The sequence below is a fragment of the Gopherus evgoodei genome, chromosome 8, assembly GCF_007399415.2.
Source record: "Gopherus evgoodei ecotype Sinaloan lineage chromosome 8, rGopEvg1_v1.p, whole genome shotgun sequence".
In the NCBI taxonomy this organism is placed as follows: domain Eukaryota; kingdom Metazoa; phylum Chordata; order Testudines; family Testudinidae; genus Gopherus; species Gopherus evgoodei.
Window position 1 is genome coordinate 15,317,578 of NC_044329.1, and position 134,643 is coordinate 15,452,220.

Genomic DNA, 134,643 nt, shown 5'->3' on the forward strand with positions numbered 1-134,643 from the left:
TCCCCAGTAGTTTGGAGTTTCGGTTTCTTGCAAAAGGAGCGTTGTGAATGAAATCGAGAATTTTCCGGGAATCGGTACCAGCCGCAGGAGGCCAGCAGGGGGCGGCAGAGCTGAGCCACGGAGGAGCGTCACAAGCTCCAGGGCAAACAGCTGCGAGGAAGTAGAGGTCAGGGAGGGGATTTTTCTGCGGCAGGGCGGAGATCGGTGCCTGGGGAGTAGGCGAGGGGGAGGCAGGGCCCGCCCCACTACGCAGTGTGGTTGGCTGGTTCCCGGGCTAGGCGCGGGATGCAGAGAACCTGGGGTGGGGTGAGGGGGGGTGGTAAGAGGGATGCAGCTCGCTGGGTGTTTGCTTGTGTCGTCCCCATTTTCCTGCCCGCTCCAGTCTCGGGGGCCCGCCCGAGACCCCGGGTGACCGTCTCTGTGCAGCCGATTAAACCTTGTCAGCTGCGGGAGCGGGTTTGCAGCTGGCCCGCGGGGCGTGGATTCGGTTTGATGGTACCGAGTGTGGAGGGGCAACCCCCCCCCAACCTAAAGCCTCCCCTGGCAGGCGGCAGCCCCCGGCGTGGCTCAGTGTGGACGGAGCCTGGTGTCTCTGGCAGGCGCTTTATAGCGGATTGAGCCCGGGGGCTGGGGAATCCATGGAGCGGAGCGAGCCGTGAGTCAGGGGCGGGCAGGAGTCCAGTGCTGGAGCCAAGGCAGCGCCGGGACTTCCTGCGCCGGGGCTGGGAAAATCCGTGCCGTGGGGAAAAGCCCTGCGTGAATGCACCTGACTTTCCAGAGGGCTGTTTACACTCGTCCTCGCTGCCGAAATGGGGCGGGAGGCGCTGGTTTACAGCCAGGCTCACGGCTAGGGGGCTCCGCTGTCCAACTGCCCCAGCTCTGCCCCTCCAGGGGCGCCGCCAGCCCAAGGGAGAGGGATTTGTCTGTATGGCTGCAGCCAGGCTGTCCCAACACCCTGCTCTGCCTGTACAAATAATGCTGCTTTGTCTTCCACAAGCACCGACAGACGGGCTGAGCCGGGCTTCTCAATAGGAATTAGCCCCTCTGCTCAGCTGTCTGTCTGGGGTGCTGATGCATCTGCCATGCCTACCTGTAAGAGTTAGGGGTTCCCATTGTAGGATCTCAAAGAGATTCACCAACACTAATTCAGCCTCGTAACGTCCCCGCGAGGTAGCTACAGAGAGGGGCAGTGAGGCACAGAGGATCTGCTCTGTTTATATTTTGATACTGCAACCATCAGTAAAGGTTTTGTGAGTCATGAGCCAGATCACTCCCAGCCTCCCGCTCTCACCACAAGGGGCTGTCTTGCAAATCTGAGTGAGCAGGCGGTGTGACATGAGTCAGTCAGGGTGAAATGCAGGTTCAGTCTATGAAAATAACCTGTTTAGTGGTGGAATTCATTTGCAGAACAGGGGTGCTTTTGTTTATGCTGATGGAAAGGGTTCCCCATCAAAAGCTATTTACAGCATGTATCAGTATTGTTAATAAACTCGTGTTCCCTTTAAATGACACTTTGCTTTATAAACAAAAATAAGAGAGGGTCCTTGTGGCAAGGAGTTACAAGCTTTAATAGCACACAAATACCTGGGTACCCATTTTGCATGCGCAAAGGCAAGGTGTACAGCCACATTGTCTCTGTGTGCATATGTTAATTACAAAATTAGACAATTAAAATAATTAACCCCATGTGAGTTACCTGCCTCCAGCCCTATACACTCATCCTTAGATTCTCTAGTCACTGTGATGCTTTTTGTCTTTTGAGCGTTCCTCAGGATGGACCTGGTCACTCAGAGACACCTCCTGGTCAGATTGAGACTAGCTGTACCAGTCGGCCACCTTAAAATGACATCCCTCTACCCGCTCACTTATAGACTGGTGCAGGATCATTCACGCAACCGCAATATCCACAGTAGATGCCCCAGAGCTACAATCTCTATCAAACTGTTCCACAGTATCTGTGACCAACATAACTGAACTTCTTTATGCTAAATATTAGCTGGTCTCTGGATGCCATGATACCTGCTGCCCCACTGCCGCTGAACTGTATGTGAGGTTATTTTTAAGCCTTCTGCCTCTGAACTAATCCTGCATTGGCAGGGAGATGACCTAATACATCTTTCTCATCTCTGATTTCTGTAATTTAATAGTGCTCGGCAGCTATTCTGCCTTGGGCTGTGGATTTATTAAATCTCATTAGCTAGGCATCTTCAGGCTGAGTCAGCGCTTAGCTGGAAGACCTTGCGGGAAAAGCCCAGGTGTTCAAGAAGAGGAGCTGGAGTTTCAGTAGTTAATACTGTTCTCTCTGAATGCTGTTCTCCTTGAGGTACTGTTGAACCAATACCCCAGCTGGGTTCTCAAGCTCCCAGTAAACATTTCTCAAGTAGATTTAGAACAGGCCTTACTCATTTGGGATTGTGAAAGGTGGGGCCTTTTGGCTCAGGTCAGAGTATTGTTAGTGCCAGTGCCCTGGCCGGATTCCAGCTTTGGGCCTATTACCGAAATATCACGTCTGCCTAGCTGAGAGCCAATGACAGCCAGACAGGGATAAGGAAAGGTTGCTTTATTCTGCAGAAGAAAGAAGAGTTCTGTACCTTGATACAAAAAACTCTACTCCATACAAAAACCAAGAATCTCTTATACACGCTCACACACAAGCTTCGGTCGTGTTAGCATTTGATTGGTGGTTAGCAAACCCTGCACTTCTGCAATCTGCTCAGCAAAAACCAGCTTGGGACCAGCTTCAACTGCCTCAAGGCCGATAAGGGAAGACAGTTCAAAAGTTCAGGCTACTGTGTCCGTGAGGTGTCCAATTTCTCCTAATGGTTGCCAGCTATTATAAAACTGCTAGCTATTAGGGGGTCGCTGCTAACTGTCACAGTCCCCCGTTCGGGCCTGACAATCCAAATTGTCAGGCCCGTTAACGCAATTTGCAATCAAGCTGGAGGGAGAAATTTTGTGTTCTCCTGCGGACAGTAGAGCCCTTAGTAACAGCACTACACAAACATTTTGCACATTGCAACATTACCCTTGGGCTACTGACATGCAGCATAGGCCCGTGACAGTTAGCATGTCAGTAGCCCACGTTAGAAGTGGCTGTTTCTCGGTGATGGGTGACGTGAAGCAAGACTTGCCTGCATACAGTCCATAAAGCACCTGGGGGCTTGTGCAGGGCACTAGATAATCCAACAAATCATGAGACTGATCCTTGTCTTTCCAGAATTGATGCTGAGTGAGCCTTCTGTGCCACAGTCACAAACAACCAGCTTTCTCCAATCTGTTAGGACTCTCTCTGGGGCTCACGATTCTCTTCCCTCTTCGTAGCGATCGTTACAGAATCCCGTCTCTCTGTGCTGCGGCTGCTGAGAAGCTGAGAATTTGATCCTATTGTGACCTGAGATGCTAGAGTTGGGCCTTTTATTTTCCTTTCACAACTCTTCCCTTCCCAGCATCTACCCACTGCAAAGCCTCAAGATCCTGTGAGGCCCATTGAGTAGCTTCGGCCACATATCTCCCAGGGATGTACAGAAGAGGAAGGAGGTTTGGGGAATGGATTGTGATTGTGGCTGGGCTGATGAGGTGGTGACCTCAGGTACTATTATTACAGGGAAGATGAACTTAACTAGCTGTGATAAGACAGGTGAAGGTTTGTTTCCCTGAATGGCCTAAGCACGGCTTGAAAAGTTCAGGAACTAATAGGAAAGAATGGTGACAGCATGGGCTTGGGGTGATCTTAGGTATTACCCAATGATGCTCCCCTCAGGCTCCCAAAATTGGACTTAATCAGAACCAGCTGAGTGGAATCTGCAGTGTTTTCTATCTAAACAGCTTTGTAACTGTTGACCATGCAGTCGCTAGCAAACTTCCCCTGTGTGGTTTGGGTTTCCCCCCCCCCCATTTGTAGCTCTTACGTAGTTTGAAAACTCTCAGGACAGTGTTGCAGGGGAGATCAGCCTGGGAGACAGGGCTATGCTTATTTGTCCTTACTTTGTGTGTGTGTGTGTGGGGGGGGCATATTGTGTTTCACCTCCTCAGTTCCTTGTGTATGGCTATGCACTATTTAAGCAATGGAGAGCCTAGTTACCTGCGCCTATTTCTGTGCTGTGTTACATAATTCTGAGTTGCTTAGGCAGACAGGTACCTCAGTACTACAGCCACAGGTTCTGTTTCCTGCCTCGGAGACTACGAAACAAAGCTGACCGGTGGCTCCCAAACAAACAGCAAATGGGAGAACCTCAGGGCACCACCTCCATCTATCATAATGCATAAAACTAATGAATACAATGACAGTAACAAAATAAATGCTCTTATTACAGCTGAGCGATTGTAACATTGCAGTGCAACCTCTCACCCTTTCCAGTGGGACATTCTAAGACCAGTTAGCCCCAGGACATGATACACCATCTGTATAGAACCTTAGCTATTGAGGTGAGTCCAGAAATCCAAATGCCTCCTGAGTGCTTTATCACTGGTATCGGGCAAGCTGAAAGGGTTTGTCAAAACTGGAATAATCCCACCCAAGGGCATTTTGTCAGCCTCCTGGTAGAGAAAGATTCTCTACCAGCAGTTGAGCTGACCAGCATTTTTTTGTCAAAACAGTTTTTCATTGGAAGATCCTGTTTATCCTGAATATTTTGGCAAAATTGTATCCGATTTGACAGAAGTTTCCATGAAAACAAAATGTCCCCAAATTAAAAACGAAAGGCAGCTACTACTTAGTACAGACGGAAACATTTTATCTTACTCTCTCTAGATCAAAGTGTGTCCTGTTTGTGATGTTATATGAGACAGTTTGACAGAGTCCAGAAGAATCTACCGTTGATTTCCTCTGTGATTTTGGGCAAGTCACTTTCCCCCTCAGGGCTATGGTTTCTCCATCTGTAACATGGGAATGCAAATGCTGGCCAACCTCACAGGAGTGTTGTGAAACTTAATTGTTTGGAAGGTCTCTGGGAGCCTCCTATGAGAGGGTGTTTTAGAAATACCAAGTTTTATTATGATAATTGAATTTTGTCTTGGATGGCCATGGACTCCTCAAATGAAGACCCTGAGCCTCAAACAAGAGCAACTATGTCTAATTTTGAGCAGCAGCCCGTGTGTAATGTCACAAATTGCTTCATGACTCTGGATATTTCAAGATTACCTAACTGTGTTCTGGAATCTAAGCCGTAAATTTAAGTCTCTTGCCCTTATGATTGCAAAGATAAACTTTGAAATGTGACCTGAGGTTATGTCTACACATAAACTGCTACAGCGATTGCAGCCTGTGACACTGGAGTGCTTCGGTGAAGACACCACCTATGCTGGTGGAGGGATTCTCCCATTGGCATAGGTAATCCGTCTCTCCAAAAGGCGGTAGCTTAGGTTGACGGAGCTGACTGGACTCTGGGTATGGATCCCCCTGCCGGAGGCGACAAGCCCCCAGCAGCTGCCCCCCTGCTGCTGGCTGGGAGAGAAAGGCGAGAAGCTCTGGGAGGGAAGCTGGGCTTCCAGTTGGGAGCTGCGTAGAGCTGAGAGCCCTGGCTCTGTCCCTCACACTGCCCCTCTTGAGTGGATGGAAGCACTCCTGGTGAGGACGCGCACAACCAGCAGAAGACGGGTAGTGTGGACACCAGCCACCGCAGCAATTAATGGCATGGCTGTAAGTCGACCTAACATAGGTCGAGTTATCGTTGTAGTGTAGACATAGCCTAAGCTTTTGAGCGTACCCAGAGCTCTTCTTCAGTCCTAGGAAAGGCATTCGGAGTGTCACAGCTAAATACAAGGTGGAACAGCTTATTATTAACATAAGTAGTTAATACATATTGTGAAGGACCAATCAAGGTGAAGAGATCAGTTAACACCTCATCAGTCATAGGACAAAAAAGGGGGGGTTAGTGCAGTGGTGGGCAACCTGCTGCCCTATGTCAGGGTAATCTGTTGGTGGACCGTGAGACAGTTTGTTTACATTGACCATCCGCAGGCAAGGCCGCCTGCAGCTCCCAGTGGCTGTGGTTCACCATTCCCGGCCAATGGGAGCTGCAGGAAGCAGCGGTCAGCGCAGATATGGCATTTTCCTGCAATATCCTTGCAAGTCTTTACCAGATTAAATTTATGTATTCTTGTGGGCCAGGATCTCTAAGGGGAGAGATGTGACAGATCTTGCAACCCCAGGCAGCGTCTTTGGGGTTTATGTATGATTGTGTTCTGCTCCATGGGATTGGAGGGGGAGAGACTACCACAGGTCTTCCAGGAGCTAAAAATAGTTGGGGGTGATAAAGGCAGATCAGCCAGGTTGTAACCCTGCAGAGAGAGGTACTCCCTTCTGGGGAGGCTGGCATATGCTAGTTTGAACTTGCTGCAGAGACCAACAGACAAAGAAAAGACATTTGGATAAATAGCCTGAATTTAAACTGAGTCAGGGCCTTCTTTTTGATCCAGCAAATAAACAGGACTTTCTATCTAAGGAGGGCCCTGATCCTTGCAGAAGTAGTTGAAAGGATTTGACCTACTAGGGCCCCATCAGACAAATGTGTGAGATCTGGTAAGCTTTTAGCACGTGTTTAGGAACTTTTATTGTTTTTACCTGTTTTCTCTGTAATGCTTTTACCTTAAAAAGTAATATGCTTGCTTAGAAGGAGCTGTGTGGTAACTGATAACTGCAGGCAATACACTGCTCAGAGCCCTTGGAGAGAAAGCAAAGCGCAGGCAGTGGCCTGTTTAGGCAGCCTGGCTTGCTGGGGATATCGCACTGTAGATCAGGGAGCTGTGCTGCCTTAAAACCCTGCTCAGGAGGGAGTGAAACACAAGTCTCCACCCAGAAGAGATGACCAGTCTGACAGCTCTTATAAGGCTGTAGGAAGTTTTGCGTTTCAAAGATAAATGACCTGTCTTGTTTATGTGACTAATGTGGATGGATTTCAATTAGAATCTATGAATGCATAATACTAATTTCACCACAGCTCTTTTCCATTCAGGTATTTCATTCTGCATTCATTTATGGTTGCTCCCTCCTGGTTTTCGTTAGTCTTGTAAGATGAGAATGCTTTTGTTCAAGGCTCTTTCTTTACATGCCAGCTATCACTGTAACGGGAGCACATGGAACCCGTTGATGCCTGAAACTTTGCCTTTTACCTTAAGTACTTTTGTATGTGTAGCTTATACCATGTTTTATGAGATGACTGGGTATTTGCATTTGTCTGACGTGTTAGTGCACACCTGTTTTCCTGTCAGTTGCCTGCCGTTTCCAGCTAACGCATACATCCCATTGTAAGTAAATATGTGGGAACAGGTTCACACCAAATCATCTAACTTAGTTCAAATATTAACGAGAGTTGCGCTCTCTGCACACACTCAAAAGTATCATTTTGAAACACTGATCTTGATAAAGGCGACTATTTCTGAAACTGAAACATTGATACCTGTGCAGGGAGATAGCACGCAGGGGTTAATCCAGCAATGTGGTGTTTTAGAGAGTCCCAAGAGTGCGGGAGGGGATTGCACTCGATGGAACTTTCTCGTCTACACCAGAGAATTACTAGGGGGGTCACCCACGTCATTGCTTCTGGTGCCAAGCTCAGTGCACCCACCAGGGGCTCCTGGTGTTCCTCTGTTCCACCCCAAGACCCTCAGTGTGCCATCTTCCCAAACTCTATTTCAGGGCCTCCCTGCAACTCCCCCAGCCTCCCTTTGCCAGGGGTGTGCCCTCTCATTCCAAGGTCCCCCATTCGCCCTTTCATGGCCAGGGCTCTGTGTGGGCCCCTGTTCTCACCACTCTCCACCACCTGCATTCCTTCTTCCCCATGTCAGGTTTCCCCCTTCCTCTCCCAAGCCAGAGGCTCTGTCTATCCCCCCATTCCCATCTTCTCCATGGTGGAGGCTCTGTATGCACCCCCTTTCCTCTGTGCCCCCATTCTTTCCTTCCCCCCATACCAAGGTCCTCCAATTTATCCCATAGCCAAGGGTTCTGTGTGGCCCCCATTCTGCCTTGTCAGGGATTGAGTTCATGCCCCATATTTGAGCATCTCTTAACCTAAATGTGCTTTAGAGGGTTTCTTAGCCTGCATGATGTGCTTTAGTGGGTTTCTGCATGATGTGGTCTTAAAGGCAATGTATAAGAAAAGGTCTTTGCACTTCAGAGCAAGTATGATCAGGTGATTAGAACAGGGCAGAAGATGTCAGGAGACCTGAATTCTATTCCCAAATCTGTCTAAAATCCCCGTGTAACGTTCAGCTTTAATACCTCCATTTGTAGATGGGAGTCTTGCCAGCAGAGATGTTTGAAGCAGTGATATTTTGTAATGCTCTGTGAAAGCTCATGAAGGAAGATGAAAATAGTATTATTGTTACATGTAAAATATTGCCTTAAAATAGAGTTAACCTGCAGAGCCGCTTCCACTGCACTTCAAGAAATTTATCTACATGTTCTGAGCCTCATTTTTCAAATCTGTAGCATCTTTTTGAGATAATAATACTAACCAGCCTGGATGTAACTGTGGGTAACATAAATCCTGCATATAGCAAATTTTACCCGTGGAAATTCAAAGCACCTTTTTAAAAAAAAAAAAATTGTGAGATTGAGACTCCAGAGGTTCAATTACTTGCTTTCATAGCAATATGGTACAGTTGTTTAGAGCAGGACTGTAATCTTTCCTTGAGACTGATTTGCTGTATGATCTTCGGCAAGTGACTTAACCTTGGTTCACTTTTGATCCTCAGTTTCGCCAGCTGTAAAATGGGGACAATAATAATTAAATAAACTTTGTAAAGTATTAAGGCCAATCCGTAGAACTAGAACATGGGGCCTCCTTGGTTTCTGCCCTGTTTTTAATTCAGTAGTTCACATGGCTTTTGTGGGATGGAAGAGGAGAGACCGTTCCTCCTTGCTGAAATGTTAGCAGGCCTCAACTTTGAAAATTCCCACTATGCTTCCTGGTGAAACTGTCATGATTTCATAAGCACTTTGCATTTGTCTCATCACTCAACCCCCAACATTTTCAGTCTCCTGAAATTTCACTAATTCTGCGTTTCAGAGGACACACAACCATACAGAAAAATCTTGGGGAAAATCTTGTTGCAGGTGTCTTTTGTCACCGGTTTTATCCATTCGTCAGTGAGACCCGAAGCAAAGCCCCAGTGTAATTAACAAGACATTTTGCCAGCAGAATCCTGTGGTGGTCCATTTTGACATCCTTTCTGAGATAACCCTTGGGAATGCTTTCTGCTTTTCATAGTTGCAACAGCATCATTACCTTCCCACCCATTGGTTTGTTGCTCTTTGGTTCAGTTTGGTTCCTCAGAAATGGCTTTGTGGTATTAAAATGAGTCTCTGCCTCACTTCGATGTTTCCGTTTCAGCTTTCAGTGCTCTCCTGTTGTTTGTGCTGGCTTGTGTGTGCAACCAGAAATCTTTAATTTCCCATTTCACAGCCTGTTGCCATTCTCACAGCTGGTACATATGGTACCTGAGGTACACTAGCGTGGCCTGGCCTGTGAAACTGACAAAGTGGGAGGGAATTGGGGGAGGGGGGCAGGGTCTGGCTGAGAAATAATGCCGTTAAATGCTGATGAGCACAGAGCCTGTGAGCGAATGCCCCCTGAATCGCAGAATGTCCCCTGTACTGAAAGACCATGCAGCGCTATTTAGGGTCAGATCCTCTGTATCTCTGAGATTCTGGGCCTTGCTGGAGTCTTGCCTGGCACAACTTAGAGTGGCCCTTCTAGATTATATGCAGGGTAGTTGTTGCTCTGTCCATCCTACTCTCCCTTGAATGGACCCGTAGAATATGTGCTAATTATTTATGCTAAACCGGGATAGGCAATCTATGGCATGGGTGCCGAAGGCGGCACGCGAGCTGATTTTCAGCGGCACTCACATTGCCCGGGTCCTGGCCACCGGTCCGGGGGGCTCTGCATTTTAATTTAATTTTAAATGAAGTTTCTTAAACGTTTTTAAAACCTTATTAACTTTACATACAACAGTAATTTAGTTATATATTATAGACTTATAGAAAGAGACCTTCTAAAAACATTAAAATGTATTACTGGCATGTGAAGCCCTTAAATTAGAGTGAATAGATGAAGACTCGGCACACCACTTCTGAAAGGTTGCCGATCCCTGTGCTAAACAATCTGTTCCACCTTGTAGTTAGCTGTGACGCTCGGCGTACCTTTCCCGGACCTGAAGAAGAGCTGTGTGTAAGCTCTAGAGCTGGTCTCTCTCACCAACAGAAGTTGGTCCAATAAAAGATATTACCTCACCCACCTTATCTCCCTTCTGAATTATGGCAGCGTCGAATGGCTAGCTATCGGCTTCCCTGATGGTCTCCAGCTAAGTGAGCTCTGGCTATGCCCATTTCCTTACTGACACACCTTCAACATGCACGTGACAGGTGCTTTATTTAACAGTAGTAGCCAAAGCAATAAAATTCAACCACATTTTGAAATTATACTGACACTGTGTAAACAGTAGATTTTATAACCAGATACACCGGCTAAGGCACATAGTTAGTATTGCCTACACAGTCCTTACTCGTGTGAGGTGCTGAGCACTCACTCCTGTTGACTTCAGTGAGACTGAGAGCACTTAGCTGCTTGCAGGATGGGGCCCTTTCTGGGAACTCCTATTCTTTCAGGCTGTGTAAGGCACCGGTGAAGTTTCAGGCAAGTTAATGGTGTGTTGGCTATAGTATGATGAGATAATGACCTGGAAGGAGGGCTGAGGTCAGAGTTGCCAGCCGTGTACATCCAGGAACAGCCATGTGTCCTGTATTTAGAAAGATGTAGAAGTCCAAGATTCTGGCTCTTAACGCACTTTTAAAAAGCGTAGTAAGAACAATAGGTGAAATGTGATCCGATGGCTGTGAATGCGCTAGCGTTGTTCTTCACGCTTCATGAAGGAAGTGCACCACCAGGTGCAGCCACCAGGGACAGCGATGGGAAATGAGCTACTGCGGGCCAGCCACTTGCATTTGAGTCACAACATCACCTAAACCTACTCAGCATTACAGCTGATCAGGGACGGCTCCAGGCCCCAGCACACCAAGTGCGTGCTTGGGGCAGCAAGCCGCCGGGGGCGCTCTGCCGTCTCTACGAGGGCGGCAGGCAGGCTACCTTCGGCGGCTTGCCTGCAGGAGGTCCGCCACAGGCAAGCTGCTGAACGCAACCTGCCTGCTGTGCTTCGGACGGCGAAATGCCTAGAGCCGCCCCTGTGGTTGATCTACACTGAAAAGTTATATTGGCATCACTACATCTCACAGTGGTGTGAAGAATCCACCCCCCTGAGAGATTAGTTCAGTCGACCTACCCCCAGGGTGGACAGCGCTAGGTTGGTGGAGGAATTCTTCCGTCAACCTAGCTACTGCCTCTCAGGGAGGTGGATTATCTGTGCTTCAGCTGTGCCGCTGTATCATTTTAAGAGTAGACCTAGCCCGTCTGCAGCCTGTCTGCATTAGCAGTCTTGCTGTTGCTAGCTTGTTGGAGCTGCATCTGTAGTAGTGTGATTATGTGAAATCTGAAGAAAAATTTTAGACCACTGGGTTAAATTCATGCCTGGTGCCACTCCACTGAAGTCAATCAGCCATACCTGGGGTGACGTTTAACCATGGTATCTAGTTTAACTTGATCTTTTAAGGTGGATTATAGGCAGGCTGTCTGGTGGCTGACTGAGATACACCTGGCAGTGCACACAATGCTGTGTTGTGTATTTACAAAATGGGCACCTCACTTTTTTAAAACTGAAAACCCAATAAAAACTAACTAACTTTAGGATAACCTGATATCATGGATTTTCCACAAACATAAAAAAAGTTTCTCCATGCATGTAAATGGGGATCATATAACTTTTGTTTTTAACCCAAGAAAATACACTGTGCAGTTGTTCTGATGCCCAAAATCTTCTTGATTTGTATATGCAGTGTTGTTGTAGTGGTGTTTGTCCCAGGATATTACAGAGGCAAGGTGGGTGAGGTAATATCTTTTATTGGCCCAACTTCTGTTGGTGAGAGAGACATGCTTTCAAGCTTTTGGGTTTATGTAAGGTCAAAAGCATATATCTACCACCAACAGAAGTTGGTCTAATAAAAGATATATTACCTCATCCAGGTTGTCCTTCTCAATTTCTAGTCTAATGCTGCCATCTGCTGTCTGAAAGCTGTACTCTCACAGTGTTAGAATGATCACCCTCTGCTGTAGTTATGTATTACTTACTCCATAGTTACCCTTAGGAATATTAGAACTCAGCAATTCAAGGATTGGATTTAGGTGCATGAAGCGATAGGTTATACATAGCAAGCAAGTCATAATGAATAATTTTGCTGATTAATTTTGCCTCTTTCTCTCACACATATTGTCCTCAAACAGATAAGTGAAATGTTGAAAGGAAGGTTGGTTTAATGGTTAGCCTGGGACTTGGGAGAACTGAATTCAATCCCCTGCTCTACCAACTGTCTGTGTGACCCTGAATAACTTACTTGGTCTCTATGTGCCTCAGGTCCCCATTTGTAAAAGGAGGGTACTAGCACTTCCTTACTTCATAGAGGTGTTACGAAGAGAAATACATTAAAGATTGTGAGGTGCCAAGATACAGTGATGGATATGAGAGAGAGAGAGAGATTTTGCTTCTACTGTGTAAAGAGACTAACAGGTTTGTTTGTTTAATTTTTTTATATTTTTTTTTTACAGTTTTACTTTCTTACCTAAAATGAAGAATGTCAAGGCCAGTCTTCCTAGGTTTTGCAGGAAGGCTTCTTGACATTGGGGAAAACTCAAAAGATGTTTATTGTGAGCCCAGCATCTTTACTGAAGGGATGAGGTTGCTGAATCTTTAACAAAGACAATATTTGTCCAAACTGTGTATTTTTCATTATAGTTAAATATAAATGCTAACAAGAACACCCAGATAGGAATAGTTTTAAACAATCTAACTAAAAATCTCTTCCTCTTTCAATTGCACAACTTCAGTCTCTTGTGACCTCATAATTTCAGTAGTTTTCTAGTCACCTTAGAGTCTGCTAGGGTCTGAAATCCTTTTTTTTTTCTTCCTCTACTATCCTCACTACCTTTCTTTTTTAAATAAGAAACCTTCCAGGGTGCTTGTGTGCATTGTAGAGACAAAAAGAGAGCACAGACCCATTTTTCCCTTTTTACTGATCACATTTTAAATTCACTTTTCATGAGCATTTGTGCCAGCAAATCTTATTTGTAGAAAGGGAACACAAACAGAGCATGTAGACAGTGAAGGCAGATTCATTAACAACACCAAATGAATATTCCTGGGGAACTCTTTTTTTCATTCACCAGCTGAAGTCAGAGCTGCTGTAATGTAATGGAAGAGGGTCAGGTTCCAGGAGGTGCCCCTCTCTGTTGTGAGGTGTATTTGAGACTGTAGTACAGGTTATGAGCACAGGTTTTATACACATAAATACATCAGTATACAGACTGTGGTTATAAATCTATCTCACAATGACCGTCAAGTTCAGAATGTTACAAGCTTTCATAAAATACCTTACTCAACACTTTTTTATACCCAATAACCTTATCTACAAACAGTTGATTCAGTTGCCTACGCTTTAGGGTTCAGACCCCCTGTTCTCCCACTGGGGTGTCTGAACCCTGATTGTCACACCTCCGTTGGTTCAACACCTGGAGCTCAGGAGTGCAAGCTAGTGGTGAGGTTGCTACTCGATAAATATAGGCTGCTCAGCATATAAGACTGGCCTCTGTGCAAACTCAGTAAAGATCTCTTTCCTACAACTCTGCCTGCTGCATTGCGAATGAAATAAGCTCTATCAGATGACAGGTAGTTTTTAAAACAAAGCTTTAATTGCCATCATATCTGATTTCCCTGTGACCCCATAGTTGCAGCTCTCTGCCTTTTGACCAAATGTTTATACCAGCTGTGATGGGGCAAGGCCAGACGGCTACAGTAAAGTACTGAGGAACAGGCATGTTAGCCCCAGGCTAAACAAATCCCTAGGACCATGGTAACCAAATGGCAGTTGCTCCAGGTTAATCAAGGCACCTGGGGCCAATTAAGATCTTTCTAGAAGGCAGTGGAGATAGCTACATTGATTAGAACACCTGCAGCCAATCAAGGCAGGCTAATCAGGGCACCTGGGTTTAAAAAGGAGCTCACTCCAGTCAGGTGGGGAGGAGAGGAAGTGTGTGTGAGGAGCTGGGAGTAAGAGGCAGAAGGAGCTGAGAGTGAGAGGCTGTGCTGCTGGAGGATTGAGGAATTATCAGACAATCAAGCATTATCAGACACCAGGAGGAAGGTCCTGTGGTGAGGATAAAGAAGGTGTTTGGAGGAGGCCATGGGGAAGTAGCAGCTGTCACAGGAGGCACTATACACAGCTGCAATCTACAGGGCCCTGGGCTGGAACCCGGAGGAGAGGGTGGGCCCAGGTTCCCCCCAAACCTCGCAACTCCTGATCAGACACAGGAGGAGCTGACCCAGACTGTGGGTTCCACCAGAGGGGAAGATCACTGAGGTGAGCAAATCCACCAATAAGCTCAGGACCCACCAAAGTAAAGGAGGAATTTTGTCACACAGTCTTATTGCTGTTGTATTTGAGTGCCTGGCCTGTTTTAAAGCAGGGCTTTGGAGCTGTGCTCCGGCTCTGCTCCAGCTCCAGGCAAAAACTTGCAGCTCTATTGCTCCAGAGCTGCTCCACACTCCAGCTCTGGGCTCTGCTCCAAAGTCCTGTTTTAAACTTAAAATCTACCTCTGTTTCTCTCCTTTTCTCCTGCTGATTGCATGTTGGGTGTGGCAATTGTAGTATTGTTGCTTTTAGTAGTAGAATATCCTGGCCTATGCAGATGACCCTGAGAGTCTCCAACAAATGCTTTACATCACCAGCCAGACAGCCAACTGGATGGGACTCTGCTTCAGTTCTAGGACGTGCACATCCCTGCATAGGTAGATTTTAAGTGATTATAAGTCAAAGCACAAGTCAGATTTGGTCAAATGAAATAAAAGCAAAACACGTTCTAAGCTGCTCCTAACATTTTCAGTGTCCTTAAAAACTTAGGTGCTTCTCATCACAGGCTGGCTGGTTACTTTTCAGTCAGGTTCCGCCCTTTGATCAGCATTTCAGTCTCTTGGTGGTGGTGATGTCTGTAGATGTAAGTGGAAGAGAGCGAGCATGGCAAAATGTCTCTCCCTTTTATCATGTACTTTCTTTCCTCTTGGATTTGCCCCCCGCTCCCACTTCAGAGTCAGGTGAGCATTACCTCATCGCAGTCCCAAACTGACAAAAGGAAGGGGATGACTCCCTCGAGGGTCTAACAGATTCTTTTGTTGCTGCCTAAGCTAGTGTCCCTTGTTCCTGTGAGGCGGGGTTTGTCCCATCCATGCCCTGAAGAGGTGTGAACTGCCTCTCTGTTCTTGGAGAGTTTTTGCATGGGCTTGCTTTAAGCCATGAGGATACATTTTCAGCCTCATAACTATATACATGAAATTATAACCTAGAATAGCCATGCTTAGCGCATTATGAGCTTTCCAAAGACACCTGACATGACAAACTTTGCATTGGATAAAGATGAACATGGGGGTTAGGGTGTTTCCCCGAGTTACAGAGCGTCGCAACAACCTACCCTAAATTCTCAATTACTGAGGGACAATGTTCACTCATTGTTATATTTGCTTTCCACGTCTAACTCTCTGTATAACTTTTCATGAGTCATGTACCCGAATACTTGGATGCTAATATCTAAACTGTATTCTTAAATTTATTCACCTACATTTGGGTTATTGCTGATTATGCACTATTTGTATTTTATGACTTTGCAAATACAAAGTTTGTTTTTAAATAATCCAAGCATTATACCCAGCTGTACTGACACTCTTAATCTGTGTACTATGCAATTGTTTTTGCCGTTAGCTTTAATACATTTTTAAAATCTGTTTAACTATTGTGGAAGGTAAAATCAAAGAGGCGAGCTTTGCCCTTTATTGGGAAGGTGCTGAGGTTTGCTGTCATTCTAATTTTGTAGGGAAATGAAGTCTACAGCTTGAGATCGGCTGTTATGAGAGCTGTCTCCTGTGCTCATGAGACTCTCATGCTTGTCATTTACACAGCTTTCTCTCCTGAGGAGCGTAGCTGTCACAGGGTGTCCTGGCTTCAGAGGGAGAGGTGATCTCTCACAGGTAGCTTGGACCAGTCCCATGAAAGACCTTGAATATCAAGTCCAAAACTTTGGATGTGAGTTGGCATTCAAGAGGGCCCAGGTGCAGAGAACTGAACACTATGGTGATGTGCTTTTAGACCTTGTTTATGTTGATGGCAGCATATAGAGTACGCATAGGTACATGGTGCAGTGAAAAGCAGACTGCATCCACACTAGTGAATAGCTACACATGGCAATGAAAGGCTGCTGGAGACTTTTCCTGCTGCCTCCCCCACCAGAGCCTTTCCCCGCTGCCAGATCCTTTCCCTGCAGCAGGAAAAGCTCCAGCAGCAGGGAGGCAGTGGGACATTACACTGCTAAAAACAACAGCAGAGCAGCATGTCTCGGACACGTGGAGAGTCATGTATGAGACAGACCCTACGTTTCTGGCATGTCTGTTCTGTACTCCCCTAAACAGTGCCATTATTTCTATGTGCTAGGGCGGCATGCAGTGTATGTACTCTGTCTACTGCCATAAGCACAGGCATAGACCGAGTCCTGTGGGATGATGCTCCCTGTACCAATGGGATCTTTTTCAGAGAGAGCAACGTCATTCCTAGGTGTAATGTTCTAGAGTAATCAAAGTTGGAAGTCACAAATGCATGGATCGTTATATCCAAACCTGAGTCTGATGACGGGGGGGGGGGGCAGCCTTTTGGCCAGCTGTTGATGGAACAGGGCATTTTATACCCTGTTATGTTGTGGTCAATGGCGTCGCCAGGTTTTAACAGCAGGGGGAGCAAGCAAACATAAAAAAGGCGCTCCCCATTGGCTCCTCCTCCAGCCACGCTCCCCGGCTCCTCCGGCCACGTCGTACCTACTACCCCCCTTGTCTGGCTCCTCCAGCCACACTGCAGCCATGCTCCGCCTCCCCCATGGCTGTACAGGGAGGCTGGCAGAAGATGGAGGTGAAGGGGAGGGAAAGGCAGGGGCACAGGGTACATGGGAGGGGTACACAGGGTATGGAGCTTGGGGAGGGTTTACCAGGGATGGGAGTGGACTGGAGTCCCTGGGGCTCTCTGTGCACAGGGGGCTGGAGCTGGCCCCGAGACCAGGAGAGCCTGGGAGGGGCTCGCCACGTGCAGCACCAGCCCAGCTCAGCGCTGGCCCTACCTCTGGGAGGGTGGGGGAAGAAGGCAGCGAGCCCCGCCAGGTGCAGTCCGAGCGAGCTGCTTCCACGCTGGCCTGCCACAGCTGCCCGCCCCACGGTTCCTTCAGCCGTGTTGCTGGTAGTGCTGGCCGACAGGCACCGCTTCCACCCCGTGATCAGCTATCTCCCTCCTGCTGGGGGAGACAGCTGATCAGCGGGGGCGGGGCGAAAGCCAAGCAGGCCATTCAGAGCAGAGCCCGTGAGGGGCTGCTTTTTTAAAAATGTGGGGAGGAGAAGCAGCTGCTTCTAATGCATCCCACTAGCTACGCTACTGGTTGTGGATACTTGAGCATCCTATTGAGTAAGGAGTCCAGGCAGACCCAGGTGCTGCAGCCTGATTTAATAATCAGAGCAGATGACTGTGATGGAGGGGGATAGTAGGGAATGCTCTTCAGAACATTTTCTTCTTCCCGCCAGAGTTATCTGGGTTCAGTTTCAGCCAGCTGTTCTTTGTCCAGGGCTTCTTGTCTCCCAGGCAATGAGCTGGAAGATAATGCTGTTTCCATGAAGAGGTAGGGTTAGGTATTATCTTTGTGTTACTGGCATTTGAGTATGTGTTGACACATAGTCTCCCCCAGTGACTTCATGGAAACATTCAGTAAGGTAATTGTCCCCTTCAGACCAGTTTCAGGATTAATAGTTGCTCATAATGGCCCTGTCAGAGGAAGATTAGGAGCTATTTCAACTTGATCCTTTTCACTACTATGCCTCTACAGAGGGACAGCCATATTTCACGTTCAGTAGAATCAAATGCCATTGTGGTATACAGAGAATGCCAGTAACACTCTCTTGGTGGGGATAGGCTGACATCAGGTTAATTGTCCTTCCTTCATTGGTCTGTGCTTATTTGGAAATGGGTGTTAGTCCTGCACACCAGAAGATGGCAGATTTATGTAATCTTATCTTTGATTTACACAACTCTTTATCTTGTTTTCCTGCATAGGTCCACAAGGTAAGTAACAGACTTGCCTTTTATGATTTCTAAGGATGTTGACTCTCAGCTTTGGTTTCACATTGCAGCAGGATGTACAATAACATTAAGGTTACAGTTAGCCTGACTCTTGCTAACAGAGACTGTCATGCATTAAAAACCCCTTCAAATCCCTGTCAGTTCTTTCTCTACTTCCACAGGTTCAATACAAATTTGGTACAGGTTAAATTACCAGGCACTGTTTTTATTAGAGATGGCCACAAATGAGAACACTGGTCATAATCCTCCTGAACTTTGGCTAGATTTTGATCTAGATCTGAATTTCAAAGCTTCAGGCTGCTTTGTATACAAAATCAGAATACTAATTATTGATTTAAAATCGGTTTGGATAGCAATTCTGTGTCTTCTCCACATTTCTAGTCCTTATGTCTAGTATGTGTGCATTTTCCTGTCCTTGGGCTCAGAAAGGGGACTGCAGAGCTTGCAAACTCTTCAGCATAGGGGGCCAGTCTTATGTATAAGAAAATCAGAGGAAATAGGGAAAGAATATAAGCATGTTATACCTGTTACTTCAGCTTTTCTTTAAAAGTCTTTTTTTCATGTTTCAGAGTCTGTACAACTTCGCCAAGACAAAATAGACTAACAAGTCTAATGTAAACATTGCAAATGTTTGTTTCACTTGTTCATCAATATTTCAGAGCAAATTGTTAAATGCATTTCACAATGGATGTAATGTCCTGTTCGTGTGACACTTTGTTTTTAAACATCAGGTCCCGTTTGTGGAATATGAAACAATTCATAGCTGTATACATATTAAAAATTGGTACATGTTACTCCATACTATTTAGTTGTGCATCAGAGGCCAAGATAGACATTGCTTTCTTGTCATTAGCCATTAGCTAAGTATTAATGAAACACACAGTTTTTATATTAGACAATCATAAATATCAATGAAAGGGGACCACTTTGTTTCAGATACTTCTCCAACGATCCAGTTGGGTATGCCTTCAATGCAAAGTTAACTCAGGTGTCTGGCACCTGGATCTGAGCCCCTCGATTAGCCTACCCCAGGTGTGAGCAGCCATACAGCAATGCCTGACTATATCCTCACTGGTGATGCACTTTCCCATGTACACTGCTAGAACTTCTGGGGGCTTCCATAAACTTCCATGGTTCTTTGTTTTGCAGTAAGCTGAGCTGCTCTGATTCTCCCCCACTGAATTGTGGAAGAACTTGTCTGTCCTTGTGGGAGCATGAGAAATTGTGGGAAGGCTTTGGAGGACTATAAATACACCTCTAACTCAATATAATGCTACCCAATATAATGTGGTAAAGCAGTGCTCGGGGGGGGGGGGCTGCGCATTTCAGCAGATCAAAGAAAGTTTGATATAACACTGTTTCACCTGTAACATGGTAAGATTATTTTGGCTCCCGAGGACAGCGTTATATTGGGGTAGAGGTGTACTCAGGATTTTGCCTATATCCTCACTAACATGCTCCTTTTGCTGTGAGGATACATGTTATAGCCTAAGTGAAAGCAGCACACAGGTTTTAACCCATAACCCAAGCAGGGCCAGCTAGCATGAGCTGAAAGCATTACTTGTTTCAGGTGAGTGGGTTTTGTGTGTAGGCTGGAGGGGAGATAGGGGCAACTCCGAGTCAGAGCCCAAATTAAGTCCTGCAGTAAAGTAACTTGAAAGAAATCCTTTGTAGGCATTTTTCTCGGTTGCTGTTTAAATTGTTTGGTGGAAAAAATGACCTGAACATATGTGGGTTTTGTCAGTGACCACATAGATCGTCTTCATGGCCTCCCAGAATAATTGTGCTATCTCACACCTCTGCTCTATGTGAATGAAAGTCCCTGGTTCTCACCTCTCAGCAGGATTTGGTCTGTAACCCAGCAGATGCAATTTCAGCAGGGGCTCCAAGAAGCCCTATTGTATGTATTGATTTAAATGTAGCCTCTTACCTTCTGTGAATCACTTGACATTTGGAAAATACTTTAATCTTCTTGTGCCTGTTAAGAATCAACACTCCACTGGTTCTGAAGTGATGTCAGTCTGAGGCTGTTAGCTTGTTGAATCTATGTACTCATGTTGGACTGCTGAGTAGTGAGCATGCACATTCAGTCAAAAAAAATTACACATGGAATCACAGAAGTAGAAGGACCTTGAAAGGTCATCAAGTCCAGTCAGGAGCAGTGCCAGGGTTTTTGGCTCCCTAGGCAGGGGTCCTTCCCCGCTCCTGGTCGTTGGCAGCAATTCTGCGGGGGGGGGGCGGTCCTTCCGTGCTCCTGATCTTCAGGGCACTTCGGCGGTGGGTCCCGGAGCGAGTGAAGGACCCGCCGCAGAATTGCCGATGACGACCCAGAGTGCGGAAGGACCCCCTGCCGCCAAATTGCCTCTGAGGGCAGCAAAATCCTGCCCTCACAAATCCTGGCGCCCTAGGCGACCACCTAGGTCACCAAAATGGAAGCGCCAGCCTTGAGTCCAGTCCCCCGCACTCATGGCAGAACTAAGTATTATCTAGACCATTCATAACAGGTGTTTTTCTAACCTGCTCTTAAAAATCTCCAGGGATGGGGATTCCACAACCATCATGGATAAAGGCTGCTCAATGCTGACTGTAGCCAAGGGGAAGTACAAAACTCATGTTAAAATTCTGTACACTTTTGATCTGGTGGAGTTAGACTATTCTCTCTATTCAGGTTCTAGATCCCACTCACCACCATGGCATCAACGTGGCCCTGCAGATATTGTGGAACAACAGTGACGAACGTCTCTCAAGCGACGTTCTTCTCCATTCCTCCTTGATATGGAAAGCCCAGTTACCTGAGACTCTCCTTTAACCTGCCAAGAAGGATAGAGATCTGCGTCACAGCTAGTGGGTCACATCTTAGAGTACCTGCTTTTTGTAACTCCCATGGAGCACTTCTGTACTATCCAAAGACACAGCATAGTTGATATAACTGCTGCAAAGCAGCTGCAAAACCTGCTTGGATCAGAAACTGTTCTGAGAAACTGTAATGTGCAGCAGGGATTCTTAGAAACTCTGTTAAAATTCTGCCAACAAAATGAAGGGAAGTTTGGGCTAAAACCCCTAAGCTGGATGGAGAGAGGACCTAACCCATCAGAATCGCTGTCTACCTGACTGCATCAAACTGCAGGTATTTTCAAGACCCTTTCCTGAAATAGGATCTGTTCCCCTGGTCTTCCTGGCGGCTTCTCATCTTCCCTACCCTGACCCAACCAGTCACACAGCTCATTCAGATTGCTAATGATAATACGAGGTAACAGATGTCCAGTGGCCATGCATTATCAGTTTGTACACCACTGTGTAATCTAGCACTGTCCCCACGCAGCTTTAGCACACACATGCTCTCTTAACAAAATTCCAAAACAAAACACTCCCCTGCACACACTTCTCTCCCTGGGAGGAGGAGGAGAGAACAAACGTGACAGGTGTTCATCACAACACAGATGCTACTGTGCACAGAATCTCTAGAGAATTTAGCTGTCAAACTCTAACAAACTATTGGGCATAGAGGAAATAAGTTTTTTCAAAGACTCACAGCTTGGCCAATTTTGGGTGAATTTTCACAGGAATGACTAAAAGTGACACCAGTGTGACTCCCTTGCCAAATTGTAATTCCCAGCTCTAACACAAGAGGGCACTAGAGCTTCTCAGTGAAAGCATTGTAAGCACTTTTTTTAACCTGAGCAAAACAGTATTTTTCTCTAATCTTATTTCTGGAAACAGATTAACCATTTAGCTGATATTTTCCAAAAAAAAGAATCAGATAAACACTTAGCATGGAAAAGTTCAGGTTGAAATGTTTAAGTCTAGCAGTTATAAGCAACTGACAACAGGATCTTATAATGGAAAGTGCTAATCAACCTTAACTACATATTTTGGGCACTATTGCTACACAAATAACATAGCACATAATATTTTTAGAAAGATTGTTATACATACATTTACACATTGCAGGGAGAGCTTGTAGTGATCCTGGATTTTGTTGCCTAACAACTTTCCATTGGTAAGGTTTCTTGCAACTTTTTTTTTTCCTGAGACGCTCTCACACCAGCATTATTTGCATCAGACCTTTGATATCTGGCAGCAGGAATCACCTCCGGCTACGGAACTGCCTTTTCTTTGTTCCAACCAAATTCCATTAAGATTTAGCTCAGATAGCAACTTTTGAAAGTTGCTATTTCCTTTCTCTCACATGTTCCTCAGTAAAAATGTTGGCATACTGCCAAAGTCACTAAACATTCCCCAAGCAGCAGGAGCACACCTGGCACTGGAGACACCCAGGAGTGCCTAAGCTCTATAGCAAGGGGAAGGGAGGGAGGAAAGGGAGCCAGGTTGGGATCCCTCCAACCTGAGGAGGGAACTGCAGCCAATGGGAGCTGCAGGGGCAGTGTCTGTGGATGGGCAGTGTGCTGAGCTGCCTGGCCTCACCTCCACCTAGGAGCTGGCCACTTCCCAGGAACTGCCTAAGGTTAGCGCCACTCAAAGCCCGCACCCCTCAACCTCACCTCCTCCCGCATCCCAACCACTGCCCCAGCCTGGTGAAAATGAGTGAGTGAGTGACGGTGGGGTAGAGCAAGCGATGGAGTGAGTGTGGTGGAGCCTCGGAGAAGGGGCTGGGTAAAGGTAGGGCCTCATGGAGAGGGTAGGGAAGAGATGGGGCAAGGATGTTTGGTTTTGTGCAGTTTAGAAAGTTGGCAACCCTAATCCCCATCCTTTCTGGAAAAACAACCTCTTCCTGCTGCCATCTTACTCCTTTTAGCTGGGGTAGTACTGCAGTCTGTGCGTCAGTGCTGAAGATTCAGGTTTCAAAGCTTGTGGATGATGGGGTGAGGGGGAGTTGTACATAATAAAGTTTGTTTTTCTTCACCATAAATCTGGCCTTTCTTAACTTCTGAGTGCTTGACTTTGCAACCTCAATAACATTATTTGAACAGTTTTTGTGTGTAATATCAGCCCATACTGCCACAATCTATTAGAAAATGTAATGTGCCTTAACTGATTTCTAATTGATATAGCTGGGTTAGTATTTATTTATCACTGTATAATGCATATTCTGGACCCACTGAAATGTAAACCAATTCCAAGATCAAAACTGCTGACTGTAGACATTTGCTACCTGTCACAGGGGAAAGAAAATAATATAGCCAGAATCCCCTTAGGTGTATGCCTACCAAAGGAAAAGTCAGCTTCCTTTGAACCAAATGATAAAATGCAGCCATAATGTAAACTGCATGAAATAATAAACTGTTACCATACATGTTACCTTATACTGTAATTTTGCACATTCATTACAGTAGGAGGGAATTGCTCCCATATCAGTTACCAGCAAAATATTTCCCAAGGATTTCCCCTTGGAAAGTATTTGTGTTGGGGCTTGTGCCTGCATATATACATGCACACACATATAACAATTTATAATATGGGGAGAGGAGCACACGGGACTGGACTTTTTCTCCTAACCATGGTTTTATTTTTGTGGCATGCTGCTACAGGGTGCTCTCTTCATTGCAATGTACCAACCCGGAGCAGCGAAGCGAGAGGATGCTGCTAATTTAGCCTAAACAGCTGCTATTATTCTGTATACCAGTAGAGCTCACATTTATGTCACTCCTTGTGATACTCTGTAAGGCAAGGATAATCAGGTTGTTTCCCAGTTAGAAATGGCTTTTTGCCATGTTGAGGTGCAATGGGGTAGGGTTTGACCATTTCCCCCCTTTAAATATCATTTTCTTTTGAACTAATTTCTTATGCTTGTGTGACTGGGGTCCCAGCAGGGGGCAGCCGAGGTCACTCAATTAGGGTGAACCACAAAGAATGGGGCAGACAAACCCCACAGCTGGGGGATAGTCTAATACTTAGATTTACTAAGCCAGCATGAAACAGCTTCTTTACCTCACTGGTTGCCCAAAAACCAACACCACAGTTCCCTTAAAGTGACCCAGCCTCAGGCCTCCATCCAGGTACCCAAGTCAAATATGATGAAGATTTCTGAAAATCATATTTCATCATATTAAAATAAAAGGTTCTACCAATCCCAAAGGATCGGACACATTACCTTCCATGTTACTGGATATTCCAGATCTTACCAAAATACACGCATACAGCCAGTTCTTATTAACTAAACTAAAATTTATTAAAAAACGAGAGAGTGTATAGGTTAAAAGATCAATATACGTATAGACATGAGTTTAATTCTTGAGGTTTAGAGTCACAGCAGAGATGGCAAAGGGTTCTTTCAGAAATAGGTTATAGTCAGGGCCATCCTTAGGCATACGCAGCTGTGTAGGGCACCAGGAAATTTGGGGCATGGTGCCCTAGGCAGCTGTGTGCTGCATACGCGGCAGCACCAGCCCCTGTGACCAGTGCTATCCCTCGGCCAGCCCCCCCTGCGAGGGGCAGGGCTGTCCCTAGGGAAGTGTGGGGCCCTGGACAACTCCCTCTGCCCTGCCTCTTACCTTTCCCCCTCTGCTCCACCCCTGGCCCGCCCCCATTCCACCTCTTCCCCCAGCCACCCGCACTCACTGGCCGCAGCGGGAAGCGGAGCAACCCGGCCCCAGCCCGCTCTACTCTTCCAGCTCCCAGCCGCGTCGCTCCACTTCCCGCCGCTGGTGAATGTGGGGAAAGGCTCGCCCCCCATTCCTCCCCAGCAGCTGGAAATGGAGACACGCAGCCCCAGCTCACTCTGCTTCCCTTGCCTTGGCCCCAGCCATGTGGCTTGGGTGGGGAAAGGACAGCCCCCGGCTCTCACCAGTGGCGGGAAGCGGAGAGCCGCAGCTGGGAGCTGGTGGAGTAGAGCAGGCTGGGGCCGAGCTGCTCCGTGTCCCGCCACTGCCTGGGAGTGGGGGGAAGTAGAGGGGGAATCCCTTCTCCCAACCTCCTCCCCCGAGTGATACGGCTGGGGCCAGGCAAGGGAAGCAGAGTGGGCTGCTCCTGCCCGCCTCCTCCCGCTAATCCTCTGGGCCTGTGGGGCCCTGAAAAGTGGCCCCCCACAGCTCCTGCCTCCCAGACCCAGGGTGGGGGGCTACATAGGGCACCCAAATGGCTAAGGACGGCCCTGGTTATAGTCCAATGTCCAATATCATTGCAGGGTGTTCCAGCTTAGAACTGGGATCTTATTTCTTCTGGCTTAGGCTTCCCCTGTGTTGCCGGCAGATAACTGCCTGAGGCCAAGCAACAGCGGGGGGGTCCGTTGCCTGGTGTGCCGCGCCAATAAACACACCAGGGTGGAGAAGCAAACAACCAAATTTATTTGAGCTCAAATAAGGTGCCAGGGAGAAATAACAATCTCAGATCCTGCACACTTAAAACAAGCAGTTTCTTCCTTTTATATCCCAGTTGTTTACTACAAAACTTTCTTGCTGACTAGCTAATTTCTTACTCCCCCCTCCTTTCCCATCCAGCTGCAGTATCTTTTCTCATTCAATCTTTTGTCTTCCCTTCCTCCCCCCTCTGCTGCTGAGACAAGTGTACAGTATCTTAAAACGGCCTTGAGCGTGCTTTAGCCGAGCTTCAATGTATTACAGCAGAGAACTGGCTGTTACAACCGAAAACTAACTGCTAACACTGCATTTTACAGCTCTTAACATATTAGGTTACACTAGGTTACACAAAGTGTTTAACATGGAGGAACATTGGTTCATTGAGGCCTACAACAGGAGGGCTTCATTGACACTTGTGGTCTATCACCTTTCCGAGTTACCTAGGGTTATGCCAGAGTGACACCAACAACTCCCTCCTTTGAGAATACTCAACAAACTTTTGGCTGAGTGTTCTCACATTTAAAGGATAACATGTGATTAAGCTCTAGGGAGCTGGAGTGCTTTACAGCAAGCAAGCAAGAGAAGAGTAACGAAACACAACACCACACCAGTGAGCAGGAGGTGAACAATACCTTTCCTTAGTTCTTCCAGGTTGAGCAACCAGCTCCAGAGGGAATTAGAAATAGTAGGTTTCCTTTCCTGGGCCTTCCACTGTTTACAAGCCTGTTTGGCTGACAGGATGTGCTTGTTAATATCCTGTGCGCTTTCTGGGACATAAGTACAGTATTCATCCCCTATAAGGGCACACACCCCACCCTGGGAAGCCACACTTCCACCCAGGAAGTGTCCACATATGTCTCCATGATCACAGATCAGATGGTATTCCTGATGCGACTGTAAGGGCAGTGGGCCAAGTCTGGTACTCAAGATCACTCCGAATGGCCATCAGCTGGTCATTCAGGAAATCCCGAATTTCTAAACATATTAGATCCCATTGCAATGCCTTCCCAGCCTCAGTTATATTCAATACCATCTTTTCTTGGTGTAGTACTATAATACACCTGTTATTTAACTATTCTCAGGTACTGTCAAAAGGTATTCCCATTAATAGCATACATTATTAGTCACTGGAATGGTTTCAATATGGGTAAAATTTCTAGTAGCAGAACAAACTCTTTGGGTACTTGTTATTTAAAATCCAATTAGAGAGAGCTATATATGCTGAGGGATTTATCCAAAACACAGGGCGCAGCCTGTAGAATAAACCCCAGAATCCATTCAATACCACATTCCCAAACATGGGTCCTACAAATGTCCTCCCACGAGTGTATAATTCTTTGTTTCTTCACCAGGGTCAGTTCTAAATGTCCTTTCTAGTCAGGAATTCCTGGACTTTGGCAATTTCAGTGGAGTGAGTGTTCCTTCTTCTTTCCCAAAACAATCGTGGTGCAGCATCCTACAGGGCAGAGGTTACTAGCACATAACCCTGTAATGGTTTTGATTCTTCTAGAAAAATTCAAAGGCACAGTAGATCTGTCAGTGGATAAAGGAGAGGTTACTAGCACTTCACCTTGTACTTTTTCCCTGCTGTCCAAAAGGCACAGTGGAGCTAGAAGGTGAAACAGGCTAATCATCAGTAGGAGAATTCTCCTGATGTGGAGTGGTCTTTTTGCAGTGAGAATCTTGGGTCCAAGCAGTCAGTCTTTGGCATTTCACAGCGGTATTGGTAGTCATCAAGACTTAAGGGCCTTTCCAGGGTGGAGCCAAGGCAGTCTTTCGTCGGTGGACCTTTATATCAATCCCATCTCCTGGTTCAAGGTGTGGCAGGGCTGCTAGGGTCTTTTGGGTAGCGCTTCTTTACCTGTGAGAAAAGAAACTTAACACATTTCATTAGTGCCTGGCAGTGTTTTTCAGATTTTATAGCTGTGTGGGCAAATTCAAGCCCTCCTTTTCCTAGTTGTTAGCCAAGTCTTAACTGTGAGCAGTGTCCTTGAATGGAGTCAGTGTCTTATCTATAGCCTGAGCTTGCTAGCTAATTCTTTTTTTCCAGTTAAGTCATTTTGTTCTTTGTTCTTCTTCCTTTCTTGTCTTCTTTTAACCTGCAAAGGAAACTTCCTCTTTTTACTTATACACCTTTTTCCCAACAATGAAGACATAAACATTGTCATTATACAGTACATTAGTCTTATTATTTAATATATGCCACACACACTCTTTTACTAAAATAACCTTATTACAGAGCTTTGGAGCAACAAGCCAGGACAAGCACACCCACTTTGAGGAGTTCATTCAATTTAACCTCTAGTCCAATAGCTTTCCACCATCCCCAGCCCTCTGGCTAGAAATCTGAGGTAGCCAGAAAGATTCCATATACAATGGGGAGTGGGTTAACTTTTCATGTCTTTGCTTTCAAAGACTGTTGGTATGCAAATTTTAACAACAATTTTTGCAATTAACAGTTTGACCAATGAAGTTTCTTTTCCTTACTTAAGGAAATGCATTAGACTTTAGTATATTACATTCTTCTGATTTATCCAAACACTTTGTATTCCAAGTTGAACAAAACAAGTATCTACTTTTTAATTTAACCTTTTTGTTTGATTTTAAACTAGACTATTTTATAAAAATATTAAACACAAAAATTCCGGCCACAAGACAAACACCACAAGACAGAACATAGAACACAAAACATAATTTCTATTGTGCCAGGAAATGCATAGTACGTTGAATGCTGTTCAGCTGGCATCGGTTTTCTCTGATTATCTGAAAGACAAAAAAACAAAGGTCTACCCATCCCTTCTGAGCAGACAATCATCGCTTGAAATATACAAATACCCTTGTTGACTTCAGGCAAAACAAAGGAATTACCCCATATTTTCTTGTATTTGTTTCATAGGCAGCCCAGGTTTTCAATTATATAACACTGTATACATTCTTCAGCTAATTTAACTAAATTGTTGATAGCCAAACCAAATGATTGCAATTCAATAATTTCTTTGCCTGAATTTATTTACAAACATTTCACAGACACCAAAAACCTTTTTTTTCTTTAGCATTTTCACAAAGTTCAACTGCTGTTCCCTCCAGCAACTACAGAGTTAACTTCTTACTCTCCCTTAAATCACTTGCTTGTCTCCCAACAGCCACTTTTATCAACTTAAATCACCATTCCAAGTAAGTCCTGGGTATTTGAAATCCCCAAGCTTACACTTACTGAGTCCTTCCTTCCACTACACCCTTAAAGTTTTCCAACCTGTTTTCCAATCTCTCTGTCTGTTGCCTGCCCTCCTGGGCCCGATCCTGCTTTTCTTGCTGAACCGTCCCTTCCATGGGCACCAACTTGTTCCACTACCAGTTTAGCTAGGAGAATGGGCTTCTCAACTAGCCCCCATCCTTCCTGGTCTCTTCACTTAAACATTCTTACTCACAAGACTACCCGAGTCCTCCTTCATGAGGCTTGTCACCTGGACAAAAACACATGGCCCATTGGGCAAAGGCCATTTACTTAACATATAATTTAAAGGACTATTCTTAGAGGGTTTACCCAGAGACTCATTCATCTGTTTGACACTTAAACAGAAAAGAGAATTACACCGAGCGCAGAGGGAATTACAGTCTAAGCCAGACTTTCCCACTTCTATACACTGACTGCTACAGGGGACGGGACAGAAGGATCTCAATTCAACCTCAGAGCTTTCTCGCACACATGGCTTCCACTCGGAGGAATTACGAACGAGAGAGGTTCAGTTCCGCCCACACTCCTAACGTCCAAATGAACAGAGCAGAAAAACAACAGTAACCAGTTAAACAGAACAGAACCAGAACCAGATAGTGTTTCCTTATCCTATTAGGACTCACTTTTACTCATGCAGTTCTCAAAATATAACACCAACAGTACCAAGCAAAGCAAACAATAATAACAAGAGTAAAACAAATAGATGGTGTAAATTCTGCAGGGCTCCCCCCTTCTTAACTGCTCACCAAACTGTGACAAATTTCTGTTACCAATCTATCCCTCGTGTCAGGTGATCAGGCTGACACTACAGGATCGTTGGGGGAAGATAAAGAAAACACACCATATAACTGAATTTTAAAGCTTCATTAATAAAATAATAAAACAACAACGGAGAGTGTTGGGAACACTTCCACATCACTCAGGAAAACATTAATGCCCCAACCCCCTTTCATACTCACCCACGTACGTCCAGACTGGCCACTTCTGTGTATAATGTTCAGAGGAGGGGGAGAGGTGGACAGGAGATTATCCTGTATATAGCTTGTCCAGAATTTCCAACATCCTTCCGCTCTTGGGAGGGCTGTTTTCTTACACCCTGGAATCTCCTGCAGTGTCTCTTTCAGAGATTCCAGTCCAGGTCGGCTGCTTGTGGCTTCTTTGGTGTCACCAAGCCACACCGGCTCCAGGGTCACAAAGGCACATTGTTGGATCTTACTGGACAGTTAATCTTTGCAAATGTAATCTCAGTTCTGTAACTTGTATTGCCTTTGGTTTGCCTCTGTCTATATATTTTTCACAGCCAGCTGGGGCTGAAAGCAGCCCTTCCCTGCACCAAGCACAGTCCGTGCCGATTCCTGACCCTGAATGCAGAGCAACCCCCCGCCCCTCTTCCATCCCTGGGCCAAGATGATTTTTAAATTAACCCTTCCTTTCCTCAATAGATAAATTTGCTCACGCTGTGTCAGGGCTTTTTGGTGATTAAACGCTCCTCTTAGGTGTATGATCTTATTTAGATTGAAGTACCTTCTAGTGGGCATTGTTTAGATGGATTTTCACGCATGTAAATATTCCAATTCTCTAAATACCTGCAGGTTGATGAACCATAATGTACGTACATGTAATATGCTGGGGTACTCTTAGGGGGTAAGATGGAATGTTTAGACTGCCCCCCACCCATTTTCCACTTACACACATAGGGAGGGTGCCCTGTCCGCGCTAGCGGCTCATAAACTAAGGATTTTTCCCTACAGGGTACTCACACAGGAGAGGCTAACGAGGATGGCCACGACCCTCCTACACCTCCCTTCAGCAAAGAGCGTCGGCTAGTCTCTGGGAGACGGCGCCGCTTACTCTGATTGCATCCAGTGAGATGATCAGACTGTCTGTAACCCACACGAAAAGGAAAGGGGGAGGGAAGATAGGTACACACACTCCTAGACCCAGGCAGCTTCCTCACCAGACGATGCCAGGCCAAGTCAGTCCACCATGGGTCGGACCTCCTAGAGATCCACTAGTTACCGGGCTTGCATTAGAGTAGTCCTGGTCACGAGCTTTTGCTTCACAGGGTACTCTGGGCGTCTTCTGGTAACAGTCACTTATACTGGCCCCCCCTTTTTTTTTTTTTTAGCAGCTACAACAGGGAGAGAGTGCACTAGAACATAGGGTCTCCCCTTTCTAGACAGGTCCCTCCTTTGTTCCTGCACTATCCCTAACCTGCTTTTGGATCCTTGTACTCCGCCAGACAGGGGGAAGAACAGGAGTTACGGTTTTATTTTGGTTTTTTTGGTTTTGTTTTTTGTTTTTTGTTTTTGTTTTTTTTCCTTTTTTTTTCTTTAACCAGAGCTTTTCATACAAACAGTTTCAGAACCTACCTGTTCGCTGACAAAACAGGAGTAATTGTACTGTAATTTACTGATTCTTCAGGTGGCCACCTTTCCTGACCCTTTAATTTGTACTGAGGCCAGTCCACTGTACAAAACCTTTGTAACCTATTTTTGGATAACGGATCCGATCCAAACACCTTCCAATTCTCCAGAATGCATTCTAGGGGGGAGCACCTTGCCTTCCCCACCTTGCTCTGCCCCTGCCCCGTGTCGCAGGTAGATGCTGGGCGTCCCCAGATCCTAACAGAGAAAGTCCGGACAACTGGACTTTTCCTACCTTATCCAAGGGACCGGTTCCTCACTGTCGCCTGGGACCGGTTCCACACCGTCGCCCACAACTGCTTCTCCACTGTTTGAGCGTGTTGCACCGTTGTGGCCTCTGGGGTCGCTCACACCACATCTCCGCCGAGGCCCCCGGTGAAATCACCGGTGTGCACAGGGCGTCGGTCGTCGCTGTGATCTGTTGACCACCAGGAGGGATCCAGGCAAGGCTAATTTTAGCCTTGAGCCCCACGTTGGGCGCCAAGAACTGTTGCCGGCAGATAACTGCCTGAGGCCAAGCAACAGCGGGGGGGTCCGTTGCCTGGTGTGCCGCGCCAATAAACACACCAGGGTGGAGAAGCAAACAACCAAATTTATTTGAGCTCAAATAAGGTGCCAGGGAGAAATAACAATCTCAGATCCTGCACACTTAAAACAAGCAGTTTCTTCCTTTTATATCCCAGTTGTTTACTACAAAACTTTCTTGCTGACTAGCTAATTTCTTACTCCCCCCTCCTTTCCCATCCAGCTGCAGTATCTTTTCTCATTCAATCTTTTGACTTCCCCCTTCCTCCCCCCTCTCCGCTGCTGAGACATGTATACAGTATCTTAAAACGGCCTTGAGCGTGCTTTAGCCGAGCTTCAATGTATTACCGCAGAGAACTGGCTGTTACAACCGAAAACTAACTGCTAACACTACATTTTACAGCTCTTAACATATTAGGTTACACTAGGTTACACAAAGTGTTTAACATGGAGGAACATTGGTTCATTGAGGCCTACAACAGGGGGGCTTCATTGACACTTGTGGTCTATCACCTTTCCGAGTTACCTAGGATTATGCCAGCGTGACACCAACACCTGTATGAAGCCTTAAGCAGATCTGAAATGACAGAATCAGGACCTAAAGGTCATTTTTATAGGGTGTTCTAGCATCCACTTCACCATGCAGTCCTGGGTAATCAATAGGCTTTTGATGTAACTTTTTGCTTTCTAAACACCATTAGTAATTAGTTACACAAATTAACATAGGGCAATTTTTCTATTAGGCAGTGTATCACAGACTACAAAGAGACATATAGACAATTACATTACTTCACTCAAGATTTATCTAAATGTTGTTATTCTGTTTTGATCTTTGAATTAGTAGCTATCATGTCAGACAGGTAGCCTCTAAGATACATACAATTAGTAACACTTCTAACAATATAGGTTTGCATTTCAAAGTTCTAGCATATTTAGCATGAATGCCCCTCATGACCATTTGCATTCCTTTCTAACATGACTTTAAAGGTGGACTTTGGGTCATTCCGCCTACAAGCTGTTTAACCCTTAATATTTTATATAAAATTTGCTGCAATTATATAGCAGTGATAGCAACAATGGTTTGCATGGTTATATTTTAATTAGACAACATCACAGCTTGATATATTCATTGATTGTGATAAATTGCAGGGAAAGGGAGTGGGTTCTAAAGCATTTCGCTTGTAGAATGTATAAGCTTAGGACATAGTATTAAATATCTGTTGTACAGAAAAGATACACTCCTGCGTAGCTTGATAATGCTATTTCCATATCTTAAAGTCTGAATTACTTCATTCTGGTGTCTTTCTACAGAGGTGATGCTTCTAATCCAGCTCTCTTTAGATTCTCTTCCATGTCCTGTTGCTCTTCAGAATAGCTGATAGATGGGACTATTATGGTCAAAACCACTGGATAAGTACCCCTTCTTCTGATACGCATTGAGATTGGTGTTTCAGTTGCTTCTAATAAAATCCAAAGGAAGAGGAAATCCTGGATTCATTTCTTGACCTATTTTAAGGGGTTAATTTTTGTGGAATAATAGAAAATCTTTTTGGCAATGCACTGATATCCAGGTTTTCAAAGCTGGATGCCTCAAGCTAGACTCCTAAACCTATATTTAAGCAGTTAAATAGTTGGTCAGATTTTTCCACTGTGCCACACACCTGCAGCTCCCATTGAATTCAGTAAAGATGTAGATGCCTAGTGCTATGGATTTTGAAAACATTGGTGTCAGGGCTACAGGGTGCACTGCCTTTTACACCTTTCCGGTCCCTCTCGAGTGTGCCACAGCCTGATGACATGCTTGGCATTTTTCATCTCTCTGAAGAGTGGAACAACACTCTTGGATTGGATCAATGGGTTGCAGTCCCCCTGTTTCCCAACCATGTCAACGTGACCAGTCCAAATGTATTTGGCACTGCATGAAAGCTTCCCTCCAAGAGTCGGGGGCGGAGGGGGAGGAAGCAAGTGGGGCAATTTGCCCTGGGCCCCACAGGGGCCCCGCGAGCTGCTCCGGGTTTTTCGACGGCACTTTCATGATGAGCCCTTCACTTGCTCCGGGTCTTTGGCAGCGGGTCCTTCAGTGCAGCCGAAGACTTGGAGTGCCGCCTGGTAAGTACAAGCGCCGCAAGCAGTGGGGGGGAGGGAAAAGCGTGATCGGTGGCTGCTTTACCGAGAGGGACCCACTGATGAATTGCTGCCGAAGACCCGGCCCTGCCCCAGGCCCACTGAATCCTCTGAGCGGCCCTGCCAAGAGCCTATGGCCAATAGCTGATTAAAGTGACTCATGTATTGTTTAAACAACAAGGAGTCCTTGTGGCACCTTAGAGTCTAACAAATTTATTTGGGCATAAGCTTTTGTGGGCTAAAACCCACTTCATCGGATGCATGGAGTGAAAAATACAGAAAGCAGGTGTGTATATATATTACAGCACATGAAAAGATGGGAGATGCCTTACAAAGCGGGGGGTCAGTGCTAACAAGGCTAATTTAGCTAAGGTTGAAGTGGCCTATTTTCAACAGGTGACAAGAAGGGGTGAATATCAAAGGAGGAAAATTACTTTTGTAGTCTAACGAGGCCAATGCAATCAAGGTGGACATCACCCATTTCCAACAGTTGACAAGAAGGTGTGAGTATCAGCAGAGGGGAAAATTACTTTTTGTAATGACCACACCACTCCCAGTCTTTATTCAGGCCTAATTTGATGGTGTCCAGTTTTCAAATTAATTCCAGTTCTGCAGTTTCTCTTTGGAATCTGTTTTTGAAGTTTTTTTGTTGAAGAATTGGCACTTTTAAGTCTGTTATTGAGTATCCAGGGAGGTTGAAGTGCTCTCCTTCTGGTTTTTGAATGTTACCATTCTTTGTCTGATTTGTGTCCATTTATTCTTTTGTGTAGATGAAATGGATTTTAGCCCACAAAAGCTTATGCCCAAATAAATTTGTTAGTCTCTAAAGTGCCACAAGGACTCCTCGGTGTTTTTGCTGATACAGACTAACACAGCTACCTCTCTGAAACATGTATTGTTTATTCACCCAACAAGCTACACTACTGCATTCTCCCTTCCAGCACCTGCTGCCTGCTCCCAGCTTCCTCTCAAAAGGATTATAATGATTTTGTGTCCCTTTGACCCTAGACTCTGGCCTTGGGAAAACAAATCTGCTTAATTGGCTGGAACCAGCATTTCCCAATTAAAAGTCCTCCATCGTTCTCCTAAGGACCTTGGTATTCTCTGTGGAGGAATTTGATCTCTGTCATTATTTTGTTGCATGTTGTTTTTTCCCTAACAGTCTCCTTTTGATTTAACTCCATGCATTCATACAGAATAATATCAAGCAGGTAGACTCATGTGCATACAATAATCATAAAAATATTATAGCAATATCCCTCATTCTCCCCTATTGGCCTTCTACATTCTCACAGGCAAATGCTAATTCTGGTAATGTTAAATGGCTGCTGTCCAATAATCACATTTCCTTGAAAAGTCTAGTGACACATAAGACAACTGAAAGATGGTAATGAAAATGCCTCTTTTTCCCCCCAGAACTCTGCATGGTGTTTTGTTTTTAAAACTCTCTGCAGTTTCTGGGTAGTCAGTGTCACTGTGTTCTCCTATATAGTTTCTCTTGCTTAGAAGACCCTTATAAATATCACCAGAGCCGGAATAATCTGTATAAAAACTGTTTTTAAAGAATTTTAAAATATACATATATGGAAAACAGACTGATCCGGATTCAGCAACGTACTGAATGAGGTGCCTAACTTAAATGACTGTAATTGGACCACTTACATGCTTTAGGTTAGCTAGGTGTATGCTTAAGGAATTTGTTGAATCAGGGCCACCATTTGAACAGTGCTTAAAGAGGAACTGCAATGTTTTAAATTAGTTCGTTTACAAAAAGTCAAGTTGACACTGCTCTTTTGATTTTGCCCCATAATAGTTTTGTTCCAACTCTCCAAATCCATTTGATTATTTAAGTGATAAGGCCCAGCTTCAACTTACTAGCCCTGTATCCAGCTGCTAAAGATTGACAGAGATGGTTAAATGCCTCAGAAGTAATGGTGGCAGGGTTTGTTTTAATAGGTTTTTGCAAATGTGTTTTCAACTGACTTAGGTACTTCAGACTGAAAGATGAGCATTTGAAATGTTTATTTAAGCATGCTTTGAAGTATCCTTTTGATAAGGTTGCTTCTGATCAATTTATCTGATCTCTAGAGATGATTGTGGATTTAAACAGTGGATTTAAAAAGCTCTGGTATGGTTTTGGATCTACTGACAAATTTAACAAATATCACCCCTTTGACCTGCCCCTCCCATAGGGTTTAGATACCATGGCACCTTAGAAACATCCAAGATAGATTTACCTATGACTTTTAGCACAAGAGTCTCTTGCAGTTGTATTCTTGACACCACGAATCACTGACTAGGAGTACAATTTTTAAAAGTGGATAAGTGACCTACGTTCCTAAATGCTTCAGTCACGTGTCAAAATGGAATGTAGGTTTCTAAGGGCCAGATTTTCAAAGGTATTTAGATGCCTAAAGATGCCGATAGAGGCCTAGTGGGATACATAAACATCAAGAACACATAAGGAGGTTGGGTGACTAAGTCCCATTTGAATCTGTCCAAAGTTTAGGGGTATTTGGTTCAGTGCAGTGTTTGGGATTTTTCTTTCTTTATATATTGTGCATAGAGCTGGGGGGGAAAGTATTCCCACTGAGTCATTATTACTGATAGAACTTAATTAGAAAGTTATCTGATTCTGGGCCTTTCCCTGACAATGGCACCTTCTGCCTTGAGTGTACTATACTTCATAATAGCAATACCTCAGAAGGGTAGGAGACTTGCACAACTAATTCACATAGCAAGAGTAATTCAGCTGTCCTTAAGGAAGAAGATACATCATCACATAACCAGAGCATGAAAAGAAGTGGACCAATGCTACCTAGAAGAGAGATGATAAACAAGGATTTGCTGTGTCCAGATTCAAGGAGAGTATTGGGACTCTATTACCACTTGAGTGAAACAAATAAAAGGATCTAATCAAATCATTTCTACAGAAAAGCATGAATATTATATTCTGAACCATTCTGGTGGTAGTGTTTGAGGGTGGGCATTTGTGCATACAAAAATCTGGCTTGTATTCCCAGTCACAGTAAGGACATGCAGAAAATTAAACATGTTTTTGAAATTCCACATGAACATGAAATTTAAAAATCAAGCCCTGCTTGTCCTAAACCATGCCCTGACGGCCTTTGCTGTGGTCTTTTAGAGATGTCCGAGCTATACACCAACTCCCAGCCAATTTCAAACAATGAAAGGAGCTAAGTAACAAACTCATAATCAATATGTCTTAGTTTAACTTCCCACGGCAGAACACTCCCCTTTCAATCTCCTTTCATAAGCCTATTTTCTGCTACAAAGCAGTAATGTGATAGAGTGGCTCATAGGAGCACTGCATTAAGCTTCTACCACTCAGTCCTTGTTTAGTGGACTTAAACCCCTCTCTGGATGCTGCTTAGTTATCTATGCCAGAAATAACTCACCCCTGGGTATCCTAAGAATCCTGCAAAAAAAATTGCCCTTGGAATTGACCAGATTGGAAAATCCCTGCCACTTTGTGCAATCTTTTCTCAGAGGAGTGGATCCTCTGAATTCCCCACATGTTCATCATCCCCATCCCATACTTTCAGCTACAGAAGTTTGGATTCTGTCAGGCTGTGCTAAATTTACCAACAAACTCAGTACAGCTCTCAGGGACCCACTGAAGCTATTTCCAGGAGTTTGTTGCCAAATGGTGCAGCCTCTTGCCTTATTGTGGGTGTAAGAAAGCATTTTTCTTTAAATGAATGGACTCTCTAGTCTTCACTCCTTTCTGCAGCATCTGCCAACCTGCTACATAGCATATACTGAAGGCTACATTCAAGGATTTGTTGGGAAGACTAGCAGGGTGCCATCCCCGAGCATGGCCCCTTGTGGTGCAGCATGGCCCTGCAGCCATCCCACCCTCAGCTCCCTTGTGATTGTTGCAATAATTTGCTCACAAGCCAGAATACTTAAAGAAAGATCCCCCTTTATGGGGTGTTATTTGCTAAGTCTTTTCAGAATACAGACTCTTTGGCCCCTCAGTCCCAAGGTACCTTCTCCATGCTTCTGGGGCCCCATAGCCTTCCTTCTTGGAGCCTGTGCTGTGATTCTGCAAGGTTTTGCTCCTTGGTTTGCTCTTGGGTCCGACAGCCTTCCTCCTTGCAGTCTCCCTTCTTTGTCTTTCAGGAGGCTTCTCATTTGTCTCCAGGGTGGACTGATTCAACCTCACGACCTTCCTGTCAGGTGACTACACTAATTTCCCCATCTGGGGAGCAGAGATCAATGAGTCATGTGCAGGGCTGGACCCGTTACCTCTTAAAGAAGCCAATCACTCTGTGACAGAGACCTTCGTTAAAATAGACAGTTCTTGAATTTGAGGATGGGCATATAAAAGCAGGGCTGTTGGCTTTTACCTGTTCCAAAAGGCCTGAAACTTTATCACTAGATGGGGGCACATCTTGTAGCAGGATTGTCATGTGGATCACTTCCCCTCCTACTTAAAGAGCTGGAAAGGAGGAGGAGGAGCCAGCAACATGTGACTAGCCAGGTCTCCGTGGCTCATCAACATATGTCCATATTCTGTAGGCCACCAGTGGAGAAACTCTCATCTCTTGGATGGCTCTGCTGACTGCAATGATCGGGTATTGCTGCTGGTAACTGCAGGCAGTTTGTCTCCTGCCTCACAATGCACTCAAGGCGGGCACCATAGTGTACATCCTATTGTTGCCTATTGCTTAATATGTGCCTCCCTAAAAACTAACTCTAGCAACAACTTTACTCAGGCGTCTCAAAAACCAGGAGTCTAATTCACATAATTGATTTGGCAATTGCTAGACATGAACATGTACAGAAGCAAATTTGTTGAGAGGCAGAACAATTTTATTCACTAGTTTAAAAAAATAACAAAATATAGAATAAATATTTATCCGCAAAATACATATACTGGTAAAATGTAATATAATTAAGTTAACTTCACAAAATAAATTTCTTATCTGAGTGAGCTGAGCACTCATATTATTACATATTATATTAGGAAAATACATACATTTCCTAAGTGATTTAGTGCTTATGAAAGTTGTTGAGCTGACGACTTAGGAGACTGAAGTTCTCCATTTCCCCATAGAATCGGTGGAGTGCAAGCTTCCTCCATCCAACTTCGGTGTTCCATGTCTTTCCTGGAAGACCTCCTCTGTAGGGAGGAGGGGAATTCAGTCCTGATGGCTCATTCAGTCCCCAGCTTCTCTGCAGAGATTGCTGCCAACAGTTGGTCCAGAGGTGGTAAGGTTTATAAGGTGGCATGTGTACTTTAACACACAATCTGTACCTAATCTTTGTAAATGGATGCTGTCACACCACCTTCAACATCTAATGTAGCCAAATCTTCTTGACAAGACTGTCTACACCAACACCTACATCATTGTGAACAGCTTGTATCAGCAAAAGAGTGCTTTAACCGGTATACTTTTACTCTTTACTGATCATTATACAAAATAAGCTCTACAGCCAAGGCTAGAGACACCACCAAACAAATAGCAAGTGAAAATGAATTTTGCTAGTTATCCTCAGTTCATTTCAAACCAGTGATGAAGGCCAAGTCTACTGTAGAAATTTTTTTGCCAGTATAGCCATAACCCTCCTAATGTAGACACAGCTTGTTTCAGCAAAAGAGTGCTTTAACTGGTATAGCTTATGCCAGTTCCCTGAGCAAACTAAGTTATACCAGAAAAAGCACTTTTATGCTGGTATAACTTCATCTACATTTGGGGTTTTGTTGGTGTGAAAATATTGCAAAAAATCACATCCCCTAACTGACATGGCTATACAGCAGTGGTGGGCAACCTGCGGCCCATGGATCGCACGAAGCCCGTCAGGGTAATCCGCTGGTGGGCTGCGAGGCAGTTTGTTGACACTGATCGTCTGCAGGCACAGCTGCCCACAGCTCCCAGTGGCCGTGGTTCGCCATTCCCAGCCAATGGGAGTGGCGGGAAGCAATGTGGGCTGCAGGGACTTGCTGGCTGCCGCTTCCCACAAGTTGCCCACCACTACTATACAGGCACATGTTTCTAATGTAGGCTTGGCCTTAAACTTGAAAGGTTCTGAATCCTGTCACACCATCCCCTACATTTGATCCCTTCATGAAACATATCGCTATAAATAGATGATCTTTGCAAGATTAAAATGCAAAGGAAGTATATTTATACCACATCTTATCATAATCATTGGATATGACTCAAACTTTATACCTTAGTTTACATAACACAAGAGTCCATGCAATAGTTCTCATACTAAAATAAGTTGTATAAATATAATTCATTTGTGTGTGTATGTGTATATAATATTCAAATGGACTTTATACTGCATTTGTGGACATCTCTAAGTCACTTTTACGCCAGTTACATTATTGTTTCTATCATGATGAATGCTCTTCAAAATAAAAGGAAATCAAAAATATTTAGACACAGTAGTCCAAATTCATCCTCTGCTGAAATCATAGCCAAGGTGAGTTTGACCCGTTAGGTGAGATAAAACAGGTATTCTGAGTGGGGACGTGGTAATATACCACACTGGCATTTCTCTGTTTCTGTAGCATTAAAATTTCATTTAAAAACAAAAATTACATTCTTGGTCCTGATGGTTGTAAAGGTAATAATCCAAACACAAATCAGTACAGTTCCCGAGGAGGTGAGGATATGCATGTCTTCACACAGAGAAGGAATAACTCTAAAAGAAATATGAATGTCCCCTGTTCATTTAAATTTGAGAATGGTGTTATTAGATTCTACAGTCAACACAACGTTTTGCTTTTAGGAATTGTGTTTTGATGAAATGTTCCAGTTTGTTAATGAATTTACTCACAGTCACACTTTCTGTATCACAACTTGCCTGCAAAGTAAACCAAAAATTGGAAATTACCTAATAAATACTTAACACGTATAGTTCTTTATATCCTGAAAACATTGGGCAAACATTTGCAAGTCCTTGCAAACCCTGCAGTCATGTACGTATGCACATAAGTACAGTAGAACCCTGTTTAGTCGATCTAATTGGGACTGGGTCCAGATTAGATCATCAAAAATATGGATAACCCGGAGAATGGGCAAAAAGCTTTCTAGCTGTTATCTTAAGATGCAGAGTTGCTTTTAAACTAGTTGACCCCTCCCAGAAAAACATTAAAACATAACACCTTTCTTTATTTACAGGATGTATGAACCAGTACTCCTAATAAAGAATACAGTACCAGTTTTTAAAAATGCAAGAATGATCATTTTAACTTGCAACAACAGCAATCCTGTATTATTTTTTGAGTTGATTGAGTTTATCATTTCTGTATTTTTAAAAACTGGTACTGTATTCTTTACTAGACGTAATAGTTTGTGTATGCTGTAAGTGAAGGGGGGGGTAGGTTTTAATGCTTTGTAACAATCCCGTGTATGCACTTATGGGGAGCTGGATAATGGCTAGTCGGATAAACAGGGCTCTACTGTACTGTACTATGACTCCTTTCTGCAGAGGGGTAAAACTGAGAGGTAGAAAAAGAAGAACAGAAACACAGTCAGACACAGTGGCAGAAGGAGAGAACTGGAATTCATGAACTGCTTTAAACTTTCAGTAGAAAGAGATAAAGAACAGATAAAAGAGAAGAGGCATCTAAATATTCTGACTACAACAAACTACATTGAGAGCAGCTGAAGCTGGAGTCATGAGATGTTTAGTGATTTGTCCATGCTACAGCAATCACAATGCAGAGTCAAAATTTGCCATCTCATTTTAAGCAGAAGTCCTCATTCAACTCAACTTAGTGTTCAGTCTAAAAATAAATGGTATGGTATGACCTCAAGAAGTTCCTGATCAATCCATTAAATTATGCTGCCTATGAAGAATATGTGATCTCTGGAAGAATAAACATAGCAAGGAAATAAAAACCTACCTGTGTTTTCAAGTTCTTTTGGAGTGAAGTTTTTAGTTTTTTGATGTTGAGAAAAAATGTTGAGAATTTTTGCATTTCAGGCTGTTTTTCCAGGAGGTCTATCCCATCAAAGATTGTGCTGGCACAATCTGCAATCTAAGAAAAAAAAAGTTACAGAAAAAGGATATTTATTCAAAATAAGATTCAAGAAATGTCAACTGTTAAATGGAAATGTGTGGTTCAAAAAATACCGACATAGGTTTCACACCGCAGGGTGACAAATGGATTATGAAACTGGCTCTGATATTTAAGGGCCAGATCTAGGCAACCAATTATATACCTAACTTGTATGTCTATTTACTAAGGCTGCAGGCACAAATTAAGTACAATGTGCAAATGTCTGATCGGCAATGCATTGTTTTTTGTAATTTCTTAAGCAAATGAGGTGTGTGATTGCTTGAAAATGTGGTCCTCACTGCCTTAAAGGCAGATGAAGCAAAGCAACTACATCAGTTTACACCACAGGAGGATATGGCCCTGTGGCTGCCATTTCAGTTTAAGGCTTTTCACATATTTGAAATTAAACCTGACTGATAAAATATTACAGCAAGTGAGAGAGGAATTAAATTCTCTTGAAATTAATCAGTACTATGGAAGTAACAACATTTCATATAGAAAACTTCTTAGGAACCTTTTACAAATGTGTTTAAACCACATGTCTACTACTTGGGGAAAAATGTTAATATCTAATAAGTATACACCTTGATAGCTCATTTTTTAAAAATTACTTTATAAAACACTCTCTTGCATGTCAGTATAACACTAACTAAACCGTATTAAAACTACACTAAACATTTTGAAGCTCTGTAGTTTTGTGAATTATACCGAGAACGTATTTTGGGCTTGCAGAACATATACACACATGCAGGAAATGTACTGACATTTTCATCCTGATTTCCCTTTTTGTTTGCCTTTTACTGTGATGAGCATTTTATAATGCGATTGTCTTCTTGGCCTTGGATCAAAGCATCTACTCATTTAAACATGTCACTTCAGACAATCATTTCTACACAAAATGATTTTTATGTTTATGTATATGTAAAATATAAAAACAAGCTGTTCGCTGTCCTTGCTTTCCTTTCATATCACAAAATATTGTTCTTTGAATTAATGTTTATTCAAGGTTTATTTGGAGCGAGTGCCTTTTTAATTTCATGGTGACTAATATAATTGCCTTAAAAAGGCAAATATTCATTTGAAAATTAAATTGAAAGAACAATCCATTTTTCTAACCTACTGACTGCACAATTTTAGGACTTTACAACTTAGTAATGTGAACTCTTCTAGTATCGTGAAACTCATTTTAATCAACATTTTTACTTACATTTTGATGAACTGGAGTTGGTATCTTCAACCTCTGAAAGAGAAAATAGCAATGAAAGTCTTCAAATACTGTTTTCATTAACACTGATAAAAGATGTGGTGTATAGTATTAGGAAGGTGATAAACATCCTCACATCTCAGTAAAAAGTAAATATAATGGATGAAAAATGACTACATGTATCAATTCTTAGAAAGGTTTAAGTTGACAGTTACCTGATCATCTTTCATTACATTTTTAATCATTTTAGTTGAATTCAGAATTTCTCTAACCGTCATAATTGAGTCAGGAGCAGCATAGACGCTCAAAGCTAGCAAAAGAAAATATATATTCAATGTCATTGTTCTGAAATGCTCAAAGTGGGTCTGAAAACGCATGCTTCTGGACTTATCCACTACCATTTTATGGTTTCTCTTTAAGGAAATGAATAACTTATCTTGATTTTTGAGGTTGATAAAATAATCATTGTGTGGGACTTTCTGGAACAAAATATTTCCAGTAAATTTTTTTTCACCTTCCACCTTCTCCTTACTCAAGTAAAACTTCCAATGAAGTGAGTAACCAAAAATGTCAGGAGCTGGACCTTTGCTCTATGTATTATCAATTAAATAAATAATGACCTTACCTGTTGTTGAACAGCTGCCACTCTGATTAATTTCGCAAAACGCAAAGCCAGCCCATTCAGTAAGGAGGAGGAGAACACAATAGTTTTGATGTGTAAAGGGGCTGTGCTAAAAAGGAGTTTTATGCAAAACGCGTGGACTGTTGCCCAAAAGAAGAAAAAAAGTAAGGTAGCGAAAGCCATTTGTGAGGGTTTTACAAAATTCTATTAGAGTATCCAAAAATCCACAAAATCTCACATTATTTTACAAAAATTAACTTACAGCCTAGAAGTTGGAAGGGGTCTCCTTCATAAATCTCCACCTACGGTACTACCTAGGCCAATTGGACATTCTCCCAGTGTATAGGAATCAGTCCCCAAGATGGTATTAATTCAACAGATGCTGCTTTGTGCTCTGCCCATTCTCTTTGCTCCAGTGTATTTATCTATTTTAGGTACTTATATGGCCACTGCCACACTATCTTTAATGTTGTTACCCTCACAACACCTCTGTGAGGTAAGGCAGTGTTGTTATTCCCACTGTACAGATGGGAACTAAGGCACAGAGAGGATAAGTGATTTGCCCAAGGTCACATAAGAAGCCTGTGGAGGAGCATGGATTTAAACCCTGATCTCCCAAGGCCTGTGCTAGTGCCCTAACAACTGGACTGTCCTTCTCTGGGGGATATGTAGAGGGCAGTCCTTCAGCCACATCCTTTTCACCAGCCACACTCCTGACAAGCACCCTGCTCCTCTATTGTAAGAAGCACTGTTGGGTTCTGGCAATCCTGAGTTTGTGGAACCACCTCTTTGGGGTCATTACCAAGTAGTCCAACGTGTAGCAGACCTCAGGTAACTACAGGGATATGTCTACACTGCAGTCACTGGGTGTGATCCCTAGCTCATGCAGATATACCTGAACTAGCTGTCAGGTACTGGAGTAGTGAAGCAGTAGCAGCACAGGTTTCACTGTGGTCTAGCCACCTGATTAATTACTCAGGTTCCCAAGTGGGTTTGTAGAGCCCATGTCGCCACAGCTTCGCTGCTATCAGCTGCAATCAAGGTGTGCAATTGCAGCTCCTGCAGGCATATCCAAGTTGTGCTAATGGGCAAAGCAACTGTTAACTGACCCCAGGACCCAGAGTACATCAAGATGGTTTACAGCTACCTTTGCCCCCCATTTCCTCAGCTCTGCCAAGCACAACTTGGATACAGTTGAGGCTTCATCTCAAGACATTAAGCTTCAGCATTGTCTTGGTTGGACAGTGGTCTTGGCACCACCATTGCTCGGTGGGGTGGCTGGGATGGAAAAGCTGCAGTGGTGCTGTAGAGACATGAATTTATCCTCACAACACCCCAGTGAGGAAAGGAATTATTTTAATTAGAATCCTCATTTATTTGAGCCTGAGAGCTGTAGCAGTGGCTGGTTTGGTGATCCCTTGTTCTGGAGGAGGAGCAGTGTATTTGATTTACTCATGCTTTGAGCTGTGGTCCAGGATTTGGCCCTTCTTTTTCATCAGAAGTGGCTTTGAAGGGAGCAGAATGTAAAGAAGCAAGGCCACTGGTTTGTAACTATAACGTCACCTAAAGCAGAAAGAGCTCTTATGCAGGAGAGCAATGTGCAGCATTTGGGAGGTAAATAGATGTTCAATGGAGAATAGACTCCACTCTCACTGCTAGAGGTGCTGGCTTCAAGGCATAGTGGCAGGGATGGCTGAGCTGGGTGTATACTAATTTAAGTCCTGCACACATTGTGGATTGAAAGTATGACTCTAAAGCAGGGGTAGGCAACCTATGGCACGGGTGCCGAAGGCAGCACGTGAGCTGATTTTTGGTGGCACTCACACTGCCCAGTCATGGCCAACAGTCCGGGGGCTCTGCATTTTAATTTAATTTTAAATGAAGCTTCTTAAACATTTTAAAAGCCTTATTTACTGTACATATAACAATAGTTTAGTTATATATTATAGACTTATAGAAAGAGACCTTCTAAAAACGTTAAAATGTATTACTGGCATGTGAAACCTTAAATTAGAGTGAATAAATGAAGAATCAGCACACCACTTCTGAAAGGTTGCCGACTCCTGCTCTAAAGTCTTCTGTTGTTGGCGTCCTAAGGAATCCCCTGCTCCTCAAGCAGTCAACCCCCACCTCACTGACTTCTTACTGTGATATGTTGACTTGCAAATTACTGTCCACATGTCAAAACATTGACCAGAAGGCAAGAGTGCAATGCTTAGACAGACATAGACAAAAACAACAGTGCAATACAAGCAAGTGTAGGACCTGATCTTGCCAATACTTATGCATGTAAGCGAATCTAAGCATGGAGATAGTCCCATTGAACTCAGTGGTGTATAAAGCTCTCAGATGTGTATGTGTTGGCATGATCAGGATATTAAGCACCAGCACCACTAGAAACAGGAAGCAAAAATAAATGTTTCCAAGTTGAAAGGCAGAAAAGGAGGATACGTTCTGGATACCAGTGGACGCTGGCATTTTGGTCCCTGGTGACCACCCCAAAATTGGGGGCTGGATATCTCAGAGGTTTGAGTATTGGCCTGCTAAACCCAGGATTGTGAGTTCAATCCTTGAGGAGGCCAGAATCTGGAGCAAAAATCAGTACTTGGTCCTGATAATGAAGGCAGGGGGCTGGACTCGATGACCTTTCAAGGTCCCTTCCAGTTCTAGGAGATAGGTATATCTCTTATTATTATTATTTTATTATATTATATAAACTAGTGAATGAATCAGTGACTTTGGAAATGAAAAAGGTCATAATGGGTAAAACATCTACTCTGGGGCTGGTGCGTGAGTTCCACATCTGATAAAACTGTCTGACATAAAAGAGGAAATCAGATAATGATCTGAATAAGAAAATGAAACAGGGTTGAAAATATTCAGAATGCCAGCTAAATGCATGTGATGCTAGCTGTATGGGCATCTGTGGCAAACTGCTGTCTGAGATCAGAAGTCTTGGATACAGCACTAAATCAGACAATAGATATTCAGCAGAAGTACATCAAAGATGTTTGATGTACTTTATATAATTGAAATAAGAAAATACTTAGCAGTCAATTAATTAAATCTGATGCTGGGTTTTATTTCCAAAGTCTTCCTAACTATAAAGACAGGACAATTAAAAGTAAAGGGCCAAATCTTGCTAGCATTAAAGGTAGGGCCATTTGGCTTAAACAGAAGTATGATTGGTCCCTAAAGCGTTGGTCTGACCCTTTGAGTCTCTGTTGCCTCGGGCAGCATGGTGTGCGAGCTTCTTGAAACTCTAACACTAGTGTGTGTGGAAGCTACAAGTGTAATATTTTCAAAAAATTACATCCGGACAGTTTTGGAATAACATTTTTTGGAGTCATGAAATACTCAAGGGCTCCTCATTCTGGATCCTTACTTTGAACAGCTCCACCCAAGTCATCAGTTCATTGGAACTCTATTGCAGTGTTGCCACCTAGCACATTATGACAAGCTTTGGCTTTGAGCAATGGTTGACATGAAACGGGCTTGCTACGTGACAAGAATGGAACAGGGGTATATGAAACATAAGCAGTATGCCCCCAACACATCTTTTGTACAGTAGAACCTCAGAGTTATGAACAACAGAATTATGAACCGACGGGTCAACCACATACCTCATTTGGAACTGAAAGTTCACAATCGGGCAGCAGAGACTAAAAAAAGCAAGTACTATACAGTACTGTGCTGTGTTAAACATAAACTACTAAAAAAATGGAAAATTAAAAAAAAGATTTGACAAGGCAAGGAAACTGTTTCTGTGCTTGTTTCATTTAAATTAAGATGGTTAAAAGCAGCATTTTTCTTCTGCGTAGTAAAGTTTCAAAGCTGTATTAAGTCAATGTTTCAGTTGTAAACTTTTGAAAGAACAACCATAATTTTTTGGTCAGAGTTACGAACAACCTCCATTCCCGAAGTGTTTGTAACTCTGAGGTTCTACTGTACTGATTAAAAAAAAAAACCCAAACCCTGAACTCTTTGATTGATTAACTGAAATACCAGGACATTGCAGGCATTCAGAAAGAAGTTCTTGGGACCTTGGGGCATCATGTGGAAAACAGGACTGGTCTGATAAAATCAAGACACACAGTTTCTTTATCCATAGGGATACAACTAAGGCTAAGTGTTAGGTGTAGTCCAGGTCACCGGCCTTCCACAAGGCCCGAGCACGGAAGGCATTGAAGTACACCCTGCTGGCCGACACCCTGAGAACCCAGGGCTACAAGGTCCAGATACACGCCCTGATCGTGGGAGCCCTGGGTGCATGGAACCCCCACAACGAGCCGGTACTGACAGCATGCAGAGTCGATTGATGCTATGCCCAGCTCATGAGACAGCCCATGGTGTCTGACACCATCAGGTGGTCCAGAGACATCTACACAGAACGCGTCAAGGGACAACGCTAGTACCAGGTTGAGTAACTGAGACCGCCAACCAGGAAAATAACCCACTTCCTTCTCTGATGAACCTAGGGATGCACCCCACCCATGTATTTATTCCCTACACCAATACAGACTTGGATTCTTATTACATTCTATGGCTGGCATACCCGAGCCCATCTATCCACTGACATTTTAAAAACTCCCACACCCCAATCTGGATCTATGCTGGTTATGTGATATGTATGTACCTTGTGAACCTGTAACTGATACTTATAATCTACCATAACCCAAGCCCAACCCCACATGTACAGTACCTTCCCTCTTGACTTGTGTAAATTTGATTTTAAACATTAACTTTAATACAAAATTTAAATCAGTAGGTTGTGGAAAGTCACTGCTCACTGTGGTCTTGCTACTTTACTCTCCCATGACAAGGTGTAAGTTTAAAGCTCATCATGCTAATGAGGTGCTTAGCTATGTGTTCACCTCTTAAGCTTCACTCCTGCTACTGGGCAGCCACCAGCAGTATCCTCATTGTCAGGGCCTGGGTCCTTTCTGTTTTCTCCCTTGCTAACCACTTTTGATCGTTTGTGCCTGCACGTACTGCGCTCTGGTCCTGCAGAACGCAGAAGCAAGCCCTTTAATTATTAAAAGCACAGGAAAGGATGTTGAAGAATGACCTGACAATTACTAATTTTGGACTATACAAAGGGGATAGAAGTAAAATTATTTACAGGAACTGCTGTCAGGCTACCATGTACTATGTAAACACTGAAACCTGTAGCTGTAATCATTATGTGGAAATTACAACTGTCTGCAATGGCAGTTTTTGCTCACTTCATCTAGATAGATCAGATATCAGATATCTGTATCTGTATTTTGTCAGTGAATACAGTGCCTGTATTCAGACAAAAAAAAAACCCACTTAGTTTACAGAGAGTTAAGATTGCCCAGGGATATCTTGTGCCCTGCAGAATATAGATTTCAGTACAACTCAAACCTCTGAAAAATCAGGCGATAAGGTTGCAGTACATGCCATTGCAAACTTGTTTCTGCCCCCCCCTTTCCACCCCCCAAAGCTGCTATTACCAACCCTGCAATTATCTGCATGCATTCCAGCAACATCAGTGTGTTAAGTGTAGCTGTATTGAATGGGGGAGGGATTAACTGGAGAAGCTTGGCAGAGCTATGACTGTGATATGAGGTGACATGGGGAGGCCCTGCCTCTTAGGGGAGGAGGATCTCAGTGCCTTTGTCTGCCCTTCACCCCATGTGAGTAATGAAAGGAAACAGGTGCACTTCTACTAGGATGCAGTTTGCCTAATTTCACTGCTGAGTCTGTGTCAGTAGCGGTACCCAGTAATTTCCTTCTTGTGGGGATTGTCAGCAGTGAGATGGGATATGAGTGGTGTGGGGACATTATGATGGGTGAGGAAAAGTGCAGTGTTAAATGGAAGCCTGTGTGTAAGGATGACGTTGTTAGCACGGGCTAAGGGATTGTAAAACATAGTAGGTGTGGGGCTTTGTGGAATAGCTTCCATGTCTATGTGAATGGCAGCTGAGGGTAGCGCCTGCTCAGAGCACCAAGACACAAGTTTTGCTTTAGCAAAACAATGGCTTTAGACTGTTCTCCAGTCGTCATGTGCCCCATTCCCAGGCAAAGGCAGAGTGAAAGGATTTTTATTATGGGTGTATTGGGTGAAGTTTTATTATGGGTGTATTGTGTGGGCATGCACCTGATTTCTTTATATTCTACTTTTCAGAGGTTTGGTTTTGCTGAATTTGACGTTCCAGAAGAGCACATGATTCTCAGGACAACCTTATCCCTGTGTCAACAAAATTTAATCTCAGTGAATTTCCTAATTTTGTTTTTGTTTGCTTTTTTTTACCAGAAAGAAAAATGAATTTTGAAGCATTTGGTAGTCATTTAGGAAGTTGTAGTTGTCACATAGGTTTCAGCAGAAGTGTTGGTGTAGCTCACTAAAGTTAAAGGATGCTATATGACTTCTCACCCGTCCTATACACTCTGTTATGGTGGAATGGTGATAAGGGTCATGCTTTTAAAATTTTGGAGGGGGTATTGGCCAAGAAGTCCAGTGAGAGAAACCACAATATGGTCCATCTGCTGGCTGCAATAATAGTAAGCATGTGAGTGAAGACTAGGGTGTCTATCTCCTTCTCCACTCCCCTCTCCTACCATACCACACAATATAGTTTCCCTTCCCCACCAACATTTTCAGCTAACTCTCCCCTTCCTGTCCTAGTGTTACCAACTTGGGATTTTTTTCATGAGTTATGGAATTTCAGCTGGAGCTGGAACTGGTCTTGCTTTGACACAAGACGCTCCAACCCCACTCAGCAATTGCTGGCCTGCCTTGTGGGGAAATCCTTCTTATTGGCTGTCTTCCCCACTTGCCCACCCATGGGCAGTGCTTTCTCCCTCGCCCTTCAGGGGCTGACACTATTCTTACAAGAGATGGGGAAGGAGGGAGCAGAAAGCCCAGGAGTTCAGAACAACTCTGCACCCAGCCACTCTCTCCTTCCTATGAGTAACAACAAGGCTCCTCTCTGTTTCACCCCTTCCTGCAACAGCCATCCCAGGAAGGGAAAGAAGAGAACCCTGCTGCATCTGCCCCCACCCAAGTTTGGGGGGATAGAACTGATGTGGGAGATGTTGGAATTGGAGGACAGGATAGATTTGGAGACTAGGGCACAGAATTAATTGCTGGGCAGGGGATAGGTAGATCTGGGAGTGAGAGCATCTGCAGCAAGGCTATGGTGACCACCATTTCAAAATGCAAAAACGGGACACATGCAGTTTAAAACTAGAGGATACTAGAGTATGAGTTACTCAGACAGGATGTTTGTTTGGTACAAAATCTGTCTCTTTTATTTTTCAGAAATAAGCAAGTAAAAATAAGGGGTATTTTGTAATCCAACACATAATACTTTCAAGTGCACACAATATTCTTACCAAACTGCAGGTGACATAAAAATATTGGCATATTGTGGGGCCATGCGGGTGCCTATAGCGGTGCCACTGATCTGGAACAGCGCTTCCTCAGCTCTCGTCCACTCACGCCCCTTCTCTACCTACGCTACATTGATGACATCTTCATCATCTGGACCCATGGAAAGGAGACTCTGGAAAAATTCCACCACGATTTCAACAGCTTCCACCCCAGCATCAACCTCAGCCTGGACCAATCTACATGGGAGGTCCACTTCCTAGACAACACGGTGCAAATAAGTGATGGTCACATTACCACCACCCTATACCGAAAACCTACTGACCGCTATGCCTACCTTCATGCCTCCAGCTTCCATCCCGGGCACATCACACGATCCATTGTCTACAGCCAAGCACTGAGGTACAACCTCATCTGCTCTAACCCCTCAGACAGAGACCAACACCTACAAAATCTCCACCAAGCATTCTCAAAACTACAATACCCGCACGAGGAAATAAGGAAACAGATCAACAGAGCCAGACGTGTACCCAGAAGCCTCCTACTGCAAGACAAACCCAAGAAAGAAACCAACAGGACTCCACTGGCCATCACATACAGTCCCCAGCTAAAATCCATACAACGCATCATCAGGGATCTACAACCCATCCTGGACAATGATCCCACACTTTCACAGGCCTTGGGTGGCAGGCCAGTCCTCGCCTACAGGCAACCTGCCAACCTGAAACATATTCTCACCAGTAACTGCACACCGCCCCATAGTAACTCCAGCTCAGGAACCAATCCATGCAACAAACCTCAATGCCGACTCTGCCCACATATCTACACCAGCGACACCATCACAGGACCTAACCAGAAGAGCCACTCCATCACTGGTTCATTCACCTGCATGTCCACCAACGTAATATACGCCATCATATGCCAGCAATGCCCCTCTGCTATGTACATCGGCCAAACTGGACAGTCGCTACAGAAAAGGATAAATGGACACAAATCAGATATTAGGAATGGCAATATACAAAAACCTGTAGGAGAGCACTTCAACCTCCCTGGCCACACTATAGCAGACCTTAAGGTGGCCATCCTGCAGCAAAAAAACTTCAGGACCAGACTTCAAAGAGAAACTACTGAGCTTAAGTTCATCTGCAAAATTGACACCATCAGCTCAGGATTAAACAAAGACTGTGAATGGCTTGCCAATTACAGAACCAGTTTCTCCTCCCTTGGTTTTCACACCTCAACTGCTAGAACAGGGCCTCATTCTCCGTGATTGAACTACCTCATTATCTCTAGTTTGCCTGCATATATATACCTGCCCCTGGAAATTTCCACTACATGCATCTGACAAAGTGGGTATTCAACCACGAAAACTCATGCTCCAAAATGTCTGTTAGTCTGTAAGGTGCCACAGGATTCTTTGCTGCTTTTACTTTTATTCTAATGGCACAACTCTCTCTTTCCCTTCAATTCTCCATTGACTTCCTTCAAATCTGTCTCCACCAAAACACCTGTCTCCAGTTTAGCTTTCTTCAGTTGAAAGTCCCAAGACGGACATCCTCAGCTCCGATCTTCCTTTTGCCTATCTGTAATTTTGGAGTCATTTTCAAATCTGAGCTTTCCTTTTCTCCTCACATTGCTGCACGCTGCATGTCTGCCTAGTATGATCTTTGCAACATAGCCTGATTCGGCCAACACCTTGATCCTTACTCTGCCAAGTTACTTATTTATACTTTTATTACTTTTTACTTTGTTAGTCTCTTCTCTGTGGCTTCCCAAGTCCATTCTGCTTAGAACTCTGCAACATGCCCTTTCATCCATTCATACCAATGTCACATCATGCTCAACCTGAATGACTTCCACTAGCTCCCCAATCACTACAAAAATTAATTTAATTTTACCAAGACTCTCCATTGCAATACTCCATTTACCTCTGTGAATCCATTTGCTTTCTTTGCTCTACTAGCTGTGACAACTTTGCAGACCTCAGCTTCCTCTTCTGGCAGAGGTTGTTCCTTTTCTGTTGCTTCACAGGCTATTTAGAACACAAAGTCGACCTCCTTTCTTACCGCAGTTCTAATCTCCACTTTTATCTAAAAATACCACTTAGAGTCTCCTATTTTGCATTACCAACATCTGAGTAGCTATTGGTCACTTTCATCATGCCAGTACTTAGTATTACCTGTGACTGGCGTAAGAAAATCTGAAGCAATGTGCAAAACTTTTTGATTTAATCTTCCAGCTGCAACATTCTTTCTCTAGCTGTTTCCTTCTCTCTATTTCAGCCCCCATTCCTGAGCCAGTTGGAGGGAGAAAAGGGATCAGGTGCAGCATGGCATGAGGAACAGATAACCCATAGAAAACTGATGTGTGTTTGCAGAGTTTTAGGGGAATCTGACTCTCATTGTTGCTTCCTATGGCACACTCACCTGCTTCTGGCAGTTTTCTTGGTTAAAAATCTGATCAGCAGAACTGATGGCCTAAAAATATTTTGATTTGTCAAAAATTGGAGGCCACTTACCCAACATGCCTCATGGAAGAAATTAATATATTTTTTGTAAAACTAGATTGATCAGTTTGATAGGGTGCTATCCCTTTAAGAGGAAAGGGGTGGTGGGAACCCTATCCGATATATAAAATATGAAAATTAACAGATTGGAGGGAGTCTGGGTCAAGGTCTGGTAAGATTTGCAGGAACTGCAGTATGGGATGCAGGCCTCTGTGAAGGGAGCTTGATCTGGAGGCGCAGGTTATTTCTAAATTGTTGGGTTTCTTAATTGTTGCTAATAAACAGTGATTTGCTCATCTATTTCTTGAGTCCTTCCATTTCTTACTCTGGGATGCATGTAGCCCTGCATCACAATTACTAATCAGTGACGTGTCGCAGAAATTTCAGAGTTCAAATATCAGATTTTTTTCTGTAGTCAGCAGCCCTGAATTAACAAGTATACTAAAATATCCAGACTCTAGCCAAAGGGTCTTTAATTGATTAAAATCATGTAAGACTGATTACCTTTTGATGACCCCTGCTGGAAAGGGCAAACTGAAATTTGAGATCTTTTTATTAATACTCATTGGTTCTGTCACGCTCTCTGGAGTGGTTCACAACTATGAGTGACAACCTCAGGGCGGACTGTCAAAAAGTAGGGCATACACCCCAAACTGGTGGTATGTTCTATAAATAGATTTCATCAACCCAGCAACAAATGTTAACTCGTGAAGCACTATAACAGACTTAACATGCAGTCACAGACACCAGTGTACCTTGCTGCCTACGCAGGCTGGACTTAGTGATAAATGGTCATTTACACCAAAGATCACAAAATATTCAGGTTGCTCCCAGTCCCAAATGACCAGTCACTTACCTCAGGTCAACTTGTACTTTAAATCTTACCCCAAAGACAACACCTGTAGCCAATCCTGTAATAAACAAATGTGACAAAGTTCCTTCTCTACCTTGGTGGGTCCTGCACTTATTGGCAGATTTGCTCACCTCAGTGATCTTCCCTACAGTCTGGGTCAACTTCTCCTGTGTCTGATCAGGAGTTGGGAGGAACCGCAGCACACCCTCTACTCCAGGTTCCAGCCCAGGGCCCTGTGGATTGCAGCTGTCTGTAGTGCCTCCTGTAACAGCTGCATGACAGCTACAACTCCCTGGGCTACTTCCCCATGGCCTCTTCCAAACACCATTTTTATCCTCACCCACAGAATCTTCTGTCATAAACAGATATCTAAGGGTTAATGTTCTTTTACCTGTAAAGGGGTAACACCAGTAACCTGAAACACCTGACCAGAGGACCAATCAGGAAACAAGACTTTTTCAAATCTGGGTGGAGGGAAGTTTTGGGTGTGAGTTCTTTGTTCTTTGTCTTGGGTCTGACCCTCTCGGCTCTGAGAGTGATTTTTCTGTCTCCTGGCTTTCTAATCTTCTGTTTCCAAGTTGTAAGTACAAGGATAGTAAGACAATAAGTTTATATTGGGGTTTTTTTGTATTTACATGTGTGTAGTTGCTGAAATGTGTTAAATTGTATTCTTTTTGGATAAGGCTGTTTATTCACTTTTTTTTCTTGAGCAATTGACCCTGTATATTTTCACCTTATACAGAGACTATTTTTAATGTATTTTTCTTTCTTTTTATAAAGCTTTCTTTTTAAGACCTGTTGGAGTTTTTCTTTAGTGGGGACTCCAGGGAATTGAGTCTGCAGCTCACCAGGGCATTGGTGGGAGGAAGAAGTCAGGAGGAAAATCTCTTTGTGTTAGATTTACTAAGACTGACTTTGCATACCCTCTGGGGGAGTGGGGGAGAGAGATTAGCTCTCTCGGTACTTGTGTTTCCAGGACTGGAAGCAGGGAATCTCCTAGGGTCGTCCAGGGAGGGGAGGAAGTAACCAGGAAACAAGGGGAGGGGGTTATTTCCCTTTGTTGTAGGACTCAAGGCATCTGAGTCTGGGGGTCCCCCAGGGAAAGTTTTGGGGAGACCACAGTGAGCTAGGCACTGTATAATTCCTGGCTGGTGGCAGCTTTACCAGGTCCAAGCTGGTATCTAAGCTTGGAGGTTTTCATGCTAACACCCATATTTTGGACGCTAAGGTCCAGATCATGTTAAGACACCTTCCTCCTGGTGTCTGATAACGCTTGTACTCCTTAGTCCTCCAGCAGCACACCCTCACCCTCACTCTCACCCTCTCAGCTCCTTGCGCCACTTGCTCCCACCTCCTCTCACTCACACTCACACTCACACGCCACGCCTCCACCTGACTGGAGTGAGCTCCTTTTTAAACCCAGGTGCCTTGATTGGCTGCAGATGATCTAATCAGCCTATCTGCCTTAATTGGTTCTGGCAGGTTCCTGATTACTCTAGTGCAGCCCTTGCTCTGGTCACTCAGGGAACAGAAAACTACTCATCCAGTGACCCGTATATTTGCCCTCTACCAGACTCCTGTACCCCACTGGCCTGGGTCTGTCACACAAACTAAAGGTTTATGAAGTAGGAAAAAGCAATGAGAGTTATTTACAGGTTGCAGCGGGAACATATATACACATATGAGTTACCATCTATGATTCCAAAAGGTAACAGAAATGTAATCTGTCAACATTGAATGTCTTTTAGGGCTAATCTGGGTTGACCCCAGGGATCTCTTCTTTTTTTTTTCCTAGCCCCGCCCTGTCAGAGTTCATACAGTAAAGAGATGAAGAATTTTCATGTCAGAGATCTGTATTTCCTTCTTCCAGAATTTAGGTTGATGGGAGAAGGTTCCTTGCACATAGCACCTTTATGGGTATGAGAGGGCCATTAGTAGGGTGACCAGATGTCCCGCTTTTATAGGGAGAGTCCTGATATTTGGGGCTCTTTCTTATATAGGCTCCTACTACCCCTCACCCCCTGTCTTGATTTTTCACACTTGCTGTCTGGTCACCCTAGTCATTAGCCCAATCTTTTTATCGTGATTCTTCTCAATGGCCCACTTAGTTTTGATAGTCCTCCTTGAGGGGTGGGAGAACCATTCCTCTTGCCTGAGTTCACAGGTTCAGAGCAGGCATTTTTACAGTTATAAAGCAAAACTTACATATTACCTTATTGCATGGGATACATACATTACAAGTAAGATTAATATATGCAGCAACTTACAAGCATTTTATAGAGTCTAAACACATCCTTACAAGTCTAACTATCTTAAACAATACTAACATACAGAGGAGCTGGTCTGGTTTCCAGCTATGAATATGTCAGTGCTCAGCTGATGCCTACAGCATTGTCAAGAGCTTGCACCTGGTCAAGCAGCATAACAGCCTCATAATGAATAAGGGTAGCAAATACAAGCCTATAGTTCTGTTGGAACATGAAAATTAAGACATCTATCCTGCAGACACTTACAAATGTGCTAACTTTAGCACAGTAATAAAGTTAAGCACGTGTGTAAGTGTTTGTAGGATCAGGGCCTAACTGTGCCAGTCAGCCACCCTATTATGTGTCTGTTTTATATTAATGACATTATGATAAAAAATGCAGCGATTAGTGTTTAACGTACTGTATTCCATGCCAAAAAAAAGTTCTCTAGATTAATGAGTGTGAAAAATACCTTTGCCTTTGATTTCAAAAATATTCTCTAGTATGTAAAACTTGGTCAATTTATTTTTATTTTTCATAGAATCATAAAATATTAGGGCTGGAAGAGACATCAGGAGGTCATCTAGTCCAATCCGCTGCTCAAAGCAGGACCAACATCAACTAAATCATCCCAGCCAGTACCGGGTTTACCATGGTGCCAGTGGTGCCATGGCCCAGGCCCAGAGTCAGAAGGGGCCCTGGCCAGCCCGATTCCCTTGGGCAGGGCACTGGGCAGAGGGGAAGGGACACGCTGGCAGTGCAGGGCTGGGCGGGCCAATGTGCGTCTAGCAGTTGTGGGTTTGAAAACAGTGCCCTTGTGCTGGGCTGAGTGGTGCCACTCCTGCTGCACTGTGCCTCACTGCCCTCAACAGGCCCCTTGCTCTGCACACCGCCCCCCATCACATGCCCTATTTCCCCAACAGGGGCCCACAAATATGTTTGGCCCTGGGCCCACAAAAAATTAATCCAGCCCTGATCCCGGCCAGGGCTTTGTCAAGTTGGGGCTTAAAAACTTCTAAGGATGAAGATTCAACCACCTCCATAGATAACCCATTCCAGTGCTTCACCACCCTCCTAGTGAAATAGTGTTTCCTTATATCCAACCTAGACCTCCACACACTGCAACTTGAGACCATTACTTCTTGTTCTGTCATCTGCCACTACTGAGAACAGTCGAGCTCCATCTTCCTTGGAACCCCTTTTCAGGTAGTTGAAGGCTGCTATCAAATCCCCCCTCACTCTTCTCTTCTGCAGACTAAATAACCCCAGTTCCCTCAGCCTCTCCTTGTAAGTCATGTGGCCCAGCTACCTAATCATTTTTGCTGCCTTCCGCTGGACTCTCTCCAATTTGTCCACATCCCTTCTGTAGTGGGGGAACCAAAACTGGACACAATACTCCAGGTGTGGCCTCTCCAGTGCTGAATAGGGTGGAATAATCACTTTCCTCGATCTGCTGGCAATTCTCCTACTAATACAACCCAAGGGCACACTGCTGACTCATATCCAGCTTCTCATCCACTGTAATCCCCAGGTCCTTTTCTGCAGAACTGCTGGTTAGCCAGTTGGTCCCAAGCCTATAGCAGTGCATGGGATTCTTCCTTCCTAAGTGCAGGACTCTGCTCTTGTCCTTCTTGAACCTTATCAGATTTCTTTTGGCCCAATCCTCCACTTTGTCTAGGTCACTCTGGACCCTATCCCATATCTACCTCTCCCCCCAGCTTAGTGTCATCTGTGAACTTGCTGAGGGTGCAAATCATCCCATCATGCAGATCATTAATAAAGATGTTGAACAAAAGTGGCTCCAGGACTGACCCCTAAACATCGAGCCGTTGATCACTACTCATTGATTAGAGTAGAGTATCATTTTTAATTATGATTGGAGAAAAAAAATCCACAAATTATTCATCTCACACTGTAGTTAGTGTATGTAAAGCAATATTTTTATTTATGAAAATAAATCTTGAATACAGAATTCATTTTATAAAAATACTAACTCAAAACTATTTCAAACAAACTTTTAGATAAAACTAGTACATCCAAATTAAACATTAAATTTATATTATTATTATTCTAACATAATATTTATATTGCAGTAGTGCAAAGACTTAGGATCAGAGCCCCATTGTGCTAGTTTCTGTACAAACAGATACGAAGCCATAGTCCCTGCCCAAAGAACTTATAATCTAACACAGTTTGACAATCAATATTATTCTGGAATTAAATAAAATATATACATTCTGTTTCCACAATAAATATGTTGACATAAATATACAATTGTTGACATAAATATACTGTAACAGTGGTTTTCAACCTGGGGTCTAAGATTTCCAAAGGAGTCTACACCTCAATTTGAAATTTTGTAGGGATCCTCAAATGAAAAAAGGTTGAAAACCACTGTGCTATGACATTGATTCGATAAATATAATGAGCCCTAATGGGTGCCATAGAAATGCAGTGGGGCCCTGGTTCAGGAAAGTACATTGATATCAAAGGGAGTTAAAGGTAAGTATTTTCTGAAGTTCTTTCGTGAGTTGAGGCCAGTTTTTATTATCTGTTTTCAAAGATGTCAACAGACAGAACTCTGAATTCGACCATCTAATATGAATTTTAAATCATTTTCATTTACAGGATTTAATTTTGACCATTTAAAAAGATACTAAATACTATAATACCTCAGGAAAGAATAAGATGGAATTCATTATTTTAGTTGTCCCTTTCATTCTGTAACATAGTTTGAATGCTCTGACTTTATATAAATATAAAGGCATCCTCTAAAATAATAAATAAATAAATACATAAATAAATGCACTATAAATTTAAGTTACAAACATTGGTATGTTTTAGATATTAATGTTAATGTTGTGTGTGTTATTATGTATTTCCATGGTAATTTTGCAATATTTTCTTGATACTTAATCATGTGTTACCTAAAACATACATCCAACTAGAATGTGTTGCTTATCTCAGTTCATTGGGATTTAATGCAATTAAATTCATTCAGTCTTTCAAAGAACCTTTTATAGAAGCGCAATGCCCTCATTGGTCCTGCTTCTGTTTTCACACAGCTTTTAGATGGATTTACCTAGAAAAATTAAAAAGTTAATATTTGTGCTTGCTATAAACAGTCAACATTTTTTAAAAAGGAAACATTTGTTGAAACAAAAAAAGCAGCATAAATTATGAATGACATTTTGTTCAATGTAAATTTTTCAGTAAGGAGAAAGAAATCATCTACATAAGTGAACAAAGAAAATAAGACCTTGGAAAAACAGGACTGTTTCTTTTTGGGTTATTTTGTGTGTCTGTTTCATGGGTTTTGGTTGACTATCACAGGTGTTTTGGTCGTTTAGCTAATCTCAAGTACACCTTTAGTTTAAAATCGAATACATCTTTTAGGGGGCTAAGGGTCTGATCCAAACCCCATTAAATTCTATGGGATTATTCACATGCCTAAAGCTAAAAATGTGCAAAAGTGCTTTGCTGGATGGGAGACAGAGTGCTCAGTACTTTTCAGGATCAAGCCCCTAAAGGGTTTACAATGATAGTTGAGGACAAGATGAAACAGGTAGGAGAAACAAACAAATGGGGGCGAGAGAAGAGGCTGGTCAAACAGTGATATAAATATGATTTTTTATAGACTAGCTGTCTGCACAATTTGTAGGTACAGAGGATGAAATTCTGTCCCTTTGTAGTCAACAGGAATTTTGCCATTGAGTTCAAAGGGGCCAGAATTTTGTCCAGATTTGTTTTGGTTTTATTAATGCAGACAAATAAACAGACCAGTAGTAGTAATCTCAGGTTTCCGCCTGTGTAACCATTATCAGAAACATACCAATAAACTTACTTTATCTCCTTTCTCTAATCTATGCATCAGTTGCTTCATATTGAATTGCATCAGACGAAGACGTTCCTTTGCCTTTGGCTCATCATTAAATTTTTCTGTTAATTTTTCCAGATGTTTCTCAGTATTACTGAGGTAATCATGAGGACATTTGCACTATAATATAAAACAAAGACAAAATTATATTCTACTCAAACAAATTAAATATTAATCACTCACACAAAACTCAGTAACCAACTATATGCACTGCAGTTCACATGCTAGACAGAATATGGCCCCAAATCTGCAAAGATTTACCATGTGTGATTAATTTTATGCACATAAGTAGTTCCATTAAATTCAACGAAACTACTCACATGCAGAAAGTTAGGCCAAGGAGTAAATATTAAAAGGATCAGGGCTTTTGAGGCTCAGTCTTGCTCCTACTGAAGTGAATGTCAAAACTCTCATTGATTTCAGTGGTAATAGGATCAGATTTTTCATGGCATTATTTAACAATTTACTGTCCTCAACATTATTGGCATTAAATATGACCTTGGAAGTCTACAACCCTTCAATTAAAATGTAACAGAATTAATAATAATTAATGGAAATTTTTAATATACTTGTATCTCAGATGATAATTAAACCTTTCAAATATATAAACTGCATTTAATCTACAGTAGTCTATGTTAATATAATCTATCTACTAAACTACGGCACATATTGTCTACTGTCACTAAGTTCTCTTCTTTTTAACAGTGTGTTACAGATAAATATCAATAATTTGCATTAGGTGGACTTCCATAATATGCAATAATGATAACAATTAAAAAAAAATTTAAAAAACTTACCTCATCATTCTTTAATATTGGAAGAAAAATCTAAAATTAAAAAAAGGAATATTGTAAACAGATACTTTTAAATGTACATTGCCATTGTTCATTATCTCTAGCTTCATATCATCTTCATCTACATTTCTGTTTCTGCACTTCCTTTGAGGAAGCAATTGTCGCATAGACTTCAGAAAAGGGTTCAACACACACTACCTTGAATATTCAATTGTAATAAACAAGAAACCATAACAGTAAACCAGAGCTGAAAGCCATGAACACCAACTTTATGCCACAATGCAAAAAAGCAGAAGAAAATGAAGGGGGAAACTTAATGGCCCACCTGTTTTTTTGTCAGATTCAGAAAAGCTTTCAAGTTTTCTTTAAATTCTTCTATCTCATTGCCCGCAGAGAGTGATAGGCAACAACTCAACAAGAACAAACTGAGAAACAGCATTTTCACTTCTAGGAAAGCTTATATTTGATTCATGCATTTTTGACATCAGAACCTGTTTATATATACTCACCTACACCTGCATATTACATTGACTGTGTATGATAAAGGGAAAAATTTCTCATATAGGAAAAGGTACAAGTACTAATTATTTTACATATTGTGGGAGGCCTCACTGTGGGAGACGGGGATTTCCTTTCACTCTGACATCAAAAAGGGAAAAATACCTTTACAGATAAGATTTATCAAGATACCAAAAAACTGTTAGAAAGGAAATGGGAGTATTCCTCATGCTGTTAAATATAGATGTGTGATTCGGCTCTTGCTTTCACATCACAGACGTCACATTGGAAACCTGGACACCTGGGGAATTCTTGGGTTTGGTTTACTTTAGATGAGATTCTCCATTCAATGGGAGATTTGATTGCTGGATCAGTTGTAAAGCTGGTATTCTTCCTCTGAAATAATAATAGCTCATTTTAAACACCCAAGAATCTCTGAGCATTTTATAAACTTTACTTTATTAACCCTCATCATCCTTTGTGAAATGTACTAGGTATTATTAACCTTACAGATGGAGAAACCAAAGCACAGAAAGAGTGAATTGACCAAAGTCAACTAGCTAATCCATGATAGAAATAAGCATAGAAACTAGCAACCAAATCCCCTGCTCTCCCTAAAATGTGCGTGTAGAGAAGTCTTTCAGTTTTTTAAGGGAAAGTGCATGTGCTGAAAAATCAGTGGAGTCTGCATAAAGAACAAAAACTACCTTAATATATTTGCCAAGTGCTTATTAGAAGACAAAAATTGGTCATAAAAAACTTGCTAAAAAAAGATTAAGCACATACCTCTGAACAACAGGATAGAAGAGCCACCTTTTTTCTGTACTACAGAAGATACTCTGAACTTTTCCCTACTGCACAGAGCCCTTTTAAAGGGAACAGAAAATGTATGTCACATAATGAAGTCAGCCCTCCATACGGAGGCAGAACTTATTTTCCGGATACCATGTTAATTTTATGAATATGGTGGCTAAAAATATTTAAACCTAAAAGCTATGTTTTTGACTCTCATGGTTAATTCTGAAATTCAGCAAAATAAAGATTCACTGAAGCGCAGAAACTCATTAATTGAATGAAAAGACCTTTTGGAATTCTGAAAGACAGGAGTTATTGCCTACACCATTGTCCACAAATAGGATATCCTAGGCTCAACTTAAGGTAGAGAGACAAAAAGAGGCAGCAGTAAGTTTGAGCCACTGGCAAGGAAGACAGAGATCAAAAATATTTTCTCTGGTTAGAAGAGATTTCCTTTTGCTACAGTGTAGAGCTGAAACAGGAACTGGTGTTAATTATTTGTTTTAATATTACAAATAAAATAAAATAAAATGTTTCTTCTAGACAGATGGGGAACAGGTGCTATGTCACGCTTCATTATTATTTATCATTATCATCTGGATTACAGTAGCATCTACAATGTGCTAAGTGCTTTCCAGACATTTAAGATGCTTGCCCCAATTTGCTTACAATCTAAGATGACTATCATTACATGGGGCTTGTGGGGGAGGGATAAAATATGCAATATATTTAACAGATATAAACTAGCCTTCTATCTATCCATCATCAGCTGGCAGTTTCTTGTAGGCATCATGATAAATATGGGTCTTGAAAAAGAATTTGAAAGAAAAGAGTGTTGTGGCATTATGGGTTCATAATGAGATAGTGTGGAAAAATATGCAAAGACAGCTGTGGAACATGAATTTCTGTGGACCTCCCATTATGATGTCTCTAGTCTATAGGGAGAAAAACCACATCTAAGTCTTTAATTGTCCATATTATTTAGTGCAAATTTGTGGTTGTTATGGCTTTTAGGCCATACTCATCATTGTGGCAGTCTGAAATTAGGGGCCACAACTCCACATTAATTTCTGATATGACTACAAATCTGTTCAGCTTTTTAAACTAAAAACATTTCTGGAAATCTGAACTCTGTTCTGAGTGCCAGCCAAAGGAGACTGCTCAAGAATAATACAATGTAATCCTACTATCTCATCTCTCAATGTCTCCTATACTGAGTTAGATACTAAGCTGGATGTTCATTGGGAGATCATAAATTGTCATTCAGAACAACAGAAAATGCTAGAATGAATAAAGTCTCTCATGAAAGAAACCTTGGTAGGAGATTATTAAAGACAGACCCTCATCAAAAAGCAATGAGGAAAAACTGTACCCCTGGGAGAAAACAGAGAGACAGCAGAGTTATCTGGCTATACCGATAGGAGGACAGGAGACATTTGATATGGGTTTAATCAGGCTGCAACTTTATTATTAGATGTCTGGGACAACCTGGCAGATAAAAATGTACAGTGCAGATAACTCCACGTTTATTCCATAATTACCCAGGGGGCTTCTACCAGCTTCCCCTCGCTTTCCATCCAGGTCCCCGCAGCCAATCCATTGCTGGCACCTTACCATCCACCCCATCTCATAGGAGGGTTAAGATGGGCTATAAGGGGGGTTGGCTCCCGGCCGTATCAATCATGGGAATCCCCAACCCTGTTCATACCTTTAACTAACACCTCCTTTTTAAGTCCTTTTCCAAGCCATTTATCCAGTCACCATATACCTTCCCTTTGGCGTACCAGCACGGGACATCCACCCTACATTTATAGAATAAGTTGCAACATACAGCCTACCACCCTTCATGCCATAAATGAACAGAGCTCCTCCTGAATCTGCTGAGGGGAAGGTGAAAAAACCCCAACTGTACCTATGCCAATATGGTGGTTAGGAAAAATATTCCTTCCCAGTCCCCATAAAAAAGGGATGGCTAGAGTAATGCCCACAACAGGTCTTGACCAAACCTGGTATTTCACCACCTAAAGGGGAGGGAGGGTAGATACGGCCTCAGCCTGCTCTGTGTAAAAGGGGACTTCAGGCACAGGGCTACCCCTTTTAAACTCTTCATTCCCAGGGAATAAGTCAGCAACCACACTGACTCCTTTTGCAGCAGTTTTCCTCTCTCCCCACCCCCAATCATAAAGCACTATTCCCTTCATTTGACCAGCCAGACAAATCCCCCCCCGCCACTTAAAGGTGTGGTGCGGTCAATGGCATTGCATTATGTAGCAACCAGATATGACTGGATAGTAATGACAAATAGGCACAAGGGATCAAGCCCCAAACATAACATGTAACCCTGTTCTGTGTGTGTTGTACCTGCCCTTGACATTTAATGGATCTGATTTTTACTTACCGCTTGGCAGAATTCAATTTTTATTTTTTAGCATTTTTTATATTTTTTATCAATTTAAGTGTTCATAGCTGTATGAAATTATGGGGTGGCCAGACAGTGGGGCTAGTCAGAAAATAATTATTTAATGACAGTAGATGTTGAAATTCAAAAAGTTTAAGCTTTACAATCATTAAAACACAAACTGTCATCACATGTCAAATATACAAAGTAAATATACTTAAACTCTAAGAAATTCTCAAGCAGTATTTTTCTTACTTTGCCTACCTATGAATTTTGATTATTATCAATGGAAATATTTGTCATTGTTTTGTGTGTGTGTGGTGAAAGAGATGTTTACCCATAAAAGTCTAATACTTCAAAGCCTATTCAAACTCCATGAATATCTTTTCACTATCACTCACAATAATTTCATCAGTGGAGTTTTCAGTGGACGAGGCTTATAGCCATTGCCTGAATTATCAGCTACAAAACTAGTCTCTGGTCAGAACTCATGATGAGGTCTAAACCAACTTCATCTGTCATTTATCTGTCAATCACTTAAACCAGAGATGAGTCTGATGGAAAGTACAGATTCAGAAAGTTTGGGGATGTTTAAATGTAAAAGGTTGGTCCTCCCATTGTAGAAATAAGGACCAGTTGCAAAACTCAGATACAGCTTAAGATTTCAAAGCTTACAGGATGTTGAGATCCAGGAGTTTAGTTCAGGTCCATCTTTAGAACAGACCTAAAGTAAATTAAATGTATGTAACAAACTATATTCATGAAATGTGAAGGTTACAAGTTCAAACACCAAAAAGTCAGCAAATGCAAAAGGTAAAATTTCTAGAGGTACCCAGAAAAGGACAGGAGAGGTTTAGGGACTTTTAGCCACCCAGAAAGTGGGTGAAGCTCCTTGCAATGGGACCAGGAGTGCATCTCCTCTTTTTCTCCCCATTGTAAGCAGAGTCAGATTTGAAAGTTATGATAGTGACTTGAACTCAGTTCTTTATCCCAGCAACCCTTGACAGTAGCCAGCTGCCCCACTGCTTCAGTATCTGCCACTGATCCAAAGATTGACAAGCACATTAGCAGGTAGTTACTGTTACAACTTCTCTAGGTATAGCTCCTACTCTGTGTTTTATAAATACCTATTTAGTCACTAAAAGTGGAATCCAAATCGTTCCATAGTTATGACAGTCCAATACAGACTGCTGCTCATACAGAGAATTCATTGTTATTTCTTGATTTGTTCTGTTCATGTGAGATAAATAATTCAGACTGAAAGTATCTGTTAGCTGTTTGGGGACAGGAAAACATCTTAGATTCACCTGCAAAATTTTATGGGAGGGATGAATTTTGTGGCAATAGAATTCCCCTTTGGATATATCAGGAAGCAACTTTTAATTGTTTATAATTCTCTTATAATTTAGTTGGGTGTATGTTTGTTTTCAAAATAAATATATATACTAGTTTTTTTAGTGAGGACTAGGCACACAGAAAACTTGAAGTTGTTTTTGTTCAGTGATTTTGTTCTGTGATAAGCAACAGAAATCTTAATTTTTTTCAGTGGAAAAAGTTGCTGAAGTGTTTTTGTTTTATTTCCTTCTCCAATAACCCAAACATAGCTCTGCCTTTTTCTAAAACATCATTTTTGGGCTGAGACCATGAAAAATTCAGTCCACGAGAAGACTTTCAGAAAGCTATTAACAACTAAAAACAGCAATTTGTAATAGAAGTGTTATTGCAACCACAATTAAGATTACCATACTGGATCAGACCAATGGACTCTCTAGTCTGGTATTCTATTTCCAACAGTGGCTGATACGAGCATCTTCAGAGGAAGATGTAAAATCTATATAATAGACAATTATACAACAGTGTGCCTGTGGGGAAAATATTTCCCTTCTTAAGGTGATTAAGAAAAAGCTATCTATCTAGATTTTCAAACTGCAGTAGTGGTATTTTAGCACCTAAATAATACAGTAATTAGTGTTAAATAACGGTGTAAGAGACAGATACTTGTACTAAAATATGAGGGTTCAGATCCCTTATAATTATTTATTCTCTGTAATGTAACTGAAGGTATTCTTAGTCCAACTTGTTTAGGTTCTTATGCCATGCCTACCACCATGACATTACTCATCTAAATGTTTGATCCTTTTTTGAATCCTATTAAATCCTTAGCTTCAACAACACCCCATGGCACTGAGGTTAATAAATTAATTGCACAACACTAATCTCTAAACACCATTTATTTTCCAGGTAGATTTAATGGACAGTTGTTTTTATCCCTAAAATTAAATTTTAAAATAATAATCCTAAAGTAAGATACATTGCCATATTGTATCCTAATCCTACAATAAGCACTAATATTTTAAATGGCATTTTTATGGCTTTTATATGAATTTATAGACTTCTCATTCAAATTCATAAATCGCCAACTCATACAATACTGTTTAGACTACAACCTGTAACCATTTCCTGGCTCAAGATTGTTACTGAGGGAGAGCAGCTGCATGGTTTACACTGACATCAGCGTCATGGTACAACCGCTGCTCTGCCACGGATGTGCAAGCCCAGGCCATGAGTGTAGAAAAAAGTCCCCTCAAACACACACAATTACCACAAATATGGTTGGGATTATTTTGCCATGTAAGGTGAAAAGCTCAGCTCTGATGGAACTCTTACCCACTGATCTGGAACATCATTTATCTTAGGTTTTAACTGGAATACTTATCTTGACAGTATTGAAGTGCTGAACAGGGTAAGTGGGTTTAAAAATAAAAACAAAAGACTGTATTCTTACTCCTCTTTGGTTTGATCACTTGTACTATATGTACTACAATATAAAATTATCAGCATACAACCTCTTAGTTTAGGTAGACTTTCACAAAAAGGAGGGACTGTGCTGGATTCTGAAACTGGACAGACTAGAGCATATTCTGATCTCTAATGGGGGTGTTCCATAACCTAGGGCCAAACGCAGATAACATCTAAACTTCATTTTTTTAGCATGGGCAAACTGCTTTGGTGTCTCCGATATGTAAGGTAGTTTTGGGGAGTGGGGGCTATACATAATAAAATAATCTAGTTTCAGCCTATTAAGGACTTTAAAGATTTGGACCAAAAAAATTAATATCAACCAGCATAGAATGCAGAGCACTTGTCCAATGTGTTCCTTGTGGCTCGCCTCACTCAGAAGGCTGACTGCTGTGTTTTGGACAACCCAAAGGTTTTGCCTGGCCATAGTTGCTAAAGCCAAAGTAGTGAGAGTTCAAGCCCAGAGGTGACTTGACATCAGGGAGGCAGCATGTACTGATCTAAAATAAGTTAGTTATTTAGGCAGCTTTAACACATCTATTCTCAGATCTTCAGAGCTGGATTAAATAACTTCTTTCAGTAAAGAGCACCAGCAGCACAGTCAGCCCCTATCAGTAACCCAAGGATGGCCCACAGTCAGGTGACCAAAATGCTGTGGAAAGCTGGTTAAGAAATTCTAGTTTTTGTGGGGAAAAAATATTTTTCACAATTTCTCATGATTTTTTTTCTGTTGTTCTTTCATCTCCCCTTTGTTTTCTTCCGTTCAACCCCTCATTTCCAATGGTGACTTGGAAAAAGGGAAAAAAGAGGGAAAGAAGGGAGTGAAGGAAAAGAGAGAGAAGGGAGATGGGGACTGACTGAACAAATGGACAATTCGGAAAACAACAAAAATTTCCCAACAACAATTCATTTAGATAAAAGAACATGGGGGAGGCAGGGGGCGGAGGGAATGTTCAATGAAAAACGTTGACATATTGCTGTATCTTGTATTGTTCCCTGAAGATCATCGTTGGTGGTGGGGGGAGAATGAGGTAGTTACAAGGGGAACTAGGAGGCTGAGGTAGATAGGGAAATTGATATAGGTATGGGGCAGATGGGGTTCTGAAGAGGGTATCCTGGGGAGGCTGATATGCAGGGATCTGAGATGGGTTTACTGGGGTTTGATATGGGAATGGGAAAGATGGGGTTCTGAGGTGGGTATGAGTGGTTGATACAAGCATGGGGTATAATGTGATATAGTGGAGGTCTGAAGTGGGTGGGACTGATATAAATGTGGGGGTCACTGGGGCGAGGGGGTTTGATACAGGTATACTAGGGTTTGATATGGGCATGGGGATGATGGGAGTCTGAGGTGAGTATAGTGGGGGGTTGAGATGGGCATGAGGAAGATGTGAGGTGGATATAGGGGGGCTGAGGTATGTGTGGGGGTTGCTGTGGGGAGGGGGTTTGAGATAGGTATACTGGGGTTTGATCTGGGCATGGGGATGATGGGAGTCTGAGGTTGGTATGGGTGGTTGATAGGGGCACAGGGAGGGTCTGAGGTGGGTATTGGAGGGGCTGACATGGGCACGGGGTGAAGCGGTCTGAGGTGGGTATAGTGGGGGTTGGGCATAGGCATGAGGAAGATGCAGGGTGTGTGAGGTGGGTATAGTTGGGGGCTGACATGGCCATAGGGAAGATGCGGGGTGTGTGAGGTGGGTATAGTGGGAGGTTGATATAGGCATGAGGAAGATGTGGGTTGTGTGAGGTGAGTGTAGTGGGGGGCTGACATGGGCATAGGGAAGATGTGGGGTGTGTGAGGTGGGTATTGGGGGGGCTGACATGGGCATGAGGTGAAGTGGTCTGAGGTGGGTATAGTGGGGGGTTGATATGGGCATGAGGAAGATGTGGTGTGCATGAGGTGGGTATAGTGGGGGGTTGATATGGGCATAGGCAAGATGTGGGGTGTGCAAGGTGGGTATAGTGGCGGGCTGACATGGGCATAGGGAAGATGTGGGGTGTGTGAGGTGGGTATTGGGGGGCTAACATGGGCATGGGGTGAAGCGGTCTGAGGTGGGTATAGTGGGGGATTGATATGGGCATGAGGAAGATGTGGGGTGTGTGAAGTGAGTGTAGTGGGGGGCTGACATGGGCATAGGGAAGATGTGAGGTGTGTGAGGTGGGTATAGTGAGGGGTTGATATGGGCATGAGGAAGATGTGGGGTGTGTGAGGTGGGTATAGTGGGGGGTCTGGCATGATATGAGGAAGATGTGGGGTGTGTGAGGTGGGTATAGTGGCAGGCTGACATGGGCATAGGGAAGATGTGGGGTGTGTGAGGTGGGTATAGTGAGGGGTTGATATGGGCACGAGGAAGATGTGGGGTGTGTGAGGTGGGTATAGTGGGGGGTCGGGCGTGACATGAGGAAGATGTGGGTTGTGTGAGGTGAGTGTAGTGAGGGGCTGACATGGGCATAGGGAAGATGCAGGGTGTGTGAGGTGGGTATTGGGGGGGCTGACATGGGCACGGGGAGAAGTGGTCTGAGGTGGGTATAGTGGGTTGATATGGGCATGAGGAAGATGTGGTGTGCATGAGGTGGGTATAGTGGGGGTTTGATATGGGCATAGGAAAGATGTGGGGTGTGCAAGGCGGGTATAGTGGGGGGCTGACATAGGCATAGGGAGGATGTGGGGTGTGTGAGGTGGGTATTGGGAGGCTTATATGGGCATGGGGTGAAGAGGTCTGAGGTGGGAATAGTGGGGGATTGATATGGGCATGAGGAAGATGCGGGGTGTGTGAGGTGGGTATGAGGGGTTGATATGGGCATGAGGAAGACGTTGGGTATGTGAGGTGGGTATAGTAGGGGGTTGATATGGGCATGAGGAAGATGTGGTGTGTGTGAGATGGGTATAGTGGGGGGTTGATATGGGCATGAGGAAGATGTGGGGTGTGTGAAGTGGGTATGGGGGGGTGATATGGGCATGAGGAAGATGCAGGGTGTGTGAGGTGGGTATGGGGGGTAGATATGGGCATGAGGAATGTCAGGGACTCTAACCCCGACGGCAAAGTTCGTTGTCTGACCGCGAGAGAGACAGGCAACACCAGCAAGGTCCGATCAAAAGCTCTTTATTGACAAGTGCACGCATCAATAGAGAGCAGCTCGTCTCCAGAGAGAACCAGCCCCCTCTTTACATCTTAGTATAAGCCTATATAGACAGTTCCATCGCGTCATAAATTATTCACTGGAGCAACCCACCCCCTTCTTCTAACAACTAGAAACTAGACACCTTTAGTATACATGCATGCCTAAAGTTAGAAATGTAGGGGAGTTAAAAACAAACAAAGAACAAAACCAGGGAGTGAAAACAAGGAGGCTGGGAAACTAGGGCTCTTATCAGTTCTTCGAAGGAGCTGCCCGAGCACAGCACATCTGGTACTATGCCAGGAATGCAGCTTCTCTTTTATCTCACTTTTTCCCAGCGCTTGTGAGACATGCTGCTGCTTCTCAGTGTTTTCCACTCAGGGATTACCCACAAACCTCTGTTAGCCTGACTTTGGTCAGGTTGGCATACCTGGTTTTGTCTGCTATATCTTTATTCAGGCCTAACAGGAAGATGCGGGGTGTGTGAGGTCGGCATGGGGGGTTGATATGGGCATGAGGAAGATGTGGGGTGTGTGAGGTGGGTATGGGGGGGTTGATATGGGCATAGGGAAGATGTGGGGTGTGTGAGGTGGGTATGGGGGGGTTGATATAGGCATGAGGAAGATGCAGGGTGTGTGTGGTGGGTATGGGGGTGTTGATATGGGCATGAGGAAGATGTGGGGTGGGTATGGGGGGTTGATACTGGCTAACGGAAGATGTGGGGTGAGTGAGGTGGGTATAGGGGTGGATATGGGCATGAGGAGGATGCGCAGTGTGTGAGGTGCGTATAGGGGGTGGATATGGACATGAGGAAGATGCAGGGTGTGTGAGGTGGGTATGGGGGGTTGATATGGACATGAGGAAGATGCAGGGTGTGTGAGGTGGGTATGGGGGGTTGATATAGGCATGAGGAAGATGCGGGGTGTGTGAGGTGGGTATGGGGGGTGGATATGGACATGAGGAAGATGCGGGGTGTGTGAGGTGGGTATGGGGGATTGATATGGACATGAGGAAGATGCATGGTGTGTGAGGTGGGTATGGAGGTTGATATAGGCATGAGGAAGATGCGGGGTGTGTGAGGTGGGTATAGTGGAGGGTTGATATGGGCATGAGGAAGATGTGGGGTGTGTGAGGTGGGTATGAGGGGTTGATATAGGCATGAGGAAGATGTGGGGTGTGTGAGGTGGGTATAGTGGAGGGTTGATATAGGCATGAGGAAGATGTGGGGTGTGTGAGGTGGGTATGGGGGGTTGATATAGGCATGAGGAAGATGTGGGGTGTGTGAGGTGGGTATGGGGGGTTGATATGGGCATGAGGAAGATGTGGGGTGTGTGAGGTGGGTATAGTGGAGGGTTGATATAGGCATGAGGAAGATGTGGGGTGTGTGAGGTGGGTATGGGGGTTGATATAGGCATGAGGAAGATGTGGGGTGTGTGAGGTGGGTATGGGGGGTTGATATGGGAATGAGGAAGATGTGGGGTGTGTGAGGCTGGTATGGGGGGTTGATATGGGAATGAGGAAGATGTGGGGTGTGTGAGGTGGGTATGGGGGGTTGATATAGGCATGAGGAAGATGCAGGGTGTGTGAGGTGGGTATGGGGGGCTGATATGGACATGAGGAAGATGTGGGGTGTGTGAGGTGGGTGTAGTGGAGGGTTGATATGGACATGAGGAAGATGTGGGGTGTGTGAGGTGGGTATGGGGGGTTGATATGGACATGAGGAAGATGTGGGGTGTGTGAGGTGGGTATGGGGGGTTGATATAGGCATGAGGAACATGCAGGGTGTGTGAGGTGGGTATGGGGGGTTGATATGGACATGAGGAAGATGTGGGGTGTGTGAGGTGGGTATGGGGGGTTGATATAGGCATGAGGAAGATGTGGGGTGTGTGAGGTGGGTGTAGTGGAGGGTTGATACGGACATGAGGAAGATGTGGGGTGTGTGAGATAGGTATGGGGGGTTGAAATGGACATGAGGAAGATGTGGGGTGTGTGAGGTGGGTATGGGGGGTTGATATGGACATGAGGAAGATGTGGGGTGTGTGAGGTGGGTATGGGGGGTTGATATGGACATGAGGAAGATGTGGGGTGTGTGAGGTGGTTATGGGGGGTTGATATGGACATGAGGAAGATGTGGGGTGTGTGAGGTGGGTATGGGGGGTTGATATGGACATGAGGAAGATGTGGGGTGTGTGAGGTGGGTATGGGGGGTTGATATGGACATGAGGAAGATGCGGGGTGTGTGAGGTGGGTATTGGGGGTTGATATGGGCATGAGGAAGATGCGGGGTGTGTGAGGTGGGTATGGGAGGTTGATATGGACATGAGGAAGATGTGGGGTGTGTGAGGTGGGTTTGGGGGGTTGATATGGGCATGAGGAAGATGTGGGGTGTGTGAGGTGGGTATGGGGGGTTGATATGGGCATGAGGAAGATGTGGGGTGTGTGAGGTGGGTATGGGGGGTTGATATGGACATGAGGAAGATGTGGGGTGTGTGAGGTGGGTATGGGGGGTTGATATGGACATGAGGAAGATGTGGGGTGTGTGAGGTGGGTATGGGGGGTTGATATGGACATGAGGAAGATGTGGGGGGTGTGACGTGGGTATGGGGGGTTGATATGGACATGAGGAAGATGTGGGGTGTGTGAGGTGGGTTTGGGGGGCTGATATGGGCATGAGGAAGATGTGGGGTGTGTGAGGTGGGTATGGGGGGGTTGATATGGACATGAGGAAGATGCGGGGTGTGTGAGGTGGGTATGGGGGGTTGATATGGACATGAGGAAGATGTGGGGTGTGTGAGGTGGGTATGGGGGGGTTGATATGGGAATGAGGAAGATGCGGGGTGTGTGAGGCTGGTATGGGGGGTTGATATAGGCATGAGGAAGATGTGGGGTGTGTGAGGTGGGTATGGGGGGTTGATATAGGCATGAGGAAGATGCGGGGTGTGTGAGGTGGGTATGGGGGGTTGATATGGACATGAGGAAGATGTGGGGTGTGTGAGGTGGGTATGGGGGGGTTGATATGGGAATGAGGAAGATGTGGGGTGTGTGAGGCTGGTATGGGGGGTTGATATAGGCATGAGGAAGATGCGGGGTGTGTGAGGTGGGTATGGGGGGTTGATATAGGCATGAGGAAGATGCGGGGTGTGTGAGGTGGGTATGGGGGGTTGATATGGGAATGAGGGAGATGTGGAGGGTGTGAGGTGGGTATGGGGGGTTGATATGGGCATGAGGAAGAGGCGAGGTGTGTGAGGTGGGTATGGGGGGGTTGATATGGACATGAGGAAGATGTGGGGTGTGTGAGGTGGGTATGGGGGGTTGATATGGACATGAGGAAGATGTGGGGTGTGTGAGGTGGGTATGGGGGGATGATATGGGCATGAGGAAGATGTGGGGTGTGTGAGGTGGGTATGGGGGGTTGATATGGACATGAGGAAGAGGCGAGGTGTGTGAGGTGGGTATGGGGGGTTGATATGGACATGAGGAAGATGTGGGGTGTGTGAGGTGGGTATGGGGGGTTGATATGGACATGAGGAAGATGTGGGGTGTGTGAGGTGGGTATGGGGGGTTGATATAGGCATGAGGAAGATGTGGGGTGTGTGAGGTGGGTATGGGGGGTTGATATGGGCATGAGGAAGATGTGGGGTGTGTGAGGTGGGTATGGGGGGTTGATATAGGCATGAGGAAGATGTGGGGTGTGTGAGGCTGGTATGGGGGGTTGATATGGACATGAGGAAGATGTGGGGTGTGTGAGGCTGGTATGGGGGGTTGATATGGACATGAGGAAGATGTGGGGTGTGTGAGGTGGGTATGGGGGGTTGATATGGACATGAGGAAGATGTGGGGTGTGTGAGGTGGGTATGGGGGGTTGATATAGGCATGAGGAAGATGTGGGGTGTGTGAGGCTGGTATGGGGGGTTGATATGGACATGAGGAAGATGTGGGGTGTGTGAGGCGGGTATGGGGGGTTGATATGGACATGAGGAAGATGTGGGGTGTGTGACGTGGGTATGGGGGGTTGATATGGGCATGAGGAAGATGTGGGGTGTGTGAGGTGGGTATGGGGGGTTGATATGGACATGAGGAATATGTGGGGTGTGTGAGGTGGGTATGGGTGGTTGATATGGGAATGAGGAAGATGTGGGGTGTGTGAGGTGGGTATGGGGGGTTGATATGGGCATGAGGAAGATGTGGGGTGTGTGAGGTGGGTATGGGGGGGTGATATGGACATGAGGAAGATGTGGGGTGTGTGAGATGGATATGGGGGGTTGATATGGACATGAGGAAGAGGCGAGGTGGGTGAGGTGGGTGTAGGGGGGCTGTTGTAAGTGTGTGGGTCGTTAGCGGGAGGGTGTCTGAGATCGGGGTGGGACCCATTGGTGCCTGGCTAACTAGGCAGCGGGCCCGGGTGGCCGCTGTGGGGCGCATGGCCCGCACAGACCTGAGGAGAGGCCGCGTGCTCTGGCCGCGCACAAGCAGCTCAGCCGGGCGCGCTCCCTTCTTGAACTGGGCGGGGTCGAGCTCGCTCGCGCTGGAGGCCGGGCAACTACCAGCGTGAGCGGCGCTGCGGCCTGTTGTGAGGTGACCTGGGGCGCGGGCCGCGTGGGTGTCTCTGGTGGGGTGCTGTGGCCTGCGCGGGCTGGGGCTGTTTCCTGCGGGAATGGGGAGCGCTGAGAAAGGCAGGTGAAGAGGAGCGCGGCGCGGCCGCTGCTCGCTCTGGCCCAGGCGCTAACTGGGCGCCGGGCTGCGGTATGATGTGTCTGGAAAGGTGCGCTGGAGTCCGAGCCCCCGGTCACCCCCACACCCGCAGCTGCCCCGAGCGCACCCCCTAGAACCAGCCCCCTATGCGGAAATGTCCCGGGTCCATCCGCTAGAACCACCCGCTCCCGGAAATGTCCCGGGTCCACACACACCCCAACCTGCCACCCCCCGGAAATGCCTCATGCCCACCCGCCGCCCCTCGAAATGCCCAGTCCCAGACTCCACCATCTCTGGAAATGCTGCTTACCCACCTGCCACCCCCAGAAATGCCCCATGCCCACCCCCCAGCCTGTCACCCCAGAAATTCCCCATGCCCAGCTCCCAACCTGCCAACCCCAGAAATGCCCCATGCCCACCCTCAAACCACCAGCCCCAGAAATGCCCCATGCCTAACCCACCACCCCCAGAAATGCCCTATGCCCACCCTCAAACCACCAGCCCCAGAATTGCCCCATGCCTAACCCACCACCCCCAGAAATTCCCCATGCCCACCCCCCAGCCTGTCACCCCAGAAATGCCCCATGCCCACCTCCCAACCTGCCACCCCCAGAAATGACCCATGCCCACCTCCCAACCTGCCACCCCCAGAAATGACCCATGCCCCCCCGATTCCGCCATCTCCAAAAATGCCCTGTGCCCATGCCCCCAACCCACCATCCTTGGAAAATGTCCAGTGCCCACCACTATGCTTTCTACACACCATCCCTAGAAGATGCCCCCTGCCCACCCCCACTTTAGTAACTTGGCATCCCTGGAAATTACCCAGCCGCTAACCTGCCATTCCTGGAAAATTCTCTGTGCCCACCCTTCCCCAACTCGCCATCAGTAGCAAATACCACATACCAACTCATGTGATGATAATCTACCATGTCTGGGAAATGCATTGTACTCCCACTTACCCTGATAACCTGCTCTCTCTAGAAAATGCCTAATGCCCTCTCTCACCCTGCTAATCTTCCATTTTGGCAAACTAGCCTGCACCCACTGCCAATGTCTTAATCTACTATGCCTGGAAAATTTCCACCCCCACCATGGAAATGTGCCATTTTAGGGGAATTTCCCTGGCTCACTACAGTTTTGGTGTCCTGCTCTCTCCAGGAAATTTCCTGGGCCCACTCCCACCAGAGTAACGTACTAAAATGTTTGCAGGGGTCGGCAACCTTTCAGAAATGGTGTGTCCAGTCTTCATTTATTCACTCTAATTTAAGGTTTTGCTGCCAGTAATACATTTTAACCTTTTATAAGTCTATAATATATAACTAAACTATTGTATGTAAAGTAAATAAGGTTTAAAAATGTTTAAGAAGCTTCATTTAAAATTAAATTAAAATGCAGAGCCCCCCCGGACCGGTGGCCAGGACCTGGGCAGTGTGAGTGCCACTGAAAATCAGCTCGTGTGCCGCTTTCAGCACATGTGCCATAGGTTGACTACTGTTTTGTGGATAGGGCACTGGACTGGGATTCAGGAAACTTGTGTCCTGTATGTGAGTCAACCATTGTCTTGTCCTGTACTATACTGTGATCTTGGGCAAGTCACTTCATTTCTCTGTGCAGCAGTTTCACCTCATATTTCGTCTATCTTGTCTAGATTGAGAACTGTTTGCAGGAAAAACTGTTTCTTGCTATGTGTTTTTTCAGTGCCTAGCACAATGAAGCCTTGATTTTATTTGGGGTTTCTAGGAGCTACTGTAGTATAAATAATAATCTCTGGAATTGAATAATAATAAATAATCTGTGGAATCAGGTGCAGTGATCTGTTATTGCTGAGAAATGTTTGTTTTCTACTCCCCATCTGTTGCAGCAGTAAATTGCCTGTCATGGGAAATAACCTTTCATTCTCAAAAAATACCATGCTGCAGTGATCACTGACAGGGAATGATGCACAGGGCAAATTGCTCCATGCCTCACCTAATGCCTTGGGGACATCCACTCTTGTGTTTATTTTTCCTAAATTGTAAATAAATCATATTGACAAATATTGATAGGTAAGAAACCTCCTGCCCCTGAATACTATGCCTCATAATCTTGTAACAGCTCTATATGGGCTGCTGACCGTATTTCAGTTCCACTGATTTCAGTGAACTCCATGTGGCCGCCAGGGCCAACCTACATGATTGCAGATCTAGGCCTGTAAATCTAGAAAAGACAAAAATATCTCACAGTACTGGGACCTTATGTGAATTAAAATGTTAGATTGTGGGACAGGGAGTTGGGGAGGGAGATTACTGTAGAACAACATGAAAGCCAGTCCATATGTGCTTGAGTTTTGATACTGTGTTTGTAGTGCAACAGCAAATTTTGAAATTTTTCAAGAAAAAGTATTAATTTCTATAATTTTTTCTTACTGACACCTTTGAGCAAAAGCTCATTAAATTCGGTTATAGTTTTTATTGTAGTTAATTCAGGATATTTCTTTTACTAAACACTCAGGAAATGTTAGACTTTTTTAGGCTACCCTTAGTTGTTTAGTTGTAATGGGGAATAAGTAAAAATGGTAAGTTTCTTACCATTCTATATTTTGGTTGGCTTTTCACTGTAAAAGAGAAAATATCTAAACCAAAAATAAGATTTTCATTACAAAATAATTTAAAGGAATATCTGTAATCCACGCCTTCAACAATAATCAAAGAATCTTTGCTCTGCTTTCTTAAATTACATACAACATACTTTTTTTTTTGATAGTACAAGATTTTGTGGGAGAAATGGGATAATGTTTGGTACCTAAATCATCACTAAATGTAACTGTTTATTTTGTAGGATTTTGAAAATTAATCCTTAGAATTCAGAAAAGAAGAGAAAAATCCTGCAGAAATGTCTAAGATTGATAAGATGAGCATCCTTGGAGTGAGGAGTTTTGGGGTAGAGGACAAAGACAAACAAGTTATCACTTTCTTTAGTCCTTTAACCATTTTGGTTGGGCCCAATGGTGCAGGAAAAACGGTAAGACTTTTGTACAGTGAAAACAGGCTTCATGTCATTATAAATAATTACAAACTCATACAAACAAGGGTGATCGTTTACATGAATTTATAGTTAATGAAAATATAAAACCTTAAACAGTTTGCATTTTGTGACACTTGCATAATTTGGGCTCCACTTTCAGGCTTGCATTCTGCAGTGAGCTCTGCATAGGCACAGGATTCTGCCTGCATGGAGCTCCTTGCAAGGTCAGACGCTTAGTTGTTTTACAAATACCTGTTCATGCAGTAGGTATTAGAGCCATAGAAGTTAAGAGATGGGAAAGATCTGTTTAGTGTTTCTCAGTGACCAGTCTGTGGACTGGTGCCAGTCCCTGAGCTCTCCCTGACACAGTTTAGGAAGGCAGCAAGTCAGTCCCTAGTAGCCAAAAGATTGAGAAACACTGCATTAGATCATCTAATCAATCTCCTTGCCAATACAGAATTATGCCATATTGTACATGTACTAGTGTTTTGTCCAATCTAATTTTTATCTGCTATTGATTAGAATATCTCCATTTGAGGGACTATTCCACAAGCTAATTAGAGCTATTGTCATGAAGCTTTTCCCAATACTCAGAAAGAACACTTATCTTAATTTCATCCCACTATGTCTCTCTCTTGGTTCTCAGGTATTTACAGACTGTTACTCTCTTCCCTCTTTAGTCCATCTTTTTACTTGCTCTAAATTGATATTACTGATACCTATTTATTTTCATTTCTGTAGACTATCATTGAATGCCTTAAGTATATTTCCACTGGAGATTTCCCTCCAGGCACCAAAGGACACTCATTTGTTCATGATCCAAAGGTAGGAGTCATGATGGCTAGCTTATATGTCTAATGGTAGTAGATATGACAAAATATTTAATGAACACTGGAGTGTGCCACAAATGAGGGGAGTCCATTAAGAGTTAACTATTTAAATCACCCATTTTAATGTAATACAAAAGCAAGGATTGAAGTTGGAGGGAGAAATTACAAGAAATGACTTGTCAACTTTAAATTTCTTTGTCATCTTTTTTCTCACAATCGAAACATTACAAACTTAATTGTTTTGCAGTTAAATATACCTTTTAATTTAACTCTATGAAAAATTAATTTACCTTTTAATTTTACTGTGTGTACAACATCTGAGATGCTAAATTGTTTAAATCTTTCAAAAAAATGCTTAATTCATGTTAGCAACTGTAATTAGTTTCAGTGTGGGAATATCTGTTTCATTATTCTCTGGCTATGTGTTTTATAAGTTTTAGTTGCCAGAAAATACTTATACAAGAATAAGTAACGTGACCTGATCACTTTGTATATTGTCTTTTGGTACAAAAAGTCTGTCAAATAGCTGTTTGATATTTGATATTTTCATAGCCAGTATTGGTAAACGGATAATTTTAACTGAAATGTTTTGAACATGGACTATTCCTTACCAGTTACTGATACATTAAATAACTAAGATTTTATGGGAATAAAACGTGGACATGTTGCGCATGAGTTAACCTACAGTGTGGTTATCATGCTCTCTGCATGATTTAGGCCCAGATTCTACAATGATTTGCACAATATGAGCAGTCCCATTGACAAAAATGAATGTTTGGTGTCAGACTTTGAGGAGGTTATTTTTCTGTTCTGTTTACTTGAGGGAAAGCCCTCTGTTGATAACTGTTTGTCAGATGGGTGTGGGGGAGTGTGTTTGCATTTTAGGATATAAGGATAGACAAAGTGCGAGGTATGCATAAGAATCCTGGATAATAACCTCTAGGCCAAAAAAAGATTTTGCGTGAGATTCTGGCCCCATTGAAGTAAATGGCAAAACTCCTATTGATTTCAGTGGAGCCAAGATTTCACTTATGGTTTTGGAACATATGTTTGGATGACCACAAAAGTTTTCTTCGTTAAATACGTTTTCATATTTTTTTCTTGCCAAAGGTTGCCAATGAGACAGATGTCAGAGCTCAGATTCGACTGCAGTTTCGTGATGTTACTGGAGAGCTTATAGCTGTCCAGCGATCCATGGTTTGTACTCAGAAAGGCAAGAAAACAGAATTTAAAACTCTTGAAGGTATCATTACCAGAACAAAGTACGTTATAGGTTTTTATATCTTGCCTCTTAGTTTGAGTGTCCATTTGTTTTGTCTGTATCTTTTCATGTAAAAAGAGAGATGTGGATAATTTATTCATTCGAACCTCCACCTATTATTTCAGATTAAATTAAGTCTAACAGAAAGTTACCTGTAGTACCACTGCATTGTCTGTCTATTTTATATGTTACAAGAAATTTCTAGATTTAATGGGTAAAACTTTCAAAATGACCGGAGTCTCATTGGTTTTCTGTGGACGTAGGCACCTAAGTCACTCAGTGATAGTTTAGTTCTGAAGGTTGTATTTATGCACTACATTCGCTTTATGTCCTGTTGGCACTGAAAAAGTCAATTAAAGTAATTTGGTGGGGAAATAGTCCCATTGCAACTCATTCCAAGTATCTGTCTGTCTGACTCTCATCCCTGACATTTTTTTTAAAAAGAGCATTTGTTTTGCATTGATTGCGCCCTCTGTTGGCTATGCAGTCATAGTTAGCAAATTGGTACTATATGCATGGCTAACATGACATTAAGTTACAGAAAGATGGCTTGAAATCAAAGGAGTGCATTATCAAAATCCATTTAGTTGGAAATGAGGTATTCCGAGTTAAAAGTGGAGGAGTGAGAGAAGAATGAGGGGCAAAAAACATTTACCATTGTAAAAATAATCATTTGTGACTTAGCATCAAAACAGGTTGAGGTAGAATGTTGGAATTATACAGAATATTATTTATTTTAGAAAAAAATCATGACTGTACAGCAGCCAATAGTCATCTTATTGTTATGCATTTTCTTAATCTATGTACACAGGCATGGGGAAAAGGTCAGTCTCAGTTCCAAGTGTGCAGAAATTGATCGAGAGATGATCAGTGCCCTTGGTGTTTCCAAATCTGTGATTAACAATGTCATTTTCTGTCATCAAGAAGAATCCAACTGGCCCTTAAGTGAGGGAAGGGCCCTGAAACAAAAATTTGATGAGATCTTCTCAGCGACAAGGTTTATTTCTTTTCATAACTAATATAATTACAGTAAAGTATTCCTTCCATTTAATTATAATTGTTTAAATGCTCTCCAAAAATGTTCATTCATAAAGCTGTATGTGCCAACAGAATTTTAAATTTACACATGGTTTTCTTTTTGGAAGGTATATTAAAGCACTGGAAACTCTTCGTCAGGTACGTCAGAAGCAAAGCTTGCGGGTAAAAGAGTGTCAGACGGAACTGAAATATCTAAAACAGAATAAAGAAAAAGCATGTGAAATTCAAGATCATCTTAGTAATAGGGAAGCTCAACTGGCTGCTTCTAAGGAAAATGTAAAATCTATTGAGAATCAACTTGATCCTCTAAAGGTAATTTCGTTTATATGATCATATAATTCAAGATTTTATTTTAATACTGTACATATTCACTAGGAGAAGGAGAGTAAAGCTTGCTTGCTGTGGGAATTCCCTGACTTTTGTGCGATTTAAAATCTCTCCAGTTTAATGCAGTATTATCAGGGGGATTTTTTTTTCCCATTTAACCATAAAATTCAGAGCAGAATTTAAAGGCTATTTTCATCATGACAAATAATGAAATTGTATGAGTAGAATTTATATTCAAAGATGTGGTGGAAATGAGCTTATCTTTACACCATCTTGGACCAAGTAATTTTTTCTTATATTTAAATTAATTTACCTCCAATTGGGGATTTTCAAGCCAAACCTTTAAAGCCACATGTATCTTTCCTCTCTTAAGCTGTCTGGTTTAATTAGAAAACTTTTGGGAAAATGCAATTTTCAGCATTTATTCGATAGCTGATTTTGGAAGATTGATTATACAACCTGTTTAGTTTCACAGGATGGCATATATTCATATCTATTACCTTCCCCTCAAATATTATATTAATAGTTGAATATACTGTCAGCAAAGGGGAGAAAAGCATCTATACAAAACCCTCTCCCTGTCTCTAAGGAAATAATACCTTGATCCTGTATTTACCATGATGCCATGACACATTCCATAGCTACAACCAATATAGATAAATGATAGCAATTCTTGTCTCTGTAACTTTTCTATTAGTAGTACTGTGCATATTTTTCTGGGCTAACCTAGTGCAGAAGTTTTTAACCACAGTATGCAGAGAACTGAGTGCTAGCTTTAAAATAAGTTAAAATACATTGTTTATATATTGTGTTGATTCTACATAGACAAGTCAAGTGTGTTTGTCTAAACACCTTAACCATCAGTAGCTGAGAGAGGGTCATTCTTTTCTTGCGCAAATCCATGAGGGAACCAAGCACATGAAAGTTAAATTACAAATACTTGGTAACCAATACCTTGCAATCCAGTTATAATCCTGAATTTTCATTTAAATTATATTACTTTTATTTTGATGTTCTGTAAAGTAGAATGTCACTTTAAATTGCTCACTTTCACGCATGAAAGTCATACAGTTTTGCTAATAATTTTTTTTTTTTAATGGATAAGTAAAATATCCTGAGCTGTAATCTTACTCCTTATACCTCTCTGGCCAGCAGACTAGCCCTTCGTTATTACATTTATGTTCTGCCTCAGGGACAGAGCCTGCTTCACACAGCTCTATGCCTCCAAGCCTGGGATGCAGTAGCAGTGAGCGAGAGGGACAGAGTGAGTTTCTTTCACTCATTGGCACGCAGACGCACCCAGCCCCAGCCCCACCCCCTTAACGTCTTGCACGCACACCCAGCCTCCGTCCTTCCCCTCCATAGTGATCTGCTCTCTTCTGCTGGCTGCTCCCAGCAGATGCGCCTGGGCTGCCACAGAAGGGGCGAGTGTTCCCCACAGATTTTTTTACTTCCCCATTTTTCTGTGGGGAGTCAAGAAATCAGCGGAAGTTATGAATTCTGCGTCCCTCCAGGAGTAGTGTTTGTGCATTGGCTTCCCAGGTAGAACCAGCTAATTTTCTGATCAGTCTGTTGTCTTTATTTTCAGCAACATTTTGGTAAGGTGTTCCTTGAAAATTAATGTACAGCCCAGTGTAACAGCTAGATATACAGGCTTTGGGTCATGGTCCAGCCTTTGTCCATTCAGGAGGCTGTTGAGCAGTTTGTTGGCTTTTATGTGGCATAGACGGTAGCTGCTGGAAACTGTGTTTTTGGTACTAGGTTTAAATCTCCATCTTTTACAATAGTAGGCCATCTCTTTCATGTCAACATTCAGGACTTCTAGGTGACTGGAAACCTGGTACTGTACTATCAGACAGATGTCATGGCATAGATAAAATGTTTGGCAGTGGTATTAGGAAAGTCATTAGTGAAGAGATTGAAAAGTGTTGATGTTAGAATTGAGCCATAAGATAAAACATAGTTTTGGGACCTCTAGGAGCATAATTTGGAATTAGCAACTTCTCAGCAACAGTTCAACAGCCATTACAACCTGCTTTGGTGGGACCGGTGATAGTTTGTATAATAGGCCTGTATACCAGATCATGTCATATGCAATAGTAAGGTATAGGAATGCTGCACTTGTCTTTGGCCTTCGGATCAGGCAGTTCCCAGTGTGGGTGGCGAGTGCCAGCACTTGGTCACGGGCACTGAGGTTTGGTCTGAAACTTGCATGATCTGTACTCAGGATATCACGAGTGGTGGGGGAAATTCTTTGAAGAATAAACTTTCAAATAATTTGCTAATATTACTTTTCTATTTAAGTAATTATTGTAGTTGCTGCAGGGGTGTTGTTTAATCAGGAAAGAGAGGTGATCCACAAGATGGTATCTTGATTAATATGTGGGCATGGTATGAAAAGATTTGAGAACCCTTCTGTTAGTGTCTAAAAATGCCTTATGAACTTGGGGGTGCTGGAAATGACCCATTTTTAAAATGCAATATATTTAAATAGAAAATTTGATTATAAGATCCATAAACTGTAGTGAAACTAATTTACTTAAGCATTCTTTCCTTTTCAGAACCGTCTAGCAGAAATTGAACAGAATCTTGCAAAAGTAGTGAGACTTGATAACGAGATTAAAGCTCTGGACAGCAGGAAAAGGCAGATGGAAAAAGATAACCAGGATTTGCAACAGAAGATGGAGAAGGTTTGCTTTTTTAAATTCTGAGCGTCACCATCCTTCATCCTAAAAAATCAGCAGCAATCATATATTACAGAATGAATAATACATTTACTATAGAATGAACCATACATTAAAAAAAAAAAAAACTTGTGTACCCATAGCCAGAACAGTGTATTTTTTGTTCTGTTGGTTTTATTTTCCAAGCTTTGTTGGCCACAGTTGTTGTAAAACTGAGTGCAGAAAGTTGTGAATGTTTTCAGTGTACTCAATGGAGTATTCTTCAATAAATACATAATTAATTTATTTTTAAATCCCCCCATTAGTAAAGTCTCAATCCAGGAAAACGCTTAAATATATGAACAATCCTATACAGTTCACTGGGACTACTCACATTCATACGTGTTTTTCTGGAAGAGGGGCAAAGTTTATAAAAACTCAGTAAAATAAAGTGCAAAGAAACTATGAAAGATGGTGGCTATGGTTTTAAAATACACAGTTTGCTAGGAGTATTAAGCGGTTAAGTGTGGCTGACCTTCCTAATCAGTACTGTTTTTATTATCAGTCACCAGCATTGGTTGATGTCTTCAAGCATGCAAGATGCAATAGGTTGTTTTAGTTAGGTAGTAATACTGATATTCATAAATATTATTCTGCATATATCATTTCTGAGCAATTTACAATGGCAATACAAAGTGAATTTTCAGTATCCTGTGGCTCTCACAGTGAAGAGCAATCAGACAGCCATGAGTATTAAGGAGTGGCTACCATCAATAAAATGGCCCCTAAAATAAATAGTTTAAATATCACAAATAGCTGGTAGGATACAATGTCATGAAGCTGTATTTCTTTTTGATTTAGTAGGGAGATGGGGATTAAAACTGTTATTACCTTTCCCTCCAAGATCTATGGAGTAGAATGTACTGCTCAGTGTGGTAAACAATGGAGTTAGCGATTTTATAGAGTAGTAATGACTTGTCATGACCATATGTAAATGGCATTAACTGGCAGTGGACAGCAGAGCGACCCAAACTTGACTTACAAGTACAGGGACATCTCTTCTCATTAACATCACAAATATTCTTATATTCTCTCCCCTTTAGAATAGCCAGTTAAAAAGTTAGTGGTTTTCATTATGTTTGTGCTAAATATATGAAATTATTTGGACAACCAGAAAGAATTTGTCCAGGAGCACGTATCACAAAAATTATGTATCATAATGTTTTATCGGTATAAAAAAGGGGAATCCCTTTATTGGACCCAAATAATTTTACGTAGTTCTTGAGGCTTAACTCCTGCAGAAAGAAGTTTATTCAAGCTAACCCAAAATACCTTTTATCACTGTCGTTTGAGTGGTCTTATGGTAAAAATTAAAAATCGGATGATATTTTATTTTTTTTTATTTTATTCTGTGTTTAACCTTTGGAAAAATGCATTATATAGTTTATAAGCATGGGCAAAGTATTTTTTTATAAATCAGTTTAAAAAGCTAACTTTTTAATGCTGCAGTATACTCTGATTGTATAGGTTTTTCAAGGAACAGATGACCAACTAAGGGATATGTACCAGAACCATCAGAGAACAGTAAAAGAGAAGGAAAGGAGATTAACAGGCTGTCAACGTGAGCTGGATAGAGCAAGCAAAGAGTGTCAGAGATTCAACAGAGAGAAATCAGAATTGCTTGTTGAACAAGGTATGATAGGCTGATTTACAAAAAAAAATGCAGAAATGATTAGCGAATATAATATAGACACTTGTAAAAGGATTAGTGACAAGAATTTCCATGTTTGAGTCAGATGAGAATCTTGAAATGTGGTATACTTATTCAGTTGGCTGCTTGTACAAAGGGAGGTTAAAGTCTCATATTTGAACTTAGACCTTCACTGTCAGAGAGAACCAAAAGATCATTAGTCTTTTCCATGGGATTTCAATTGTACGCTTGCCCTTTTGACCAATAATGTTGACATTGGTGCACTCATTCATTTATGGACTTTTTGCGGAAAACAAGCCACTTTTGGCATTTCTGTTCTAGGTCACCAAGAAGTCATCAGTCTAACAGTTTACAAAGCATATGTATGGTCTGTGAGCTGGTTGCATTAGCCTGTGTCCTCCAGTTTGGAGGAATTGAGATCTGTCACCAATTTTAGTTAATGGATTTTAGCCAAGAAAATTGTTGGGAGGGAAGTGAGTGCACCATATGTACCCAAAGGGTTGACTTCAGGCAAGTTGCAAAGAATCCTGTGGCACCTTATAGTCTAGCAGACGTTTTGGAGCATGAACTTTCACCCACGAAAGCTCATGCTCCAAAACGTCTGTTAGTCTATAAGGTGTCACAGGATTCTTTGCTGCTTTTACAGATCCAGACTAACACAGCTGCCCTGTGATACTTTAGGCAAGTTGTATTTCGTGTGATTTCTTTAAAATTCTCTAAATACCATGCATCTTATTCTGTATAGCTTATTAATTATTACTTACATTAATTACAAGTTTTATGATCATATCTATAAACAGAAAGTGTTGTCATAAGTACAGTTATAACAATATCAATATGGAATAGTATAGGTAATGATTTTTGGAAGGATTATAAAATGGAACAGGATTAGTCAGATAGTAAGAGCATGACCTTTAAGTGATGGACATTCCTTCTTGGTGTTGTGGTAATTAGCCCATTAGCTCCTGTGTTCTTGGTTCAGAGAACTACCAAAATTCCTTAGCAGGGAAAATTAACTTAATACACATGATATGGAGGGAGGTTATTGCTTTTCTACTGAAAACAATTTAAAAACCTATATTCTGAATTTTATGTGGATTTAGAAAGAGAAAAAAGTAAACGTGAGCTGGCAATTTTAGTGTAATTTTCAGAATTATGTAATTTAAATTGGCTGAATGATTAAGGCCACAAAATAGGCACTTAGAAAAGTAAAAAATAATCTTAAATATTGGTGGCATCTTATCTCCTGCTGATCTGCCACTGCATTCTTTTGTCTCACCAACTAGAATCACTGCATTAAAATAAATGCCTTTTTGTTGAATTGGTCAAAGAAAAACATTTTGCTTTTAGATTTTTTTTTTAATCTGTACAAAATACAGACTGAGAACTCCAATTCCTTGTTTCATTGCAAAGCAAGTAAAAGCTGTGATCTGCTGTTAATATTTACTAGTGAAAACTGTTCTGCCTTCATGGAGTCCAAACATAGATCTTGTTGAAGTCTACAGATGAGGCCTAAAATAGGGAAATGGTAAAATGTGGGAATAATGGCAATGCTGATAGACCTTAAAAGGGGCATTGTCAGTAGTTTAGAGTAGTGGTTCTCAAACTTTTGTATTGGTGACCCCTTTCACGCAGCAAGCCTCCTTTTACATTTAACACTATTATAAATGCTGGAGGCTCAGTGGGGCTCAGGAATAGATGCTGCCAGCTCATGACACCCCCCCCCTCCCACCACACACACCGTGTTATAACTTTGTGATCCCCTGATGAGTCACAACTCCAGTTTGAGAACCCTTGGTTTAGAGACAAAATTCAATGTTAATGTTTTGGGGTTTTTTAAGAATTTACAAGACTGTTTGTTGAAGTGTTTTCATTATTTTTTTAAAAGTCAGTTAGTATTTTTATTTATTTTAGAAAAATAACGTCAAACTTGAAATATAGTCTTTAAAAAAAAAAAGTTAAATGTTGTTTTGAATACAGCATGTGATAACCATCCTAGTTTCCTGGGATTGCAGCGATCACATTTTCCTATTTTAAAAAATTGGAAAAGGTGGGGAGGCGTTCTCCCCTGCTGCTGTGTAAAAGACCCACACTAACTGGGGAAACTGAGTAAAGGTTCAGTCCTGCAAACACACCCACAAGTAAATGAGGATAGTCCAACTGAGCTCAGTTGACAGGTTCAGCCCTATTGACTACATGAGGGGAAAGTGACAAAGTGCTGTCAGATGTACAAAGTAAAAAACAGAAAAAAATAAGATTTTTTTTCTCTAATGTCTGTCAGTTCTGGAAATCTTATATGTTACTTGAAACAATAGTGAGTAAAAACAAATTTCCAGCGGAAGTGAGTTGGGTTTTTTGTTTGTTCTTTGGATTTTTTTTTTCAGTTTTCTCCCCCTTAGGACTTGTTTGTACAGTAACTCCTCGCTTAACATTGTAGTTATGTTCCTGAAAAATGCGACTTTAAGCAAAACGATGTTAAGCAAATCCAATTTCCCCATAAGAATTAATGTAAAGGGGGGGATAGATTCCAGGGAATTTTTTTTCACCAGACAAAAAACTACACACACAGAGTATATGTTTTAAACAATTTAATACTGTTCACAGCTGATGATTGTGAAGCTTGGTTGAGGTGGTGAAGTAAGAGGGTGGGATATTTCCCAGGGAATGCCTTGCTGCTAAGTCAGTGGTTCTCAAACGTTCACTAGTGACCCCTTTCACATAGCAAGCCTCTGAGTGTGACCCACCCCCCATAAATTAAAAACACTTTTTTTATATATTATATTTACCACCATTATAAATGCTGGAGGCAAAGCAAGGTTTGGGGTGGAGGCTAACAGCTTGCGACCCCCTCATGTAATAACCTTATGACCTCCTGAGGGGTCCCTACCCCCAGTTTGAGAACCCCTGTGCTAAATGATGAACTAGTACTGGGCAGAGCCCTCAAGGGTTAACAGGTTGTTAATGTAGCCTCTTATACATGGCAACACAAACGAGGGAGGGGAGACAGCAGAACAGACAGAGACAGGCACACACCTTGTGTGTGGGGGAGAGAGATGCACACTGCCCCTTTAAGTAAGCTGACCCACTCTTAAGTGTATTGTCTTTTTAAGTGGATCAGGAAGTTGAGACCAGCAGCTATTGCCCCAGACTCTCTCTGTCTCTCTCCCTCCAGTCCCCACCCTGCTCTATATGGAGAAGAAGGGGTAAGTGCGGTCTAGGAGCAGGGGGGAGGGGGACACCCTGACAGCCCCTGCCCTTCACTTCTCCTCTCCCCTCGCCCCAGCAAGCAGGAGGCTCAGGGAGCAGCTCCAAGGCAGAGAGCAGGAGCAGCACAGGGCAGTGAGGAGAGGGATAGCTGCAATTACTAGCCTGCTGGCAGCTGCTGCACAGGGAATTTAGAGAAGAGGGGAGATGATGCGGGGGCTGCCGGTCCACCCTAGTTCCAAGCCCCCACCAGCTAAGTGCAACAGGCTGCTCTTCCTGCAAGCAGTGGACAAAGCAGGTGGCTGCCAAAGACGTTAGAAGGGAGCATTGCACAACTTTAAACAAGTATGTTCCCTAATTGATCAGCAACAAAACAATGTAACCCAGGACGACTTTAAGTGAGGAGTTACTGTGTGCTGAAGTTACATTGCTTTAACATAAATTAGTTTAAAAAGCAATTTAGGTAAACTGTTGCAACCCACTGTGTAGGCACACCTGTGTTGATTTAAACCTGGTTGTATTCTGTAGCTTGTTTCTGTAAATTTACCAATGAAGGCTAAACTGGTAAAAGTCATGTTTAAATTATTTTAGCGTCCACACACAAAGTTGCCCTGATGAAATCAGTTTAGCATCACACCTTTAGTGTAAAAGTATATGGGCACCGCAGACCAGACTAAAAATCAAAGTTGCCCTAATTAGTCTATGTTCATTGCCGACACAAATAGAAGTTCAAAAGTAAACAGCATAAATAGTGATAAGTAAACTAAACTGTTTGTGTTAATAAATCTAAAGTGGCATTAGTAACATAAGAAATGAAACTTATTTCTTAAAAAAAAGACATTTTAAGAGTCTGTTCAGCTATTCCTAGAAACTGCTAAAATTCAGTTATTGATGCATGCGATTTAAAAAAATTGTGTAGAAACATCCCTTCCAAGTGATTTGCATATTGAACATAATCAGATATAAACAATATAATATCTTCTTGATGTATACACTTCTAAGTGTGTAAACCTTATTTTTTATGTGTGCGTGCATGTGTGTACACAAACATATTTGTGAAGGTCGTCTTCAGCTACAAGCAGATCGTCACCAGCAGGACATCAGAACCAGGGATTCGTTAATCCAGACTTTAGCAGCAATGTTGGAATTAGATGGTTTTGAACGAACACCTTTTAATGAAAGACAAATTAACAGTTTTCACAAGCTTGTGAAAGAGAGACAAGAAAGAGAAGTGGAAACTGCCAGTCAGTTAATGGTAAGATTTCGTCACCTTGCTTAAAGCATTCTCATATCTGTTTTCATAATGCATGTGCTGTGATAGCAGTAGAGTCATCAGATGTTATGTTCTTTATTTCCTAGTCAAATGTTCACAAGGGACCTACTCTACCATTATGTGTATCCTTATCTCACAATTCTAATATTGTACACACAGTTGTCAACAGTTTTTAGAATATACTTGGTATTAGAAGATGCTTTATATTGTTCAGGGGTGGTGGTGGTGGTGGTTGTTGTTGTTGTTTAAATTACACACGTGTAACTTATCACAAGCTCTAATGTAGTGAAAAAGCGTTTAATACTTGGATTGTGAGTTCCCTGGGGAAGGCACCATCTTTTTTGTTCTGTGTTTGTACTGTGCCTAGCACAATGGGGTTCTGACCCATGACTGGGGCTCCTATGTAGCACAGCCACCAACTTTTCATTGTATTGGCAGGTGCTCAACCCCTGGCTGTGCCCCAGGCCCCACCCCAACTCTACCCCTTCCATCAGTGCCACAGCTCCACCTCTTCTGGCCCTGTTCCACCCCCACTCTGTCTCTTTCCGCCCCCAAGCGCGCCGCATCCCTGTGGCGCCCTGCTTTCCCCCCAGCCTCCTGCATGCTGCGAAACAGCTGATTGAGGTGGATGGGAGGCACAAGGAGGGGTGGGGAGGCGCTGAACCGAGGGGCCCGCTAGCAGGCAGGAGGATGGAGGGGTGGGACAGATGGTAATGGGGGGCTGTTGGTGGGTGCTCAACACCCACCATTTTCCCCAGTCCTGGAGCTCCCACAGAGTCGGTGCCTATGTTAGGTAGTATAGTAATACAAATAATAATAATTCTGTTTAACATGAATGTCTAGAAATGGCTGGAAAAAATCATCCTTGCCTGTGAAAAATGTTGAATTTTTGAAAAAAAAAATTTTTTTATCCCACATCAGGAGAATCTAAATGGAATTTTTCAGTTTGTTCAGAGGACTGCCTGACTTCTGCTAGGATGGCTGACTCCCCAAAAGCATGTCTTCTTGGGCTGCCCAGCTTAAGAAACTTGCTACCCAGGCATTAAGGCATCCCCAGCTCCCAAGCTTTCTGCCAGGTGAACTTCTGGCAAGCTAGGAAAGTGGATAGATGAGCTGGCAAGAAACCAGGCAAGTTTTCGTTGGAAACCCGTCTGGTTTCTGTCAAAAGATTTGTCAAAATCAACACTTTTCTGCAAAATAATTTGATTTCAACGACTCAGTATTTTCCAACAGAAAAACGTTTTGGTGGAAAATTTCCAACCAGCTCTATTATTATTCCAAAATATTTCAGCATGTTGCATTAGAGAGATGCCAATATGGTGATAGTGATCTGCTTATAGGAAAAAAAAAGTCTGTAGGGGACTCTGTATAAAATAATTCAGCTGTAGATAATTGCTTGGTAACTGTTTTTGATGGTTTCTTCAGAGAGAATTTGCAGAAAAAGAAACAATGAAACAAAAACAGATAGATGAAATAAGAGATAAGAAAACCGGACTGGAAAAAACCATTGACCTGAAGTCAGACATTCAAAATAAGAAACAGGTTGAACTGAAGAATGTGAAATATGAACTGAATCAGTTGGAGGAGTCTTCAGACAGGATTCTGGAACTGGATCAGGAACTCATCAAGGCTGTAAGATTTTATATTTGAATAATTTAAATAAATACACCACAGAAAGCATATTCAGTTTTCTTGATGCTTTTGGTCATATCAAGTATTGCAGATGCGGACAACGGTGACATAATGAAAAAACCTGATCACCCCTGCCGTCCCAAAAAACCTGAAATCTACATCATATTCTGTGAGAGTAAACTATATTTTACTTCTTGGAATAGGAACCAAGAAAAATCATGACTGAAATGAGCATGGTGCCATGATTTTCAGTTATAAACTTATAACAAGACATCCCTATTCAAGGGCAAGTTGTCTAACTGCTGCCTCCTTACTTGTGCCTTTTTAACCAAATGTTTGTACTTTGCTTATAGCTGAAGAATTTATTGCATCATGGAATTTCTCTACATAGTCTTTCCCTTAAGGAAAACTCTTAAGTATAGTTTATCATTCAGTGGATGCCAAAGAGCAAACAGGGTGTGGATGAGGCACATTGAAGCCATGTTCTATCCATCTATCACCTTAACAGGGGAATGAAAACTCATTTTTCTTCTCTTATATTAGCACCCATCAGAGTAGTAAATGAGCAGTTGGGGAGGCTGTGCAACCTTGTTGGAGTCTTAACGTCCATGTCCTCTTTTCTTTGTTTTACATCCCTTGTGAACAGCACCATTTCACAGCCTTCATCCTTCCGTATGGAGTCCTTTCAGATCATGTAATTGTCATTCCTTTATCCATCAGAGTTATTGCTGTTGAGAAATGAAAAGTGCTCCCTTCCTCTTGTCTCATTATCAGTCTGACTTCATCAGTCTTGTTCTCTAACTGGCATAATTATAAATCACATTTTAAAAATAAATATTTGGTTGATTTTATTTTTCTATTTAGGAACGTGAACTAGATGAGGCTGAGAAGAACAGCAATGTGGAAGCCCTTGTATTGGAGGTACAAAAACTTCAGAATGAGAAAGCAAACCTGGACAAGGTTCTTCAGAAATTGGATCAGGAGATGGAACAGCTAAACTTGCATACCAAGACAATCACCCAAATGGATATGTTTAACAAAGACAAAGTAGCGTATTCCTTTTTATTTTCCTAGTATCGTCTTCTTAAGAAATTTACATGAAGTTAATATCTTTCACTGAGGCTTTATAAGGAGCAGTTATTTCTCAGAATCTTACATCATTAATTGCATAAAAAATTCTGTGCCTTTGAAAAAAGATTTAACTTTATATGTACACTGAACAAAATAACAGTTTGTGAATTTAGAAAAGTACATTTTTAAGAGTATTTTGTTCCCCAAGGTGGACAAAGAGGAGCAGATCAGAAAAATAAAATCTAGACATAGTGATGAATTAAACTCATTGCTGGGATATTTTCCTAACAAAAAACAGCTTGAGGATTGGATTCATGCTAAAACTAGAGAGATTAACCAGACAAGAGACAAGCTTGCCCAGCTTAAGTAAGTATTCGTTTGCTCGATTCTGGCTTCAGAATTAATTTCTGAAGTTAGTTCATTTTGAAGTTGCAGAGTTTAATCCATTGTTTCTGTTCCCTTACTACAGTTATGTCTTGTTTGATTTATTGTTGTTGTTTTTTATTGTTGCATCTTAAAATTAATGCATATTTAAGGTCAGAAGGGACTGTACGCTAATCTAGTCTGACCTTCTGCATAACACAGGCTAAAAAACCTCACCCAGAAATCTCTATATCAAGCCCATAATTTCTGTTTGTAAAATTACTGAGGCCCCAGTCCTGCAGCGGGATACATATTTGGCAGACCTCTTAACAGTTGTGCAGAATCCAGCTGAAGTTCATAAGACTCAATATGGATCTGTAAAAGCAGCAAAGAATCCTGTGGCACCTTATAGACTAACAGACGTTTTGGAGCATGAGCTTTCCTGGGTGAATACCCACTTCGTCAGATGCATGACAAGAAGTTTGGTTACTATGTGCAAGAGATAATGCCGCCCACTTCTTGTTTAAAATGTCACCTGAAAGTGAGAACAGGCGTTCACATGGCACTGTTGTAGGTGGCGCCGCAAGATATTTACGTGCCAGATGCACTAAAGATTCATATGTCCCTTCATGCTTCAACCACCATTCCAGAGGACATGCTTCCATGATGATGGTGCTTGTTAAAAAAAAATAATGCGTTAACTAAATTTGTGACTGAACTCCTTGGGGGAGAACTGTATGTCTCTTCTTCTGTTTTACCTGCATTCTGCCATATATTTCATGTTATAGCAGTCTCGGATGATGACCCAGTACGTTCATTTTAAGAACACTTATATTTCACAGCATATTTGACAAAATGCAAAGAAGGTACCAATGTGAGATTTCTGAAAATAGTTACAGCGCTTGACCCAAAGTTCAAGAATCTGAAGTGCCGTCCAAAATCTGAGAGGGACAAGGTATGGAGAATGCTTTCAGAAGACATAAAAGATGCAGAAACTACAGAACCTGAACCACCAAAAAAGAAAATCAACCTTCTGCTGGTGGCATTTGACTCAGATGATGAAAATGATAATGCATCAGTCCACTCTGCTTTGGATCATTATCAAGCAGAAACCGTCATCATCATGGAAGCATGTCCTCTGGAATAGTGGTTGAAGCATGAAAGGAGAAATGAATTTTTAGCACATCTGGCACATAAATATCTTGTGGCTCCAGCTACAATGGTGCCATGTTGTCATAAACAGATAAGAAAAGTTAATAGCACAGAAGTACTTTATATCTCTTTGACTGTAAAGGGTTAACAAGTTCAGTAAGCTTGGCTGTCACCTGACCAGAGGACCAATCAGGGGACAGGATACTTTCAAATCTTGAGGGAGGGAAGTTTTTGTGCTGTGCTGTTAGTTTTTGGTTGTTGTTCACTCTGGGGGCTCAGAGGGATCAGACGTGCAACCAGGTTTCTCTCCAGTCTCTCCAATACATGCTCTTATAAGTTCAGACTAGTGAGTACTAGGTAGATAAAGTGAGTTAGGCTTATGGTTGTTTTCTTTATTTGCAAACATGTATTTGGTTGGAAGAAGTTCAAATGTGTATTTGGCTGAAAGGAGTTCAAATTGTTGTTTTGCTGAAAAGATTTTAATTTATACTTGTATACTTAGGCTGGGAGGGTGTTCCCAGTGTCTATAGCTGAAAGACCCTGTACCTATTCCATTTTTTTTTTTAATTTACAAAGATAATTTTTACTGTTTTTTCTTTCTTTAATTAAAAGCTTTCTTGCTTAAGAACCTAATTGTTTTTTTATTCTGGTGAGACCCCAGGGGACTGGGTCTGGATTCACCAGGGAATTGGTGGGGAGAAAGGAGGGAAGAGGGAGAGAGGCTGATTTCTCTCTGTGCCAGGATTACTGTCTCTCTCAGGGAGAATCCGGGAGGGGAAGAGAGAAGGGGGGGGGGGGAAGGTGCATTTTCCTCTCTGTTTCAGGATTCAAGGAGTTTGAATCACAGTGATCTTCCAGGGTAACCCAGGGAGGGGAAGGCTGGGAGAGGCAACGGTGAGGGAAAGGGTTTACTTTCCTTGTGTTAAGATCCAGAGGGACTGGGTCTTGGGGGTCCCCGGGCAAGGTTTTGGGGGGACCAGAGTGTACCAGGCACTGGAATTCCTGGTTGGTGGCAGCGCTACGAGTACTAAGCTGGTAATTGAGCTTAAAGGAATTCATCTTGTGGACGCTAAGGTTCAGAGTGGGGAATTATACCATGACACATGTGAACGCCTGTTCTCACTTTCAGGTGACATTTTAAACAAGAAGTGGGCAGCGTTATCTCTTGCAAATAGTAACCAAACTTCTTGTCTGAGTGATTGGTTGAAGTGGGATTGAGTGGACTTGCAGGCATGAAAATTGTACGTTGTTTTATTTTTGGTACATAATTCTACATTTGTAAGTTCGACTTTCATGATAGAGAGATTCCACTACAGTACTTGTATTAGGTGAATTGAAAAGTACTATTTTTTTTTTTTTTTACGGTGCAAATACTTGCAATAAAAAATAAATATAAAGTGAGCACTGTATAGTTTGTATTCTGTGTTGTAATTCAAATCATATATTTAAAAATATAGAAAACATCAAAAAATATTTAAATTGTATGCTATTATTGTTTAACAGTGCAATTAATTGTGATTAATTTTTTTAATTGCTTGACAGCCCTAGTTAGTATATAAATGGAGTAAACAACAATAAAAATGAAATTCAGATATCATTTCTAGGAAGTTATGGCCATGGATATATCATTTAGAAATGGATTCCAGAAATAAGCTAGAAAACAAAAATAATGTCTTGGCATAAGAACATAAGAGAGCCATACTGGGTCAGATCAAAGGTCCATCTAGCCCATTATCCTGTCTTTCGACAATGGCCAATGCCAGGTGCCTCAGAGGGAATGAATAGAACAGGTAATCATCAAGTGATCCATCCCGTCGCCCATTCCCAGCTTCTGGCAAACAGGCTAGTAGACTTTTGAAATGCAACATATTGTCCCATTCTTCAAATTAGCAAATAAAAAGTATTATCCAATGCTTATAGTATTGAAAGTATTCCTTATAGATTGGCTTTTCAGCCAAAACTGGCAGGAATTTATCCAATGTGGATTTGAGATTCAAACTAACCTAATAGTTTCCGGGCTATAATGGTTTGTAAACTTATTTTGGTCCCCATCTTTAATATAAGAATTCGCACATTCCTATTTCAGCAAAGAATTAGCTTCAGCAGAACAAAATAAAAATCATATCAGTATTGAGCTAAGAAAAAAAGAAGAGCAGTTGTCCAATTATGAAGACAAACTTTTTGATGTTTGTGGAAGCCAGGATTTTGATAGTGATCTATACAAACTTCAGGATGAAATTGAAAAAACTTCAAAGCAGCGAGGTAAGTTTACGTATTTCTTCATTTTCGTCTAAAGCTCTTTTTAAACCTAAATTCCAAATCCTAAGACAGTAATACTGCCTGTTATATGGCATAGTGGGTCCTTGTGAGATGAGCAATAGTTAATATAAAACCTGATATAAGGCCCAGCCTGAAAGTGCCATATTTAAGAATAAAATTAAAATCATTTTTCCTTAGTTTTATTCTTCTATATTGCATGTAAACAGCCACGAAAATATTTTCATTCCCTCAGTGAATTTGCTACCTTATTATTTCGTTCTTATAAATTTACTAGTAACTACTTTGACATAGTAAATATTTAGGTCCTGATCCTCGGTTGTGTCAAAGCTGGAAGAATATTCCGCTACCTGGATCTGCCAGCTGTGCAAACAGTGTAAATGAGCAGCCCCAGTGTGGCCACAGATGTGGCTCGTTGTGTTTAATGTTAGCAGAAGAGTCTGGTAGTATTAAAAGAAAATTACAGTCACTTTCACAATTGATTTGTTTAAGAGAGAGCAATTTAAGCTAAACTATTCCCTTGTTCTATTAATTTCACAGGTATCAAATTTGTTTCCTTTTATAATGCAACAAATTATTGTTGCAGATTTCATTATTCACAACTTTAATTGACAAACTTTTAATTTATTCTTTTAAAAACAGCTATGCTTGCTGGAGCAACAGCAGTTTATTCACAGTTTATTACACAACTGACAGATGAGAACCAGTCATGTTGCCCAGTTTGTCAGAGGGTCTTTCAAACCGAGTCAGAACTGCAAGATGTAATTAGCGATCTGCAGTCCAAGTTACGTCTTGCTCCAGATAAACTGAAGTCAACAGAGTCTGAGCTTAAAAAAAGAGAAAAGAAGCGTGATGAAATGATGGGGCTTAAACCAATAAGGTAAGGTACCACGCAGAGTATACTACGCTTCTTATTACACACTTTTAAAAGGAATCATATTATTCCAAATGATGATAGTTTCTGTGTGTTACAAAGAACAAGGATAAATGTGAGGAAAATATTTTGGAAGTAGATAATTCAACTCTCAAAACACTAACCCTCAAAAGTGTCATGTCAATCTATAATAACTAAGAGCTTTGTCCTTTACTCAGTTTAGACTGTACTATATGTTTGACAATTCCAGGATTTTCACGTTCCTGTTGAGGGCTAGGCAGAGGAATTGGTTAAGTGTCGCTTCTTCAGTGGTCATGTCCAGTATAAAAAAATCCTTCTTTTTCTTTCACTTTTTAACATCTATAATTATTAAAATGGTGAAATTATTTATGCTGTTGCTAAAATGTCTTCTTTCTACTTCATGTTAAATATGTTTGCTGAAGCTATTTTATCCCTTGACATTAGATCTGTCTAAGGAGCAGTTTAAGTATTGTTGTCTTTGAAATTTACCAGATGGCACCAGATAGTTAATGTTTTAAAAAAAAAATCCCCAGAAGGATCCCTGCAGATCTCTCTACAAAGATTAATTCTCCTTTCTTCAAAATTGTCTGCATCTTTTAAACTGGGAAAAATGTATCACAGAAGGCACTTTGACTCTCCTTTTCTTCTCTCCCCACAACTCCCCCAAAACAAAATTGAAAAAAGTTTAGCATTCATGTCAGTACCAACAAGATTTGGGGTTGGGGTGGAAAACGCATGAATTTTGCAGAGATGAAGGGTCTCCAGGCTCAAGAAGTTTTAGGAGCCTGTTTTCTAGCAGAGTCTGGTTAGCTCAGGGTTGCATGGCACTTAGTGTGTAAGAGAGGGGGAAAATAAGTACACAATATAAAAACTTTTTATGCTTTTCCTTCACAAGGTGGTAGTATTGTATAGTGGTTTTCTGTACAATCTGAGACTAGCATGAGCACGTTGCTTTGATAAGTTTTCTTGGCTTTGAACTGGATCTGTTACCATAGGTTGATAAATGAGATGACCAGATGGGCAGATTTCTGTAAAATAGTTTCATCTGCTCCAATTTTAAATCATAGCACAAATTACCCATTATTTTGAACTTAAGCTACTTTAAATTGAACTTTAAATGGGCAATTGTTGTTATGGATTTATTTTATATTAAGGCAGACCATAGCTGAACTTAAAGAAAAGGACATACCAGACTTAAGAAACAAGCTACAGAATGTAAACCGAGATATTCAGCGCCTAAAGAGTGATGTAGAAGAACAGGAGACTCTCTTAGGTACAGTCATGCCTGAGGAGGAAAGTGCCAAAGCATGTTTACAAGATATAACACTTATGGAAAGGTACCAGGTAAGTTTACTAGACTTATTAATTAATAAAATAACACTCCCTTAGTGCTACCTTGGTATGCAGTCTGTTGCAGTGCCTCGAAATGTTGAAGGATCTCAAAAACAGTAGAGGAAAAAAAGGATATTTTAAAAAAAAAAAAAATTATCACAAGTGGTTATGGGTGATGATAATATATACTTGTATAGTGACCTTAATTTCAGAGAATTCTAAAGTGCTTTACAAACAATTCACAAGCATCATCGGGTTTTGTAGAATGCCATGGTGGAAGTAGGGGAGAGATCTTTTACCTGTGTTCTCCAGGCCTTCAAATGGGAACACAATCACTTTGGACGCTGCTCCGGATTAGTGACTGAACTATCCTTTACAACCCTAACCTTCTGCCACTCTATTCCAACTCTTCCTGTCTCTGGGCTTCATACTATGTTCCTTTCCAAATATTGCCCATTTGCTATAGCACCATCCACATACATGTGGGGGCAGCATTTGCGCCATAATAAGGTGAAAAAATTCGTGCAGCACTGAATAAGAGAAGATAAATTCAAGAATGTTCCTAATTCTGACTGATTTTTAGAAAAAACAAAGCAATAGCTGACATAGTTTCAGCTGTGTCGTACCATGGCACAGTGTTTAAAGGTGTGTCAAATGGGCAGGAAATAAAGTATATATTTCTGCACCCTGTATGATTTGAATCATACTGATTTAAAATTCCCTTTGTTCTGAATGCATCATTATATATTTATTACTCCTGGCTACATTTTTCCTTTCTTTGTTTCAACGGACCTTAAGTGTAAGCTTTTACAATTGTGCCTAATTTAATAACATGGACTACAAAATGACATCATCAATTTTGCACACCTGAATTTTTCAGATAGAAACCCTTGTGTGAATGCTGTTTTCCCGTGCACATCTGAAGTTCTGAATTTGCAGGTGTTGTCTATAGTATAAACTCAGTTTCTAATAACCTCATCCATTTGTACATTTGTTTTAAAAATAAATAGTACGTTTTAGATTAAAACACATTTTTTAGTATAAGCTGCTCTGAATTTGAAGTAGGGTAAGTGCAAGATTGTTTTCTTAAAGTTATTAAATACAGCAATCAATACTACAAAAATTTTAACGTTTTTTTTTCCTGTTGTTGTTTTCAGACTGATCTAAGGGATGTTGAACGAAAAATTGCCCAGCAGGCCAATAAGCTGCAAGGGGTAGACTTAGATCGAACTCTTATGAAAGTAAGCCAGGAAAAACAAGAAAAAAAACACCTGTGGGATACAGGTAAATCATACAAGTAAACTGGTAGTTTCCCAGCTTCTGTGCATTTTGAATATTGAAAGTAACTTTTTGAAACTTCTTTTATGAAAGTCTCTGTTTTAAAATATATGCTTATTTATATTTTTAATTTTTAAAGCAATAGCTGATTATTTAATATATTTTAATGTAATCTTATTTCAGGCATACTGCTTCTCATTTTTCATTGAAATGTTTTGTATGTTATGGATCCATCATATGATACTAAGAGTAAGATTTCAGTTAGTGCAGAGTAAAAGGTTTTGGTTAATGTAAGGTTGACTAAATGTGTGTGGGGGGGGGGTATTTATTTTTCTGCAGTTACTGGTAAAATTGAGTTAAATCAAAAACTTAAACAGGACCAGCAGACTCAGATCCAGCAGCTAAAGAGTACAGTGAATGAACTTAAAGCAGAGAAGCTACAAATTTCCAGTAATATGCAGCGTCAACAACAACTGGAGGATCAGACTGTGGAATTGTCCACTGGGGTTCAGTCTTTATATAGAGAGATCAAAGTAAGAAAATCAAATAGTAGTTTCTTTACTTTTGTGGAAATACTATTAAATATTGAATTTAACTGGGGTACACTAGGATTAACTTTGTCCTATTTTAAAATTATCAGTTATCATGGAAATTAAGATTTTTTTAATTTCTCCTGTTTATTTTGCCATCATACAAACGTGGGGACCTATTGCACTTGCTTTATCTGCATATTCACAATTTCATTAACACTGAAAAAATAAACATACTTCCTTAAAAAACATTCCAGATCACAGAAAAACCAGGTGTGTTCACATGTATTCATGTGTTTTTTTCACAATTTTACAAGCAATAACAGGAAACAATCTCTAAGGCACTGAGAAGATAAGGATGGATTTCTAATGGAAATTAAGCATCTTGGCTTTTTTTTCACCTAGGAGGCGAAGGATCAGCTATTTCCTTTGGAAGCAACTTTAGAAAAACTTCAGCGGGAGAGAGTAGATCTAATCAACAAAAAGAATACAAGTAACAAAGTAACACAAGAGAAGGTTAGACTACTTATCACATGTTAGTAAAATGTATTTTGCTTAGGTTGGGATAGTAGAAATTCAGTCAATTAAAATGACACTTTTTTAGACAAAGGTGCAGGGCCTTTGTCATAAGGAAATTTGCCTTGTTGAGAATTGTGGTAGATTTACATAGTAGAAGATTAATGTGAAGCAAACTGTTAGATGTGTGAGATTGTTTAGAATTTATATTAGTGCTCATTGCCAAAGCACCTGGCTACTTTACAATTCTGACAACAATTAATTAAAAATCAATAAAATGTAGTAATATAAATAGCCTTGTTGGGGGGGGGGGGGAAGCTCTGTGTAACAACAGTCAGTAAAAATAATTATGCATCTGTCTGCTAGAAAATATAACATTTAAATGTGTTTTGAAAAGTATGGTAATGTGAGATAAACTGGATTATACCCTGGCTTTTAAAAACTAAATGGTTCCACAGTTATGTAAGCTTTAGCTATGATAATGATCTGCACTTTGAAAATGTTCTGTACTTAAAGTTTAAGCAGTTCTGTGAAGTATATATATTTCTTAGACATACACCTATATTACTTTAGATATTTTTCCCCACAGATAAATGAGATCAAAGAAAAAGTTAAAAATATCCATGACTATGTGAAAGAAATTGAGAAATATATTCAGGGAGGAAAAGAAGACTATAAAAAGGTAATTTTATAACGAAGAGAATAAAAATACTTAAACTTTATTTTTTGTTAAACTAACCACATTTCCTTTCTGTATAGCAAAAAGAGTCTGAACTTGATGAAGTAAAAACTCAACTAGCTGATTGTGAGAAACAGAAAGAAAAAATAAGTAAAGAAATGGGAACAATTAGACAAGACATTGATACTCAGAAGGTATGTTCCTACTTGTCTTGATTTATGATAGAGTATAAACTGAATGGTTAGGCCTTGATCCTGTAGGTGGGTCCAGGCAAGTGGTCCCTAGTACCCAGGCAAAACTGCAGTGACTCTGGTGTGACCCACGCTGGCACAAGGGTCTTTCCATGTAGATCAATTTGCCTGATCAGGACCTTAGTGAGAATAATTACCATGTATGAGCCCCAAAAAGTGCAAGATTTACACGTTCTAAAGTAGATTCATTCTTGAAAAGTCGGGTCTATAAAGTTCAGTTTACATGGTAGTCCAAAAGAGATAAGTATATAGTATAATTAACAGCCCAAATTTTCAGAAGTGACTAGTAATTTTGTGTGTAGAACCTTCTGAGTAGGAGGGCCCTTTAAGGATACCAGAAATCACGCAAAAAGAAAGAGGAGTATTCGTGGCACCTTAGAGACTAACAGATTTATTTGAGCATAAGCTTTCGTGGGCTAAAACCCACTTCATCGGATGCATGCAGTGGAAAATACAGTAGGAAGATATATATACACAGAGAACATGAAAAAATGGGTGTTGCTATACCAACTATAACGAGAGGCAATCAATTAAGGTGGGCTATTAGCAGGAGAAAAAAAAAGTTTGTAGCGATAATGAGGATGGCTCATTTCCAGCAGTTGATAAGAAGGTCTGAGTAACAGTAGGGGGAAAAATCATCATGGGGAAATAGTTTTTACTTTGTGTAATGACCCAACCACTCTGAATCTTCATTCAAGCCTAATTTGATGGTGTTCAGTTTGCAAATTAATTCCAATTCTGTAGCTAATGTGATTAGGTCCTCTGATGTTGTCCTGTCCTGTAGTCGGTGACTTGAAGAAACAGATTGACAGATCCAGAAATGTACCCAGAAGTCACCTACTACAGGACAGGCCCAACAAAGAAAGTAACAGAACGCTACTAGCCATCACCTTCAGCCCCCAACTAAAACCTCTCCAGCGCATTATCAAGGATCTGCAACGTATCCTGAAGGCGAATCCTTCACTATCACAATCTTGGGAGGCCAGTCCTCTCTTACAGTCAGCCCCCAACCTAAAGCAAATACACCTCTACCTCGAAATAACACAACCCGATATAATACGAATTCGGATATAACGCAGTAAAGCAGCAGCTCGGGGAGGGGCAGGGGCTGAGCTTTCCAGTGGATCAAAGCAAATTTGATATAACGCATTTTCTCCTATAACGCGGTAAGATTTTTTGGCTTCCGAGGACAGTGTTATATCGGGTTAGAGGTGTACTCACCAGTAACCACACGCTACACAACAAAAAACACTAACTCAGGAACCTATCCTTGCAACAAAGCTTGTTGCCAACTCTGTTCACGTATCTATTCAGGGGATACCATCATAGGACCTAATCACATCAGCCACAGTATCAGAAGCTCGTTCACTTGCACATCTACCAATGTGAGATATGCCATCATCTGCTAGCAATGCCCCTTTGCCTTGTACATTGGCCAAACTGGACAGTCTACACAAAAGAATAGATGGACACAAATCAGATGTTAAAAATTATAACATTCAAAAACCAGTCGGAGAACACTTCAACCTCACTAGCCACTCAATTACAGACCTCAAAGTCGCAATACTCCAACAAAATAACTTCAAAAACAGACTCCAACGCGAAACTGCAGAAGTGGAATTAATTTGCAAACTGGACACCGTTAAATTAGGCTTGAATGAAGACTCAGAGTGGATGGGTCATTACACAAAGTAAAAACTATTTCCCCATGATGATTTTCCCCCTACTGTTACTCACACCTTCTTGTCAACAGTTGGAAATGGGCCATCCTGATTATCACTACAATAGCCCACCTTAATTGATTGCTCTCATTATAGTTGGTATAGCAACACCCATTTTTTCATGTTCTCTGTATATATATGCTCAAATAAATTTGTTAGTCTCTAAGGTGCCACAAGGACTCGTTCTTTTTGCTGATACAGACTAACACAGCTACCACACTGAAACCAGAAATCAAGGCATCAGAAGTAACTAATCACTCTTTAACATGTTTATTGGCTTGTACTTGTGCTTTTTCAATACTTGAAATTCTTTGATAATGTATTTAACAACTACTACTTATATTCTCATGCATTAGCCTGGATTTATCCCATTTTTTTCACTATACTATTTGTTTAATCAGAATAAAGTGTTATTGTGACACTTACATTTTATTTATTTACAAGCAAAAATCCAACTGGATAGCTCAGCGGTTCGAGCATTGGCCTGCTAAACCCGGGATTGTGAGTTCAATCCTTATGGGGGCCATTTAGGAACCTGGGGCAAAAATCTGTCTGGGGATTGGTCCTGCTTTGAGCAGGGGGTTGGACTAGACCTCCTGAGGTCCCTTTTCTATGAAAACTGGCATGTCTGATATTTTATTATTAATAATCATCATTGTAATGCCTAAAGACATTTTGAGGCATACATGGTTCATGGAAAATTTCATCTCCAATGACTTATCTATCCAGAGCCATTGATTAAAATAATCAAAAGCTTTCATTTAGATGTGGAAAGTTATGTAATTTTGTAAAAACATGTGGAATTCAAAAAGTGCATTAGTCTATTAAACTGCTTGACTTTATTTGTCTTTAGATCCAGGAAAGATGGCTAGAGGATAACCTTACATTAAGAAAAAGAAATGAAGACCTAAAAGAAGTTGAAGAAGAACGAAAACAACATTTGAAGGAGATGGGGGAAATGAAAGTTCCACAACTGAAAAAGTAGGGTTACCTTTCCTTTTTTAAAAAAAATAACTTCTTAAATGTTAAGCAGGAGTTTTCAAGAAGTTGACCACATCTTAACAGAGAATTGTTTCATAGACCACCTTTCCTTTCACTCGCACAGACCACTTCCCCTCCAAGTTCATGCTTGTGTTAAATCCCTGTGGCAACTATAGCGTAAGACAATTGCTTAAATTAAAAGGTGATGCTAATTAAAAGAACCTTAAATATTTTCCTGTCTTCTTGTGTGTCATTTAGTAGTGGGAATTAAGAGGAAGGCATGCACATTTTTGTTATTTTGATCAGCAAATATTCCAGAAACCATAGTTTTGAAGGCTGCTGCTTTACAAAACCTCCAAAGGTCCAATCCTACAAACACTTCTTACATGAGTGACGTTACGCATGTGCATGAGTCCATTTGATGTTGGTGGGACTCCTCATGCGAGTAGTCACTCACGTCTCTGTTCGCAGGATCAAACCCCAGTGTAATTTTATATACTTTGTGACTACTGTGGCAACCAATCCTGCAAGTAGCGTTTCAGATAGAATTATAAAATAACAATATTATCACTTTTATTTTTTTATGTACCACATCTAATACAGCTTAATATTTTATGAGCAGTATATCTTTTCTGATAGTTTTGTAATATGAAATTTAAGATGACATGTATGATTGCTGAATTTTAAAAAATGTAGCTGGGAGAGTCTCTTTGCCCTCTTTCTTGTTGCTGCACATTGAATGGTTTCAGTGATTTTTCCCTCATAATTCCAAACAATGTGTGGGGAATTAATTCTCTTCTCCAAACTAGACTATCTTGTCTTCATGTCTTTTTTTCATGCTCAATCCCGTTTGTATTAAACCCCATGGCAGATCTTCCATTTATTTCAGCAATTTTGGTATTCATCCCTTGGATTCAAAATAATAATCTTGTTGCTGAGCAGCAGCATGAATAATTAGGTCCCTAATATCAGACTAGTTATTTTATATATTTCTAGCATTCCAGCCTCCAACTTTGGTAATTTGTTTTCTCTTAATTAGATAGTGGCTTTAAGTTTGTTCCGTAAACAAATTTTATGAAAACTATTTTTTCACTTTTTGCCAATAGTAAATATACTTCCATAGTATGCCTCCAACTTTCAGACCAATAAAACATACTTTAGACCTGGTGGATTCATTTCTAGTGCTTAAGTTTGTATACAAAGTGTTACTTTCTGGCATAAATAGGGAAGTAAGACTGTTTTTTAAAGACTTCTTTGTGTATAAAGCTTTAAATGCAGAACAGTTTATATACTTTGATTCTTCTTTTACTTGACAGTGAAAGACAACGTCTGGAGGAGAAAATAGAGGATTTGAAAAGAAATCACAGTTTGGCATTAGGTCGGCAGCGTGGATTTGAGGAAGAGATCATTCGGTTTAAGAAAGAGCTTCGAGAATCTCAGTTCAAAGATGCTGAGGAAAAGTACAGAGAAATGATGATTGTTATGAGAACAACAGAGCTGGTAAACAGGGACCTAGACATGTACTACAAGGCACTTGATAAGTGAGTATTTTAATATGACGAAGCACCCTAAATGTTTAGAGACTGTTTTACATTTAGTAACATCACACACCTCTCTTTTTGAGCCTAAAACTAAAATAATTTTTGAAATGCAATATTATCTTTTGCAGTGAAAACTATGCCACTAAAACTGACTTATCATGTGTAGCTATTGGGGAAAAAAAGTCTGATCAATATTCTTTTCTCCCAAGATATAATTTTAAAAAGATATTGTCAAGCCCAAGGTTGACTGGGTAAAAATTGGTTAGGTTTTGATCAAAGCAAATTCATCAGTGTTATAAAAATAAATTATTCATATAATAGCCCAGCACTTAGGAACAACATTACAAACCATTGGGTGAACACTACTGGAAAGGGAGGAGTTTTGATATGGAAACAGCTTTCAATTTCAAGCTTTCTAGCATAAATTCAAAATAGTAAATTATTTCTTAAAAATTCTTGAAAAATACCATGATTCTTTCCCTGATATAAAATCAGTTATTTAAGTTTAAAGTTCCTATAGAAATGTGGGGTATTTTTTTTAAAATGGTTCTATAATATTTATCCTGAAAACTTGCAACCAGAACTTCTTTATATCTAGAAGATAGGATGAAGATGGCTGCATTTTCTTAAAACAAATTTTATTAATGAAGAAAATAATTCAGCACATTGCACAAGATTGGAACCATAAAAATGTTCCCAGAAGTTAAGGTATATCTGTCATCATGTCATCCACTCCATTTTCATGTATGCAATACAACTGAACCAGTTAAATCATAAATCAGTAACAAAATTGTCTTCCTAACCCTCTCAAACCCATTTCATTCCCAGTTCTTTGGAGAAACTATTTGGGTCTAGATGTACAAGTTAGGAGGTATGGGAGAAGATTCATATAGTTATACTCAGCAAAACTGTCCAGTGAATGAACTTTAATGGTAACACAGGATCATTCTTTTGGCCTTTTGTGTAGAATCCTCTCCATGCTATGAAACCCTCTTTCATGGGGTTCTCCAGGGCAGCTGCTGGCAGAGGAAACCCAAGCAGCACAGTTGTCTGGAAACCAGAGGAGGGATCCAAAGGTGATATGGAAACACAGGGTCGCCATACAGATTGTCCTGTTCTTCTATGGATCCTTTCCCACATAAAGGAATATTTAGGAAACTATGTGAGGGGAGTCACACATAGTTTTCATTTTCTTATCACTCCCTCTGATCATTGGCATGCCTCCCAGTTTTTTGGGCGTGGAGGTAAACTCTTGACTAAGTAAAGATACACAAGGTATAACTCTGTCTTACAGATAATCAGGAATTTCTTTCTGCAGTTTTTCTCTCATATAGTCCCAAAAGACAAAAAGTCTAAAATAACAGTGATGAGCGTGGTGGAATCTATTTAGGTATTTGGATACCAAACTCATTTTTCTCTTCTTTTCTATAGAAGTTCCTGTACTACCCTCATTACCATAATATCTTAGCACTAAGCAATATGATTAGCAGTTGTCACAAGTGGTTTGCTCTCTTTAACTCTCATATCAAGTGGAGAAATGTGTGTGCAGTGTAGTGTTTTGACTTGCAGGGTTTTGAGGTTTTTTTAATGTTTTCTGTTAGAGAAGAAAAGATTGAACAAGTGTTCCTCAGAGTAGAATGTGATGGGCTTTGTGATGGTCCTTACTTCCTGTGGAAGCTCATTCTAGTCTCAGACTGACCACCTCAAGAAAGACTTTTCTCTTGCACAGATCTTTCCCTTCTGATATAATGCTCCATTGTCCCCAAGAAGCAGAACTGTTGACCACATTCTTCATTCCAAAGCCTTAGTTAATCTTTTCTATATGTTCAGCTGGTCTAGGCTACTGAGCACCTTACAGATAAGGATTGAGAACTTTGTATTGATATTATATGAGAAACCAGCATAGAGAGTGGAGAACAGGTTACATATGCTTGTGGTAGTCCATACTTCTGAAGAGATGTGATGAAGCATTCTGTAGTAGTTGGAGTTTCCTAAGGGCTGATGGCTTCATGCCCAGGGTCTGTGTTAGATGAATGGTAAAGATAAAGTAAGCTGTTGGGGACAGTTTTTCCTCCATAATTTTTTTAAAAGCAATAAATTAGTTGTTCTTTCTGCTAGGCATACAATTTTTCATCAGTAAAAGTATTCTACATGTTTGTTTTACGATGGAATTTAAACTACAACAAATATTCTTTAGTGTCTTTCGTATTTTACAAAGATTTAGAGAGACAGCACAGTTTGGGTCTGATGGCATGCTACTTAACATATTATAGTAAATTATCACAATCATAATAGTCTTTTATTGATGCACTGCAGACATATAAACATTAGTCCTCCATTGATAATGACTTAACCAGAGATGCTTATAGATTGTGATGAACAAGGATTAAAATTTAAATTTATTACAGTTGCTTTCAGTACATCTTACCTTCTGTTTTTCTGCAGTGTTCAAAGGTTGATTTTCAGTGAAAGTGTACTTTCTTTAATGTAGTTTTTTTCAGAATGCTAAATTTGTATAATAGAAGTAATTTTATTACTAAAAAATTTTCAATTAAAGATTTGTTAATATTCCACTGTAAGCTTCTCCAAAATTCATTAAATAGTGAGTGTTGAAATGTAGTGTGCAACCTTGCACACTAAATTTTAACCTGTCAACCTAAATGGATGTGCTCTCCAGGAATTCCCCTTTTAGAGTTCAGAACTCACTTGCATAGTGTAGATTCTATTGTGTGTCTGTTTAAGGCAGTACAGGAAATCCAGTCATGTAATTTCAAGAAAAAACAGATAAACATCACTTATTGGTAATCTACAATAATCAGTGAGAAGAAATGTTGCCTCTAATGAGAGTTTGAAATCTCTACATGTAGGCTGGGAAAACCAACATTTTGTATGCACTTTTGTGCTGTCAAGGTTTCACTGTGAGGTTAATTCTTCTTTATATAGTTTTATTGTTTTGAAATTTAAAGATTGGTAATAAATATTTATGAATAACAAATTCCTAAGTCCTTGAGAGTGTTTTGAAGTTTTTTTCCTTCATTCATGCTTAACAATTCCTTTTTAATGGCATTGGGAATTTTGTATATCCCAACAAGAGGTGGAGAGAGAAGGTTCCTCTTGATGGACAGGTGGGAAAAATATATTTTTTTAAATAGTGCATTTTATTGCCCCGGTTTAAAAAAGGAAAAAAGAAACTTTCATGTAAATGACGTGAGCCAACAATCTACTTCTATTTCCATGTTCTTATCTGATATTATAGTAAAACACCAGGTTGAGCACTGCTTTCTGTTTTAAAGGTCAAGTCAAAAATGCATCTTTCACTCAGTGCTAACTTCTTGCAGGTCTTGGTTCATGTCAAAAAGAGAGATGATTCAACATAAAAAAACCTATGTTTGATATTAATAGATGGATGATTAAAATAAAATATAGGATCAATAAAATCCTTATGTCAGTTTTACTACTGTAGGACAAGGTGGGTGGAATTTATTTCCAAGTGATTGAAACAGTATTCTTGGTAGAGTCAGAAGGGAGGGAAGAGTCCCCTCCACTTTGTAATCAAGAAGATACTACTCCATCTCCCCTCAGTACTTGCAACCTTCAAAGCCCAACGTGTTATTGACTTAACTTCTTGACTGCAGAGTGAGTGCCTGAGTTGACTTTTCGAGCCTAACCCCTTCAAAATATTAAAGGGGCAAAAACTTTCCTTTTTCTAGTTAGAAAGGAGAAAAAGAGCACACCTTTCTATATACATGTCAACCAGAGACCTAAGTTTATTTTTTATCCTTTTTGACTATTAATACAAAAGCCTTCCCACCATAAGAATAATGCTCACTAATCTAACATTCCCTTCCCCCCCAATAAACTCCTACCCACAATAATATCTAAAAAACCAAAGGAAAAAACCCACCCACCTACTCCAAGCAGAGGTTTTACCTTGAAAAGGGAACCATGCCAGAGATTACATTAAATCTGCTAGCGACTTTGCTTTTGCCATTCATTTTACTTTGTAGGTACTCGGATACTATGCTGATGGGCAACAATATAAAACACCTAGATAGATAGATACTTGCAAAATCTCTTAAATTACTTCAGGTTTTAAAATATACTGTAAGACAACACAAAGATAAGAAAAAAATAAATAATAATGTGAATTAAGAAATGCTTGACACAAAAGACTGTTGTTTGCTCAAAAGAGTTGCCAGAGGGAAGTATTGGACTACAACTTTTCTCTGTGAGGAAAATTATTAGCATTTATAAGAGATTGTACATTAAATATACTGTTTAGTTTAGGTAAAGGTTCAGTGCTCTGGGAGCCAAAAGATGAGGAGTTCAGATATTACCTCTTCCATTTCCTGCTGTTTAAACGTCTAGGCATTTCATAGCCTTACTAGTAACATCAGACTAGATTATCATAATGGTCCAACATGGCCTTAACATTTATGAATGTATGAAATATATATCTAAATTTAACCTTTTTTTTTAGAGGTTTGCCAAGGTTTGCTTCTCCATCCTTACGAGAGAGAAGCCAAAACAATCACGTATCTATCCAGTTTTAAATATTCTTCTAGCCTCCCTAACATTTGCGATTTTCCAGTCTTGTCCAAAAGAATGAGAATTTGTCAAAATAAAAGGAGATGACTGAGTTAACGTTTTTTTGTTTCTATAGCAACCATGTTTTCATATTTATTTTAATTTGCATGTTTTTGTAGTTTTTAATATACACTTTGGCTTGGCTAAGAGGCAGGGATGGTGAACCAACCATCATGTACTGGTATAGGGTTGTTTGTTCATTCCACTGTAGTCAGTACCTACAAGCTTGCCTAGTGACTGAGCCAAAATTTTAAACTCTACAGTGCATACCAAATGTAGCCCAAGCTTCAAATGTTCTTTGATTGTGGTAAGTTACATGATGTTCATTAGTCTCTTGTCAGATCTTATTCACTTCTAAACGGATTCTATTTTATTTGTGTTTTTAAAAATGAAGAAATTTTTTGCTTTTAAATTTGAAAAAGATGGACATTTTTAGTGAAGGAAGACAAAATTATTACAAGATTCACTTGCAAGACTGACAGATCCCTAAATGTGACTTAAAATACCATTCTGTTTGCACATGGTGTCATTCCCCACTCTGCTAGTCTGCTTTGTTTTTGTATATAGCAAGCTGTCAAAATATATAAAATTTCTCTGAGTGCATCAAAAGTAGGACTCTGGCAAATTTCAGTACGTGGAATAAATGGATAGAATGAGGCAGGAGGTGTGACAACATGTATCTGCACACTCTGTCACATGCATATGTGTGCCTGTGAAGCAAGACAGGCTAAGAAGTCTTTCTGGAAGTTTCTAAGGCCACCATCCTTGATGATATCCCTGTGCCTTCCTGTTGTGCCTAAGTATTGCCTAAGTTTGCAAATCAGTGCATAAGAATACACCTCTACCCCGTTATAACACCACACAAATTTGGATATAACGCGGTAAAGAGGCACTCCGGGGGGGCAGGGCTGCACACTCCGGCAGATCCAATCAAGTTCAATATAACGTGGTTTCACCTATAATGCAGTAAGACTTTTTGGCTCCCAAGGACAGTGTTATATCGAGGTAGAGGTGTATTTAAAAATATTGATTGAGATTTTCAAAGTCCAGGATACTTAGCCACACATCTCTGTTCTTTTTAAATGAAAGCTAAATTCCCTGAACTTCTTTGAAAATCTAAACCATAATATAGAATCAGTCATAAAGGTGAAAGGCAATGCTTTTTTTTTTGTATTGTCAACATTCTGTTCCTTTAATAATAAAAATTAAATATTAGCAACATATGAAAAGAACAGAAAAGTTTTTCTGTTTAATTAAATTGTAATTAGCACCATCCTTTTTAAAAAGCTACCCCTCTAAGAATCTGAGCTGCAGACATGGTGTGTCTGCCAGAATGACAGACATCAAGCACTATAACCAAAAGGTAATATAACTAGAAATTTAGAATAGAAAGTTTCTTTCAAATCTCTGTTTATGAAAGTTGTGATCTCATTTTTCTGAAGGAGAAACCAGGAAAGACCATTTCTGCAAACATGTATGCACCTGAGTAACTTCATATATTGGAGTCAGTGAGGATACTTACATATGTAAAGATAGTCACCAGCATAAGTGTTTCCAGGATCAGGGCCTAAGTCTACAGTTCATAACTTTCAGAATCTGAGACAGGTGTCATTTTTGTGAAAGTTCACTGTGATTTTTTTTTAAAAAGTGTGGTGGACCCATAACTTCGAATTTGTTTTTGCCACTGTAATCCTAAACATAACTTACTAACCCTGATGTAACTTAATCATAATTGCTTCCTATTCACTGCAGGTTTGAGGAAACTTTACATTTTTTGTAAAGATTTGAAATGCAGATTTTACATGTGAATTCTGATTACATTACAAGTTCGTAACCCTGTTCTTCAGTGAATGATTGCACATCTAAGAGTTTGCCTACATAGGAAGTTACTGTGCTTCAAGTGAAGGTGTGAAGCTACAGTATTACTAGTTTGCTATGTGGTACCGTCTCACGCAAACATAGCCACAGCGCAGTAAAAGTCCCGGAATGTGGTGGCTTAGTGTACTGCTGCGTGGCAAGCTGTTGCGCTATAGATTTACATCCTGGATTGTCATGCAGTAAAGTGCCATGTAGACAAGCCCTAAGAAGAGCAGACAAAGAATTTTGTTTCTATTGCTCCAACATCTCTCAAGATGAAAATATGTTAACATTAAAAAAATAAAAAGGGTGCGTAAGAGAGGGAATATTTACTTATTTTTAATGTATTTGTTGTATAGATATTTCTACTACACTCACCACTATACATTGCTATTTTAAAGAGCGTTTGAGTACCAACTGTTTGCTTAGAAGACATAGAAGGAAAAGTGGTGCTTGCTCCAAGGAGCTTGCAGTCAGCTGCAGTACACAGTTACACCCAAAGTAAATGGACTGTTTCCCCTCCCCCCTTTCTTAGAGCAATAATGACATTTCACAGCATGAAAATGGAAGAAATCAACAAAATCATTCGTGATCTTTGGCGAAGCACCTACAGAGGGCAAGGTACATTATTTTTTGTAGTTTCAGTTTATCAGTCTCTCCAGGTGCTGTGTACTCAAAATTGTAAAAAGCTAAGATCTCAAATTAGAGAAAGTGCCATTCTTCAAAATCTGCATCTGTCCCCCTTTAAAATGTGAGCAGATTGTGGTAATAATAAAGAATTATGTGGTTAACCATGATTTGGTTTAACCAGAAGTGATTCATTCTCTTCCCATGTTTTCCAAAGTTCAGACATCCTTCCAAAAAAAAACTTGTGCCAATTAAGCACTCTTCTTTAGTTTTTACCTATTTGGATACATTAACTACCAATGTCAAAAATTAATCTGTTGGCACAAGTGTTCTGAATATTGTTTGTATAATTATATTGCCTACAGTAACACTGTCTCTCCTTTCCCAGCTTTGTTTAACTATTGCACATTTTATCACCTCACTGTCTCAATCCATTGTTTAAAACATGTTTTTATAATGAAATTGCATTTTCTTCCCATATTAGATATTGAATATATAGAAATTCGTTCTGATGCAGATGAAAATGTTTCAGCGTCTGATAAAAGGAGGAGCTACAATTATAGAGTAGTAATGATAAAAGGGGATACCGCTCTGGACATGCGAGGGAGATGCAGTGCTGGGCAAAAGGTATGTTACAGCATTTTATTTAAATACACATTCGAGGGACAAGAAGTCTGTGAGAGGTTTGGCGGATTGGGAGAATAGGCATACTCTGGATCTTTAGAAGTGAAGATAAGGAAAGGAAAAAATGGCCCCCAAATTAAAATGAGTGATGCAAAATATGTCTAGCTGCTCCATGGCACTGATGCGTTGAAAGGATATTCTATGAATAGATGCATACGGTGTTATCACCCTGGTGTGGGAAATGCTCTCAAATTAATCTCTTGCTGAAAGCAATTCTATTCTTTTTTTTTTTTAATAAAAATTGCACACATTATCTTTTGAGGAAAATCTAAGACATTTGCCAGACAGCAGTGTAAAGATAAAACAAAAATACTGTTGCAGTAGCTTAGGATGGTCCATGAGAGCCGTTTGTAAATGACAGTGAATGAGAGATTTCTTCTTAGTCGTTTTCTGAGAACTAGTTCATCAGGAAATATGCCTGCATATATGGTCACTGAAAAGTATCCTTTACTAGAGTTATACCCCTGCTACAGTTCCCATGATGTGTTTATAATTTTTGCTTGTCATAAGGTCACATGAGAACCTAATCAGTCAGGCTTAGTAACGTAGTATTAGCCTGAGTAGTGGCAATTCAAGTGTCTCAACTTTAGAAAAACAATTAGTGGTTCAGTAACCCAAAAAGGGGCCGGGTCCACTAAGATTTGCACATAAATCTCAACCATCCAGTGTCAAAAGGTGTGAGAATGGATCAAAATAAATGTGATCACCTAATTAAAGACTATATCGTAATGCATTCTTACACAGATGCGGAATTAAGGTTCCTGAGACGTACTTAATTCTGTTATTTCCTAAGTTTTAAGTATTCCACCTTCCAACCTTCACAACATTGTTTTAGCATAGATTTTTTTGAATTAATTGTTTAATTTAAATTAGATTTTTTTCATTTAGTTCTGTCTGTTAACAGTGAATGGATCTGTTAATAGACATTTACAAACATCTAGCATGTTGCCTTTTAACTCTAAAGCCTGCTGCTTCTTTTTCTTGGGGCATGGCTACACTTGCAGATGTAGAGCGCTGTGAGTTAAACCAGCCCTTGGAGACCACAGCAGGGAAAGCGCTGCCATGTGTTCACACTGTTACCTGCAAGTGCAGTGGTGTGGCCACATTTGCGGCACTTGCTGTGGCACTGGGAGCGGTGCATTATGGGCAGCTATCCCACAGAGCACCTCTTCTGATTCTAGGGAAGGGGGCGGAGGCCGGGCATTCTGAGTCATGCCCCAGTGCCCCATGATGCATCGCTTCGCATCCACATTTGGTGCCATCTTTCAACATTTCTTGTATTGAGCGTTTTGTCTTCCCTTTTTGGTCTGCGGGAATGGATCCTGAACTTGTGAGGAATATGCTGATGGGTCTTGCCAGCATGTCACAAATTGCAGTCGAGTTACTCCTTCAGCTATAAAGTGACAGTGATGAGTCAGACGATGATGTCGACTCATGTAACGCATATGACACGAGCTTGCTTGTGGCATTCACAGACATGCTCACCACAGTGGAACGCCGCATTTGGGCTCGGGAAACAAACACTGAGTGGTGGGATCACATCCTCATGCAAGTCTGGGATGACGAGCAGTGGCTGCAGAACTTTCAGATGAGGAAAGCCACTTTCATGGGATTATGTGATGAGCTTGCTCCCACCCTGAGGCACAAGGACGCAAGACTGAGAGCTGTCTTGCCAGTGGAGAAGCGGGTGGCTATTACAATCTGGAAGCTGGCAATTCCAGACAGCTACTGATCAGTCACTAAAGAGTTTGGAGTAGGAAAGTCAACCATGGGAATTGTGTTGATGCAAGTTTGCAGGGCTTGTGGATCACTGTGAGTGTTTCAGGGACATTAATGCAGGCTGTTCCAGAAAGGTGCATGACGCATGCATCTTTCAAAACCCGGGCCTGTTCAGGAAGCTGCAAGCCGGGACTTTCTTCCCAGACCAGGAGATCACTGTAGGGGAAGTTGAAATGCCCACTGTGATCCTTGGAGACCCCGCTTACCCTCTAATGCCGTGGCTCATGAAACCCTACACAAGGAGCCTTGACAGCAGCAAGGAGCGATTCAGCAACAGGCTGAGTCGGTGCAGAATGATTGTTGCATGTGCTTTTGGCTATTTAAAGGGCCACTGGTACTGTCTGTATGTGAAGCTGGACGTGGCCGATTACAACATCTCCACGGTTATAGCTGCATGCTGTAGCCTCTATAACATTTGTGAAGGGAAGGGTGAAAGCTTCACTCAGGCATGGACCTCAGAGCTTCAACACCTGCAGGCCAAATTTGAACAGACAGAGAATCAGGGCTATTACAGGCACCCAGCGTGGGACTGTAAGGATTAGGGATGCCTTGAGGGAGTAATTTGATGTTGACAGCCAGTGCTTGTAGGCATCTGTGTTCGCTACGTATGATGCATTGATTTGCAGTGTCTGTTGCTTTCCTGGGCTACAGTATCTTTTGCTTAATGCAGTAAAGAATGTTTTCAGAGCCAAAAAATCATTTATTGAAAAGAACCACAACTGCTTGGGAAACAGACAGGTGTGTCATGCCCTTTACTGTGTAGAAGGAGGGAAGATGGCAGGTTGGGGAATGGTACAATCACAGATTTGCATATGTCCTATTATCATACTCAGCCTTCCTGTCTGGAGTGCCGTGCAGTGAGTGCTGCACTTCAGGCTGGCTAAAATGCATGGTGATGGGGGTTGAGTGCATTGGGTAAGAGTCGTAGTTTGCAGGGTTGGGTGCTGAATTTACAGGTGTTGAAGGCAGCTGGTGGTGATAAGAACCCAGATGCTGGAGAAAGTGAATTGGTGGTAGGGTGACCAGATAGCAACTGTGAAAAATTGGGATGAGGGTGGGGGTAATAAGAGCCTATATCAGAAAAAAACTCAAAAATCAGGACTGCCCCTAAAAAATCAGGTCACCCTAGTTGGCTGTGACATGGGAGCACAAGGAAAAGAGTTTTGGGACGAGGGCTGTAGGGGGCAGCAGGCATGGATGTGCTCTGTCTTCATTGCTACAAGCGCCTGTATCGATTCCACTTGGCACTTTATGATGCTTAGCAGCCGCTCCGTGGTTTGGTGCCGGCGATCTGCATTCTGCTGGCGAAGCCTTCTTTTAGTCTCCTGCCACTCCTGCACTTTTTTTGATTTTCATTAAGGGATTGCTGCATGAAGTCATGCAGCAGGTCCTCTTTGCTTGTTCGTGGATGCTGTGAAGTCTTTCAGCCTCAAAATCTCAAAGTTTCTTTGAAGTCTTTCGGCCATTGATAACAAGGATGGCTGGGATCTCAAAGTTGCGTCTGTAAAGCCAAAATGCAACACTTAACAGAGACAGCATTGTTCACACCAGACAGAGCAATGATTAGGGTGTACTTAAAGACAAGTACAGTGTACACAGTAGCAGAAATTGCCCGCCCCAAAGCAAGTGCACATAACCCACAGGAGCCCCAAAATGGTGAGTAAGCACAGGGGTGAGCAGGACTGATTGTTTCATGGCCGTACTGTTCTCTGGGGTTCTGTGCCTTGGGGAAAGCCAACAGCTGCTGGGGGCCTCCATAATGAATACTGTCCACACATTTTCCACAGGATGAGTTCGTCCTGCAGGATATCTCGCTGCTGAGGGTGACCTGGGAAGCAAGGAAGGGTCGTCTTCTACTATGCAGCTTCCGCCCTGGCCCTTATACAGCTTTCCTGTGTGCAGCAATGGTTCCCCCGCCCATCACGGCACAGTGGCAGGACATGTTAGTCTTACTGGGACAAGGAGCACAGTAGCTCTGCCAAGGAACCTGTGCAAGCGGATTGCCCAGTTTCTGCATGAAACCTTTGAAGAGATGACTGCGATGTGAGAGAGCACATCAATGCCCTAATGCACATCTAGGCATGCATGCAGCCCTAACTCTGCAACTCTCCTAGCCCCAAAAGCCCACACCGAACAACTACCTTCCCAAAATAAAAGCCACTTACCGGGCACCTCCTCTGCTGTTCTTTCCCAAGCACCATGCATTGCGACTGGCTGCCTTCCTCCTGGCTTGAAAAGAGCTCCTGGCTGCATGCATCTAGGGATGCCAGGCTGTCCCCCTCCTCCTCAACACCCTCGCTCCTGCTTTCCTCCTCCTGCCTTGTTGAACTCTGTGCTGCTACAGTCTCTGAAATGTCCATGGTAGTCTTTGGAGTGGAAGTGGAGTCGCCCCCAAGTATCGCATCCAGTTCTTTGTAGAAACAGCAGGTCATGGGGGCAGCATCGGAGCTGCGTTTTGCCCCCCTTGCTTTGTGGTAGGCATTCCGCAGCTCCTTCACTTTAACCCTGCACTGCTGTGCGTCGTGGTCATGGCCCCTTTCCATCATGTCCCTTGATATCTGCCTGAAGGTATCGTAATTCCTACGGCTGTAGCGCAGCTGGGACTGGACAGCTTCCTCCCCTCAAACTCTGATAAGGTCTAGCACCTCACCGTTGCTCCATACTGGGGATTGCCTGGCGTGTGGAGGCATGGTTACCTGGAAGGATGCATTGAGAGCACTCCACACCTTGCTTAGCAAACAGGAAGGGGAATTTCAAAATTCCCAGAGAATTTAAAGGGCAGGTCTGACGGCAGCGCAGTAGAGTTCAAAGTGATGACCAGAGTGGCTAGAACAGGCATTGTGGGACACTTCTGGAGGCCAATCAGAGTGCATTAATAGACCAGGGTGTCCACACTGGTGCCGCGGTGCTCCAGCCAGGGCACGGCAAGCATTATGCTTCTCATGGAGATGGATTACCAGGGGTGCTCCAGCCATAGAGTCCAAGCACTCTTTGTACCTTGCCAGTGTGGACACCTCAGGAGTTTGGGCGGCCAGGGATGACTTAATGTGCTCTAACTTGCAAGTGTAGCCAAGTCCTTGGTGTTATAAATTGAACAGTTATATACATTGGTGCTTTGTAATCACATACTGAAGAGTGAGTTTTTATTTTCTTTCAGGTGCTTGCTTCCCTCATTATTCGTCTTGCTCTGGCAGAAACATTCTGTCTCAACTGTGGCATTCTTGCACTGGATGAGCCTACCACCAATCTTGATCGAGAGAACATTGAGTCTCTTGCACATGCTCTGGTGGAGTAAGTGACTTTGGCTTTCATTGGGAGTCTTTTGGGATGGATATCTTCTGAGTTTTAATAGACTTGAGAAAGGTGGATTCTTTGTTATAAATAGATTTGGATTTACACTACTGTGTCTTCATTGACATATACAGTTTTAAGTGAGAACAGAATCGGGTCCAGCATTTACAGTAGTTTTGCCACTGGTTAGAATTCATTTTGCCCAATGGCTTGCTAATTCTGTACGTCTCTTACTGTATTTTGGGCAGGAAGAGCTTTAGATTCCTGCTGCTTTATTGGGAAGGGAAGGGAAGAGAAGCACAATATCAGTTTTTTCATTTTACACATAGCAAAGAAGTAACATGAACATTAGCTGTTAGATTGTTTGACAGTTTATGCTCCTTGTCTTGGTGCATCCACATTAGGGCTACCACAGCAACAGTGAAGAGCTTTTCAGTCATGCAGTTAATATGGGTCACAGCTCTTTATTCTTTTATCTTTGCTAAGAGTTCACTACATCTTTGATACTCAGAGCCTAAGAGTATGAACTTTGAAGCATTTTACTAATGGGCAGATAAATTAGCTGACAGAAGGAGAGCCTGCATTTGTTTCCAATACATTCCTGTTTTTGCCCAAGTAGTTAACCATTTTTAATTTAATTTTTCACATATAAGAAAATGTGAAGAGATAATAATTAGGAAGATACCTTTTTTATTGAATACAATATTGATTAGAATATTACATTAATGTTGTTTTAGAGTTTTTTGTGTATTTGCAAGTTACGTAAAGTTAGCACGCAACTTCCATAAAAATGTCCTAAACTTCATCTCTTTCATAGGATAATAAAAAGCCGCTCACAACAGCACAACTTTCAGCTTCTTGTCATAACACATGATGAAGATTTTGTGGAGCTTTTGGGCCGTTCTGAATATGTGGAGAAATTCTACAGGATAAAGAAGAATATTGACCAATGTTCTGAAATTGTGAAGTGCAGTGTCAGTTCCTTAGGATCCTATGCTCATTAGAACTTTCAGATAATTTTGTATTGTAGGATGACTCAGTGACACAGCAAAAATTAAGATATTGGATATGAAAAAAGGAACTATATTTTCTGACACTGAAAAATAATATAGCTTAATGTTTAAATTCTAGTTAAGTAGTATCAAACTATTGTATTGTTAAACTCTGCATCTTCAAAAATATCTAAAAGATATGCATTTCTTGATATGCTTGTTTTAAATATAAATACAAAAATATGGAGGATTTTGAATTATTACAAAATGCTTAGATAGCACTATAAATGTACCTGGTGCTTTAAAAATATAAATAAAGTCATGTTCTTCGAGTATGTGTCAGCATGGATTCCACTGAAGGTGCACACATCTCATGCATGCAAGGTCAGATTCTTTTAAATAGCAGTGTCTGTTAGGGATGTATATGTGCCCTGTGCCACATAAGGGGTAGAGTGTCCCACCATCCCTCAGTTCCTTCTAACTGCCTATGGTAGCGAGATGGAACCCAACAAGTCTCCCACCTTCTACTTTTCAGAGCTTCAAACCTGTCTTTTTTCAGTTAAATTGAAGACGAAATTTTATGTTCACCCTTCTTCCATGTTTTCTTTGATTGGATGTCCCCCATTCCTCCCCAGTAGGGGAATGGGGGCGGGGGGGAGGGACACACACACACACACACACACACACACACACACACACTTGAACAGCAGGGCAAGCTTCTGTATGCCAACATGGTTGACTCTAAACCATCAGAGTTCAAATCCTGCCTATCCTGTGATGGACTCATTCCCCTCAGTGATTGATACAACCTGTTACTCTTCTGCCTGGAGAGAGCCACATCCTGGACAGGTGTTTGGTATGTAGGTGTGTTTTTCTCCAGAATCTGCATGTCAGGGACATTCAGCTCAAGTTACATGTGCTCAAGGAACCAATGTGCGCATGCTTGAGCAGATGTCCATTTTAGACACAAAGGAAATGTCAACAAGGTGGAGCCAAAAGAGCAAGCATCAGTCAGCACTCCCCCAAGCAGACACCATATCCTGGGATCAAGCAGTGAAAGCAAGGAAACAAAGAGGACATAGTCAGAACCTGCACCATGAGCCTCAGCCCCGACAACCTCGATGCCAGTGTCCTCAACGCTAATGACCTTGACCCAGACAACTTCAATAATGGAGCTAGCACCTATGCTGCTGATACGGAAAGGCAGTGCACAAGACAAACCTGCACAGACCATTAAGGTAGCTCCAAACAGCACATGAGATCATCCCCCAAGGAAGATGTAAAACATAACTCCTTCAAGGACTGAGTCTCCCAAGTCCTCTGACAAGGAGAGTGTAGCACAGGATGAAGGAGGCCTGGCACTGATACTAGGGCCTATGACTGAGCCAATAACAGGCCCAATTATCCCCCTCAGAGGCTCCAGCATCCCCCACTCCAGAGTGGCAACCAGTTCCAGAATTGGTGCAGATGCCACATTACTCTATGGCACTGCCATTTGAAGTGATGTACTTGTCCTCACTCTCACTAGCTTACGCCTTCCTGGCATTGAGCAGAGATGCCTTTCCCCTGCCTTCAGAGAGCAACCCCAAGGACAATGCCACAAGCCCGTTGCTAAGATCTCTGTCCCAGGCTGGGCATAAATGACACTGGGCCAACCAGCCTTAAGCAAATCAGTACCCCATGTCACCTTAGCTATAACTGACTTAACTGGGGACTGTCATTGCGCATGCCCTGGAGCAGATCCCCCTTTCACGCATCCAGGAAGAGGAGGTGATCCCATTCTCCAGCAGCATCACTGTCTAGGCCTCATCACCTGATGAGGCAGTGACAACAGCTCATCCCCTAGGAGCTGATGACTTCAAAGCATTCTCCTGTCTGACATTGCAGAGACTCTGGACATTGAAATAGTAGTAATATGAGAGAAGACACACGTGCTTTGGAGGATGGTTTCTAAGTTTGACATCTCCAGCCAGGATTTCCCTCCCCATCGGTGAGGCATACTGGAGCCAGCTAAGGGACTCTGTCAGAATCCATCCACTCTCCTCCTCTATCTAAACAGGAGGGAAAAAATTACCAGATGTCTCTGAAGGGCTTTGAACATTTTTCCATGCACCAACTCCAGGATCTTCAGTGGTTTTCACAGTCCAGTAGAAAATACATGTCATCACGGGGTACACCTATGGACAGAGTCTCAAAGAAATTAGACCTGTATGGGTACAAAGAGTACACCTTTGCCTGACTCCAGCTCCAGGTATAGAACTATCAAGTCTTGTTAGCAAAAAATAACGTTTCTCACCTGGGAGAGGGTCACTCCCTTCCTGTTAGAGATCTCTGACAGGAGAACAACAGGGAGGAGTTGCAAGAAATTGTAAGAGTGCCAAATGGTTGCTAGAATGTCACTGCGGGCAGCCATGGACATATCCAGCAGTCACAGAGTTGATGGCTGTGGCCATCATGATGAGATGGACCTTTAGTTGTTAGCATCTGGGTTACCCAAAGAGGTACAAGTCACCTGCCCTTTGAGAGGTTGTAGCTCTTTAGCCAAAGAACCAGTGGTGCTCTCCATTCTCTGAAGGTCTCAAGGAGTATGTTACTGCTGTTAGGGATTTACATACCATCTCCCTACCAGAAACCAGAAAGGTATCAACCTTGGCAGAGGATGCCATTTTGCTCACAAGGCTGACAACCTGCCATTTTACTCACAAGGCTGAAAAATTTTTTGCCTCAGAAGGTATCGCAGTTTTCCAGGAAACATCTGTCCTCCATCATTCACCTGATGCCATTACAAAGGCAGCAAGTGTGACGGGAAGGTTGAGAGCCGCACTGGAGCCAACCCAAAGCCTGCCACTACCTTTGGGAGCTGCCTTTCCCATTTCAGCCAACCTTGATCCATTGTCCTATTGGATAAATGGGTGTTAGCAAGGCCACCCTATTCATTTCCACCAATCGAGCTGCAGAGAAAAGAAAAAATACTTTCTTCCCCAAACCTCTTCCCCATTTCCAGTGGTAACAAGGTCTCTAATATTCACTCAGGTTCTCAAGTAAACATTAACCTCTCTGAAGGAAGCATGCATTCCTTAACCACCTTACTCTACAACCTCCTGAAATGGTTTGACCTAAGTCCTATCCAAGAGTTGCTTGCATCTCCTCTACAAGTCCCTTACAGACAGAGAAGAAGAACCGGCTCTTTCTTAAAAGAGTGGGGGAATGCCTTTGAATCTCTAAAGAGAGCTTCTCATCATGAAAAAGCAGTAGTGTCACCCACAAATCTAAAGGTGTTTTGGGGGGGAAAGGCTGAAAACCCAACAAAAACAACTCCCCAAACATACAAATACAAGGAAAATGTCCTTGGCAGGGTGGGGCAGGGGACAGAGAGTCTGGGTCATCGGCGCCAACTCTGTGGGTGCTTCGGGGCTCAAGAACCCATAGAAAAAAAATAGTGAGTGCTCAGCACCCACCTGCCACAACTGTTTTGGCCATGCCGCAGGGAAAACTAAAAGTCAGCGCCTGTTGTCAGGGCCCCTGGCATAACTTGGAATATATAGAGATCACCAGCAGCAGTGCATTATGCTCAAGCTCTGCTGCCTCCCCACCCTCAGCCTCACAATATGCACGCCCTATGTCTCCGGAAAAGGTGAGTGGGTGCTGTTAAAACCAAAACAACTAGCTGTCCCCAGGATACTTTTATGTTGGAGCTACTTGTCAGATTTCCCCAAGCTCAGGACTGTCTTATCCAATAAGAACAGTGTTTGTTTGTCTCAGGCCACTAGGTGCAGTTCATTTCTACAACCCGACATCTCCCACAGTTCTGTGATGTATGTACTGTTCTCCTTCTCTCTGCATTTCTGGAGATGATTCAGTGTTGCAGTATAGCCTGTGCTGTGCACGTCCCTTTCTCCAGCTTCCCTCCAGAACTTCTGCCTCTAGGGCAGCAGTTAGTGGCAGTTTGCTTTGCTCCCAACTATTTCTTATGGCAATGTTTAGTTTTTAGGAATTAGCAAGCAATTTATAACTTGTTTTCTACCTTTTCTCCTGGATTGGGTAACTGGCAGTGTGGTGGCCTCATCCACCTACATCTGCCATTCTTCTGCCTCCCAGTCCAATTCACCAAACAGATGCCAAGGTTCTGGCCTTGGGACTGCAGAAGCCCACTCCAAACAGCGTTACTATACAGCTTCTCTCCTGTTTCATCACAAATTTGGAGCCAGTCCAGTATCGTTTGAAACTGCAGCTCCTAAGCCTTACTTTTCAGCTCAGGCCAGCAGAAGAGTTCTTCCAGAATTGTTAGAGCACTCCAGAACCTCATTAAGATATTATATCATGTGAGCTATATTAATTAACCTAAATGCAATTAGAGATGAATGAATTACAAGACTAGAATGGATCATTGTGATCATCTAGTCTGACTTCCTGTATAATACAGGCCATAGGAGTTCCATGAATTAAATCCTGTTTGAATTTGAGAATATTGTTTAGAAAAACATCCAATCTTGATTTAAATTTCCAGTGATGGAGAATCCACCACAACCTTTGCTAAATTATTCCAATGTTAATTACTCTCGCTGTTAAAAATTTGCACCTTATTTCTAGTCAAAATTTATGTAGCTTTAGCTTCCAGCCACTGTATCAGATTATATGTTTGTCTGCAAGATTGAAGAGCCCTCTACTATCATATTTCCGTTCCCCACATACGGGACTATGACCAAGTCACCCCTTTAATCTTCTCTTTGATAAGATAAATAGATTGAGTTATTCAAGTCCTTCACTATAAGACATGTTTTCCAATGTTTCACTCAATCTTGTGACTCTTATCTGAACCCTCTCTAATTTTTCAACATCCTTCTTGAATTGTGGACACCAGAACTGGACACGCTATTCTAGTAGTAGTTGTACCAGTGCCAAAATGCAGGTAAAATTATCTCTCTACTCCTACTTGAGATTCCCTTGTTTATGCATGCAAGGATCACAATAGCCCTTTTGGCCTAAACATCTCACTGGGAGCTCATGTTTGTCTGATTATCCACCATGGCAGTCTTTTTCAGAGACACAGCTTTCCAGGATGAAGTCCCCATCCTGCCCTGCGTTTCTTGTTCCTACATATATAACTTTACATTTGGCCTTATTGACATGCATGTTGTTTGCTTGCACCCATTTTACCAAGTGATCCAGACGACTCTGTATCCGTGACCTCTCCTCTTTATTACTTACCACTTCCCCTATCTTTGTGTCATATACAGACTTTATCAGTAATGATTTTATGTTTTCTTCCAAGTCACTGATAAATCTCAGGTAGTGTAGGGCCAAGAACTGAACCCCCTGGCACCCCACCTATTTGATATTTCCCCATTTATGAATACGTTTTGAGACCTCTTAGTTCATCTGGTTTTAATACATTTATGTTTGTTATTGATTTTGTGTTGTTTTAATTTCTTAATCAAAATATCATGCAGTACCAAGTCTAATGCTTTGCAGAAATCCTAAGTAAATTACCTCAGCATTCTACCATTATCACCCAAACTTGTAATCTCATCAAAAAAGATGTCCAGATAGTGTGACAAGACCTGTTTCTATAAATCTGTGTTGATTGACATTAATTGTATTACCTGCCTTTAATTCTTTATTAATTGAATCTTATGTTAGTCGTTAGTTATTTTTCCCAGGATCATTGTCAAGCTCAGTCCATTTACTTTTTTAAAATATTGGCACATTTGCTTTGTTCCAGTTCTCTGGAACTTCTCTTGTGTTCCAGATTTACTGAAACTCATTAATGATCCAGAGAGCTCCTCTGCCAGCTGTTTTAAAATTCTTGGATGGAAGTTATCCAGAGCTGCCTATTTTAAAGTGTCTAACTCAGTGGTTTTCAACCTTTGGTCCACGGACCCCTGGTCTAACTTTAATAGCTGCTGTTTAACAGCCTCCTGAGTTGGAATGGAAAGTGTTTCTTAATCATCATCATAATACGAATACATCATCTGTTTTCCCCCTAACGCTTCTTCCTTTTCTGCATTACTATTGGCAATTCTATTATTTCCAAATAGTAATGAACCAATTCCATTGTTAAGATTCCTTTAGTTCTCAATATGCTTTTAAAACTCCCTCTTTATCCTTAACTTTGCTATTCATAGATTTTTCCTTTTGCCTTTTTGTTTCCCTTATCAATTGCTACAGTTCCTAGCTTCTAATTTATATCCATTGCTATCAACTTTCCCCTTTTTCCATTAGAATCAGTGAAGTCTTCTTTCTCAGTTTTGTTATTGTAGCTTCACGGGCATCTAGCAAAATGTTCTTGAACACTTCCCAATTGTTGTTCACATTACTCTATTTAAATGCTTTCTCCCAGATGCTTTGGTCATAATTGTTTTCAGGTTTTGAGAAATTGGCTCTTTTAAAACATAAAAGTATATGTATTACTGGTTTGGGCTTTATACTGTTTGCACATAACAAATGTGATCAAGTCATAATCACTTACATGTAAGTAACCATGTATACAGTGTTATTGTAGCCATGTTGGGGTCCCAGGATAATAGAGAGTTGAGGTGGGTGAGGTAATATCTGTTATTGGACCAACTTCTGTTGGTCAGAGAGACAAGCTTTTACGCCATACAGAGCTCTTCTTCCAGTCTACATGGCTCAAAAGCTTGTCTCTCTCACCAACAGAAGTCAGTCCAATAAAAGATACTATCTTGTCTCACATAAATAACCACTCATTTTAATTCTTTGATTAATTTCCCTTTATCAGTCAGAATAAGGTCTAATGTAGAATTCCCCCATATTGGAGGCAAAGTGAGGAAATTGTCATCTATAATTTTTTAGAAATTTCAAGGATGTTTTAATATCTGCAGCATGAGACCATCAGTATATGTCAGATTGAAGTCCCCTAAGATAATGCAGCTTTTTTCCCTACATATTATAGATAGGTGCCTAAGAAGCTGGTCATCTTGTCCTCCAACTTGTCCCTCCTCTTGTGCTTTATTTGTTAAAACGTAATGTCTAAATTTCCCTTTAGAGAAAATTGTCAATTTGTTACAGATTGTGTTCTGGTGGTATCACAGCTACGGGGTGAATGTGCCTTTGACCGCTTTAGTTCTGCTTGAGTGCACCCTTTAAGAGGCAGGCTTGGCTTCTTGCACCTCACTGTGGGTGAACCTCCATAGTCCAAACACACTTAGACTGGATTTCTGGGTCACAGCCCAACACACCTGGTTCCCAACTGTGTTAACTAGACAGGCCTAACTTAGTTGTGGCACTGATAAGAATTTCCTTTGGGAGCCTTTGACCATCTACATTTGCAGTGACATAGAAACAGCATCTTCAAAACAAAGCACTATTTATTTATCCCTCAAATGCACAAAGCAAGTAGAGAAAAGAGTAAAAGCAAGAAAAGAACTACATGCATGGGTGTCACTCATATCTTAAACTTTCCTTGCTAGCTATTAAGTTCCCTTCAGCCTTGTTAAATCCATCACTGACAGGGAGAAGCAGCCTGTCCTGCTCACAGTATCTGTGGCTCTGTCTCTGTGTATCTCGTTGCCAGTTAGTCAGTTTTCACTGACACACTAAGCAGTCTCTGACCCCCGCCTCCTTTACTAGCATTTGAGGTTTAGGATTTCCTTTGATACTAGCCATAGGAAAAGTAAACCATTCTAGCTTGTATGGAGCCAGATTGATAGCTTCATGTTGGCCAAGGAAAGAATGGGTTTTAGACCTGGCAGATTAGGTGTTGAAATCCCCACTGCATCTAACCGTGAGCTTTGACATCCTTAACTGAGATCCTAAGGATCATGAAATTCCAGCTGTTCTAGTTTCTCTTTAGTTTGGTGCAGGCAAGGGACTTAAGCCCAGTACCATAGTGCATCAGATGTTGGCCACAAGATAATCCCTGCCTATCTTACAAATACGGTCCTTGAGAGTTTTAGTCACAATCCTTAAGTCTCAAGTTTTCTCAGCTTGCTCAGACTGGCTAGACTTGTAGTCAGACCAATCTTTCCAAAGTGGGATCTACCACTCATACTAGCAGCCCTGACCACCCACCCCTTTGAACCAAGGACAATGGTCACATCTTTCTATCTATCTGTCAACACCTGCTATTTGGTCACTATCACATCTGCTAGACAAGTCTTGGAATTAGCAGCTCTATCCATGCAAGAACCCTATTGTGGGTTCCATGATGACAAAATGGTTCTTATGGACTCCAGAATGTTTCTTATCAAAGATAAGTGGTCCTCCCATTGTGTAGGACTGGTAAATGAAATTGTTTTCAATTGTTCACTTAATTAATGTAACTTCTGTTCACCATTCACTACACTTGCCTATACTGTAACTTCTGTTCCATATTGTAATTCAAACCCCATTTTAAAACACTCACTCCATTTTGTAAAAGCTTCCTCCAACCTTCATTTTTGCAAACCCTGCTGTAATCTTATTAGTTTAGTTTAGATGTGTGAATGAGGTATGTATGAATGATGGAATCAACCTCCAGCCCCAGCCTGTCCTGATGAGATAAAGTTCAAATACCAACGGCTTTGAAGACCTGGACAACAGCCCTAAACAAAGTAAAAAGCATCCACCCTAAAAAGAAAAGGACAACAGAACAACAGAAGGAAGATCAAAGCCAGGTCCAAGGCTGAAAGTCACGCCTGCAATTGATGGGTGATCAATCTAAACCTAGAGGCAGCGTGACACAGCAAGACCTAAAGACTTTGAATCCAAACTAAAAGCCTATAAAAAAGAAGGTTGAGATGAGAAACTCTGGGTAACATTCTGCTGCCAGCATGGAAGGACATCAGTGCCTGCCCAACAGAGATCCAGCTCAGCCTTGTGCCCAGCTCTCCTGGCCAGTTAGCTGCCACAAGCTACGAACCCAAGCTGCAAAATCAAGCCATGAACTTAAACTATCTTCAGGACTGGTAACTATGCAGCAGCTGCAGAACACCTGATGAATGTGTGTGTATGTGTGTGTGTGTGTGTATAGGTATTAGGTATTAGAGTGTGTGTGTGTGTCTGTGTGTGTGTGTATAGGTAATAGGTATAAAGTGTGTATAAGAATTAAGATATTAGTTATTAGTCATAAATTATCATAATAAATGTGGCATCTTTGCCTTGTCCCCTTTAATAAGATCCTGCTGGGTTTTTTTCTGGTCTAATATAATTGGTATAACAATTGTTCTGTCCAAATCCACAGCATCCTATTGAAAATATATCACATGATCTGGCTGTATGTACAGCTTTAAAGATCTACCTCAAGCACACTGCATTGACTAGAAGATCTGGCTCTTTCTTTGTGTCTTTTCATCCGAAGTGCCCAGGTTTTCAGGGATCCAAACTATGCTGGCCAGATGGATTAAATTGTGCATTGTAGAGGCACACAAAGCATCAAGTGAACCTATTCCTGAAGGTATTGAGGTGCACTCTACATGATCTCTAGTGACTTGGGCAGAAGGACCTTGTACTTGAGCTGAGGAAATCTGCAGTGCAGCAGCTTGGTCTTCTATCAACACCTTTTATTAAACATTACAGGATAGATTTTCTGTCTTCTACCCCAGCTTCCTTTGGAAGGAAGGTGGTGCCTCCACTGATCCAAAAATAACTTACCAAGCAGGCATTTACTGGTACTTTCAAGAAAAGTCTTCTCTGTCTGTTTTGTTCTCCATACCTGTTTAATTTTCAGTGCTTTTGCTATTTCCCCGTATATCACAGAATTATGGCATCTGGACTGCAGTGTGGAAAATTTAGTATTCAGTCATTTCCTTTCTGATAGCAGCATCTCCCAAAATTCTTCCCCCCCGGTGTGGCTTTGTTAGCCAAGGGACATTCAATTTTTTGTCTACAGTATGTGGGCCAGTTAGCCTACTGCATAATTTCACTGATTAGCATTAAGGTTATTGATTCCAATCATGCTCTAGAAGCTCTGGAATAATGCTTCTGATGGGAAGATAGAGCAGGAGACATGGCAGGCATGGGCTCCACTACAACACAACCACCTCCAGAACTGCAGAAAAAAGTGAAAACAGTTTGTACATCACAGAATTGTGGAAGATGCTGCTAGCAAAAAGGTAAATATTAGGTAAGAAATTTCCCATTGCCTTGGCTCAAGGAGTTCAGGGCTTTCTTTTAACAGTGTTGCTAGCTCTCCTGATGTTATCATGTGTCTTGTGGTATTTGGTATTTTACTTAAAGCCACAGCTGCTGGAAGCAAGAAATTGCATGAGAATCTCAGGGTTTGCTTGTTTTTTGTCTTGTTTTAAGTAAGTTTCTAGCCCTCATATTGGCAGAGAGAAGCTGGAAACCAGAAGGGAAATTTTAAAAAATCAAAATATATTATTTTTTAAAATATCCCAGGATTTTTAAGCCAATGTCATGATTTTGGGGGTCCTGACACATAATTTTTGAACTCTTGACTTTGGCAATACTGTTAGTTACATAGACTCATACTTCAAGACCAGAAAGGACCATCATGATCATCTAGTCTGACTCCTGCACATGATGGAAGTCCTCAAATCATGATTTAAAGACTTCATGGTACAGAGAGTCCACCATTTACTCTAATTTAAACCTGCAAGTGACCTGTGTCCCATGCTGCAGAGAAAAGCAAAAAACTCCCAGAGTCCAATCTGACCTGGGAGAAAATGCCTTCCAGACCCCAAATATGGTGGTCAGTTAGACCCTGAACATGTCAGCAAGACCCACCAGCCGGACACCTGGGAAAGAATTCTTTGTAGTAGCTCAGAGCCCTCCCCATCTAGTGTCCCATCACCAGCCCTTGGGGATATGTGCTACTAGCAGTCACAAATCTTCTACATTGTATTGTAGGTAGTCTCATCATACTATCATCTCCATAAACTTATCAAGTTCAATCATGAAGCCAGTTAGGTTTTTTGCCCCCACTGCTCCCCTTGGAAGGCTGTTCCAGAACTTCGCTCCTCTGATGGTTAGAAACCTCCATCTAATTTGAAACCTCAGCTTGGCCAGTTTTATATCTGTTTGTTCTTGTGTCAACATTGGTGCTTAACTTAAAGAACTCCTCTTCCTCATTCATTAGGCACTTCTGTGTTTCTCTCAGTTACACTGTGGCGTTAATTGTCTCTCCTCCCCCATTCTTTGGTGGCAGGTTTTCCTCCAATTTTCTTTTGGCCTCTTCTCTGTTGGACAGGCTGTCACAACAGAGGACTCTCTAGAGAGGTCCCTATGACCTGCAATCTCCTATAGGACCTACCATATCTGTTGGACTCTCTTATGGCAGCACCATGAATATCTCTCAGGACATCTTGGTTCCCTTTCTGATTCCATTTCAATGCCTATGAACTGCCAGCTGTCCAGTCAGACTTTTGTTCTGTCTCCCTCCTGAAGAAAGAATGCTTCTTGTGAGAACAAGGAAAACATAAACATCAGGTAACATGGTCTAAAACTGGCTTGTTTCCATTATAGCCATCATTTATGTTTTTTAAAATATTAATGATTTGTGGCTGCTACTTGTGCTATGCCCTATGTCTACATGAATTTTCCACATGTAATAAACAAGGTGCTACTCTGATACTACAGTAATGAATGCTATAGAAATGCCAATAAATAAATAGAATACGATCATGTTCACACTAAGTAGTAAAATAAGTAACAGTATTCCCCTACTAATGCAAAAGCAGATTAGAAAAAAATACACAATTCATGACTAATTTTATTATTTATTATGTAGCAAAAATAGTGTGCTAAGATCTTTCAGACAGATATGAAGACAAGGTCCGCACTTAGGGTATGTCTACATCTACAATTTTACAGCGCTGGTTGTTACAGCTGTATTAGTTCAGCTGTATAGGGCCAGCGCTGCAGAGTGGCCACACTTACAGCAACCAGCGCTGCAAGTGGTGTTAGATGTGGCCACGCTGCAGCGCTGTTGCACACTGCGGGGAAGGAGACCTGCTTGGAGGGGGGGTCGGGGAACGCCAGAGCAAACTGCGGGGAAGGAGACCTGCTTGGAGGGGGGATCGGGGAACGCCAGAGCAAACTGCGGGGAAGGAGACCTGCTTGGAGGGGGGTCGGGGAACGCCAGAGCACACCGCGGGGCTGGAGACCTGCTTGGAGGGGGGGTCGGGGAACGCCAGAGCACACCGCAGGGCTGGAGACCTGCTTGGAGGGGGGGTCGGGGAACGCCAGAGCAAACAGCAGGGAAGGAGACCTGCTTGGAGGGGGGGTCAGGGAACGCCAGAGCACACCGTGGGGCTGGAGACCTCCTTGGAGGGGGGGTCGGGGAACGCCAGAGCACACCGCGGGGAAGGAGACCTGCTTGGAGGGGGGGTCGGGGAACGCCAGAGCACACCGCGGGGAAGGAGACCTGCTTGGAGGGGGGGTCGGGGAACGCCAGAGCACACCGCGGGGAAGGAGACCTGCTTGGAGGGGGGGTCGGGGAACGCCAGAGCACACCGCGGGGAAGGAGACCTGCTTGGAGGGGGGGACGGGGAACGCCAGAGCACACCGCGGGGAAGGAGACCTGCTTGGAGGGGGGGTCGGGGAACGCCAGAGCACACCGCGGGGAAGGAGACCTGCTTGGAGGGGGGGACGGGGAACGCCAGAGCACACCGCGGGGCTGGAGACCTGCTTGGAGGGGGGGTCGGGGAATGCCAGAGCAAACAGCAGGGAAGGAGACCTGCTTAGAGGGGGGGTCAGGGAACGCCAGAGCAAACAGCAGGGAAGGAGACCTGCTTGGAGGGGGGGTCGGGGAACGCCAGAGCACACCGCGGGGATACCTGCTTATTCCACAGAGGTCAACAAAAACGCTGGTGAGTGTCTACACCTGTTGACCAGCGCTGGTGATCCAGCGCTGGATCCTCTACACCCGAGGCAACCGGGTGTACGGCCAGCGCTGCAAACAGGGATTTGCAGCGCTGATAATGCCCTGCAGGTGTGTACACATCCTAAGTTGCAATGCTGAAACCCCCTCACCAGCGCTGCAACTTTGTAGTGTAGACAAGGCCTTAGAAGAGATTTCAATCTTTATCTTAGAATTCTTCAGTTAGGGAAGTTGGAAATTCTCCCTTTGCTCCCAAAACTGTGTTCCCTGACACTTGAAATAAAATAATGACTTAAGGAATAGAAAAGAAAAAAAATGGTTCTTCTAGGAACAGATACTCAGCATAGTCTCTAACTTGGAAGTTCAGTTTTTTTCATGCATAATTATAGCCACTAAAGTTTTTGCATGCCCTAAAATTAGGAATTGCATATTCAAATAAGATAACTAGATGGCTAAACTACTCCATTTGTGTGTAACCAAAAACAACTTTGCAAAAACTTAAAAGTTGGATACATAAAAATAGATTATACTTTTAAATGTTTGACCTTTTAATATCTCCTTGTAACTTTGTCAGAGTTTATCATTTAAATAACATTTAAATATCTGTCCTAATCTATTTCAGTATGACAGTTCTGTGCTAACTACTTGGCCAAAATGTATCTAACCAATATTTTATCATCTACTTGTGCATGACAACTGAAAGGTTTCAACTTCGGCAAACTTGATACAATTTACAATTCTCCTTAGGTCAATTTGATGGAATGAGAGACTATCTAAAATAATAAATAGCTATTTGGATTTTTCTGCATCAATCATTTATATTTGCTTATGTAGCTAAATGATTTGCTTACTAAAAATGTGACTGTAGTGTATTTCCAAT

At 42.0% G+C, this 134,643-nt stretch overlaps 1 protein-coding gene across 5 annotated transcripts; it reads left to right on the plus strand.

Annotated features, from left to right (window-relative positions):
• The first annotated feature begins 38,911 nt into the window (after window positions 1-38,911).
• On the plus strand, window positions 38,912-121,314 carry RAD50 (RAD50 double strand break repair protein). 5 transcript variants are annotated; one of them, XM_030571999.1, is made up of 26 exons: window positions 38,912-39,066; window positions 78,454-78,636; window positions 79,381-79,464; window positions 80,580-80,731; window positions 81,542-81,727; window positions 81,876-82,080; window positions 84,657-84,785; window positions 86,286-86,451; window positions 90,735-90,928; window positions 92,372-92,578; window positions 93,443-93,625; window positions 93,858-94,015; window positions 97,251-97,426; window positions 98,084-98,321; window positions 99,491-99,680; window positions 100,826-100,952; window positions 101,286-101,479; window positions 101,882-101,992; window positions 102,582-102,674; window positions 102,752-102,865; window positions 105,497-105,624; window positions 106,941-107,165; window positions 114,145-114,230; window positions 114,721-114,863; window positions 119,857-119,990; window positions 120,808-121,314. In XM_030571999.1, exons 2-26 carry the CDS (start codon window positions 78,508-78,510, stop codon window positions 120,992-120,994), a joined length of 3,939 nt encoding a protein of 1,312 aa, XP_030427859.1. In that variant the 5' UTR covers window positions 38,912-39,066; window positions 78,454-78,507; the 3' UTR covers window positions 120,995-121,314. The 5 variants fall into 5 exon arrangements, 4 of the variants coding, with proteins under 4 accessions (XP_030427859.1, XP_030427858.1, XP_030427860.1 ...); XM_030571998.1 differs by lacking the exon at window positions 38,912-39,066 and adding an exon at window positions 75,417-75,516; XM_030572000.1 differs by lacking the exon at window positions 38,912-39,066 and adding an exon at window positions 75,612-75,703.
• The last annotated feature ends 13,329 nt before the right edge of the window (window positions 121,315-134,643 follow it).

What these genes read in the sequence shown, in the direction of transcription:
- RAD50 (XM_030571999.1), top strand. Translation starts at nt 78,508, where the DNA reads ATGTCTAAGATTGATAAGATGAGCATCCTTGGAGTGAGGAGTTTTGGG. An exon ending in ATCAGGAACTCATCAAGGCT is followed by an intron (nt 92,579 to 93,442) that starts GTAAGATTTTAT and finishes TTTTCTATTTAG; the next exon opens with GAACGTGAACTAGATGAGGC. An exon ending in GAAAAGAAGACTATAAAAAG is followed by an intron (nt 102,675 to 102,751) that starts GTAATTTTATAA and finishes CTTTCTGTATAG; the next exon opens with CAAAAAGAGTCTGAACTTGA.